This window comes from Protomyctophum bolini (genome assembly GCF_963924005.1).
Source record: "Protomyctophum bolini genome assembly, chromosome: 2".
Taxonomy (NCBI): domain Eukaryota; kingdom Metazoa; phylum Chordata; class Actinopteri; order Myctophiformes; family Myctophidae; genus Protomyctophum; species Protomyctophum bolini.
In genome coordinates, this window is record NC_137863.1 from 19,157,260 (window position 1) to 19,301,438 (window position 144,179).

At 43.6% G+C, this 144,179-nt stretch overlaps 3 protein-coding genes and 1 long non-coding RNA gene across 4 annotated transcripts; 1 reads left to right on the top strand and 3 right to left on the bottom strand.

Annotated features, from left to right (window-relative positions):
- Positions 1 to 11,560: 11,560 nt before the first annotated feature.
- On the bottom strand, positions 11,561 to 18,891 carry eif6 (eukaryotic translation initiation factor 6). Its single transcript, XM_080792128.1, has 7 exons — positions 18,808 to 18,891; positions 16,969 to 17,123; positions 15,755 to 15,840; positions 15,467 to 15,642; positions 13,481 to 13,657; positions 12,944 to 13,128; positions 11,561 to 12,457 (listed from the first exon to the last, which is right to left on the bottom strand). Exons 2-7 carry the CDS (start codon positions 17,073 to 17,075, stop codon positions 12,448 to 12,450), a joined length of 741 nt encoding a protein of 246 aa, XP_080648254.1. The 5' UTR covers positions 17,076 to 17,123; positions 18,808 to 18,891; the 3' UTR covers positions 11,561 to 12,447.
- Positions 18,892 to 20,464: 1,573 nt separating this feature from the next.
- LOC308335141 lies at positions 20,465 to 30,934 on the top strand. The gene is made up of 4 exons (XR_013965985.1): positions 20,465 to 20,593; positions 21,525 to 21,615; positions 27,326 to 27,461; positions 29,638 to 30,934. It is a non-coding gene; the product is annotated as an uncharacterized lncRNA (long non-coding RNA).
- A 14,539-nt stretch (positions 30,935 to 45,473) lies between these two features.
- mmp24 (matrix metallopeptidase 24) lies at positions 45,474 to 102,750 on the bottom strand (the record flags this gene model as incomplete). Its single annotated transcript, XM_080792117.1, has 9 exons — positions 102,659 to 102,750; positions 102,023 to 102,139; positions 86,067 to 86,166; positions 85,678 to 85,882; positions 73,712 to 73,873; positions 69,827 to 70,044; positions 58,258 to 58,396; positions 49,201 to 49,467; positions 45,474 to 45,871 (listed from the first exon to the last, which is right to left on the bottom strand). Exons 1-9 carry the CDS (start codon positions 102,733 to 102,735, stop codon positions 45,474 to 45,476), a joined length of 1,683 nt encoding a protein of 560 aa, XP_080648243.1. The 5' UTR covers positions 102,736 to 102,750.
- Positions 97,360 to 98,757, bottom strand: LOC308325757 (zinc finger protein RFP-like; the record flags this gene model as incomplete). The annotated part of the gene is made up of 1 exon (XM_080778436.1): positions 97,360 to 98,757. One exon carries the CDS (start codon positions 98,755 to 98,757, stop codon positions 97,360 to 97,362), a length of 1,398 nt encoding a protein of 465 aa, XP_080634562.1.
- Positions 102,751 to 144,179: the final 41,429 nt, after the last annotated feature.

Below are 144,179 nucleotides of genomic sequence, written 5' to 3' on the forward strand. Positions count from 1 at the left end.
GTGTGTATGTGTGTGTGTGTGTGTGTGTGTGTGTGTGTGTGTGTGTGTGCGTGCGCGCGCGCGCGTGCGTGCGTGGCTGTGGGTGCATGCGTGCGTGAGTGTGCCATCATCAAATTTAAATAGAGTAGTGTGGTCACTGGTGTTTCTCAACCTTGTCAGGGCGTGACCCCCCAAATTAGTCATTCATATCCCCCCCCGATCCAAATTAATCACATTTGAACGGGGGATGTAATGTAATGTAACTTGTAATATAATGTAAGATGCTAAGATGCATTGCCTTTTGTTTGACTCCCGGTTCCACATGAATAGGCCTGTTTATATAGTGAAATGTTTGTCTTGAAGTGTTTCACCATGAAGTTTTATAGTAGGCTATAGTTTATCAAATACTTTTGATGCAGTAATGCATGTTTTTCCTTTCTTTCTATAAGGGAACCCCCCCAAAAAATAACCACTGAAATAGAGCAGTAGCTTGGACATTTTCATGTCAAGGACCGCTATCTAGCATAGGCTATTTGAATATAGTAATAATATATAGTAATAATATAATGAATAGTAATAATAATATTATCTAGCATAGGCTATTTGAATGCATCACATCACAGTAGTCATAAGTAGGCCCTGTTTGTAATTGTCCAACAAAAAAAATATTAGACCTACAGATGAGCCTATAGTATATAGCCTGCATATTAGGCTAATTTGGCCTAAATAAGCATAGTTCACAAAAAAAAAAAGTATTTTCAATCGGTTACACCAGATGAAGCCTTGAATTCATGGAAATGGTTTTAGTTTCTGTTACAGTGCAGCATTCCTGAGCCAATCGTTCATTCAATCATGTTGACAGTATAGGTCGGAGATCATGAGTTGCTATAACTAATTTGTACTGCACGACCCCCTGGAACCCCTTCAAAGACCCCCTGGGCGTCCCTGGACCCCACTTTGAGAAACCCCTGCACCCAACAAGGAAGAGAGGAGAGCTGTCCGTCTAGTCTGGAGGTGAGGCAGACCATGACTATGTCAAAAATCCTGTGTGTGTCATCATGTTCAAATAGACACTGAAATGTCTCTGAGAACTGGACAGGAAAGCCCCTACTGCTGCATGGCCACACTATCTATGGTTAATAGCCTACTAATACCGTCAATTCAGTTAATTTTATTTCTTTATCTAGGCTACTGTTACTATATAATTTTTTGCTTTTGTTAATCGTTAAGATTATTATTGTTATATGGTGCCTTAATTATGCTTGAAAAGTGCAATGCAAATACATTATTATATTATCATTTGTGCCAGCATTCTGGTTATAAAACATTGATTATGATGGCTGAGCTGCTATAATACTCATACTTTATCATTATTTAATTCAAAGACATCAGTGTCAAAACATTTTGGTCCTTTGAAGAAAAGAATCACACCCGTTTGAAGTGAGGGGTATTTCACAAAGCCGTACTGCACGCTGTGACCCATACTTCAGACTGAGTCTGCCCACGATGACCCTGGCAGAGTCCAGCGGGCCAACACTGCTGAAGAGCGCCCCTAGGTCCACCTCTGTCATTGTGTTTGTCTTGTGTGTTAATGCATATTGTCAAACTATTTCATTGTAATGTAATTGTTTTGTTTGGCTACTGGAAGAATAGTCAGGCTGAGGCAGCCATGCAGTTCAAATGGACGTACAGACCTGCAGTGTAAGGACACAGTACTGTAGGTCTGTAAGTCTCATAATGGGATACTTGCACTGAGAATAGTATTATAGTGTTTCTCGAGCTATTTCATTTCTATTTAATTTATTTTCCCAACACCCCTATGTATAACAAATGCTCACCTACAATAAACACAGCGAGGCATTGAAAAAGGCTACAATTATGCAGCAGCACCAACAACAAACACATGAGCATGATAATGTCTTCAGCATATATTAAATAACCATTTAATGAATTTGAACATGTATATATTTGTAATAATCATGAAGAACATGTAGATTTTTAGATTTGTAAAACAGGATAAATCTCTCCATCTCAAACAGGTCTAATGCTTGATAACACCTTTATTGGCACAACACTGCCACCTGCTGTCATCATTTCCAATTAACCTAAAACACATTGGATTCATAACCTGACGTCACCAGAAAAATAGGTCTTACTGTATATACTGTATGTTATAATTTTTGGACAAAAAGCCATAACTCACTATAGCATAAAAAAGAGACATTTCATTCAATGTATTAAATGTAAATGTAAATAATGAAAAGCACTAGAACACTCACTAGTGGTGTTTCTGCAGGTGAACTGCAGGACTCACTGACTCAAATGATGGCATAAAAACAAAACAAAAATAAAAAACACCACACTATGTTATGTCGCCAGTTTAATATATAAAATCATAGTCATAACTTAAAAATGCCTAACAAGAGAAAACCCATACTCAGGTGAACTAACTCACTGACTCTCTTCACACTGTTACAGTGGAACGCTTTAAGTGTGGCGACGCAGGTGACTCTTCAGACTACTTGACTGACTGAAACTCTGACCACAATGCTTACAGTGGAATGGTTTCTCTCCTGTGTGGATGCGCTCGTGTGTCTTCAGATTACCTGACGTACTGAAACTCTGACCACAATGCTTACAGTGGAATGGTTTCTCTCCTGTGTGGATGCGCTCGTGTGTCTTCAGATTACCTGACGTACTGAAACTCTGACCACAATGCTTACAGTGGAATGGTTTCTCTCCTGTGTGGATGCGCTCGTGTGTCTGCAGATTACCTGACATACTGAAACTCTGACCACACTGCTTACAGTGGAATGGTTTCTCTCCAGTGTGGATGCGCAGGTGTTTAGTCAGACTACCTGACTCACTGAAACTCTGACCACACTGCTTACAGTGGAATGGTTTCTCTCCAGTGTGGATGCGCAGGTGTTTAGTCAGACTACCTGACTCACTGAAACTCTGACCACAATGCTTACAGTGGAATGGTTTCTCTCCAGTGTGGGTGCGCTCGTGTGTCTTCAGGTGATCTGACCTTTTGAAACTCTTGTCACACAGCTTACAGGAGAAAGGTTTGTGTCTAGTGTCTCCTTGTTTCTGGTGGCTCACAGAGCTGCTGGTACTCTGCTGACTGGCTGCTGCTGCTGGGGGGATCTGTCCACTCCTCTGGTCACTCACAGAGCTGATGGTGATTGGCTGACTGGCTGCTGCTGCAGGGAGGATCTGTCCACTCCTCTGGTCACTCACAGAGCTGCTGCTGATTGGCTGACTGGCTGCTGCTGCTGCTGGGGGGATCTGTCCGCTCCTCAGCATCTGGAAGTAGACGTTGTTGTGGCTCCTCTTCATGTGCTTGTGGAGGAAGAGCTGAGAGGTGAAGGCATACGGACACTCTGAGCAGCAGAAGATCTGAGTCTGGTGGGAAGACTGGGGACTCGGTCCTGAGAGAGAGAGAGAGAGAGAGAGAGAGAGAGAGAGAGAGAGAGAGGGGGGGGGGGGGGTCAGTAGAATGATTAATCACTATAAGTCGTTAAGAATAAGTCATCAAATCCTACAACATAGGGAGAGATCACAGATACATTCAACACTTACTTGCATAATGTAAGGGGGAAGGGTTGTCAAAACTCAAAAGTGGTACAATTGGAAATGAAAACTAAAACATTCTCAGTCTGACCCATCAGTAATAGATACATCAGTGATCAGTCAGTCAGTCAGCCAGACAAAGAGACAGAGAGACAGACAGACAGACAAGTTACATTTAACAAACATTTTAGTGGGGTCTTCAACAGGGGGTCCGGGACCCCTAGGGGGTCCTCAGAGGTACTGCAGGGGGGCCGCCAAATCTTTTACATTAACCACTTGAACCTTCGCAACCCTATCCTGGGGGGGAACATTAGCCGAAAATAGCAGATGTACTGTACAAGCAGAGCTAAGAGTGAGTTTGTAGATCGCCTATTTTCTACAAAGATTTGCTGTACAGGGGAAAATAACGACCGGACCAAGTACGGAGCCAAAGATCAAGTTTACAACGTATTGAGGGTTTAAGTGGTTAAATGTCTGAATCCAATATGTAGTGGGAGGTCCCTGCTTCATCTCTCTCTGGATCAGCTAAGAGGTCCTTGGCCTGATAAACGTTGAAGAGCTCTGATGTACAGTAGTTACCTTTCTCAGTGCTCTTCTTGTCCCACATCTTATCAAAGATGATTCCCAGCTCCTTTCCATATTCATCTCCGTACCAGACCAGCAGTTCTTCTCCATTCATCACAGGACGACAACAACGGTACGCAATCCCTTGTCGATACTGGAACGCTATCAGGTTCTGTTCTCCCTCGTTACGAGCACAGTTCACATACCTGACACACACACACACACACACACACACACACACACACACACACACACACACACACACACACACACACACACACACACACACAGAGAGAGAGAGAGATTTAAATGTATAAATAATCTTTGGGTGTTTCTGTTTTCTTCCAAAACTGTACATTTAGTTAAAAAGCTGCATTTCCGTGGACACGTCTAACATCTTATTAAAAATACTGGCATTGACATTGTTGCTGTCCAGTGTCCACTGGACAGCAACTCCAACCACCTTCTTTCACAAAAACAAATTACACTCCTAGATCAAATCGGGGCCAAGGTAAGCTGTAATACTGTAAAAATACTGTACGTACGTATGTATATTTGTATCTATAGGAAGTTATAGATTTACTGATAAAACTCCAGTGCAGTATATATTGTGTAGATGTATATACAGTACAAGGTGAATACCTTCCTGTGAAGGAGAAAGTGTTTTATTTGAGTTTATAACCATAGAATGATGTCTCACCGCATCCAGTTGGACTTAGTCTCGTCTTTAGCATCAATGTAGACATAACGGTTTTTCTTCTTGCGAACCTAAAGAAAAATAAATACATTATTTATCTACAGTAAGTATATATACTGATATCTATGATATGTCTATTATTAACCTATATACTGACATGAGGACTGACAATATTTAGGTTTATTCAGAGAATGAATAGTGTCCTTTTGAGTATACAACATCTATCACGATGAATGGATCAGTACAATAATGTTTCCAGCCATGGTGAGACTACATGTGGTTATCGGGTGCTGTTCGACAGATACGAAAAAGAGAACAAAATAAAAAAGAAATTAAACAAAAATAATGACTCACAGGAGGCAGGCATCCGTATGGCATAAAAATATAATTGATCTACCATAAATAACATACACTGAGCAGAGAGTCCTTCATTATAGATGTGACTAGATTAGTTCATATAACGACAGCAGTGGCTCAGGAGGTAGAGCGGCAGCAGAGTTGGTGTCCAAGTGTCCTTGAGCAACACACTGAACCTCTAACTGCTCCTGATGAGCAGCTTGGTGCCTTGCATGGTTTCCTCCTCCACCGGTGTGTGAATGTGTGAATGTGAAGTACATTGTAAAGCGCTTTGGAGAAAAATGCTGTATAAATGCAGACGATTTAGCATTTGGTCCATTTACCATATCCCATTGAGTTGTTTCATACATGTATCTGAATGTCAAACATCACACACGCACGCACGCACATGCACACACTCACCACCCAGGAGTATCCACTCTTCTCAGCTTCCTCTTTGTCTGTCCTCACTCCTTCATACGGACCAAAGTGAGTCCCGAAAGGAAGCGGATCCTCTCCATAGTAAAACACCCCTTGACCTGCTTTTGGAATGCGTGACCGTTTAACCTGAACACACACACACACACACACACACACACACACACACACACACACACACACACACACAATGGGACAGTCAGACACGAGGAACCGATTAAAATATAATTTGATGTGATGACATATAACGTTATATGTAAGTGGATATAATAATGTACAGGTATGGATGTATTGTAGCTTTACCTGTAATCCATCAGGCAGGGTCAGCTTGGCTCTGTTAGGTGTTCCTACAGGTACACCTATCAGACCATACCAGAACACAGGAGGTCCATGTTCCTCACAGTACACTAGAAAGAACTCCTTACACCGATCACAGACTGGACAGACAGACAGACAGACAGACAGACAGACAGACAGACAGACAGACAGACAGACAGACAGACAGACAGACAGACAGATGATAGACACAAATACAGAGAAAATACAGAATGAGAGAAAGATAAAGGGAGAGAGGAAAAAGTCTGATAGATAGCAAAAGAAGACAGAGATAACTATGTACATTTTAATTTAGATAGGATGCTATCTTACAATAGATGCAGCGACTGCAACGACGTACGTACGTCGTCTGTAATCCACACAATTCACTCCACGACTTAAAATTCGACAAATGCGTTCAAAGGCTGCCTCTGGTCAGTGGAACTAATAAGCACTGGTCAGTGGACCTAATATGCCAATACTGATAGTGATAACATCAGGGATCTCCATAAAAGGGACGCAGACAAACAGATGGGTATGCATTCCTGATTTCCGCTCCCAGGTAGGTCGGTGTCCGACGGTGTTCAATGTATAGATTATTATTGTGACAGTATTGTTTAGAGTTATTGGTTTACCTGTGGTCCTAGTTTACGGAGGCAGTCCACTGTCTCTCTGCATGTGTCTGTGATTACCTTGCTTATTGTAAGTCACTCTGTACCAGGGGCGTCTGACAAATGCTTTAATTGTAAATAGTAAATAGTTACAGAAGTATTCTTCATCTTCTGGCTCTTCTTCTTCTGTGTAATTAATCCTTGGAAGATTCCTGAGCTCTCTGTCACTGGGTGGCACAGCTACTGCTTTCTGACGTCCTGAAATATAACACGCACACTCGCTCACACAGAGAGAGAGAGCAGACAGAAGTCACTGCCCATTCACATTCACAAAGAGCTCATCCTAATGCAACAAGCTTAAGTTTGTCTAAAGGTTTTGGATTTGGATTGGAATACAACATATGAAATAAATAAAATAATAGCTTGATGTGTCACTAGTGGTTTCAGATCATCATTGGAAGATTCAGGCTTGTATTAAGCCCAGAAAATAACAAACTATCGGCTCCATATACCTGTGGAGTGTTTAGACACTCAATTACTTCTTTCTATAACTCATTTTGTTGCATGTTTAAACCAAACCCCACGTTATTGACTTAACAATACTATATGGCCGTTGCTGTCAGGTAGAAGCATATTATCTCCATATTTAAGAGCATCCACCTCTGACAACAACAGATGGCGCTGCTCTGAAGGAAGTCAAGGACTTCTCTTAGCTCCCCTCAACGGAACAAGATCTTAAAGTGAGGAATGCACTTGCATGGAGGGCCCTGAACGGCATGGCCAGCGTATGGAACTCCAACCTCCCCCGCCAAACCAAACTCAGCTTATTCTATGCAACGGTAGAGTCTGTTCTCCTAGATGGGTGCTACACCAGAATACTGCATGCAGCACTTAACATCAGCAAGAGTACACATGTTACCAACAAGAACCTGTATGATGTAATGCCAAGGGTGAACCAGAAAATAGCAGCCAGGAGACTGAGACTAGCAGGACACTGCCAAAGACACCAAGAGCTGCCAGCCAGCAAAGTATTGCTGTGGGAACCAACACACGGGCCCCGGTCATGAGGACATCCTACATTAACATATGTGGATGTACTCAAGAAAGACGTAGAAGTGCAAAGCACCAACGAGCTGGCCAGATGTATGGATAACCGGGATGACTGGAAGTAACGATGGAGGGCTTGTCTGAGGACGACCCAGAGACAGATGCCATCTACACTATACTGACACATTACTTAATAATACCAGTAAAGTGTTCCATATATTATATCCTTATACACTATACTGACACATTAGTTAATAATACCAGTAAAGTGTTCCATTAGTATATCCTTATACCATATACACTATACTGACACATTAGTTAATAATACCAGTAAAGTGTTCCATATATTATCCTTATACCATATACATACACTATACTGACACATTAGTACTAGTGAAGTGAATAAGAACTTCAGTAACACTATATTAAGTACAGCAGTACTACTATGGTAACAGTGTAGGATTACCAGGCGGACCAGGAGTCCACTCCTCATCTTCGTCCTTCTTCTCCTCCTCCTCTTCCTCACTCAGCTGAGGTGAGGAGGGTTCTACCTGCCTGGTCTTGTTGCGTCTCCTCATGAAGTCTGGAGGGTCAGACTTCAGACCTGATGGAGGAGAGCAGAAAGGTAGGGAGAGGGAGACACATAGAAGGAATGGAAGGATTGACATATAGCAAACATAGGGAAGTTAAATAAATTCATGTTTTCACCAGTAGGGAGCAGTCATGACACATGATGGAACCAACAGCATGACTGATGCACTTGACAGACAAATAAATCAATTCAGGAATCTACTTCTATAAACATTGTGATGATGTATGAATCTACTTCTATAAACATTGTGATATATGCTACACTGCTACAGTTTGTAACTGGTCAATATCATCTAGTTTCTTGAATGCTGATAATAACTGATGTGTATTCTATCATACAAGTTAATTAATTGCTCTTCACTAATCTGCAATAAAATAGAGTTCAATCTCCCATTCTTGTGACATCAAGTCAGTGAACTTATTAGTGAAATAAATTGATTTCTATTTTATTTTATTGACTATTATACACATTGATCTACTATCACAGTAGGCCTACATACAATATTACTGTAATACTGTAAGACTAACTCCCTCATGTATGGATTCTAAACATACAGCCTTGAGACTAAATGGCTTATATTTGATGAATGTCTGATATAACTACTATAGTCCTACAACAAAACAAATGAATAAATGTATGGCGTTCAAATGCTGTCTCATTTTAGATGACAACACTATGTTACCATGTTACATATTACATTACCTATAGAGAGCTTAAATAGGTGGTTGCTCTTCATATTCGTGTAGATTATTTTCTCGATGTCCTTCAGCTGCTCCCACTGTGTTTTACTAAAATGAGGCCTCAAGTCCTCAAAGTCCAGGATGTCCTGAAATGATGGAAAGGGGGGGGGGGGGGTATCAGTTATGGTAGTTTTAGAAAATGTCTTGGTCACCTTACAATAAACATCATGTCAGCTACATTATAATTAACTTTCTAGGTGGTCATATGGAATGCACCTTTACTAGCTTCATTAGAAAAACACATATGAGTCACAGTATAGTATATAGGCTATAAAATCAACCTGCTCATGTTTGTCAACCACCAAACAGACTAATGTTAAAATGACCAACAGAATACATGATTTACAGCCACTGGAACTTGTTGTCTTACCGTAGGCTTTTCCTCCACAGAACCCCCAGTCGCCATGTTTGCTGTTCCAGTCTTCTTCTCTGTCACCTATAGGCTATATAGAGACAAAACAAAGTTTGGTTCAACTATAGCAGCAATACATAATAGTGTCAACATAAAACAATGTGTGACTACCGGTATATACGTTTAGGCTAAAGGCTAAGCTGGAGGTAGCAGCTAACAAATAAACTCACGTTTAGAAAACATTCACTTCATTCATGTTACCAATTAAGCTGGATAGAGAACTATTTGACGTGCATGTCGTGTATGTTTTATTGTATTTCTATGTCACTTACCTTCTGTCTACTACCTACAGTAAAACTTATTAGAGTTATAAAACAATAAACACTGAGTCTCTACCTTCAGTTAAACTTATTAGAGTTATTAAACCTTAAACACGGAGTCGCCACTCTTCCTCTTCCTATGTCTTCTTCAAGAGGAGAGGCGGGAAGATTCGCGGGCTTCACGCTGCATTGACTGACGTCATCATGCAGAGGGAACGTGTAGCGCAGCCGCAGACGCAGTGCAGTGTGTTAATTATATTATATTAGTTGCATTCAGGAATAATGGCGTGAAATTATCATTGATTCAGGTGTAAAGTAAACTGTAAAGTCAGGTTGAGGAGAGGACCCTCTCCTTGCAGGGCAATGTAATGCAAAAAAATATACACACCACGCGAGGGCAGTAACAGACAGCTAGCCTTTTGGCTTTGTCACAGACTGGAACACTGGCCCATGTGATGTCCCTAAACCAGCTGGGAGTGGGTCTGTGGGTCTTCAATGATTTTCAGGCCAAGGACCCCAAGCTGAGAGTGATGAAGCAAGGACCCCGGCCACTATATTGTATAAAATTGTGTTACAGATTGTCAGATTCATCTTTTGTCATAGATTTCATATGTTTGTCACTATCATTGTGTAGTGTAACTTGTTATAACTTATATTCATGTTAATTTGTATTTCAGACAGTTACTACTGGTGACATGATCTAAAAGACAATTTAACACAAAAACAATTCAAAGAAGTGATCTGTGGAAGAGAACTAATATAATATAATATATATTATTATAACATATTACATGGAGTAACAGCACCATCCTGTGGTTAGAGATGTTTCTCATGAGGTTTATTATAAGAATGTAAATGGTTTACTGATTGATACCATGCTTTTTAAATAAATATGTCTTTGAATGTACGTAGACCATAATAAAACATTAACAGAATTACACATTTCAGGCAATTGCAAATTGCCAATCTAGTCTACAAGAAAGTCAAATGCAGTGAACAACCATGTCTGCACATGGCCGTGACCCCAAAAAAGTTATATTTCTTTAACTGGAGACGCCCCCCCCCCCCCCCCCCCCCTTCAGTGACAAGCTGGAATTATAGGAGTTGAGGGCATTATTAGTTCGATTCCACAGATACATATGTGAAAATGGCATCTCTAGAAGCTCACAAGGCCTCACGCTGCAAGGTGTTGAGTTTGTAGATCGACTACTTTCAAAACTTTTGTCTTTCTTATTTGACTATTTGATCAGTTTTATGAGTGGTATAGACACTAGACAGCTGTGTGTAAAACAGTGGGGCAGGACCCAGCAGCAGGGACACATTGAATTTCATTGTGTTGCAGATGCAACACTTCCATAGATTGCTTCATAGATTTAACATCACCATGATCATGGTTGTGTATATATATTCATGTACTGGTATCACAATCTACCAAAAGTAGAAAGTACTATGTCTGTGATAATCATAATCTAAAATCTAGTAACTAGTTTTAATCATTTGATTATTAAAGCATAGTTGCCTCTTGAGATGTAGTGGAGTAGAAGTAAAAGTACAGACAATTGGAAACACTCCCGTTAATTGAAAATACTTAAAACATTTGCCACAGTAGTGTTCTGTGTGACAGAACAAACAACGGACTAGCCTACTAGGGGGCTGCTGCCATAGTGTCATAGGCTCAATGTCAGTTTGTCACCTCCCCCTTCACATTCAGATCACGTGATCTTTTGTGGCCAGATATAAATTATTGGGGTCTAGTAGGACTATAGTAAATAATAAAGAAATCACTTTAAAATGTGTAAACAATATATACATTTAACCACTTGTTAGAATGCCCCTGCCGAAAATAGCTAAAATCGTTAAATCAAAAGAAATCAGCAAATGAGAAAAAAATGTAACACTAATCTTTTACTTCCTCTAATAACCAAAACATGAAACTTGGTTAAGTACAGTACTGAGTAAACACTGGTGAAATGATTAGGCATGACTACAGAGATTTACCAAGAAAACAAAAGAACAAACATTTATTGCATCTGGTGATGAATGAAAAGACACATGAATGCATGGATGAGCGAGCCAGGAGAGGCTTGATGCTCATTTATCTCATCCCTGTAAGAGTTCCCCAGGCAAAGCTTCCATTTCAGCCAATGACAAAGACTTGACATAAAAAACAAAACAAAAACATTCTACATTTGCCCAGACTGCACATAACCGAATGCAGAGTTTCTGTTTGGAATTCACACCATTAAGGAAACCATTCCGGGGTTTTTTTCCCACCAACATTTAGCCAACAAATGTATTTTTTTACCTCTAAAAATAGACAAAGTCATTTATGATAGCGATTTGACTGCTCCACAGACTGCACCGTTCACTTCAATTATCAAAGCACATCATATGATTATATATTTTTTTCATACCTCAAATATGCCAAGTACTTAACTTGGTGCATTTGCCGTAAGCCCATCAAGAGGAGAAACTTATAAGAACCCTAATGATAATTTCGTAGCAATTATTCTATAGATTAATTTGGATTATTCTAATAATTTGGATTATTTTAATAATTGACAAATGCAGGTTTTTTATATGCATTACATTTTTGAAAATATAAATGAATGGATGATTCATCGTCATCTTCAAAGACTTTCATTTCCGGAAGCATGCCGGAAGAAGTGGTCCATGGTCCATGGATTGGATTGTGGGTTTTTGATATGGCAGTGTGATGGTGTCACTTGCCAGACATTTTGGCAAGTGACCCCATCATGCAATGGAAGTTTGACATGTTTAGGTCCCAAGTCCAGGTCCAGCAGCTTGTTGTTGGCATCCATCTCTCAGACCTGGGCAGACACTGCACAAATCTTCCAACGCCAGGGCAGTGGGCACTGTTTATGTCAGGCTGAAAAGGGCGAGAAGAAGGCCAAAGGGTTCACATGTACAATATTTTTTGAAGTTCACAACAGAAAAAAGTAAAGAGCATCAAATGAAGCCATTGATATTATAATATGGCTGAAGCTGTGAACAGAAAAAGACATGTAGAAGTGCTCTGATCTATCTGCCACCGATCGGTGATCGTCTGATTTCCACTCCAAATGACTACATCGGTGATTGAGAATTTACCTGATCTGGAGAAACCGATTTTTTTATACCTTTTAAGTGTTGTAAAAGTCCATCAGATATATAGTATAATATCGTTTTGCATCTTTATGACAGGCCTAAACATTCTCCCCTTCCTCGCCACACACAGGAACGTTTTGACGTGGGTTTTCTTTTACAGTTTTTGATCAGTCTCAGAAAACCTGATCGGAGCACCTCTAATGCCATGCACAGTAAAGTCCACAGACGGTGTATTTCTGCAGCAATAAGAGGACCGCATGGGTTTTACCTGTCGATCAGCGAGTCTCTCATGGTGGTGGCGATGGCGGAGGGCTGGGCGTCGTCACTCAGCTTGAAGACGCTCTCGATTACCGACAGCTCTGTGCTGGTGGTGTCCAGGCCGCAGAACGCACACCAGTCGTTGACCACCATGCCTGCCGCGATCACCTCGCTGCCTCTGTTGACTGTACCGGCCTGTGGGAAGGAGACAATGGAGGAGGACAAATACAGTATATAGCTTTTCAGGACAACAAAGTAAAACTCGAACCGTAGCGACACATGTTGCGCTTGTAGTGACTCTGAGCTTGTGTGATGCTGTAGTGGTTATCAAGTAGTAGGGTGTTTAATTTAGCAAAATAAATTTAAATAAATTAAAAAAAGTTAGAATGTGGAGAGGTTTCTGCCAGCAACAAGCAACAATACTACAATTGCCCAATGGGTGGGTGGGTGGGCCAGCCAGTGGACGACACACACCCATCTCCGTCTCAGACACACTACAACTAACGTATCGGACAGGACACTGCATGGTCTCACACACTCAACTCACCACTAGGGGAACTTGGAGTAGTGATGACAGCTCGTCCTGGTCCTCTATGGAGGTCTTGGGGTGGACCAGCCCACCCTGGTTGGAGAAGGCACAGTAGGAGCCCACGAGCACCTGCTCCGCCACCGTCTGACGAAACACCTCCACCTTCAGGGTGTCCGCTAGGATCTCCTCCGTTTCCTGACATGAGGGAGGGAGAGACCGTGACAGTGAGTATGTTTTCTTTTCTAGTGTGGTGCTCTTTTCTTCACACAGAACGGAGCTAAACTCGACTCGACTTCGTCGGGTCTAGCATTCTATTCTCTGTGACCAAATCCAGTAGTCTGCTAGTATTTTCACCTCACCATTTAGCTATACTTGGAACCTCGACGGAGGCGATACTAAAATGATGGAAGGCAAGTAGACTCGAGTCGGTTCCATGCAATGGAAAAGTGCCATGCCATGATTTGTGTCAAACTGGCTCTGTATTTCCGATCACTATACCAAGAAAAAAAAGATACCTAGCAACCTTGGTTGAGGGCAAGTAAGCAAACCAGAGAGGCCTGCATTATCAATAAAAAATGTATTATACTGAAGGACTAAAGAGATGATTTTAACTCTCTACTTGGCTTCTTGGCTCATTCTTGTTATAGTCCACCTCACATGATATTTTAATGTAACAATTTGATGACCAGCGGAGACTCAAAAAGGTCTCCTACTGAACGATGAGCCGGTCATCAAATTATTGGCTCGGGAATGCGACAAAATCAAAAGAAATTAATGAAAAATCTAAGAATGAATCAAATCATGGTCTGTGTAATTGAAATTGAAAATAAGTCATTTGTGTTGGGTGAACTACTCCTTCAATGGGTTAATAATATAAACAGGGCTGCACACAACCTTTTGGGTCTAGTACTCAGAGGAGCACCTGGAGAAGTTTGTTGGTGCTCCCAAAATGCGGCGACCCGTCTCGCCGGATGGATAAAAGAGGGATGCATGAATAACTTATAGCAAAACGATATTTATTGGATAAGTGGGGACTCAAAGGAGAGTATTGCAACTCTAGATTCATCCCATTATTTAATAATAATAATCTAGAGTTGCAAAATGCAGCTATAGGTCCATGTGTGGTCCAGCCCTATATGCATATTCTATAATACAAACCTCTTAATACTTCCTATGGATATATGAGCATCAAAGCAATATTTAGATAAATGTTATTTTTTTTAATTTATAGCCGATCACTAGCTCAACGTGTTGCGGAGGTGACACGTTGTGAGCTTGCAGATCAGCTATTTGTTTAACATACGACACGTCGTACGGCGAAGCATACGTCAGGCTTCCCTTTTGTTTTTAGCCGAGGCGATGTACACAGTCGACACAGAGTCAGACAGTCAGACACACATGGCTCCTCGGTGCAAAATAAACAATGTACACTATCCGACTTCACGATAATAAGGGACAGTATGTCGGGACACGCTGTTGTCATGTTGATAAGCTTCATGTTGTGCAGCAGACGGCATCGCACACAAGCAACTTGCTCCAGCACCCGGACAACAAACACAAGCACAGCGGCGAGAGTGCAAAGCATCCAGCCCTTTTACAACTTTTACTTTTTAGTTCGCTCCACATCTGAAACGGAGAAGCCGAACCATTTGTGTCAGGTTTTCTCAGTAGTAAACTCCTATTCTCCTGTCAACGCCCTCCTCGCAGCAGTGAGCAGCATGGAATCCTCCCTCGTTTGAGTACGGACGTGCTGTGATTAGCCACAATGGCCAGTGCACTTGTGCAAGACGTGCTGTGATTGGCCAGGATTAGCTACTTTGAGTGGCAGTCAGTGGGAAATGCTCTCGCCACAGAATTTACTAGTATTCTGCCATAATAATCATTCTGGGCGGCCCCAGCTGTTGGTACGCAGAAGCGCTTCCCGGCACTTGATTGACAGCACATAATGAATTTTGACGACGCATGCGCACTTATGTGCAGCCCTGAATATAAAGTCATACATACCCTGTCCAGGTCAGGGTGGACCAGCGCCACGTAGTCGTTGCAGGCGATGACGTTCCCCAGAGCAGAGAGTCTCTCCTCCACTCTCTGGATCTTGGCCGTGTCCGGCAGGCAGTTCCTTATGTGTTGGAGCTCCTGGTCCGTGGTGTTGTTGGGCACTAGGAGACCGTGACGGTTACCTGGAGATGATAACACATCATAGGTGATTTGTGAAATACATATTTTTATACTGCCAATAGATCACTGACGTCTTACATCATCACTGCCGCATCACTTGGGTCATATACTCACCTACACACATCCGCCCTATGATCCGACAGCCAGCTATGGAGGCATGTACCACTGGTATGGTTTCTGAAAGCTCCCCCTCAAAGACACTGTCAACAGCACAACACAGGTACAGAAGCATGTTAGGGGGCAGTCACATCAAAGACACTATCATGGGGGGGGGGGGGTGCACACGGCTTTGTCGAGTGTCTATAACTCTATATGAACACAATTGGCCGGTGTTCAAGGGAGGGAAGCCAGGCGGGGAGGGTGTCTACTGTCTATGCGTGTATTCCTACGGGCTAAAAGCTGAGGCCCCCCCTTTTATTTAAGGCAGCTGGTACATATAAATCGTGCCATATATGAAAATGCCTGTTGCCTCACATTATTAACATGTAGTTAATAACAAATGAATCCCATCATCACAGATAAGGATTTCTGGCTTACGTACACCCACCACAGAATGGAATAGTTTTGAAAATCACGCTGGCAGCAACTCTTGTCTTGCAAGCTACCAGACAATGGAAAAAGAAATCCACTTGACCGACCTCTTTGGCAATCTCCTGTCCTCTGCCTTGTCAGCAATGGCTGCATAATAATACATTACTTTAATCTAAAGTGGGATTCATCTGAAGTAGGATTAAGTACCCCACGGGGTGTTCTTTTACATTAATGGCTGGTTTTAATGAAGATGGAGATAGGTGCAGGGCATTACAATTGTAACTTGAAAGTTACCAGCACAGCATTATGTGCTCACAAAATCCAATCTTCACGCGTCACGCTTGACAGCTCTCCTAAAGACGCTGCCAACAATATTACTGACAGAGCAGCAGGAATATAAGCTTAGCTAACTGGAGCTTAAGGGCCAACGTTGATCAGAATCGACTTATTGCCAAGTATATGAGTTGTATGCAAGGAACTTTTAATGCAAATTGGCCTGAGGACAATTCTACAAATGCGTGGTGCTCAAGCTTTTTCATATCAAGGAGGACGGCACAAATTATACGACGCAGACCGCCATCTCAAAATATTTCGTATGAGGCACTAGGCAGTAGGCAGTGTCGACCAGAAGCTAAGATTTTAGTTAAAAAGGTTTGCTTGAATATAAAAAATACATATTCTCTTCTGGGGGTCAGAGAAAGACACTGCCCTAGAGTTCCCAGCTAGCCCCCCTGTTGAAGACCCATGACATTATAGAGACTAAATCGTCCAGAAATGTGACCGTATCACTCGTTCACCTGTAGAAGTTCTCAGAGCCTCCTATGGCCACCAGACAGTAGGTATTGGTGAGCTTAGCGAAGCATCCGATCTCGTTGTTCTTCTCAAACGCAGCTCTAACCGCCATGATGATGTCGATGATGAACTCTGCAGCAGTGAACTGTATTTTATGATCCTGAAATGGAGATGGAGAATTGGGGTAAGCAACTAAGCAAGATGCCTGGCCCGGGTCTATACATCATCTTGCCAAAAAGAACAGATCTACAAGCCAACAACAACTTAGGATGGTCACAAATAGTACATAATCTGCCTGGTCTCGACTCTTTTTGAGGGGCACTAGCGCTAGCCCCTCCTATGCCCAGCTTTCAGGGTTTGTGTGAACACAAACAATGGCTGATGATTGGCTGATCACGCCATAGCGATGATTTGATTGGCTGAGCAAAATACATATTGAGGATAAAAGTGAGGGCAGAAAAGTTTAGACGAATGCCATTTGCGTGTGTGGCCGAATGACATTTGATTGGCTGAGCACGGAATGTGATGTATGATGATAGAACCTGCGCAGGTGTAAAGACGCCCCTCACACACAGTGTTCTATTAAACAAGCGCTCTCCCACACAAATTGTAGCTCAGAATTATGCTTTCAATATTTTGGACAGAAAGTAGCTCATGACATGTCTATGGTGGATTTTTATGAAACAAAAGCTTTGCAGATTGAAAGAGGATAATTCAAGCTTGGCCTACAGCTGCAATGTTGGTGAGTTTAACGTAATTTAATAAAAGCAGATCGCAGATGCAAATTGGATGAATGGTGAGTCAATGGACGGTATTGCAACTCTAGATTCATCCCATTATAATCTAGAGTTGCAAATTGCGGCTAGGGTTCCCCAGCATTTAGTTTATTTTCTCAACAAATGTTTTAAATTACTAACGCTCTAACACTATGCTTGACGTTTTATTCCTATTTTTTTTTTATGTCCATGATTTTAGGCATATTCTGTGTCTTGCATTGTGTATGATATGTTAACTTATGACCCAACTGTAAAGTATTTGATTTCCATCCTGACTGTGAAGCACTTTGAACTGCAACTCTGTATAAAAGGTGCTATACAAAATAAAATGTATACAATACTGCTGCTTCACCCTGCTTTATTGTCCATGTCCTCAGCCTAGCAGAATGCTTGTTTCAAAAATCCCCAAGTTTCTATCCAGCCCAAGTCATTAGAAATGATTTGACTATAGCAATTTATTAGCAAGCATTCTGATAGGCTGAGGACATAGATTGATTTATTGAAATGTATATTAACAGTTTGTACAGGTCAATACTAAATCTGACAAAAAGGCAGGGTGAATCAGCAGTGTAAGGAGAGTATTAGGCAGAAATAAATCCCTATCTAATTGCCAGTGGTTTATTATAAAAAAATCCCAAAACCTCAGAAAATATATGACTTAGGCAATGATGCTTGCTATATGAATGAGGCTACTATCTGCCATGTGCAATTGTTTACGAAGCCGCCTAAAAAGCATAGCTAAAAAGCCATGCAGAAATTCCAATGTTCAAAGCCAAAACAAAAACACGACTGGGCCATTCATTAATGGCAAATATTTGTAACTTTCAAGTAAAATGATAGTATTAGTGACATCATTAGTGAGTGATAAGAAAGTCATTGCAGGCAGCAGTTATGGAACGTGCCCAACAGACACTAGGGCTATCTGGTTAGCGAGCTTTACCAGAGTTCCACCACACTTTACTAGACATTCACTGATCAAAATGGACGCACGGAGACGTTAGGACGCAACCGCGGGTACTCCTTATTTATCTGTATTCGTAAAATGTGCTCAGACAGCGGTATATTTACCTGAGGAAGGAGAGAAGGTTGCTTCGGCGCGGCCTCCTTCTTTTTCTTTACATGCGTGATTCCTTCTCACGTGTTCACTTCCGCATCGGCAGCATCATCAACGTCATGACGCACGTCGAATAGGGTCCCATCTCCAGACGGCCGCGACTCTCTGATTGGCTAGTTGGTTGTCATAGGAGACAAGTGTTGTGGTGGTCTGTGTGTGTGTGTGTGTGTGTGTGTGTGTGTGTGTGTGTGTGTGTGTGTGTGTGTGTGTGTGTGTGTGTGTGTGTGTGTGTGTGTGTGTGTGTGTGTGTGTGTGTGTGTGTGTGTGTGTGTGTGTGTGTGTGTGTGTGTTTTTGATGAATTGAACAATGTGGACCCTGTTGTAAACAAGTGTAATGCTTAATTGGGTCGTCCACTCACAGTTAACAGTCTTTGTATTGAGTTTGTGCTTGAAATGTACTGTAATTCTGCAAACTGTTAATAAATATTTCAATCAAAAGTGTGTGTGTGTGTGTGTGTGTGTGTGTGTGTGTGTGTGTGTGTGTGTGTGTGTGTGTGTGTGTGTGTGTGTGTGTGTGTGTGTGTGTGAGAGAGAGAGATAAATGTATACCACCGCATCCACATGCCCAGTTGTTCTCATTTCTCAAACCTTTATTGTCAAGGACCCCTAAATGTATTTGTCCACATTGGACCCCAGGAAATATAGAGGGACCCTGTAAGTTACTGTAACACTGTAGGCTATATTATGGCCTTTACTCTGTTAATTGCAATGCCTGTTTCTGACTGATATGAGAAATAAAACAGCCCACAGGTGTGTGTGTGTGTGTGTGTGTGTGTGTGTGTGTGTGTGTGTGTGTGTGTGTGTGTGTGTGTGTGTGTGTGTGTGTGTGTGTGCGTGCGTGCGTGCAAGGAAAACAACTGGAGAAGCCTCTCACTTCATTCATGCTTTTCAAACAAAAAAAACCCTGCATAGCAACAACCTGCGCGCGCACCTGCATCTCCCTCCCCTCCTTTATTGGATTCTTCGGATTCTTCGTCCAATCACGCCGCGGATTGCCCGCGTGCGTGACGTCTTTAGTTTGTTGACACTTTCCCATTCGCTGGCGGTCCGCGTGGCGTCACTGCAACAGGGAGGGGAGGGGGGAGAGCCCAAGATAAACAATAGAAAAGCAAGACACGCCGTCTAAATATTGGGAATTGGGATACACATTACACACTATGGATATTAATAATATCCATGTGTGTGTATACTATCATGATAGTACACACATACTACATACAGGATAGCCTGGATAGGTGGGACATCTGGGCACCTGTTTTTTGATTGATTGATTGATTGATTGATTGATTGATTGATTGATTGATTGTATTTATTAACAGTTTCCAAAATATATTTGAAATATAGTAATGTAACAGACTTAATAAAATCCAAAGTGACTGTAAGGCCCTACTGTATCTGTATATAGGCTAAGGCTATACATGTTTTGGGAGAAATTAGAAATATGCTTTCTCTGCCACAGCAGAAACGCACCCTCGCGTCAGGTTGCGTTCAGCTCTCATGTTCAGCACAGCAGGAATCAGGAGGACGTTCGCTCGCGAGATCTGAACGAAGTCAGTGGCGAAGTGTGTGATGGCGTATCTTCCACAAATGAAGCATCTTTGGGAGGCAGGAGACAGGAGGGCTGGAGCGGGACTAGTGGCCGCTGGACCGGACTGACTGGCTGTCAACACGGGCTGTTCTGCCTAGAAACACCCTGAGAAACAGAGAGAGACCTGCGTGGGGGTCGACCGACTGCATGGGGTAACATTAATGTTTGTAACACACCGACCGATTTGGTCGGAAACATCATGACTCAGACTGCCTGTCATAATCTAGTACGAGCGTCATGTGAACCATGGCTGCGACCGATGGGGCATGGATTGGGGGCAATAAAAAGCGTTCTCTTCTCTTCTCTTCTCTTCTCTTCTCTTCTCTTCTCTTCTCTTCTCTCCTCTCTGTTTTATTATTATGGCCATTGACTTGAAGTGAAGTCACGCTTGTTATTGAACTTATTATAACTATTACCACCGTACCACGCATGCAGACAATATATATTTGAACCAGTCAAACCCTCTAAACTTATAGTAAACTGGACCTGAATTGACTCTCTAGTCTAGAGCTTATAGATCTGCAATTTTTTTTTAATCAAATGTTTCCCCAGAACATGATGCTGGGGTTCAAATAATAATAATAATAATAATAATAATAATATGTGGTTAAGTGGTTAATGATGAGAGGGTCTGGTGCTCTCACAAACGCCCTGGGCTACAGTATATGAATATGAGATATCAGTGATATCACTCTAGACAAATCCAAGGAGGGGTGCCCTGGAACCCTCCCAATAACCACTTTAGTATGGTATACTGTAAACATAAACTGATCACCTGTAACCTTTGTGATTCCACATGATACACATACTTGATTAGTGGATTCATAACATATGAGGATGCAACAGTAGCCTATTGGCGGTCAATTCACTGTCAGATGAGATTGTCTTGAACTGAGGGCAACTCTGTCTAATTAAAGTAAATCAAAATGTATTTGAAAGTGATTGAATTGACACACAAGTTGCTACATTATATAAGTTTAAGTATTAGTTCTCATGGCCAGATATATCCCTATATGTCAAAGGGTTACTCCACATTCTTTCCAAGAATCTGAACAAGACCTTTCTTTCACATTTCACATGCAGATGTTGTGCTTATTCTGGTGAGCCTTCAGTCGGCGACAACAAGACGGCTTCGGTTTTGGCTCAGTCCTCTCACAAGAGGGCAGCACCGGAGGTAAGAAGAAGCAATCGAATCGAATCAAAACAAAACAAAACAAAACAGTCTCTCAGAAAGAGAGCGACAGAGCGTTATATTTAGCCTGCCTCTCTCTCTCTCTCTCTCTCTCTCTCTCTCTCTCTCTCTCTCTCTCTCTCTCCCTCGCTCTCTGGCTGTGACTTGTGTTGTTCAGGTAACTGTGGAGGAGATAAACCACCTTGTCGTGATTCTCTTTAAGTGTCTGGAACTCTGTATGAGTCACATTTGGGTCATTTAAGGTGCCTGGCCTCATTATTCCGTGCTGTTCTCTCTCTCAGACATGAGTTTTATTCCGCAGTCCACATTTGAGAAAGAAAATACAACTAAAAACAATGCCTATACTCTTACAAAATTACACAAAATCTAAACACATTATCCCAAACACATTATCCCAATTCCTCAACGACGTGTGTCTTGTATTTTAGGTCAAAACTAGGCCTTTTTACTGTTGTTTTTTCTCTTCTGTTTGAGCCCCTTTAGTTATATTCATCTTATACTCTTTTGTTGTATTGTTGCTTGTTTTCTGTATGGGGACTATACGGATGGAAATTTTCATTCTTGCTAAATCTGGTGTATTTACATGGCATTTTATGTGTGGTGTTCATGAATATGCGCTGTCCCGTCTAAATAAACGTAAATGTTATAAAACTAAATGTTACATAATATCAGCCAGAAAAAAATTATCACATTTTATTTATCTATTTTTGTTTGGAACATCATTTACCTGGTAATTATACTTTAAAAACCGCAAGTTCTGTCATAAGTTTCAGCTCACTCTAGTCTATAATATTACATCTAGCTGCTACAATATAACATATTTAAGATTAATGTTGAGGTTTGTTAAACAACATATTGCAAACTGCAACTACAGTGGTCAGGCCCTTTTCCCTTTGTGCCTCCAATATTTGCAAGATACTTTACAGGAAAAAAAGTCCAAAGTCGCTTCTAAATAATAGGCAGACTTGGTAACCCTGGTGAGGAGGATGGCTGTCTCTCACGTCAAATTACCCGTACCGTGTACCGTATTCAGACTGACAGGAAAGCTTGTGTGACTCACCCAGCTGTTCTCATTTATTAGTGAATGTGTTCAGCAGAGTGAGATGATCCCATCAAACGTGCCCGTCCGCTAAACTGCTTATGTTTGTTGCATTGGATTGGTGACTATAGTGGTGTTGTTGTGATCCTGGATGGGTCATTCCAGAAGGGATTCATTAATATGTCCCCCGTGTGATGGTGAGGCCCGATTCAGCACCCAAAATAGCCGATCTACAAGCTCACCGTGCTGTCTGTGTCTGTGAGCTTGTAGATCCAATGTTTTCAGTATAATTCAGGTTTAACTGTGCTGTGATCCGACTGTGATCCCCCACCCATCTCTTTCTCTCTCACTCACGCTCTTTCTGTCTCTCGCTTTATCTTTCTGTCTGTCTGTCTCTAGCTGTTGCCAGACCTACCAGACAGCCGCGGATGTTTTCTGCTGTCTCCCAGCTTCTTTTCCGGGTTTTTAGACAGCTGGTGGATGGAAATTAAGCTCCACCCACGTGGATGACTGCCGTGGGGGCAAGCGTTTCCGGGAATCTGGCCGTCGCAGCATTCAGCCGCATGGGAGGAGCGTCTTTTCCAGCTAAAAACCTGGAAAAGACGCTGGCCGGTCTGGAAACCCTGTCTGTCATTCTCTCTGTCTAGGTGTTCCTGTCTGTCATTGGTTGATGTCTTCTGTCTCCATCTACCCCCCCCCCTCTCTCCCCCTCTCTGAAATGTAATCAAATGTATCTCTAGGATCTGCACACATTTTAGTGTGTCCTTTTCGAGGTGAAAGTCAAAGTCAGATTGTCATCAGCTGTTTCCTCTCCATCAGAGTGATTGTGTCACCAGGGACAATGACACTGTGTAAGACACAGTTGTGTCACCAGGGACAATGACACTGTGTAAGACACAGTTGTGTCACCAGGGACAATGACACTGTGTAAGACACAGTTGTGTCACCAGGGACAATGACACTGTGTAAGACACAGTTGTGTCACCAGGGACAATGACACTGTGTAAGACACAGTTGTGTCACCAGGGACAATGACACTGTGTAAGACACAGTTGTGTCACCAGGGACAATGACACTGTGTAAGACACAGTTGTGTCACCAGGGACAATGACACTGTGTAAGACACAGTTGCCAGGGTTGTTTTAGTGAAGGTGGTTCCGTAGAATCTGCCCAGTGGTCAAACGGCACTGGTGGAAAGTACTTTCTTCAGTAGTTCTCAAACGTTTGGGTGCCAAGGATGCCAAAAATGATATGTGTGAAGTTGGCCAATGGTCAAGGGCTGCTCCGTGACAATATGTATTTCTTTTGTGCCAGGGCCCCTCGGAGGAGAAGATTTGTGTTCAACAAAAACAATTCAAAAAGTTTCAAAAATGTTCAAAAATAGACAGCAATGGATGCTCTCCCGGTTTTAATGGGTTAACCCGAGGCCGATTCAACAAAATGCTTCTACATCATAAACAATTTTATGAAAAACGTATGTTGCTACATACGTACTGTAGCCTATATCAGTGCTTCTCAAACGTTTATTAATACCAGTGGTTCTCAAACGTGGTTCTCAAGGACCCCCAAAATTATTATTATTATGTATTTGGCCGCGGACCTCCGTCTAAAATTATTTTGTTCCAGGCAGAAGCAAAGATTTGAGTAAAAACAATTCACTTTAAAAATAATAATATATATATTCAAAGATTTTCAAAACCTTTACGATTAAAAAACCCCCAACATATACAGCTCATAGCACCGCACAAGGTGACGCGCTATGACCTTGTATATATATACCTTGCCTTGTATAAGTAAAAGAAAAACCGTCAGTACTCCTTCCCCCACTGCACATGAGCCAGTGCTAAGGGCTGAGAAGAAGAGATTGTTTATTAAAGGTGGCATGGTGGAATGTGTGCCCGGCGGTCAAACGGTCCGTCTGGCCTTTAGCTCGGAAGCTTTGATCCGGTAAAGTGGAGGTGGAACCAGCTGTGTATAGGATGATGGATGGTTTGTGCACCGTGCCGACTCTCCTCCACACACACTCCTGTCTGCATATTAGAGATGTATTTTTTTGGGGGTGCTGAGAAACGATACGCCTCTCCCCTCCATATCGTCTCTGTCGGGTCGAAACAGAACTGCTACTTTTCATGATTTTCTAATCCAAAAGTAGCAAAGCATTGCCGATCTACAAGCTAAAAACGCGGTGGGCTATAGGCTATACACTTGTGTGTGATGCTGTAGTATGACAATTAAAGTAGGACATTCATTTACATGTTGCGGTCTCCAAGCAAAGTGCATAAATAACACAAGTGGCTCGAATTGGAGAACTCAACATAAATGAAGGACATCACGAAATCACAAGTTTGACGGTTTTTATTAACCAAACTTCCCCACAGGGATCAAATTACTGGAAACATGTGAGCAACCAAAATATTAAACAATACATAAGTTTCAGCGGTACTTTACCAACTTAGAAGAATAGAGGGAGACCTGGAGATGCCGGCAAACACAGGAGAATGAGGGGAGGGCCAGGCCACCCCCTGTAGGGACGTCGAAGCCGTTCCCCCCCGCCTAACTTACAACCAACTAGTACTAACAACGAAAACAAAGACTGCTGGTCATCCCCAGGCCAAACTAAAGTAAATTAAAGTAAACTCAAAACAAGTACTGACATGGTGTGACTGAGATGTTGCTGGGTCTGTGTCTCCCATGACACTGAGCTGGCTGGCTTTTATAGAGAGGGCTGCAGCAGATGACAATTAGGGGAATCTGCTGCAGGTATGCCAGTCTGGGTGTGTCAGTCTTAGTGGGGAGGAGAGACAGAGAGTTAGCACAGACAATGATTGAATGACTGAGTATGTGTGTGTGTGTGTGTGTGTGTGAGTGATGTCATGGCCACACGCAACATACAATACAAAAGTAAAAATATGGAGATAAGAGGTTTCTGCCCGATATTGATGATATTCACCTGACTTGCCCAGTGTGATTTCTGTATACATTCCCTCAACCCAAAAATATATGATCTAGAAAATGAGATTAGAAACATTCCAACTAGACAGAGGAGGTATATTTTATCTCAGGTTGAGGTACTATATGTATAAATATGTCTTTTTGGGGAAAAAGCTAAAAGACCATTTTGTTGTACCATTTGTGATTTGAAAGATTGAACCTTTTTTGGTAAAAGCTTTCTTTCCCTTTCTTTGTTTTTACTACTATGCACAAAAACGAAATTCACCCACTTTTTTACCTGTAAAGCTGATTCTTATTCTGAGTAGAAGATTTGTGTTCTAAGCACTTTATTTCAACATTAAAAAAAATAGCAGATCGTACAAGTATTTTTGAAAATCTTAAAAAAAATCAGTTTTTTTTTGTTGTTAAGACAAATATTTTCTCGTCCAGTCACTGGCACAAAACATTTAAATATATATTAATTTCGGCGTTTAAAAAAGTTTGAGAAATACTGGCCTAGATGATAGAACTAGACCTACACCAACACCCTGTTAATCCACACTCTTGGAGTCACTTTAATGTTTCACTGCCCTTTGAATCATCACTTTGTGTTTTATTTTACCATGAACTTTGTCTTGATTAATCTCCGCCAGCAACAAGTGAGGCGTTAATCTTTTAACGCTGTTATTGTGTCTGTCTGGCAAGACAGATTTCGGCCGGCTTCAAACTAAACTCAAATATTTGATATTTTATTAATGCATATCCTACGGCCAGTCCCACAGTTCAGTGTTGTTGACTCTAGTCTAGACTGTAAGAAGGATTTTACATTAACAGATGTCTGGCAGCGGTTTAATAATTCACCCATTATTACTGGCCTCTAATTAGTGTGGTTGCTATAGGCAACACACTATTGTTCTCGGTCCGAGAATCCTTTATTGCCAGCAACAAGAACCTGCTTTTTGTTAACTTTTGCACAACAGAAAAGTGAAGCTTTTGGTCATGTTTCATACGCTTTTGTCATGCTTCACATGACATCACAATTCCACGGTAAATTCCTCGCGTCAGTGCAACCACACGTTCTAGTTTCTAGTTTAAACTGTACTTTTAGTCCAGGTGAGAGTACGCGAGCAGAGAGAGAGAGAGGAGAGAGAGAGATGAGGTATTGGTATTTCCCCAAGTTTACAAACCCAAGGGCTGTTCCAGGAAACCCTTCCAATTAACGTAGCTGTTCATACCATAAAGCAACGTCATAACAAGTATAGCAAGCCTGCAGGAGTCAAGCTTATTTCCTCTTTGCAAAAACAACAGCTAGTTAACAGGGCAAGTTAACAAAACTTTAGTGATGTCATTCTTCTTTTTGAGAGAGAGAGAGAGAGGGGGGGGGGGGGGGGGGGGGGGCAAAGAGAACAATGGGATTGGTGGTATTAAGATAGTCAAAGTGCCCTCAATATACCTCAAACATGTCAAGCTACCTACAAAGTGAGTGACACCCACAGCCAAAACACTCGGATGGGTGGTACCAAAATGTGGATTGCCAGACACTCGTGGACCATTCATTACGATAAAAATATGTAAATCACTGGTTTCTTTCCGAATTCACCTGAAACCACAATGCAATTTCTCATAGAAAGGAAGTGTCATTCACCAAAATGTGGAATGCCTGACAAAGTAAAGCTCACACAGTGCAAATACTTATGCTTTCATGTGTATATTTCCAACCAGGTGTGACTCAGTGCATCCATGAGTGCCTCTAATAATGCAGGGAGAGCGAGGGGCACAGAGCAGCTGCAGGGGGAGGTGGAGGAGACACCTGCAAAGACACCCCCACAGAGTTCCACAGGAGAGGCTGCATCTCAAGGTGAAAGCCAAGGGGACATCGCTTCAATCGGTTAATGGTTAATCCACTGGTTCCAGGCAGCAACGTTTCGCTCTTGAAAATAGATCGATGTTTACAATTTAGGCATTTAGCAGATGCTCTTAATCCAGAGTTATCTGGGACCATAACAATATCATCATGTCTAAACAGTATAATATAGAGAAAGGGAAAAAACTAAACAAAACAAAAAAATAATAATAATCTGTACAAGGACCTGCCATCTATCTACATAACATTATTACATTTAAATTACATTTTAGCCTTTGCATAAGCCTGAAAGGTTGTCAAGGCTAAGGCTAGTGCTACGGGCTAAGGTGGAGTCTGAAGAGGTGAGTCTTCAGATTACAGTCTGCAGTTCTAACCGCAATGGGGTGTTTGTTCAAACAAGTTTTCATTATGTGCAACTTGTTGGATACCTGTGATCTTGTCAAGGTAGTAGCACAACTCCGACTAGTCTCAAACTCTGAGCATTTTTACCGGGTGCCAGATCGGGTAAGTAACTTTACAGAAAAATCTCTGAAAGACAAAACCAGCACTCACGGAACTCTCGTTTTAACGAGACAGACACGGGACAGAGGAAGTTGTCTCACCTAGGAAGACTATAAAATGTGACACTGGTCTGCTGGTGTCTCCAGCAGACAACGCTGATGAAGGCTTGAATGCCACAACGCGTTCGGTGTACCATGCCAACCATTCAATCAATTAAAAGTGCCTTCCGTGAGTGCTGGTTTTCTCTTTTAGAGATGTTTCTGTAAAGTACTGTTTCCACCACTGCTGGTCGCCACCCATCAAATGTTTCATCGATCCAGAGATCACGGCACATCCAGCACGATTAGATAAGTAGAACGCAACGTCCAACTTGCTTTGTGTCTTTTGTGGTTGCAGCAGTTGACCAGGGAAACCCAATCCACACAGATCAAATTCCAAAGCAAAAAGAGAAAAGTGACCTTGTGACCGAAACGTCAACCTTTTTTGTGTACAAATCAATGCAAAGTGTGTGTGTGCGGCAATTGTCTTATTCTTTTTGCTCCAATGGAATTGGATCTTTTGGGGATTTTGATTCCCTGCACCGATGAAAAAAAGCAAGTGGTGTGTGTCACTGTGTGTGTGTGTGTGTGTGTGTGTGTGTGTGTGTGTGTGTGTGTGCGTGTGCGTGTGCGTGGCTGCGTGCGTGTGTGTGTGTGTGTGTGCGTAATTGCGTTTGCACGTGCGAGAGCGTGATTGTGTGCATGTGTTGCCGTCTACCCTTCACGTCCTTCAGGATTAACAGTGAATATCTTTATCCGACAGCCTAAACCACAAGATGTTCCCAAATGTATCTTGGGGTACATTGCGTACCGTTGTCTCTGATGTAACTCTGAGTTTGTCATCTAAAATGACGTATTTGGGACATCTGTGCTGTATCTCATTAAAAACCGGGAAAGTATCTGTCATGTTAGATTTTTGCATTGGCCATTCCAAAAATAGCAGATATACAAGCTCACAGCGTGCCACTTCTCGCTGCACTGTGATCTGCTAATTTAGAACAGAACAGATTTCTAGAAGGCATTTGTAGAATCAGCCTCAGGTCTTAAGAGGGTTATTCAGACCCAAGATAGTTGACTGAGGAGAGACAGGAATGCAAGAGCAGAGCTGTTCTAATTGGTCTTCGCTGAATTGGTTTCCCCAACTGGCTGGCCCCGCACCTCCTTTCTATGTTTGGATCATGAATTGTTTTAAACTGTATATTTTTACATTTTATATCTTCTGTCCCGTCTTGTTTGAGTGTTGAATGTTTTAATGGACCACGACCACAATGGAAACAAGCCTTTGGCTTTGTTGCATTTAATCCATTTGCCGTTTTTAACTTGTGTACTGCAGTAAATATTCAAAGGTATGTCTCTCTCTCTCTCTCTCTCTCTCTCTCTCTCTCTCTCTCTCTCTGGTATCCCAGGTTTAGTATTGAATTAAATTCCAGACAGTTTGAGGCTGGCTTGTTTAATAATTCAGATTTTATGTGGAATGATTTACCATTGCAGCCACAAAGCAATGCCAACTGTTATGCATGTTCTTAATCTTTCATTATAATTGCAAATGGTTGTTTTGAATATTTTAGTAATGTATCTCTCTCTCCCTCTCTCTCTCTCTCTCTCTCTCTCCCCCTCCCCCCCCCCCACAGGAGAATCCGCGGGAGAGCTGCCCCAACGCAAGATGGGTGACCGCAAGGTGGACGACATGAGTTTCATGATCACATGCACCAACTGGTACTAAAACCATGTTCTAGTACACATTGACGATGATGGCGCCAAGGGAAGTTACGATTGGAATCATACAGCAGCGGCACAGTCTGTATGTTAATTACAATATAACGTGGTTGTATTTGGTCTCCCTGCTACTCCTATTGAGACCGTTATCTCCTGTGTCTAGGTTGGAGTTGGACACAACCTTTGACACAATGTTTATTATGCAGAAATTGTGGCCAAGTTCAAAATTATATTTCTCTATTCAGCACATGTTTTTAACGATTCTGGTTCCTTAACGATTCTCTCCTAAGAGTCCAATTACTTAATGGTTCCTTTTGACGAGTCCTAGGGGGTCCCTTACTGGTCCATTTGTACACTCTCAGAGTTATAGTGGTCCTTGACATTTAAAGAGTTCGAGAACCACCAGTATTGTAATTGCATAGCCACCTCCGACAGTGTGACTAAACCGCTTCTGGAAACGGTTCCAAATGTGATGGAACCGATTCCTGTTCCCAATGTTGGATCCAGTCCCTCCGGTTCCGGATCTCAACACCCTGCCTACTTGCACAGGAGACCCGGGGGAGCACAGGGAAGTTACAAGTTAAACTACAAAACGATCTACAAGGCAAGTTCACATAGATCGAGGAGGCCATTTTTGCAGAATCTTTGCAGTTATCAGTGACAACAGGGATGCTTTGTGCACAGGCTGTACATGCATACAGATGTGTTGTTGTGAGTGTAATTACATGCGAGAACTCCGAGTAGTAGGGCTGTTTCTAGCATTTTATCCACAGTGTTTGGCAATAGGCATTTATCACTGTGGCGAACTGTGAGATCAGTGAGCTATGAAAAAGGTGAACGGACTGGCAATAAATCATGCGTTTATGATGCATATATAGCCTGCGAGCCAGTTAAGGCAGACACACTGGAGAGGTTTACACCCAATGCACACCACGCTATGTGGGCGATGCGTTATGTGACTGTATGCACAACACTGGCATGTTCAAGCAGGCAGCTGACCAATTTCCCGGTCTATTTGAGCTCACCTCCATTTGAGCTCAGTTATGTCCACCCCAGCATCATCACCTACCTCTTTCTGTCACTAAAGGATGGTATGTCCCTCCCAGCATCATCACCAGTGGTCTAACCGTTTCTAACTTGTTTCCCAATATATCCATTGTTATTATTTAGTTACAAGATCTTGTTAATACTTTTCATTGCTTCAATATTAATAAAACCCAGATGGTTTACAGCTGGAATGTAGACGGCACCCGGGTGAGCAGTGTGGGATAGCGGCCCAGCCAGTGTCCGCCGTGAGGAGGAAGACCAAAAAATGGATGTCATTACTATGAGATAGTGTATACCGATTTGCGTGATGTATGGATCAAATATGTATGAGTAATGTACAGAAATGTGTTTTACCAACAAAAAAAAGCCTCATTGCGGCGCTATAACCAGCAGATGTGGCATTTCTTCCTCGGCCTAGTGGGAATGTTTGTGCATAATTTCACGGAAAGCGCACAATGTGTTAATGATTTGAGGCATTTTGTTGGAAATGGACAAATCCTGTCAACTTTAGAAGGTAATCGTAGCGATTGGGGATGGAATATGGGGAAGCGGACAGGCCCTATTGGTCACATGACTGTATGGGTGAGCAGTGTGGGATAGCGGCCCAGCCAGTGTCCAAAATGGATGTCATTACAATGGAGATAGTGTATAGCGATTTGCGTGATGTATGGATAAAATCTGTACTAGTAATATAAAGAAATAAAATCGGCCTCATGGTGGTGCTATTGTGGGGCAGAGGTTCATCGTTGGCATTGAGGGAGTGTGTGTGCACAATTTGGCATCGACCGGGCCAACGGTGCCGGAGATTAGTTTATACACAGAGGGACGGACGCACACACACACGCGGACAGAGTGCAAAACATACTCTCTTCCCATGCCTTCTGCCTGGTGGAGACAATGAACAGTTGAGAAAGATATGGAGACATGAGGTTTCTGGCCGACAGCAGTGGCTTCTAGTTTATTATTAACCTTTGTATTAAATGGTGATGTATTGGTCCATTTGGTCTCGTGTTACCTGGTTCAAAACAAGCAAGGCGAACAATGCCAACACATTGTGCATACTGTGCCAAATGATCCATTACCGCATATGTAGCTGCCAAACACGGAGGTGAGGGAAAATAAGGGAGACAAATATGGGGCGGTTTGGGTTATGAGAACCTGGAGAGAAAATGCATCCAAAATGAAACAACAGTAGGCCTACAGTAACAGACGGGGGATATTTGTCAGATATTGCCAATTTGTCCTTACGCTGCTGTATTGACAACAGTGCATGGGTATGTTGCGGTCTCCAAGCAAAGTGCATAAATAACACAAATGGCTCGAATTGGAGAACTCAACATAAATGAAGGGCATCACGAAATCACAAGTTTGACGGTTTTTATTAACCAAACTTCCCCACAGGGATCAAATTACTGGAAACATGTGAGCAACCAAAATATTAAACAATACATAAGTTTCAGTGGTACTTTACCAACTTAGGAGAATTGAGGAAGACCTGGAGATGCCGGCAAACACAGGAGAATGAGGGGGGGCCCAGGCCACCCCCTGTAGGGACGTCGAAGCCGTTCCCCCCCGCCTAACTTACAATCAACTATTACTACCAACGAAAACAAAGACTGCCGGTCATCCCCAGGCCAAACTAAAGTAAATTAAAGTAAACTCAAAACAAGTATTGACATGGTGTGGGACTGAGATGTTGCTGGGTCTGTGTCTGCCATGAGACTGAGCTGGCTGGCTTTTATAGAGAGGGCTGCAGCAGATGACAATTAGGGGAATCTGCTGCAGGTATGCCAGTCTGGGTGTGTCAGTCTGAGTGGGGAGGAGAGACAGAGAATTAGCACAGACAATGATTGAATGACTGAGTATGTGTGTGTGTGAGTGAGGTCATGGCCACACGCAACAGGTACAATATAACATTTAATGGAACATTTCTGTGACAACAAATAAAATGGATATTGAATAATACAAAAAAAGGTATTAGCAATCTCAGCATTAACTATGATTGGAAAAAATATCAGAGATTTGTGCTTGGCAGATGGTCAGTTTTAGCTCCATTTCCAATATTGTCTCCATTTATTTGTTATCACGTTCCTTCCTGTAGTATATCCTGTATACGTTATATCTCCAGTCCTCATTAGAAGGAAATGGTCCGGCAGTTTAATATCCAATGCACATTATATTCATTTCATCCTAGACTTTAACTCTGCTTTTTTTATTTGTGTGTAGTTGTTAAGCTTGAAAGTCTAGTTCAACCCAAATGCAGACTCAAACACAGAGGCAAGGCAAGAATATAAAACAAATCTAAGATCTATTACCAGCCTAGAGCGCAACAAAAAGCAAAAATGCATAAACAGGCAAAAATATCAAACAAATTTAAAAGCCAAAACTTGAGGGCAGTTTAGGCTGGCAGAGCAGACAAGGCAAGGTCCAGGGAGTGAGGAGTCACACCGTTTCTGTGTGCAGAAAAACAACATGTTACCAAATTAAGAGCTGAGTTAAATAGGCTCCACCCGATTGCTGAAGTGCTGCACCTGGTGAGGAGCCGCACCCCTGTCTCCAGTCTCCCATTCACATACAGACGCGAGCATGGAATCTTCTTCGGGTTTGAGTAAACTAGACCTGTGCCCGGGTCAGTGATGAAATGGCAGGTGTGGGGTTGCCATTGGCAATCAATTGGCTGAGGCAGAGACTGGGAATTGTACAGGTGAGGGGACTTAGGCTCATTAGGTCCACTGGCGAACAGTGGTACCCACTACCCAGACAGCAGCGTCAAGAGGCGGCAAGATGCCGCCTAGAGCAGGCGTCTCTTCACAGCTGGTGGAAGGAAATGACGCTTGCGCACGGCTTCAAATGGCAGCGTCGGCAAAACAACGGAAACGCTTTGCAGATGCAAGTTGAAGCCGTGCACGAGCATCATTTCCATCCACCACCTGTTTAAAAACCCGGAAGAGAGGCCTGCTCTAGGTGGAATCTTGTCGCCTCCTGATGCTACTGGTACACTGATTTGACTTTTGTGGTGTTTCTGGTCAACGGTGTATACCACCGAGTCAAGGCCCAGGGAGACTGCACTCCCTGTGGTGTCCCTGTGGACCCTGTGGTGTACAGTGGAACGTGTGTGTCAAATTTGAACTCGGTAGGGCAAACTGTTCTCGAGTTACGTGGATTACAGACATACGTACATGCACACACACACACACACACGCGTACAGATATGTGCATTTATGATGGTATAGGATAGGTAATTTCAGACCACGACAGAGGGGCGCCGCCGTCTCAAGCAGACTTACTTGAGCCACGAGAGATACTGATCGTGCGAGTTACTGTGTCGAACGTTGCAAAGTTTGCTTAGCCGACTCAGGCCCGTTCGAGTTGCGACCTGATTGTTGTTGCTTTAGTTTATATGGTCTTTTGTGTGTACTGTCTGCTTGTATGTAATTAATATCAGGTATACTGACCTGAGTATCGACCATCAAGATCGAAACGTTGTCGTTTAATTCAATGAAGTAATTATTTGCCAAAAGAATGGTGTGCGGGCCCTACTGTAGGCCTACCTCCTTCCATAATTGCCTTATTGGCCCTGCAACCACTGTCGAGGTGTGTGTAAATAAGTATGCTCTGTATGTAATTAAAACATCGTGAAAAATTGGAATACTATTTTTTCCAAAGGAACCCCTTACCCTACCTCAGGGATACTCAAATAGATTTACCTGTGGGCCACATTACAAAAATGGCAAGGGGCCAGGGGCCAGTAGATAAAATTACGACATTAATGATACTTGATAACTTCTCTCTTTCAATTGCTTTATTTTCGCAAAATGTATCAAAGTACAATGTGCATGCACACAATATGTAAATAAATAAATGTGTTACATTTTATTGCATAAACACAAAGAGCTGTTTCCATAACTGCACAAATTATTGCACATAACATGAGTAGCTGTTATAATAACATAATAACATAACATGAGTAGCTCTTTGCCTGCCTGCCTGCCTGCCTGTCTGTCTGTCTGTCCATGAGTAGTTATTTGTCTGTCTGTCAATGAGTAGCTGTCTTACTGTCTGCCTGTCTATGAGTAGCTGTCTGTCTGTCTGCCTGCCTGCCTGTCCAATTGTCCATGAGTAGCTGTCTGTCTGCCTGTCTGAGTAGCTGTCTGCCTGCCTGCCTAATTGTCCATGAGTAGCTGTCTGTCTGCCTGTCTATGAGTAGCTGTCTGCCTGCCTGCCTAATTGTCCATGAGTAGCTGTCTGTCTGCCTGTCTATGAGTAGCTGTCTGCCTTCCTGCCTGTCCAATTGTCCATGAGTATCTGTCTGTCTGTCTATGAGTAGCTGTCTGCCTGCCTGCCCAATTGTCTATGAGTAGCTGTCTGTCTGTCTATGAGTAGCTGTCTGCATTCCTGCCTGTCCAATTGTCCATGAGTAGCTGTCTGTCTGTCTATGAGTAGCTGTCTGCCTTCCTGCCTGTCCAATTGTCCATGAGTAGCTGTCTGCCTGCCTGTCCAATTCTCCATGAGTAGCTGTCTGTCTGCCTGTCTATGAGTAGCTGTCTGTCTGACTGCCTGCCTGTCCAATTCTCCATGAGTAGCTGTCTGTCTGTCTGCCTGTCTATGAGTAGCTGTCTGCCTGCCTGCCAGCCAGCAAGTTGGTTAACAGAAAATAAATTGTTATGGCTGAGTAAAATAAAATACAATAAACACAATTTGCCTGAAAATAGATTACCCAGCTATGACCTTTTTCATGAAAAAAAATGAGTAGTGATATGGCTGACTGAGTAAAATAAAACAATCTTCCTGAAAATAGATAGCTATAAGTGAAGAGCAATTTCCGCAATTTCCATTTCCGCAATTTCCGCAATTTCCATTTCCGCAATTTCCTCAATTTCCATTTCCGCAATTTCCATTTCCACCATTTCCGCAATTTCCGCAATTACCATTTCCGCAATTTCCTCAATTTCCATTTCCGCATTTCCGCAATTTCCGCAATTTCCATTTCCACCATTTCCGCAATTTCCATTTCCATTTCCAACTATTAATGGCAGCTGGGTTTCATCATTCAAATAAAATAGAATTCTGTCCGTTTAGCTATAAAATTATGTCAGGGAATAGGGATACACAGTATATGTCTTTCATTTGCATTGCATCCCCCCCCCCTCCCCCCAAGCTTTTATTTTCGTTCGAGTAATAGTAGGCTACAACTCTAATAGTATTACTTATAATAATGTAATTAAAGATAACTTCATTCAGATTTATTTATTTTTATTTCCAGATTTTTCTTTTCTTTTTTTTCTTCTTCTGAGGTTGAGTATCACTGCCCTACCTTTAATTGGAGTGTGTGTGTCAGTGTGTGTGTGTGTGTGTGTGTGTGTGTGTGTGTGTGTGTGTGTGCGTGCACCTGCAAGACATGCATGCATCAAACATTCATTGACCAAAATCTTAGACAATGGAGTTTTTTTTTCTCACTTTTATTGACATTTCATTGTTTCAAACGGAACATGGTGATATCTGTAGAGAATCAGCGTGAGACAGTAAAACTCAAATCAAAACAGAGGTAAAAAAGAAACATATAATTCACCTCTGATTCAATCATGTTGTCATTTGGAAATATTAAACTTTCATTTCAGCAGAATAAAAAACAAACAAAAAAGAAACTTGAATCAATAGAATATCTTCTTAAGACATTAACATAAACATGCCTATTCATTATAAGCATTGTCATAAAAAGGATTTTTTTACCCCCTATTGTGTGCAAATAAAGGACGATGCTCAAAAAGGGAGAGAAATAAATAAATTATCCCAAAGTTTCTCTCTGACTTTTCTATTTACATTTTAATGCAAAGTACGTGATGATGGTCCTTTATATATATATATATAAAAAAAGAAAGAAAAACAAAACAATCCACAACAAAACAGTGCATCATTTTTGTATTGTACAGAAGAGTACACGTCACTGTCGGGCAGAAAACTTATATCTTCATATTGCAACTTTTCATGTTTCAATGTTTTGACATTAATGCCCTACTTGTCATACAAGAGTATTGAACAAAAGTAGGCTACTGGAAATAGCAGATCTACAAGCTTGTAGATCTGCCATTTTTAATAATTTCATTAGTATTTTTTGAAGCCATTAAGAGCTGAGGCCGATTCTACAAATGCCTTCTAAATCACTAGATCTGAATTTTCTACATGCATGCAAAGGACCCGCAAAATCGAAATCTTCTTTTTAGGTCAAAAAATAGCACATGCACAAGCTCACAATGCGGCATGAAGTGACGAGATGTGAGCTTATATATCTGCCATTTTTTGAGAACCACTGTTCTAAATCCTAAGACTTGTGTTATATAATGTAAAATATAATAAAAACGGTTTTGGACATAATATAAGGTCTCCACCCGACAGCGACAGTGTACGTAAGGACGCGTGAGACGAGTTATTTTTTTTGTTCTTTTTACTTTTCTAAGCAACCCACGTAGTCAAAAAACCCAAAATGAAATCAGAAAAGCATGTGATACGGTATGTACAGAAAAAAAAGATGGTTTCATTGTAAGAAAAACCAACAGAATCATATCTATCTTAAAGCTATACAGGTAACTGATAAAAACCTCCCCTAGCAGTAGAGGTTCAATATAGCGTTTGCTTCAAAAGTCTGGACCGACTACTTTGATATGTATTCATTCACCTACAGTATACATGTACTGTATCTTCTTTTCTGGAGAAAAATAAAGACAAAACATTAGAAACTAAAGGCAACGACAGGCAAGTTAAAGGGAGACTTAGCCGCTTGGAAGCCAGCCACATGGCGACATTGTGTTGACATTCGTCAGAGATGGCGATGTTTGTACGGTTAAAACACAGAATGGCGATAACTTTCATGTTAAAACTGGAGCAGGCGTGTCAGATTAAAAGAAAATGGTTCCTTCTTTCCACCTTGGTGGAAACCTTTTCACTTGAGTAATTTTCACGACTTACGAAATGTCACTCTGCCACTATAGGACATAAATTATAATATAATAGCATAATTCACACTTTTTCAAAATATGGTGGCCACTACAAATATGTTTTCCTCCATGTATTTTTTTTGTCCAACATATACTATACATACTATATATTACTTATATATAGTAACTTATATATTACTTCAGTAGGCATATGGGACAATACGAGCTTTCTGCTCAACAGAAATAAATTGTTTACATGTTCCCTGCGGTGTGGGCAGTTAGATACACCATCTCTGGTGAGTGTCACAGTGCTGCCTGGGAGTGATGACGCCACATGAACTAAATCTACCTTTAAAGGCAACTGCATTGTTGTGAAAAGAAAAGAAAAAAAGACACTAACTAACTAACACATCAGCAGACCAGGGACAAAGCAAACCACTCTCCAAATAAAGCTTAATTTCTCTTTGAGAGAGCGAGAGAGAGAGAGAGAGAGATAGAGAGAGAGAGAGAGATGCCGTATATAAGCTTGGAATTAAACCTTAAAATAGTCTTGAGGTGAGGCTACCCTTGAGCATTTGATAAGGGTCAGACTTTCTTTCTTTTCCCTGTTTCAAAACTCTATTAAGAAACTGCAAAGCCGTCCTATTTAAGGGTCAAGTGGCAACTTCACCCTTCTCTTTCTGCAAGTTCCAACTCTTCTCTGATGTGACAGATTGGACTTGTCTGCCTGGCTGGAACACATTTCCAACCAATTGGTTTCACAATAGTTTTTGGAGTCCCCCCGGGTTTACGTAATCCTTATAAATAGTGCAAAGGTGCAGGGCAAACGACGTTTACCGAGCCGTGGATCTGTCCCATGCTGCACCACCACCATCTGACATGCAAAAGCAGACAAATCAAACAAACCCAGGCCCACTTGGAGGCTGCGGTTCATCCCTGGTCTGCGTCTGATATCCTTAAAAAGAGGCAAATCTCCCAAAGGACCACTTTGCCCTCTGTGTATATCATGGAGTACAAGAAAAGTGGTTGAATAAATAACTTTTACAAAGCAATAGTGGTGGATTGGACACACACCAAGTAGTTTAAAAATCTCATGTACATATACGACTTTTATGTGTTTTTTTCACAAACAATGTGGATACGTGATCACCGTTTCCTTCAAGTACACGCCCCTTTAATCCCCACCGACCTTTTACATAGACAGACATCTGCTGAAATACATACTGCACTCTATTGTAAACGGCTACTCTTCTGCAAAGCTCGGTAAATATGTACTTACGTAACGTATATACACACATGGTTTAGTACTCTTCAACGATACAAGGACATGGCCTTGCTGTGATTATTTTTAACCACTTGAACCCCAGCATACCCATTCTGGGTGGGAACATTTGGCCCCATCAGCCTTTTGATCTACAAGATCGAGCTTGTGTATCTATTTTTTGTGTCAACGGGAAAACGCGGTCCGAGAACAGTTGTAACTCAAAGCTTAGAGGGTTGAAGTGGTTAATTAATATAGTACATTTCTTTGATCAAATAGGATGGAATTTGCATTTCGTTCATCAGCTCAACATCCCCCTTTGTAAAAGTGTCAACATGGTGGGGCCAAATCGTCCCTTATTCTTTATAAAAGTACAGCATTATGGTACAATTGAACAGTCAGTGAGATTCTGTCATACCTAAGAACATTGCCCCTCATCATATTATTAGTAACGGGAGTTAACCTGGGGGGCCTTCCCACCCACACAACGAGCACTATGGGGCAAGTCGCTTAACCCCCCCTAATTACTGCAGAGCAGCCGCTCAACATACGAGTATGAAGAAATGAGTGAATACATTTTTTTAACGGCTCACTTTCCAAACTACAATAAGATGTAAGTGTAGCTCGGTAGCAGCACTCAATGGAATGTTATTAATGGCTGTTATTTTCTACAACAACGCGTCCCACACCTGTCATCTCACACTACTGCCGTGACACTATCACGGCGTAGCTGAGTTCAAGAGAGATAATTGGCTGGGGTGATTAAATCTATTCTATTTGACTCGCTCTCCTCTCTCACTTCCCATCAACCCTCTTGCTGGAGTGCCCGTTGATCGTGTGTGTGTGTGTGTGTGTGTGTGTGTGGGGGGGGGGGGGGGTCGCGTGGGGGATGGTGGGTGTGTTAGAGACAGACAGACAGGCGCTTGTTTGCGAACAGAAGGTCGCCATTACAAATCCACCTAGAAAGTGGATTAGAAAATGTAATGCTCTCTCTCTCCGCATCCATCATTTAGAACCGTCGAGGTGCCCTACAGCAAGGCACTTAACCCCCTTTTTGCTGGCGTGGAGCTGCTGGCTGTGATCGTACTGGCCAGTTCCTAAGCATAGACAGACAGGGACGTACCGCAATGTACTTTGCTGAAGTCGACTTCCCCATCCACCGTTTTCAATGTGAATGAGTGTCAAAAGTGAAGAGATTTTGTGGATTAGCTGTCAAGCTAAACACGCGGGCAAGGCTTCACCGAGGTATGACCGTATAAAATCCTTCATTCTCTAAGGCAGGGATTTCCAAGCGATTTAGCTCAAGACCCAACAGAGAAATGTGATGTCTGCCCGGGACCCAAACTAGAGAGAATAGGCAATCTAACAAGCCTGTCCTCAATCTACCTAAAAATCTTGCGTTAAATTTTCATAATAATTTATCCTTTCGTATGCTTGCCATAAGATGTCACCGTATCTGTCTCATTGGTGGGCAGTTCTGAAACGTAGCCTATCAGTGACATAATCAATGGGGATCCAAGCTAATGCTTTCAGGGTTTCTCTTCCTGGAAAATGTATCATGCTGAAATACAAGGTATTATTCTTGCTGGGGGTGGTGTGTGTGTGGTAGCTCTGTTTACAAAATGCTATACCCCCTCCAACTGTATATACTTTCCCCATTTTCAACTGTTTTTATTGTATTGTACTTGCTTTGGCAATATAAAAGTTTGTTTTCTCATGCCAATAAAGCTCCTTTGAACTGAATTGTGTGTGTGTGTGTGTGTGTGTGTGTGTGTGTGCGCGCGTGCGTGGGGTGGGTACAGGGGAGGGGGTAAAATGACCAAACATCATTGGTAGGCAGGTTTCTGTCCGAAGCCCACGTCTGAGACACAGAGTGAGTAGTGGTGTCATCTTTTAATGAGCATTAGTGAGGAGTGGACCAATTAGTATGAAGAAGTGGTGCTCACACCACATGTACATTTTTCACCTTAAGCAGCCCAGCCTAATATATTACACTCAAGCTGGCCAAAGCCGCAGAAACAACTTCAAAAAGATTTCAGATGAAAAGGCTGCTTCCCCAGAGAGACGTTCACATTTCCCCGAAGCTGCCACGAGCGTGCGGATACCACGCACGCACGTGAGGACACCACGCACATGCGCAAGGACCTAACAAAGCTTCCAGGTAGAGCACTAGAGAAAACAGAGGCCGTCTCGTTCTGTGCCGATGTCTATTATTCCCCTCCTGGGAACCAAGTGTGCAGGCGACTTTACAATGGCTCTCCGCTGAGTCAAAATAACCCCGTCAAGATATCGAACGCTATCGATTTGGAACCTATGCAAGGGCGTGCTGAATTGCACTAGACAGCAGAGTGTAATTATAAGTATATGGGGCTGAGAACACATTCAATTACTGCAGGACAACGGGAGAGCGCTCAATGGGTAAACAAAAGACCAGTACAGGGGATGAGGAGAGGCAGACGGAGGGAGAAAGGCAGGATTGTATAGAGGCAGAGTTCACGGTAGCCATTAATCTGATCAGAAAATCACTCCGCCAAGAGAATAAAACCAGTCTGTGAGGTTTTGTGTGTGCGTGCGTGCATGTGTGCATAAGAGTGCGTAAGTGTGCGTGTGTGTGTGTGTGTGTGTTTGCGTGTGCGCATGTGTGTATAAGCAGTGAGTCAGTCAGAATGCCCAAGGGTCTTGAGAGTAGCAGCAACCAGGCCTGTGGGAAGTGCTCCAGAGACAAACATCACACCATCGAGTCACTGGAATCCAAAGGCGTCACCCGCTCCATGTTAAATAGGTTTCCTATGTATAGTCCAGTTGTTTCAGAAGAAAAGAGAGAAGATGCATGGTCATCCCCCCGATGAGTTATGTCCCCCTTTGGACTCGGTAATATTTCACCAGGTGATTTGTCTTGTTCCCTATCTCTCTCCCACAGGCATCATAGCCTCCAACAGCCTTCGTACTGTGGCCTTGCTTTTTCAAATTAAATCCCGCTTTCGTTGACTTTTATTGGCTCTCGTGGCAGGTAATTACAGGTACACTCTGTCAGACATACGTAACCTGTAAGCCATCGTGCCAGGCACGTTAGGAGTTACCGACCTTGCCAGTAACACACAAAAAACACGGGGAGCGAGAGACAGAGAGAGAGAGATATTTTGGCATTTTTGTCGATGCCGCCGAAGAATGGCCTGCTCCCTCCTGTTCGCAAATTTCCCACACAGCGATAAAAGCACTTACCAGGTAATAAGGAGAGTAATGAGTTTGATGTATACAGCTATATGACTACTTTCAATTACTGCTTATTTCCCAGCGCACACCGGTGTTAAGTGAATTCAAATGGAGTCAGGGTTTCACTACAACGCACGTGGGAAATCGAGCCGATGAATGAGAAAACGAGATGCGCGTGGTGAGCGATGGCGGCAATAAGGGAAACAGATGGACAGAATGAGAATGAGATGTGGAGAGAGAGAGAGAGAGCTAGAGAGAGTCAGGAGAGATAGTGAGATAAAAATAACATTGGCAGATGGACTCTATCATGTTATTGTTTGTTAATAAAATGTTATTTGTTCCAAGCTGTATGTTAATAAAATATAACTTCTTCCATTGAGACATTTAGATCATGTGTGTCTAAATTGGACATGATCTTTGACATTTTTCTTTTTTTCCTGATGTTCAAACTTCAATTTCTCCCCAGATCAAGCACGCCAGGCTCTATTAGATCAGCGGTAAACAATCTCAATGAGACGTGCATGATGGGTTCAAATCCGGGAGTAGAACAGTAAAAGTTACATCACAGCTTTAAATTAAATATATATGTAAATGTAACTCAGTTTAGAAAAACAAACAAACATGAATCCCTAAGAGAAAGCATCTTGCAATGGAGAAATGGGGCAAGTGGACTAACCCTGCTCTCCCTTTAAAAATGAAACAATACATTGGAATAAAGAAGAGGCAGGAGGCAGGGGGATTAGAGCGAGGGATGCGGAGGGCAAGTATCTGCTATTAGTCGTGTGAACGGAGCTACTTCATTAAGCCTGGTCGATGGTGCTGACGCACGCACGGCTAGCATACTAATGCTAGCCCCCTCTGCCCCCCCCTCTCTCTCTATCACAAGACTAATTAACATTTCGCCAAACGAACGTGACTTGCGATAAAAACATAACATACATATCAAACAAAACCTCATTGTTCGACATCAATTGTCCATTGTCCACTCTCTCCATTCTCCTCTTTTCTCACAGTCATCTTGTTCCCATTGTATTTGTATTCACACGCCTCCCGATATTCTTTCTCAACACGCTCTCCGCACCCCCGCTTTGAAGAGAGAGAGAGAGAGAGAGAGAGAGAGAGAGAGAATGCCAACACAAAGAATGCAATACAAATATGGGAATAAAGTCAAGGACAGAACGTAAGTAAAAGCACAAGTACATTTAAAAAAAAACTTTCCAGCTGTGTGCAGAGCTTGTTAAGCGCGGGATGGAGACATGCAGGAAAGGCAACAGCCTTGAGTTAACAACAACAACCTCTCCTATACCGGGTAATTCCAACCTCCCATTGTTCCAACAGTCCGACACACGTTGGGCTAGTGCGAGGTCAGGGTTATTTATAATGGGGGGGTCAGAACAGCGGGATGTCGGAATAATGACATGGCACCGTTTGCTCTACATGTGCCAAACAACACCTTTTCCACCCAGCCAAAACGGAGTAAAATGTCAAATAAAACGTTCAATCAGCTTCTCGCGTATAGTTGAAAGTAATGCAGCAGGGCAGTGGTTCTCAACCTGTGCACCTGGGCCTACTGGTGGGCCGATAGGGTATTGCAAGTGGGACCCCAAAAAGATTGGCAAAACACTATAGAGGTTAATGATAACATGACAGTAATATATAGATTTCATGATATGGTTTCTTTAAAAAAAATCGTTTTCATGGGGACACGGATCAATAGCAGTATACTACATGTTGGTTGCACTAATCCAAGCTGGAGCCAAATCGATTGATTGATTGATAGTTAAAATAAACACGGTAGCTGAAAGAATGTCCACCAGGTTAAGCGGTCGGATGGGTGGACCACCGCCAACACTTTTGAGACGTTGCAGGCCCAAGATCCAGTAAAGGGTTGAGAACAACTGCGCTACACAGAGATTAATCTCTCAAGAACAGCTTCCGAGCTGCACTACTGAATCTGTCGGCAGGGGCATCCAGAGAGTGTGTAGGCCTACATTGGGGATTAGTGGATTGAAAACATAAAGGTGCGTTCAGACTTGGATGGTTAGAGCGGCGTGGTTACATACAAAGTCAATGCAAAGACGAGAAGTTGCGCGAGATGGCCGCAACACAAACTGTACGAACCAAGGCGAATATTTAAATTCAAAGTCTGAACGCACCTTTAAGCGCCCGACCCGGAAGTTGTTATCCACATTCTATTGGTGGGGGCGGGGCCCCCATAGGCAAATTAAAGTAAACAAATTGGGTTCCCAGGTTGTGTGTCGATAGAAACATCTGGAAATGTTTGAGAACCACTGCAGTGTACATGGGTCATGTTTTGTGGTTGACATGAGTGCGTTCTTGTATGTGTGTGGTTATAACAAAGAGAGAAAACGGTCCACAATTCAACACAAGCAAAAAAATAAAATAAAAAAAATCGATCCACAAAGAGATCTTTTTTGTTTTGTTTGTTTGTTTTTGTTTCGTCTTTGTTATGGCCTTTCTACCTACATTTTATGTTCAAGTTACTTTTTTTTTTCATCAGTTTTTCTTTCTTTTTTTTTTCTCTGAATGCATTTCATCAGACTTAATAGTTGAAGTAGTTCTTTCTGCGCTCCCCTCCATTTTCATCCTGTTTGTACCGGTGGTCTCGTGTTAGTACGGTCCCAGGAGAAATCATCTACGGCCATCACGTGACTCCTACAGTAGCACATCACCCTGTTATCTTTTAAGATGAGCAAACTGAGCTATCTAGGCTTATCCAAGGCCGAGCAGAGTCCGTCCTTGGAACGTCAAATTCATCCTACATGTTTCATTGTCTTCTCATGCTGTTGCAGCTTCGTCTACCATTATTACTTTAAGGTTTCCGCTTCAGGTGAACAAATCAAAAAAATCTGAGATTCACCCTTTTTTCCCCGGACAGTTTCTTTTCTTTTTTTTCTTTTTGTCCACACCAAGGTGTTTGTGTTACAAGACAGGCACAAGTCGCACGTGCGCACGCTCACACGCACGCACGCATACAAAGAAACACACACAGCTCATATTGCGAGTAAACATCTCCCTCTTAACTCCCACAGAGCAGACGTGTGTACTGTACTGTACCTACTGTACCTATACCTACCGGCGTTTGCGCGGGTTTACTGCCCCCACCCCCCCGCCTCATCCCGCCAAAGCCAGCGAATCAACGCGTGATGTAGCCAGTCAGCTAGCGGCGTGTCAGCTCCACTCAAAAACCTTTTGAATTGTCGATATTGGACAAACCCACCCCTCCAACCTCCACCACCCCGCCTCGGGAGGCGTGTTCCGTCCGTCCGTCCGTCCGTCATACCCACTCCTGCACTGGGTACTTGTAGTAGTGCTGCGTCATGATGGCGCTCTGCTGCGTTCCTTTGTTCTTGAACTGGAAGATGGTGTAGACCAGCACGAGGATGCACAGCGACAGGATGCAGGGGATGACCACGGCGATGGCGTTGACCGTGGTCGGCACGTCGTTGATGGTCACCATGATGTCCACGTCGTCCAGGGGCATGGAGCGGTCGCCGCGGTTGTTGCCGCCGCCCGCCGGCCCTCCTCCCCCCGCCCCGCCGGCGGCGCGCTCCATGTCGGACTGGTCGCAGCCCATCCAGTCACGCAGGATGGACTTGGGGTAGCCGGGCTCCACCGACAGCTTCTGGTTGTCGAACTTCCAGTAGTCCTTCCCCTTGTAGAAGAACGTGTAGTCTGTGGACAGAGACAGGAGGGGACGGCATTTTGTATCAGTCTCAACAACACATCAAACTAATACAATAAACTAAAAAAATATATATAAAGTAATTTAATCCAATATAAATGATCAACGGGCTGCCTACACCCACACTTTCTGATATGAACAATAAGGTTAGCACCTTCAATATCAAATGACACTGATCATCCCCTGTTTCGCTTCTTTAACCTCATGCCATCAGGAAAAAGATACAGAACCTTGCCATGGAAAAAGGTCCGCGTTAGTAGGAGTTTTGTCCCCTCAGCCATCGCGGCATTAAACAAACTGTCCCGCCGATAGCATGGTTCTGTATACAGTGGGGAACTCATGTTTTTGCATTGTCTTGGTGTTTTTCTGTGCTATGTGTTGTTTTGTTGTGGGTGTTTGAACACACCTGTGAAGATGAATAACGATATCCTTCGCGGACAATAAATATTATTATGATTATAATCAATATTATAATTGATTCATATAGGGCATGTCATTTGGGTAATTCTTTTTTTCCAAAGAGTTTCAAAGACTTTCCAAAAAAAAAAAGAAAATGTATTTTGCTTGTTGACAACCGCTGTCTTAAACGAGCAGTTCAGGAGACTCTTGAGTCCTCCTAACACACTCATCAAAATATTGTCTCATGAAAGTGACAAAGACAAACAAATCTCCATGAATTCAGGGTTTTCACGGGGTGTGTAATTGATGAAAATAAGTGAACTACTAGCTCCTTTAAGCCAGTGGTTTCCAAACTTTTTCATGTCAAGGACCCCCACATTGAAACTAATTAGCCCCGTGGACCCCCATTAGGAAATATATGCCAAGGACCCCCATAAGAGAAGATTTTTACAGCTCTAGCAGTGACTCTCATACCATTTAATTTCAAGGACCCCCCGGTTTGACCTGAATTAGACTACCGTCCCCTATTCAATGGCATTTCTATCTCTGGGGACCCCAATTTATTTAATTTATATTGTAAAATCAATGTTAATTTAATTTAATGAGAGAGTACAAATGGAACCAAATGAACCCGTTAGGGTCCATTTGGTTCCATTTGTACACTCTCAGAGTTACAGACCCGTAAGGGTCCATTTGGTTACAAACTATCATTTGGCTGGGGACCCCCTGGAACTCCCTCAAGGGCCCCTGGGAGTCCCGGGACCCCACTTTGGGAACCAGTGCATTAAGCAACCTCAACATGATACAGAAACCCAAAACACTGTGAACTGTCTCGTCACAGACAGTTCTGCTCTGTCACAATGGAAGCGTCACAGTTTGACTTGTTTTGATTGGACCACAGTGTTATGTAATGCCTATGAGACACTGTAGCCACGAGACCGATGTGACTCTACCAGAGAGAGAGAGAGAGAGAGAGAGAGAGAGAGAGAGAGAGAGAGAGAGAGAGAGAGAGAGAGAGAGAGAGAGTAGTCAAGGAGTGGTGGAGACAGAGCTCCACTTCTTGACTGCATGTGACAAATATGAACACACTAGAGAAGAATACTACCCTATAAATTCACAGAAATAACAAAAACAAGGATAAAGTTAGACTCTATCCAGGCAATCCCCTACTTATTAGGTGAAAAAGTTGAATGTTCCAGGTTGGCAGCAAAATATCTATCAGCCTGCCACACAATGAGGGACAATGGGTGAATGCTATAAGTCTACCACAATGAATAGACCAATGTCATTTTTCTTATGTTTTTCCTTGTCTTGTTTATATTATTTGTTCTGATTCTGAATATGTATAATTTATTATTTTGTTTCATACTGTATTTGTACCAATGTACCATTCATACTGTATGTAATGCTTTGGCAATATAAGAATGCTTGTCATGCCAATAAAGTATAATTGAATTGAATTGAATTGAATTGAATTGAATTGAATTGAATTGAATTGAGAGAGAGAGAGAGAGAGAGAGAGACAGAGAGAGAACACAGTAACAACACATGCAGGCTTAAGCCTTTTTTTATACTCTGTCTAGGATGGCGTCGCATGCACACACACACACACACACACACACACACACACACACACACACACACACACACACACACACACACACACACACACACACACACACACACACACACACACACACACACACACACACACACACACACACACACACACACACACACACACACACACACACACACACACACTTTGTGCATGCGTCATCTCCAGACTCCCAGAGGATGGCTTCAAGACCACACCCCAACGAGTCAACGACCATGGCAGCATGTCTGACTGTGATCTAGCCAGCCACCCACACAGAGGTCTGCACCCTGGAGTTGTTGTGCTATCTTACAGCGGGCCACAGGGTCAGAGCCTGACACGCATAAGTGATGATGGGCATATTCCTTCTAGGAGGGCTGTGTGCGTGTGTGTGTTACCATACTTGTGAGGACCGTTGTGAGAGATGGTTGTTTTCATGGTGCACTGATAAAGCTGATCTAGACAAATCCGTGCAGGCTGCCCTGGTTGCAATCATAGCTGCGGTGTCACATTTGCAGCTTGACACCACAGCATTGATTGCTACATACAGGGCACGGCTCTGCAGTCTTGTCTTGTGTGTCTGTGCATGCGTGCGGTGTTCTGTGCTGCAGTAGAACAAACAGGAGAAGGGAATCATTAGCTTGATGTGAGTTGTAAGTGAATTAGTTCCTAACTGCTGCTTAAATTGTTCAGCTGCCTGGAGGGAGAGTCTGACCGAATCTAGCTAAACATATATCTAAATTAAACCTATTCAAACTGTTTTGTTTATAGTGTTACACATTCAAATGGCTTTACCTACAGTATGCAACATGCAAACAGATCGGGGTCTTAGTTCTCCAAGTAAAAAGGGAAGAGCGACGCAATGCTTGTTTGCTAATTAGATACGGTTGTCATTAATCAAACTTATATCATCCTTGTCGGGTGGAAACCTTGTATGTCCAAGACAACACGTTTCATAAAATGGGGGGAAAAAAACAATAAGTTCACAATTAATTAAATGGATGGATTTTGTTACAAGCTCTGGTTGATAATTTTAACTGACTTGTAGATCTGCAACTTTTTGGGAAAATTGTGGACGTGTGATTTGATTTATTACCAAAATAGGTAAACTGTGGAAACATGGAGATACAAATGTGCTGCCCGACAGCGACAAAAAGACCTTTAAAGGTCTTATGACACGCCCCGAAAATATCATTATGATATTGTACATCACATGGTCTCAGCGACGAGGGCGCACTGAGCACTAAAGCTATAGGCTTAGTAAGCTAGCAGGTTAGGTTAGTCGTTAATAATAATAAACCTATATGCAAGTGAGACACTCACAGCCCTCTCGACTGATGAAGGCTCCCTGCGGTGAGTCTGGTATCCCCTTCCACACGGTGACGGGTTTGGGGTACCCCGGGTCGGCCGTGCGCTTCTCCTCGTTGTAGCGCCAGTACTGGTCGCCCTTGAAGAAGTAGGTCTTGCCCACGGGCTCCCAGCGCAGCGCCGTGTCAATGCCGTCTTTGGGCAGGCAGCTGCCCAGCTCCGCCAGGCTGTGGGGGTAGCCGGGCTCCGCCGTCACCTCCTTGAACACCCAGTACTTTTCACCTGGAGAAGAAAGGAAAAGACACCAGACAACGATTAAAAACAAAGCGACGCGACGTCCAACCAGAGAAACTAAAAAGAAGCCTCCCGAGCTCTTTACATTTCTCTCTCTTATACACAATGACAGAGCCGAGAATACATTGGAGGTGTGGTCAGTGGTCAGTGGACATGGTCAAACATGGGTCTTATGTAAGAATAGGTCATCTGACAGACAACCAACAGGTGGAAGCCTTGCTTCCTATGTTTCCAAGGCAGTGTAGTATTTCTCATCTTCAAAATCATATTACACATTGAAGGAAGCATGAGGTCAGTCCGTTGCTCTCAACAGGTTGGCAGAGGGAGTGTAGAGCCCAGGATAATTGACACCGGGGTAAAAAATGGGTTACAAAATCGTGGGATGAAAATGTAGTAAAACAAATAAAATAAACACAGGTCAACGCAGAGAGGAAATGTGTATTGGTGGACTAACTGGACTACTATTGTATATTTAGAGGGTAGTGTTTGGTCATGACCGAAAAAGCGTCCGACAAGTGGAAGGAAATGAGTTTAGCCACCTGCGAGAGTATACCCGCTGCGCCTACACTTGGAAAAACAAATATTTCAGAGATTGGCAACAGCACGTGTATAGAAGATCACTTCACCCATTTTCAACCTATCCTCATATGGTCCTCACTTCTCACTAATGCCCTTTATAGACGGCACCATTTTTTCCCTACTCAATCTGTGTCTCACAGGAAGGCTGTGGACAGTTCAGAAACCCACCTGTTCCAATGCCACCATTGGTAGGCATGCAGTTGTACGATGAAGGGCATCAATTTACAAAGGAAATGTATAGTTGAAATATGGAGACGCAAGGTTTCTCCACGGCAGCAAAGAAACGTAACATTACAAGACATTAAACTGCAAGAAGAGTGCCATTGTCACGTCTTATGCCGGAAGAGATAAGTGATAGAACACACTTTAACACCCAGACCAGAAACATTACCATGGCCTCTGTGCAGACTATAATATATCTTATAATCCTAGAGCAGAAGTCTTTAAAAGGGGGGCCAGGACCCCTAGGGAGTCCTCAGAGTTACAACAGGGAAAATAGCACATCGGCTATTTTTGTCAAAGACGGAAGTGTAGAGGGATAAAAAGAGCAGATTGAGTACAGAGCCAACGGTCATGTTTACTAAGTATGGGTGTTTTAAGTGGTCAAATGTCTGTAAATACACATCAACATGAACCCAATAGATTAATATTGAAGATAATGTGTAAATTAAATAAATAAAAGTTAAGTCTATGCCGTCTATGAAATCTATGAAAAAGTTTAATACAATATGCAGTGCTGGTCCCTGATTCATCTCTTTCTCAGCTAAGGAGTCCTTGGGATGACAAAACGTTGAAGAGCCCTGTCCTAGAGAGAGATCATTGGAGGAGGAACTGCCAGGGACAGAATGGGGACGAGTGCAGCTTTCACCCAGCTGAATCCAGAGTGTAAATTTAATTAATTGGTGGTTCTATGTGGAATAGAAAAACAACTGCTGATCTACAAAGCTCACAGTGCAGTCATAACATGCTACGAGCTACTAGCTATTTTCACTAATGTTCGCCCATTTTTGCGAATGTTCGCCTATTTCCGCCCAGAGAATCAACATCCTAGCGTTCATGTGTAGCTCTATGTATTTTTGAGGGGCGCCAGCCCCTCCAATACATGCACAGCTTTGTGTGTTTGTGTTACTGTGTTTGTAGCACGGAATGTGATGATTTGATTATCTGGTGTCTGATGATGTATGACACAAGTGTGAGTTTTATTTTTCTTGTGACTAAAATGTTATTTTGTCCAATATGTATGCTGGCATATTACATGGTGGTTGTGTTTTGTCTGCCTGCTCTTCTATTGACACATTTAGAATATGCGTCTAGGTTTTGGACACAACCTTCTTTGACACACAATCCTGTTTTTGGCTCGACACAACTTTTTACCCCAGCAAGTTAAAAAATTCTCCCCCACGCAAGCAGGCAGTCTCTATTAGCTGAGTGGTGAAAATACTTACTGTAAGCTGGAGACCCGGGTTCAAATTCAGGGGTTGAACAGGAACGTTACATAGCACAGCATAGCGCAAGTAAACACTATAATAAGATTAAGAGGGAGAGTCAGTCAGCAGCCACGGTTTGGACAACGAAACAATCCTTGGATTGTGGTATATTTTCGCTCCTCAGCGTGCTTCCAAGAATTACACAGTAAGTGAAGTACTATTAGTATCGTTCTCTAAAGTATAGACTCAACCTTCTAATGTTAACTCAGGGTTGAAAACACAATGGCCGTAGGCTTCCTGAGTCCTGCCACCTCAAATGGACGCCGTGGGGTCGATGAATACAAAGTAAGATTAATGCAGGTTGGCTCAATCACGCCACTACGCTCTAAATAGCGATTGACCATGCATGCGGCAAGGTTAACCGCAGTTCCTCTAAACACTCTACTGCTTATCGCTTAACACAAACATGTGCCTGGAGAGAGAGAGAGAGAGAGAGAGAGAGAGAGAGAGAGAGAGAGAGAGAGAGAGAGAGAGAGAGAGAGAGTGAACTCAATGAAAGATTAATGCAACGTATAGCAAAATGCCAGTATGACACAATACAGCAAAGCTGTTTGGTCAGCTCAATTCTTAAAACACCATCTTTTTCCTAAGAGAAGAATAAAGTAAGGAGAGGTCACGATAATGTAAGATTAAAAGCAGGTGGCTAAATGACTGTGCTATGCTGGGAACAGGCTGCATGTACACAAACACGCTAGCATGCACAGCCACAAACACATTATGGGGCATTCCACTCTATGAGTGTGGAGAGGACATTGCTTTCTTTTAAAGACCCCTTAAATTTTGAATAAGGCATACCTAATTCATAGAATCAAAGTACTTAGTGTCTTTGTGGTTGCTGGGTGTTTTTATTGTGGTGTACTGTATATTCATGTTTGTCTTGTCCTTAATGTATGCATTGACCTGAGCAAAATAAATTCCCCTTGTGGATAATAAAGGATATCTAATCCAGTGGTGGGCAAATAATTCCCAATGCATTTTTCCCATAGACATTTCAAAAAGTATTTATTTAAAGACCTTTTAAGCGTCATACTTCTTTGTTTGGCCCAAAACATTGTGTTTATTGTTTATTTGTCACGACAAGAGTTGGCTTTGTCCGCGGCGAAAACGTCTTTAAATAAATATTTGGAAACTGTGTCAGTGGCACGTTTGTCAAGGATTGGAGCAACGTTGACCAGATAGGCTGTCAACACGTCCAGCAAGCGGCTTGAGTGTACACTAGAACAGGCTTGAGTGTACACTGGAACAGGCTTGAGTGTACACTGGAACAGGCTTGAGTGTACACTGGAAGTGTACACTGGAACAGGCTTCAGTGTACACTGGAACAGGCTTGAGTGTACACTGGAAGTGTACACTGGAACAGGCTTGAGTGTACATTGGAACAGGCTTGAGTGTACACTGGAACAGGCTTCAGTGTACACTGTACACTGGTTGTACACTCGGTGAAAGCCACAGCAATAGGCTTGGAGAGCTCACGCTCTCCCCGGTCTCGGCTCCTCCGAAAACAAATTGCCATTTGGGACACAAGCTATTTCCGGGTTAAGCTGGAGGACAGAATGTTTGACGTGAGCGAGTGAGCAGAGATTTGCGTATTGGAATTTGGCTTGAGAGAGATTAACCTCGCATCACCAGGCTTTCCACCTCGGATGAAAGCCTGGTCTGTGTTTCTAAAATTGCTGTGTGAACCGGTCTGGGGCCGGCTGGTAAAAAAAAGGAAGCTCCTATTTTCAAGACGTACTTGAAGAAACGTGTCGGATTCATACGCCGCATCAAGTAGTTGCGTTACATAACACGTTCGTAACACTGCAAATCAGTGACCACATCATGACGTAAGTTACCATCGGAAGGAATTCCCTGCAGGCTAGAGAGAGATAGAGAGACCCTGATATGTCTGCGGCTGCTGTCCATGGTGCTGATGAAGCTGTAGCTGCTGTCCATGGTGCTGAAGTAACTGTAGCTGCTGTCCATGGCGCTGAAGTAACTGTAGCTGCTGTCCATGGTGCTGAAGTAAATGTAGCTGCTGCCCATGGTGCTGAAGTAACTGTAGCTGCTGTCCATGGTGCTGAAGTAAATGTAGCTGCTGTCCATGGTGCTGAATTAAATGTAGCCGCTGTCCATGGTGCTGAAGTAACTGTAGCTGCTGTCCATGGTTCTGAAGTAACTGTAGCTGCTTTCCCGTTTTCAACACCCAGCATTATTCAAATTAAGGATCGCATAATCGCATTCCCGTCAGGTAAGTTTGTGTGGTTGAAAATTGTGAAATGACACTGGACTACTTTATGAAAAACCCATGCAGAGCAGTTCACGCCTGCGACGCGTTGTGAGCTTGTTGATCTGCTATAGCTCATGGTGACCGTTGATACCATGACCAGTGCGTGTGTGCGTGTGTGTGTCATGTGTGCGTCAGAGAGAGAGAGAGAGAGGGAGGGAGAAACTGCAGCTGAGGGTTCAGGGAAAGCAAAGCTATTAATATTGCCTCCTGGTAAGTCGTGATAGCAGGATATTCAGTCAGGAGGTGTGTGTGTGCGCGCGTGTGTGCGTGCGTGCGTGTGCGTGAGAGAGACAGAGAGAGATAGATGGTATGAGAGAGAACGAGAGAGTGCGTCAGAGAGGATGCAAAATGTGGTGAGGAAAAGAAGGTGAGCGAGTGAGACAGAGAGTTAACCAAAAACAAACGGTCTCGAGACAAAGGTACTGGCATACAGATAGGGAAGAGAGAGAATTGTGCACGAGAGAGAGAGAGAGAGAGTAGATATGAGTGACACGCACGCACGCACGCACGCACGCACACACACACACACACACACACACACACACACACACACACACACACACACACACACACACACACACACACACACACACACACACAGACAGGCTGGGTCAGCAGTGAGGGGATGAAGGCCATTCTCTCCATTTCACATTAAATACGTTTTCACGGGCTGAGGTGGGAAAAGGGATTGAGTCCACTGACCCCCGGAGCAGATGGCGGAGGGGATTTGTCCCTCTCAGTGTGTGTGTGTGTGTGTGTGTGTGTGTGTGTGTGTGTGTGCGCGTGTTAATTCAGCTTTCAGGCTATACAAATTGGAAAGTCCCTTGAGTTACAACTGGATGAATTAACCTTATTTTTTTACTGTTTGTCTTGGGCAAAAATAAGAATGTGTGGCAAAGTGGGGTACGTGTCGTGGTATGTCAGGACCCCCCCCCCCCCCCCCCAGGGGTCGTTGAGGGGGTCCTGACATACCTCGACACAAACATGTTTGAGAACCGCTGGCGTAAAGAGAAACCGACCCCCAAGCCATGAAGGAAACTGAATTTAATTTGTGAGAAGAATGTGTGTCCCGTTCAAAAAGAAGGTATTGAGTATACAGCATCAGATTAGCCGCCACCAATTCATTTGTACAATTGATGTTTTTCATTTCATAGGTCTGAGAGGAATTTTTATGTGAAATAATAAATAAATCAAGTGTAGCGAAGAAAATTGTCTCTGCTTGCACCGCTTGGGGGGGGGGGGGGGGGGGGAAGTTGCTGCAAAACCGTAATCCTCTGAAGCAGAAAGTGGAACTTAACTTTTATGTTGGGACTTAAATATAGACGAAGCCAACCTACTTTTGTGAGCTTCAAGTGACAACATGTTTTTTCATGGAGAGAGATGAATGAAGTAAATAAGCCCTCGGCTGAAGTGAAATCAGTGCCGCCACCTCTCAACCCTTTCTGGATCAGGAGCCCACTTGGACAATCTCAAAGCGTGAGCGTGGCCCACCGACCAAATTACCACATTGTTAGAGCATATACATGTTTATCATTAATGATCAATCGATCAATTTGTGTTCCGGATTGGATCAATGGAACTAACAAGAGTATACTTTAAAGTTCATATTTATCGGTATCACAAAGAATGTCCAAAACTGTTACTTTTCAGTTAAAATAATATTGAATAATACTAGGGATGCACCGAAAGGGAAATTCTTGGCCGAAACCGAATACCGAATATGGGAAACAGTTGGCCGAAAACCGAATACCGAATAGCCGAATACATCTTTGTTGTAAAGCTACCTGATTATGGCAAAAGACATGATTATGGCAAAACCTAACTTAAATAATAAAAACTTATGGGTCCATTGAAAAACATCTAAATAATTGGAGGCTTTGTGATTAATTAATCTCAATTAGTCACATTTGAATCGCATATCAATAGGCCTATTTGACCTGAGCCGTGAGCTTTTTTTTCAACATAAGCATAGGCAATAAAAACAAGTAGTAATAATAGTGATAATATTATTTATATAAAGTTGAGTACTTAAAGACACTTTTCAAGGAGAACATGAGAAAACAAATAAAAAAAACTTTATTAGAGAAAAACTAAGACTATGGAATAAAATTAATTAAAGTGGAATGAGATAGCAATATTCCAGAGGTGGGTTTGAATTTATAGGTGGTGGCATGTCTTTTTTTGGTGGCATGTCTTTTTCATTGTTAAAGCTCCAAATGATATTCCCATTCGTCTTTGTGTCTGCCCGTGTAAACGCAGCAGCGAGTGTGAGGGGTTGGGGAACGGATGCAAAGTACATAGTGTTAAAACTAACGTTAGCTCCCATGCTAGCTACTAGCTTCCCTTGTCAACAGAACACCACCACAGATCGGGTGGAAGCTGCTAATATCACGTTGCTTGTGCCCGTGGATGGGAAATAAGATTTAGAAGGCTATGGAATCGTGGATGAAAGCACAGATATGTGCAATACAGTTGTGTCGGATCTGCTACTGCCCGTGACTGCTGCTCGTGTGTTGTGTTGCGACTGTCGCTGACGGCTGAATGATGCATAGTTAAAGAGCGTCATAAGCATGCGCCCTTCCTGCGCTGAAAGTAGCAGATCTACAAGCCATCTACCGGTCGCAATGCATAGCGCGTTGGGCTTGTACATCTGTGTTTTCCTCGCAGTTTAGTTCGATTCACAACTTTAGGACCACTACTACTATTCGGTGATATTTTTCGGCTTATTTGAGCCGAAACCGAATAGGCCGAAAATACATTTTTAGCCATTTTCGGCCGAATATTTTCGGTGGCCGAATTTTCGGTGCATCCCTAAATAATACTAAATCTATTTAGGGGGCATGGTGGCACAGTTGGTAAATAAGGAGGTTAATTATTTTTGTTAGTTTTTTTGTAAGTTTGGGTTCACATTTCTCTGTTCGTACTTATATCTGGGAATCACTGCAGTAGCTCGCTGTACTTCACTGGGAGCAATTTGACGTTGTGCGTTAGCAATTACAGATTCACTTTTTTCCATTTCCTTTTTTCCATTCCAGCTATTTTCATTCCGGCTATTAGCTTCTGCCAAAAACTGGAACGAGAGAGCAATGAAAGATTTGTTGATTCAATGCATTTGAAGGTATTCTAATCCCGCTGAATAGGGTATTAAATTGAGATTAACTTTAAGATGCTCCTGAATTCATACAAATAAATAATGGAGCCATATTCACACTTTGAACGTGCACGCATGCACGCAGAGATAGATAGAGAGAGAGAGAGACAGACAGAGAGAGAGAGAGAGAGAGAGAGAAGGAGACAGACAGGAGGAGAGCTGAGAGACATTATAGGAATGACAGACAGCAGGAGAGGCTGAATGACAGACAGCAGGTGAGGCTGAATGACAGACAGTAGGTGAGGCTGAATGACAGACAGCAGGTGAGGCTGAATGACAGACAGTAGGTGAGGCTGAATGACAGACAGTAGGTGAGGCTGAATGACAGACAGTAGGTGAGGCTGAATGACAGACAGTAGGTGAGGCTGAATGACAGACAGTAGGTGAGGCTGAATGACAGACAGCATGAGAGCTGAGAGGAGACTAATAGCAGTGGAAGGCTCCATCCAGACGGTAAAAGCAGCCTGCGGTATATCTGTGTCTCTGTGGTACCTTTCCTTTGACTTGGACCTGTAAGGAAAAGCTGGATCACTTTTAACCGACACTGACAGCCCCATGTAGTCACTCAGCTGCACCCTGTGGCTAATCACATGACCTGTCCTCATCAATTCACAGGAAGTGATGAAGAGGAAGTGTGTGTGTGTGTGTGTGTGTGTGTGTGTGTGTGTGTGTGTGTGTGTGTGTGTGTTGGGGGGGGGGGGGGGGGGGGGATACACCGTTTGAAGAATGTGACACTATACCTTATCCCATTTAGACCTGAGGCAGATTAAAAAAATAATTAAAAAACGTTTCTGTGTCAGTGGTCCTCAAACTATTTAATGTCAAGGACCCCAGAAATTATAAGTAATTGGCTGCGGACCTCCCCCCCCCCCCCCATTTGAAAATATGTTGTTCCAGAGACCTGCCTAGAAGCAAAGATTAGAGTTAAAAACGTTCGATCTGAAAGAATCCCGACTTCCCGACTTCCTGTCCTGAATGGGTTATCTGACAGAATCCTAACTGACAAGTTATTATCGTCATTGAATGTCACCGAGATGAGGAACCACTCTGAGCTATACTTATGTTTTTTATGCTGCCAATAATAGTCAGTCTTAAAGGTTGTGAGAAACGCACAATGGCAGGTTTTCCCTAAAACACCTCAACAATGTATATGGGGCCACCATGGGGCCACCATGGGGCCACCATGGGGCTAATGGTGTTTATTTAAAACACCATTAGTTTAGACACACACCATGGGGCCACCATGGGGCCGCCATGGTGTGTGTCTTTGTATTGTTTTCTCTTTACGTTACCTTTGAAGAAAACGAATTTTCCGTCTGCTCTCTCGTAGGCGGCGTCGATGCGCGGCGGCAGGCCCTTCCAGAACTGGTCGATCTGCATGGGGTAACCCTCCTGCACCTTGTTGTTCCTGAGACGCCAAAACCAGCGGTCCTGGGACAGGTAGGGAGAGAGAGGAGTGACAATGTAAGTATCAAAAATATGCATGTGCGGGTGTTTGTGTGTGTGTGCGTGCGTGCGTGTGTGTCCATATAATGCAAGTCCATGTATTTAATTGAAATAGGATGTTTAAAACCCCCTGCTGTTTTTCTAGGAATAGTATTGCTCCTAGTATTGATGATTTCTATTGCATAGCTTTCTATGTCTTGATTAATTGAATACAAAGGACCACAATGTGTTATCCTTTGTACAGTATTTTCTGTACCTCAGAAAATCATTTTTTCCCCATTTTTGTACAGTATAACTGTACCACTGTACAGTTATACAAACTATCAATGAGGTAATCAATCAATCAATAAAAAAGGTAAATGTGCATTTTTAATTCCTATTTCTCATTATTATAGCGTCACGAAATATGTATTGGATATGGACATTTAGTTTCCAGTGCACAGTAAACTATAGCTTATTCAGCTATTCATTAATTAATGACACTGAATCCCTAATAAATTATTAGCGTGATGATGTTTCGTCTTTGCCTCATTTGCTGAAATATATAATTAATAAGCTTATAGTTTGGTTTCCGAAATACAAATTGTCAGGAGACTGTGCGGTTCAATTCTCCTTGGAAACTCTGACACATGTGTACGCACGACAACTGCGCCACCTATGGGCTGGCATGAGGCAAATGAATCACAGGAAATGGTTCCATTGTGTAAACTGAAGCTAAATATTACCCCTAACATATCATACAGTGAGTATATTGTTGCTGTCGGGCAAAGACCTCTTATCTCCAGTTTTTCGCACATCAAGGGCCTACTTGATCGTATACTACAGCGTCACAAAAAGAACATAAAGTAGCAGATATACATGTACAAGCTCGAAACCCAAAAACATGTGTGTTGAGCTTGTCCATCTGCTACTTTTGCTACTTTTTAATATGAATCCTGAGAAGTAACAGTTTTGGACATATGAGGTTGCCACCCGACAGACACGATATGATGATTTAATTTGCATAACATGGAGAAAGTCACATCTTGAACGGAATAATCCAACACCTATCAAGATACTCCCTGATGTGCAGAACGCACATAATAGATTGTCATTGCTTGCATGAAACAACGAGATTCAGTTTAGAGCTTCACCACTGGCATACAAATAAATAACCATACTGTGTACAATAACCCAAAGTGCAATAGTGCTGGTGCAATGTAACGGTGCAAAGTCCAAAGTTCAGTGCAAGACCAAGTCTATTTTCAATACCATTTTAATACTATAGAGGGGGCGGGGGGGGGGGTTGTTCATTCAGCAGCCTGACAGCCTGTGGGTAGAGGCTGTTGGTCAGTCTGTTGGTTCTGGACCAGATGGATCGATATCTTCTACCAGAGGGCAGACGTTGGAAAGGATGGTGTGCTGGGTGGAACTGGTCCTGTAGGATGTTATTTGTACGGCATATAGGCAGCGGGAGGTGAATAATAATAATAATAATAATAATAATTTAGCATCATTAAACAGAGCTTATACTCTCATTGCAAAAGAACCCCTCCAATGTTAGTTAATGTATTCCCATAAACAATGAGGCGAACAATGGAACACATTACATTTACATGCGTATCATTGTTATGTTATATTGCATTCAATAACATTGTTTTTAAAGGTGCTATACAAATACATGTTATGTTTATATAATTACCACAAATTGTTTTGCAGAACTATCAATGCGATAATGACCCTTTTAATGTCAATTCCAATCATGGTTATACCCACACTTGAAGGCGATATAAAACAGATGGGTATAAAAAAGGCTTTGCAAATCTGCTATTTTCAAAATATGTTTCGATGAGGGTCTCCACGGTCAATTATTAGCATGTCGATTTTGGTGTCCTTGACATGAAAATGTCAAGGACACAGCATTATCTGTTTAGTTTGAGAACCACTATCTATAGCATACATGGGCAACTGGCAGGCCGCCCCCACCTGCGGCCTGACAGGTTAACCCATTTTGGACTGACGTCGAAATAAATACAAACGTCTTCTGAAAGAATATATGTTCCATTTTCAAGATTTGTGCCGCATTTTCACGATTTTTCAAAAATAGCAGACCTACAAGCTCGTATGAGCTTGTAGATATGTAATTTTTCAATAGCTAAATTATAACATTATGTTTAAAACACCAAAAGGGGTTCCCGCCCAAAAGTTATTAATATCCGAACATATTGAATATCATTGATTTCAGCTAATTATTAAAATGTTTGTCTTTTTTATGACGAATGTATTTTTATTTAATTTAGTTAAAACAAAATTGAAATTAAACAAAAATTGTACTTTTCAGGATTCCAATTCAAAAATAGCAAAAAAGATTATTCAGGATTTGAATTAAAATATAGCAAAATTAGCCGTTCTACAAGCTCAAAACGCGTTGCAGAGCTTGCAGATCGTCAAATGTTGCTATGACAGTAAAATATGCACTGTGGCCCTCTGGAGTGAAATATAGTGGCCCTCTCCATCGTCAAAGTATAATGCGTTCGGTGACCTTGCGGGCGACCGCGTGGGCCACTCACTGCCAGGCCCAGGCGTGCAGGAGAAGATTGCGTACACACCTCCATTTTATCAGGAGAAGGGCAGGTGGCGTTTACACCTCCATTTTATCAGGATGAGGGCAGGTGGCGTTTACACCTCCATTTTATCGGGCGGAAAATTGTTGTATTACAAGCCTGAAGAGGTCTGCCGCATCGTGCTGCATAATGTGCTACATGGCAGGGGTTTTCAATGGATTTCTTTCGTTTTGTCACACTGTGACACGTTGTGAGCTTTAAAAATGTTTTCCTATCACGCAAAGATGTGGAGGACCACCCGTAGTAACTCTGAGGACCCCGTAGGGCGTAAGGGGTCCCCCTCTTGAAGACGTCTGTGGTACAGGACACTCAGTGGTTACAGTAACTACATGCAGGTACTTAAAAGGGTTATTTCACTTTTCTGGGGGTAATTTTTTACATCTCCTCTGGTTTTAGTAAACACCCCCAGACAAGTTGCTTGATTCAATACCGTATATTACCAAATAACAGCCCATGTGCAAATAACCGCCCAGCACCAAATAACGGCCCGGCTCCTTATAACAGCCCGGGGTCCGAATCGATTTTGCATATTAACGGCCCGGGCTACTATTTGGTAATATACGGTATTTAGATATTTGATATAAATTCCATGTCAATTTTCACCATGTTAGACTTGATGAAAACACACGTCCCTGATTCTGGCGATTGATATCGTCCTCCCTAATGCGTGAGGGGGCTGTGTTTCTAATGCGAGAGGGGGCTGCGTTTCTTTAAATTACTTTTTAAATACTCGTTTTTAAAGGAAAACCATACCACCTTACCCCCCTTTTCAAAATATGCATATATGGAGGATGAGACTCAGTGATTTAAAACGACCGCTCCCCAAAACCACCTCGATGTGCGCACACATACAGTAAAATGCATGCATTTATGGACAGAAAGTTGCTCACAGCATGACAACAGTGGATTGTTATGTGAAACAAGAGCTTTGCAACAAGCAAAGAGGAGACCCCGAGCTTTCCCTAGACGTGCAATGTTGGTGAGTTTATCGTCATTTAATCAAATCAGATTGGACTTTTCTGTCTTCAAGGATAGGGCTGTCAGTGGAGGGAATTGCAACTTTAGAGCTTTGGATGGCTTCTAACCCATTCAGGGCGGGAACCACTTTTGGTGTTTTGAGCATTATGTTGTACTTTGGCTGTTGAAAAATAGCAGATCTACAAGCTCATAGTGCAGCACCGAGTGCCGCGCTACGAGCTTGTAGGTCTGCTATTTATTTATTTTTATTTATTTTTTATCGTGAAAATGTGTCGCAAATCTTTGAATATATATTCATTCAGAGTGAACTTTTTGACATGCAAATGTCACGACTGACATAGAAACATGGGTTTTTAAAAAAACTGTCAAGATTTAGAAGGCATTTGTAGAATCGTCCTCAGGTCTAAATGGGATAAGTTGATTGCGGCAAAAGGTCTGGCAGACAACCAGAGTCCAAGATGGAGAATCTGAGAACGGGGAGATAAATCAAGCGAAGACAGACGTAACCAGAAGGGATCAGGCAGGAATGGAATCAGAATGGAATCAGAGTCTGTAGGGATTCAGACGGGAAGCTTCATTCATCAGGAGGTAAATGTTGGAAGGCTTAGCGTAATGCAAAAGATAACACAGCGAGGAAAAAGAGACGGATCTGTGTGTGTGTGTGTGTGTGTGTGTGTGTGTGTGTGCGTGCGTGCGCACGTGGTGCAGGTGAGGAATTATTTTAGGGTGATGCACCATCTCACACTCGTTAGCCGGCGGCGGCTCTCACGCTGGCGGCACTAAATAAATGCACCATTTACCATTTATTTTAGTCTCATAGCATAATGGCCTTAAAGTCATATTTTGTCTAACTCATACCCTCCTAACACTATCACTCATAGTGCCTATACTAGTCCCTTTTTTCCCTTTTTTCGTTGCATAATAATGACTCACTTTTTATCTGCCTTCGTTTACATTTGCCTAACTCTAATCTCCTAACGCTGCAGATTCACAGTGCACTATGTACTCAGAATTCTTGTTCCAAAATCAATATCTGCCTAAGTCATCTTTGACAAATATTGTGATTCTTCCCTATTTTCTGAAAACCTTCATATTATAACTTTGGCAATTATGCTACGAGGCTAATGTCGGAAAATGGTCTCCTTTAAGTGGCCGGTGTCTGGCGTCAGATCTTGCAAACATCCAATGATTCCTGTTGCTAGACATCAAGAGAGTGCATTGCAGGGACAGAGAAAAGGTCGATAACAAAGTGGATATTCTCCTGATTTGTCGCTCTGAAGAAGGAAAAAAAGCCATTTTAGCGGCAGAACGTTGGGAAGATTATGTGTCTTGTGAAGAATAGGTCCAATATTCAGTCCAGTGACCATGGGGGCTAAAGAATGGTTCAGAAGCTGTGCTCATGTTGGCGTCCATTGCAATCAATAGAGAGTATATGCACATGCATCACTGTTCCACCCCGACACGCCGCCTCAGGGCCGTAGCTGACCATTTGGTTGCCCTACTCGTAGGATATTTGTCCCGACGAGAGCGCTGCATTTCCTCATTCAGATCGGCTATTTTCACTGTTTGAGAGGACGCACACACGGCCCCTTCGTTGTGTTGCCCTACTCGCAGTGCGTACTGCGCGTATAGGTAGCGACGGCACTGCGCCGCCTCATCTAGACGGAGTGGCAAAACATTGAGCAGCGTGCAGCGTTGGAGTATGGAAGTGCTCGTTGGAAATCACTCAACAGTCCTGCATGCCACCTGTTTCTAAATTACAAATAATGCAGCACGGGGCAGGACATTGCGTTATTGAAAACGAGCGCTTCCAAACTCTAACACTTGTTGATGTCTATGGTGGATTTCTATTAAAAAGAAAAACACTCAAGCTTTCCGTACAACTGCAATGTTGGCGAGTCTAATGTCAAGAGATTCATCGTTTAATAATGTTTTTCCACTCAGTATGGTGTTCCCACATAACTGCCCCGTACGATGATGTCATGCGCATAATAGACAATAAAACCAAAGTAATGTAGTAAGAGAGTGGTGACACGCTTTGATCTCGCCGCAAAGCGGGTACCTATGGGCGATAGTTCCAAACATTGCTCCTATGGCTGGAACTATTCCATTGAGATAGAATGAGCACTTCTGCATTCCATTGTTACAATGAGAGTCAACGGGAGTGTCATTACTCTCTTACTAGATTACTCTGACTAAAACTGAAGTGGATACAGGAAGTAAAGTGGAGATGGCGGATATCTTGCTTCTTTATTGTTCGTCTTTGGAGTTGTGAGGTCAGAGGTGACAGCTTGACGTGCGGGAGACTTGGCACGATATAAAATTAGTAGTAACAATGACCACATAGTGCACATATTATTAGTAGTGGAATACCGGGAGACCAGGAAAATTATTCATAACACCCTCAATTAATTAATTGGTGTGGGGAGAAGAAAGTATGCCGCAAGTTATTTTTTAATGATATTTGGTCTTTGATCTATTCATTTCTACGAGGCAGACTTTTGTCCTGTTTCAAAAGGTACTTGGTAAAGACACAGGAGGCATGCAAAGAGAATAGAGGCTGAAGAGGGTCAGGCCTAATTAAATTAAAAAACGAAATCTTCTAAATCTAATGATAGTTTTGTGAAATACTTATATTTCTATTCTATCAATTATGGACCCCCAAAATTGTATGTATTTTGCCGCAGACCCCATCTCAAAATATTTATTTCCAGGAAACCCCCAGAAGCAAATATTTTAGTTACAATTGTTTGATTTTCAAAGATTTGCAAAAACATTATTTTTTCCCTCAAAAAATAGCATATCTACAATTACGGTCGCAGCGCCACATGAATAGAAGAGAGGAGAAGAGAGGAGAGAGAAGAGGAGGAGAAACAGGAGGAGAGAGGAGAGAGAAGAGGAGGAGAAACAGGAGGAGAGAAGAGAGAGAAGAGGAGGAGAAACAGGAGGAGAGAAGAGAGAGAAGAGGAGGAGAAACAGGAGGAGAGAGGAGAGAGAAGAGGAGGAGAAACAGGAGGAGAGAAGAGAGAGAAGAGGAGGAGAAACAGGAGGAGAGAGGAGAGAGAAGAGGAGGAGAAACAGGAGGAGAGAAGAGAGAGAAGAGGAGGAGAAACAGGAGGAGAGAAGAGAGAGAAGAGGAGGAGAAACAGGAGGAGAGAGGAGAGAGAAGAGGAGGAGAAACAGGAGGAGAGAGGAGAGAGAAGAGGAGGAGAAACAGGAGGAGAGAAGAGAGAGAAGAGGAGGAGAAACAGGAGGAGAGAGGAGAGAGAAGAGGAGAAACAGGAGGAGAGGGGAGAGAGAAGAGGAGGAGAAACAGGAGGAGAGAGGAGAGAGAAGAGGAGGAGAAACAGGAGAAGAGAGGAGAGAGAAGAGGAGGAGAAACAGGAGGAGAGAGGGATGAGCATCAATCTTAGCTCATTATCATTTGGCTCATGGTGAAACTAGGACACGGCCAAGCACAGTCCCCAAGGACTGCTGTACACACACACACACACACACACACACACACACACACACACACACACACACACACACACCACACACGTGCTCCCGCACACGTGCACGCCTCATATGGTGAAACATCATCCACTATGCTGCTAATGCTTTTCTGTCTGAGGTGAAACGCGGGGAGAAAGAGGAAGAATAATCGATGCTGTACATCTTAGTGAAGAATCCATGAGGGTTTCTCACCGAGGAGACGTCCCATAATGACTGACTCATCGCTCACACCCACCGCGCCTCGCAGAGCTTTTTGTTCTGACCCAATAAGAACTTTACAATATGTTTTGCACCCCCACACACATTTATATACCCCGCGTCCCAGCCCGCACGCACACACACATGCGCGCGCGCGCACACACACACACACACACACACACACACACACACACACACACACACACACACACACACACACACACACACACACACACACACACACACACACAGCCGTGTGAGTTGGTTGTATATGGGCTCAGATCCACGCCATTAGAGAAGAAGAAAAAAAACTAGCTTGATATTCTGGTTGATAATGATGATAATGCAGTTTTATAAGATTCCATTTAATAGTTTTGAAAGGTACATTACAGAAATTAAAATGACTGCACGCATGCACGCACGCACACACGCAGGCAGGCAGGCAGGCACGCACGCACGCGCATATAGATAGACAGTCAGACAGACAGTGAAGGCTCTGGAGGGATGTTGGGGTGTGTCTGTGGTTCCGGAGGTTGGGGTGTGTCTGTGGTTCCGGAGGTGAACCACAGTATATTCCCTCCAATATAGGAAGTAGATGTCAGTGTTTTCTGTTACTGTTGGAGCCAAGCAGTCTAGATTCTAGACTCAATGGCGCTCAAACATCTAAAAATGTGTTGTGTGCCAGGGACCCCCAGAAGGGAAGCTCGTAGCGCGGCACTCGGTGCCGCACTATGAGCTTGTAGATTTGCTATTTTTCAATAGCTAAAGTATAATACAATGCTACAGTATAAACACCAAAAGCGGTTCCCGCCCAGAATGGGTTAAACGGTTAAAGTGTTAGGCTGAAGTTTTTCCATAAGGTACAACTTTGTTAAACAGTTATACAAAAAATAAGAAAAAGAATCAGCAGCTATTTACTGTATCTGCAGGGAAGATGTTATCCAGGTTAGCCAGGGAACATTTGCTGAGCACAAATGTTTTTTTACCTTGCTATTCAAGACATGCTTCACACTCACACAGAGAAATGCTCTGTGCTACAATATGTCCATTTGTAACTCTGAGAGTGTACAAATGGAACTATTATGAACCCATTTAGTTCCATTTGTACACTCTCAGAGTGCAATCATCAACACTGAGGTTATTGCGCCTTTTACACCTGGGACGAGGTAGCTACCACTGGAATAACGCAGGGTTTACTTCACCTTGGATTGCAAGCCGTTCTAACTTTGAAGAATTATATTTTTCAACTGTATTTCTCTGGAGGTACCATGAAATGCCCACCGTTAGATAGATAGATAGATAGATAGATAGATAGCAAAGTGATGCCATCAACAGGCTTGAAAAGAAAGCTCTGGTGATTATTGGAGTTTTTCCAACTCCATTGTGGCAGCTTGCATGGAGAAAATCAATTGAGCACAGTCTGATCCTTTTCAGAACGCTAAAGGATTATTCACATCCAAGTGTAAATAATTTACTCTATTGATTAAGAAGATTGCACGTTTAAAGCACCATCGGTACCTGTGTGCTGACGGAAGAAGAGATAGAGATATGAAACCTCATATTATCTTCATTTAGTTTTTGCTTCATTATTTCTTTTTTGGTAAATTACTACTTGAGTGTTGCACAAAAATAACGCTAACTTTTATTTTCTTTCTTAGTTTTTTTTGTGTGAATGTAAAAGTGGTAAAGTGTGTCTGTGGGTTTTATGTATAATTTTTCAACAATGTATTTATTTATTTTCCTTTTTTCATACATAAATCACATTACAATACAAGTACCAGTACCAAAATACCAGTAAGACGCCTGAGGGCGAGAAGCGACCTACTGTATGGGCGAGGTCGCGTGCACGCATCTGCCTGGGTGACGGCAGACTGCTGGCCAAGCGCTGGAGCATTGGCATGGGGGGTCAGATCAAACATGGAATTAATTCTACAGGGTTTGGTGAGGTTAGATCAACATATGGAATGTCAGAACAGGTCAGCTCCATATATGGAGATCTAAGGGTGGTAGCAGGGACATTCTCTTGAGTGTACAGGCTTTGATGAGGGCTGGACCTTCATTTTCGGGCCTGTTGAGAACTCACAGCTGCACGAATAACTTTTGGGCAGGCCCGTCTAGAGTTTGAATGGGAGTCAAAAGGGAGACATCAAAGAGGAAGGATGGATGGAGAAGGATCAACATATAGAATGTCAGAATAGGTTCTGACATATATCCATATATGGAGATCTAAGGGTTTGAGGTTTGAGGTCAGATGTAGGGTTGCTGGCCAATATTGATGACATCAGTGATCTCCATATATGGGCTTAATTGTGACAGCAGGTTGCATTCACGATGACATCAGGGATCTCCATCCCCATGATGATGTCAAAGTTGGCAAAACGCATGATTCACACCGCGCCCGAGCTCGTAGATCTGCTACTTTTGAATTTGAATCCTGAAAAGTAACAGTTTTGGGACCCGACAGTGACAATAGGCCTACTATTCCATATTTTGCATATTGTCCCACATCACAAATGATTCCTCATTCAGAGTTTCATGATGTCATTGGGGTGAACCTCTCTCTCTCTGTGTGTGTGCGTGTGTGTGAGCGTGCATGTGTCTCCAGGCAGGAAAACTCCATTAACCCTCCAACCCAGCACAGCTTCCCTGTTTCCACAGAGGCAGGATAAAGGCTGTGACATTTTGCTCCGCTCTGCTTCACTGCCATACGCTTCCGGCAGCACACGCTCACGCTCAAGTGTGTGTGTGTGTGTGTGTGTGTGTGTGTGTGTGTGTGTGTGTATGTGTGTGTGTGTGTGTGTGTGTGTGTGTGTGTGTGTGTGTTGTTTTTCTGTTTTGGTAGCCTATAGGACATACCGACAGTCCGACAGACTGTCTTTAACACCTTGGGATGTTAAAAGAAAACACAAAAAGGCTGGCAAAGTACTGCTGCCGTATGCAATCATTGTTGGCCGTCACATACTGTATGGTGGAGACGCTTGCTGCCCATACAGTATTGAGAGATATGCATTGTATCATGAAGACATAGGCCATAACCTTAACTGTATGTGGAAAATACATTTGGGGGAGCCAGACAGGGAGGCAGCCTAGAGACTAAAGCCTAATTGACGCTGGGCCATGCCAATGGTGTCCTGGACAGGAGATCAAGATAACAGGCAGGGTTACGGTACAAAGTACAAAGCTGTGAATATCTTAAGATTTCTCTGTTCTTCTCCTGCAGCTGTACAAAAAAAATCTCCAAAAATAAAGTCACCCACTTCTGCTACAGCCGCAAACCTGTGATGTGACAACAAAGGCTGACTGTGACGAGAGGATGACAGACAGGTACTGTGGACACATAGACATGAACAGGGGATGAAAGACAGACAGGATGAAAGCGAGAAAAGCACACAACACGGGATGAAAGTGAGACGGGCATATACGGTCAGCCAGAATGCCTGACACGGGGGGAGAGAGAGATAGAGAGATAGAGAGAGAGAGATAGAGAGAGAGAGAGAGAGAGAGAGAGAGAGAGATGTTAGACAGACAGACAGGCACAGACACATCGATGGATGGCGACCGGGAAAGCACACAGACAGAGACAAACAGATGGACAGATAGAGAGACATTCACAGATCCAGACACAGATACTAACACAGTCTGAGACAGAGAGGCCACTTCTGATTCAGACAGACAGACAGACAGACAGACAGACGATACAGGTCTATGACCTTTTCTAATATTCCGTTTAAAGATCAGAGACATCAAGATGGATTTTTCCCCCTACACACTCACTCTCTCTCTCTCTCTCTCTCTCTCTCTCTCTCTCTCTCTCTCACACACACACACACACACACACACACACACACACACATGCATGTGCGCGCATGCACACGAATGCGCACACAGTTCAGAAAGACATCACTTATATTTCAAAGGCTTGTTGGGGTTCTCTGGTCTAAAGGGCAGCTCTGACAACTTTGACCTGAGGATGTATGCTGTGTGTAAGTGTCCATGTAAACATATTCTGTGTGTGGGTGCGTGCGTTTGTGTATGTGCGTGTGTGCGTACATGTGTGTGTGTGTGTGTGTGTGTGTGTGTGTGCGTGTAAACGCTCCTTTCTCTCTCTCTCTCTCTCTCTCTCTCTCTCTCCACTCACCTTAAAGACAAACATCTCTCGTCTGAAGAAGGCCACGGTGTTGAAGTTGCCGTCACAGATGTTGGGCTTGCCGTTCCCGGGCAGGGCGGGGCGGTCGCCCGAGGGCGGGCGGGCGGGCCGGGCGTGGCGGTCGTGCTTGCGTTCCGAGGTGGAGTGCGTCCGTCTGGACGGTAAGGTGGGCAGCGGCCGCGTGGGCTCCAACATGGCCGTCGGGATGCCTGGGAGGACAAACAGTCAATTATTTGGTTGACAATTTTCTTTTTCGTCGACTACGTATTGTCACTGACGAAAACGAAACAAAGACGGAATAAAAACTAAGCTGTGATGAATAAAACTATGACTACATAATATTGACAATTTCGTCAACAAGTATAAAAACTACACGAAAATTTTAGGGAGTGCAGAAGAGATCCGGGAGAACTAAGATGAGTCATTTTATACTTGGCTGTGCGTGGGTGCTGCTGTTCTACAACATGGCTGATGCGTTGTGAGCTTGTACAGTATATTGACTATTTTCGGTATGCAGCTACAGTAAGTTTAAATCAGGCATTACAACACCAAGTTGTGCGCTACCAGTCTCCCGTAATGCCTGCTAGCATTAACAAGCTCTTAATTTTTCACACTCATCACAGTGTGACAGTGTGTTGACAGTGGAGACGTTGTAATTATAGAAAGGTTTACGTTGTGCTAGTATGCAATCTACCCATTTTGGGCGGGAACCGCTTTTGGTGTAATCATTATGCTATGCTTTAGCTATTGAAAAATAGCAGACCTACAAGCTCGTAGCGCGCCACTCGGTGGCGCGCTGCGAGCTTGTAGGTCTGCTATTTTTGAAAAATCGAAGAACGACTGACATAGAAACATAGCTTTTTCAGAAAACTGTCAGGATGTAGAAGACATTTTTAGAATCTGATCTCAGGTCAGAATGGGTTAAGATCTCAACTTCCTGACGGAAATGACACATTGGTCACACTATGATTCTAATGTTCTGGAGGTTGAGACCCTGCTAACATGTCATTTCTTTGATATTTCCAATTAGCGTTGCTGTATTTGTTGAGGCAAGAAAACAACCAGGTGCTCAACGGAGACGTGCAGGTAGAGAACAGATGTACAAATAATCAAAAGGTGCTCTTTGATCAATCAGGATAAGACATGCGTGCGTGGATCTCTGTATGTTTAACTAGATATTATGTGTAGGCGGTGCCCGTTGGGCACTGGCCTACTTGGAATGATGCAAGTTGGAAATTAATGCCCCACCCAGGTATTATGGCTGTGTCTCTTTTATGCCCATAATTATGGAGTTCTTTGTCAGGCATGCCCAAATATGGAGTCTATGCAGGCGTCAGAATGATGTCAGAACAGGCCATCTCCATATGGACCCTGGGCAGGGGCCCTGTCCAGAGCCCGGGCAGAAGCTACTGTATCTATCTATAAATGCACCAGCATTTATAGATAGATACAGTAGATGTATTTGTTGTTTGATGGACTGAAATAAAGTGGGTGGAAAAAAACTTTATAAAAATCTGTTATTCAACACTGGTCCTGAGGCACATTTGGCACCAATGGGAGCAGGTCTGTGCCTACATGGAATACATTTGACACAAATCTCAAAATGTGCTACAATCAGGGCAAAACATTTGCATAAATAAAACATCACACAACTGAAAGAGATTTTAAAACATTAAAATCGCGCGAGGGCATAACACCCCGTCCGCACCGCCAGCGATGCGAGCGAGCGACGACATCTCATTAGAGACTGTCCTGGTGTACCGCAACGCGCCGTTCAGCGACATCATCCACCCCTAATATATTCCCTCGCAGAGTCTCTATTTGAGAGAGGCTTCGCGGTCCCCCAAACACTTTGATTGGTTGAAGATCTACAGTACACGCTACTGTTTATTGGATATTTGATTGGTTCAGCCTACGTCGCACGCAAAGGCCGGCGCTCCATATCAGGAGAGTTTTTTCGTATGTATGTATGTATGTACGTACAGTATGTATGTATGCATGCATGCATGCATGCATCTCTCTGTTATTTTAATTAATGTATACAAATATACAGGTAACAATATTATTTTCAGCATAGAGCAGCCTTTGTTCAGAAAAGTCCACACACATTCATGCACGCATGAAAGCACACACGACCGCGCACACACACACACGCCACTGAACAGTAGCCAACAATGCGAGCGTCTTCTCCCCTTTGAAATGGAACAAAGTGTCCCTGGTGGAAACACGTTAGAAAAGACCAGAGACTTGCAGGCTGCCAACGTTTCTGGAAACCTTTCTTTATCCAGGGGAAGGTTTATTGCTGAGCTCTGCATGCGTACGCTGTTTTCAATTTGTACTGATGCTAATGTATAATGTTCTGCTCTGCTTTCCAAACAACACTTCTTTTTGTTGTGGTGTGTACAGTACTCAAGTACTGTACTTGAGTAAGTACAATTACTCAAGTACTGTACTTGAGTACAATTTTGAGTTATCTTTTTTTAACTTTACTGGAGTACTTCCAATTTTGAACATCTTTTCTTCTACTTTTGATGCTTTTGTGTGACGCTGTAGTTAAGTAGGGCGTTAAATAACGAAAGAAAAGTTTGAACGTGAAGTAAAGAGGTTTCTGCACGGCAGCGACAATGTGTAATGTAACCAAATACACCCTTACGGATCCATTTGGTTATATTTGTACCCTCTCTGAGTTAAAGGAACACCCAGGGTTGTACAGTGTGAAATCGCTTGGGGTGGCACTTTTTGGACTGAAGCTTTTGGGCTGAAAAGTGCCTGTGTGTGTTTGCTCAGAGAGAGTGAAGTGGTCTGACTCAGCCAAACCCAGAAACTCTTAGTGGATTTGAAATGTTGTCTTGAATGTTATACTATTATACCATGTGGATATGCTGACACTTTATTTCAAAACAAATCTTTTGTGAAATGTGAAAAATGTGGAGTATTTTGGAGACATTTTAACACCAATATTGTATGGGAGGTCCCTGGCATCTGGTGTTTTCCGATGAAGGTCCGCAGACAAATACATATTAATTTGGGGGTCCCTGACATGAAAACATTTGAGAACAACTGCTTCACACGCTCTCCTTTCTGAATGAAGCAACCAGAACAAGAAAATGTGCTTACAGAAATAATGAATCCTTTCTGAAAGGGAGGATATCTCTATGGAATCAGATAGGGTGGGATGTAAGGCTATTATGTGTACATTAGCATGATTATCGCCCGAAATTGTAACTGGGGCGCGGTCTGGCTGGTCGACTGGTAATTAGCCGGTCCTGAGCCAAGCCCAGTGACACCTGACGAGGCACATTCAGCGTTCAGACACAATCCAAAACACTTGGGAAGTGGATTGATTAAATCCCAAACTACACCAGTTGCAGTTCATTGCAACTACTCACAACTAGTCGCAACTCCTTGCAACTACTCACAACTAGTCGCAACTCCTAGCAACTACTCACAACTAGTCACAACTCCTTGCAACTGCCATTGGGGATTGGGGTTGCAAGGAGCTGCAAGTACAGTAGGTGCAAGTAGTTGCATGTTGCAAGGAGTTGTGTGGTGAATCATTGGTGCGGTTTGGGCGTACGTAAGACTCTATAAAGACCAAATAAAAGCGTCTGAAATCAATAAAAAGTGACGGGCATGCATGCACTCTTATCATCATGCATCGTCAATTCGTCATACGTCATCATCTCATTCCAATGTCCAGCTAATCAGTTTGTGTCCTCACTTTTGTCTTCAATGTTTGTGTTTTACACAATGTTTGTGTTTATACAATGTGTGTGTTTACACAAACACTCAAAGCTGGGCATAGGAGGGCCCCTAGATCTTCTGTATGCCCTGCAGGTCTTACCATAGATCTTCTGTATGCCCTGCAGGTCTTACCATAGATCTTCTGTATGCCCTGCAGGTCGTCCAGGGGAAGCTTGAAGTTGTGGGTCTCCATGTACTGGTAGAAAGGAGCCATGATAGCACTGGGATCGTTGGAGTGCTCCAGACCCAGGGCGTGGCCCAGCTCATGGACCGCCACCAGAAACAGATCATTACCTGTGGGAGAGAGAGAGAGAGAGAGAGAGAGAGAGAGAGAGAGAGAGAGAGAGAGAGAGAGGCAAAGAGAATAATGGGATTGGTATTAGGAAGGTAGAAATGCAAGGTAGAGAAAAGGTAAAATAAAACAGAAGACAGGAATGGGAACAAAATGTTCATGGAGTTCATCATTACTGAGATAATAGTTGTAGTCCCGTAATGACATATCCAGTGGAGAGAGGTTGAGCTGCTGACAAGCCTTCTGCTGTGCTTTGCAGACAACAACACTAGCCCAAAAAACATGTATTTGACAGGAAAAAAAAGCTCTCTTCTCGAAAATTGAACAAATTGTCTCCGGTGCAGAACACGAGGGAATTGACCATGGTAGACGTTAGCTGTCAAATAGTGGGCGGCAAACAAGAACACATTAATGTGTTTGCTGGCTGATGATCTCTCTAGTGTGAAGTGGAATTTGACTGGAGCTGCGGGGGAGCTGAGGGGAGCTGGGGGGAGCTGGGGGGAGATGAAGGGAGCTGGGGGGAGCTGGGGGGAGATGAGGGGAGCTGGGGGGAGCTGGTCAGTGGAACAGGAGTAGAACAGACCCATCATGGTCTCCTCTGTCCTGTCAAACATTATTATTCTTCACTGTCGTGAAGCTTTTGAGAGCCTGCTTAATGGCCGTGGTTATACAGTGTGGTATACCTTTCTTTTCTGCTGTAATGGAGAAGTATATCTCTCTCTCTAGTTATTTGGGTCGGTTAATTACAAAACAATTGGGCATAGAATGATAGTTAGTCTATATAGGCCTACATTGATAGTACTGTATGAACTTTACTCTAATCTGAATGAACACAAGTACTTAACATGACATAATATGTTCATGAGACAAACGATTACACGACGCACAATTTGCGCAATGTTGGGTCGTGTGGCTTAAATTCGTTGAATCATTTTCAGCTCTGCATGGTGGACAAATTATGATAAAATACATACAACAGTACATTCATACACGCATGCACGCATAGGTCTATGCTTGCAGACAGACATACAGAAGGTTGACAGTGGCTGTCAAGGACAGTCGCAGTTTGTGGACACCGAGGTCTGCCATGTGATTGTGCAGAGTTCCGCTGTCGCAGACATTTAATAACTCCCAACGTTCGCGGTTCACATTAATACAGTACATTTCATCATGGTGGTAATTGGTTTGACTCTGTCTGAACCTAATTACAGACCATAATTATCTTCTTCTGCACTCTTTTCTTCTTTCCCCCGCAGGCGCTTTCTGTTTGAAGATCTCTGCCTGCCATAGCCGAGAGTTGACTCGTGGACAAATGCCAACATCTGTGCCTGGACAGGCTCTCTCTCTCTCTCTCTCATTTGCTCCATGTCCCTCGCCCACTCTTTGTCTCTCCTCCTACTGTACTATATAGGGATGGTTACAGTGATGTGATTTATTTCTTTCACAACCATCCATCTCTCTCTCTCTCTGTCTCTCTCTCTAAGAGACACTCGGGGTCATCGTCATTTCTTTCGCTGTCCGTTTCGCTCAGTTACTTTTATCTCCCTCTCTCCGTCTCTTTGCTTGATGTTCCTTGCCCTTCATTTCTTTGCCCTCATCTTTATCATTTTTCTTTTTCTCCCTAGCCTCTCCCTCTCTCTCCCCACACCCACCCGCACGCGCCCGCACGCACACACACACACACACACACGCACACGCACACGCACACACACACACACACACACACACACACACACACACACACACACACACACACACACACACACACACACACACACACACACACACACACACACACACGCCGACAAAGGCAATGTTCCTCCGTGTCATCTCGTGTAGCAGTGGTATTCCACAGTGGTGTCTAGCCTCTCATCAGCTCCTCTCCACTGCGGTATATCTAGCGCTCCAGTGGGGATTTCTCACAGCAGAGCACTCAGCGCACAAAGTTTCTCTCGCGCTTCATGTCAGTGTTTGATGTTACGCATTGTTTTAGATTCTTTCTTCTCTTTCGCAGTCTTTCACACGACCCCCCCCCTCCCCCTCCCCATTTGGCCTTTTGTTTTGTACTTTCCGTGCATCCATGCAGCAGCAAGGTTATTATAGTAAACTAAAACAATCGGAATAATGGAAACTAGAATAGAGTATGGAAGCCCTGAGGCTTGTACTTTATTTGTCTTGTAAAGCACTTTGCGCTGCACTCGTGTCATGAAATTATTATTATTATTATTATTATTATTACTCCAGCTACCCCTGGATCACAGAAGTAATTAGGCCTGACGTTGAAATAAAAAAAACGTTCGCTCTGAAAGATTATATATTAAAATGATTTGTGCCACATTTTCACGATATTTCAAAAATAGCAGACCTACAAGCTACGAGCTTGTAGATCTGCTATTTTTCAATAGCTAAAGTATAACATAATGCTTAGTTAAAAGTACCAAAAGGGGTTCCTGTCCAGAATGGGTTATTCTATTGAAGATCTGGGATTGCGTCATATTGAAGGGGTCGTTAGTTAGGTATGTTACTCTGTGTCATCATGATATTGAGTTGCATTTGATAACGTCATGTGTTTGGTGACAAAATAGAAATATATGTCGTACTCTTTGGATATTTTCAGTCAGTTGATGCTTCACAATATCCATCATGAGTAAAGTCGCCGGGTTGAGTTGTTTATTTTTGGAGTACAGTTATGACACTATCTAAAGCCCTTGGGACAAAACCGTTTTAAGGTCAACCACACCAATACCGTCTCGTCCTGAACCGACCCTTTTGGTGTGGTTTGGGCTTAAGATTTCCCTATGGGACATGGAAAAGGTTTGAGAACCACTACACCACTTGGGATTTTTACACACACACAAACACACACTTGGCACGTACGCACAGTCACGCACACAGAGATAATCTCCCCTTCTGTAATTCTATCTCGTCCCGGTTTTTCCACCCCCTGCTGAGACTAAAACCTGCTGAGACTACAGAGATGTTTTTCTCCCTCCGGCTGCTGGCTTGTGCTATCACCCTGACGCAACAGTGCTGCTCCCACTTCCACTACTACCACCACTACGACTTTAAACATCTCTGTCTCCGTCTCTGTGTCACCATCCAAGCTCACACAACAAAACCACACTCTCCCAGCTGTCTTCTTGCCACATGTAATGCTGTATATTATACAACCCCAGGAGGCTATTCCCCAATGGATGCTCTCTGTATTTGTTCTGTCTTTGTATACCCTCATGGCTGCTCCTCTGATCTGCCTGCACTTCCCGCTGAAACAGATTTTCTACGCCATTGCTTTGAGATACCACCTGTCTCTCTGTCTGTCTAGGACTGTTACTGCCACAATGAAAGCCCAGCCCGGAGGTTATAACCTGTCGCTTTCTCATGCCTGGTGTTCCAAAAATCCTTTATCTTTCTGGTTTTATTTCCTTGTAAGTAAGTAGCTTTGGGAACCGGTGGAATATCCGAGCCATGTGGCCCATAGGGGCAGAAGCCTTTGTCCTGTTTCCTGTTTTCTTGTTTGCCTGAAGCGGCTTGATGTACAAAGCCATGATGTGAACGCACCACATCCCCACTGTGCATGGCGCTAGCATGATGTGAACGCACCACATCCCCACTGTGCATGGCACTAGCATGATGTGAACGCACCACATCCCCACTGTGGATGGCGCTAGTATGATGTGATCGCATCATATACCCACTGTGCATGGCACTAGCATGATGTGAACGCACCACATCCCCACTGTGCATGGCGCTAGTATGATGTGATCGCATCATATACCCACTGTGCATGGCGCTAGCATGATGTGAACGCATCATATACCCACTGTGCATGGCGCTAGTACATATGATGTGAACGCACCACATCCCCACTGTGCATGGCGCTAGCATGATGTGAACGCACCACATCCCCACTGTGCATGGCACTAGCATGATGTGAACGCACCATATACCCACTGTGCATGGCGCTAGCATGATGTGAACGCACCACATCCCCACTGTGCATGGCGCTAGTATGATGTGAACGCACCATATCCCCACTGTGCATGGCGCTAGTATGATGTGAACGCATCATATACCCACTGTGCATGGCGCTAGTATGATGTGATCGCATCATATACCCACTGTGCATGGCGCTAGTATGATGTGAACGCACCATATACCCACTGTGCATGGCGCTAGTATGATGTGATCGCATCATATACCCACTTTCATGGCGCTAGCATGATGTGAACGCACCATATACCCACTGTGCATGGCGCTAGCATGATGTGAACACACCATATACCCACTGTGCATGGCGCTAGTATGATGTGAACGCATCATATACCCACTGTGCATGGCGCTAGTATGTCACACAAGACAAGTACGTGGGACATGTATGTCCCCAAACCAACCAAGCAGGGAGGCCCAGTGGGTCCCAGGTATGACCCGGCCAGGGGATTGAACCCCAGACCTCCCGGTCTCAGGGCGGACACTCTATCTACAAGGCCACCGTGGGCCTGTCTTCACCTGTACTTAGCTTCCGTTAAGAGATAACCGCATGGGAAAAGCCTGGTATTTGTTCTAAACTGGCCCGTGTGATCTGGTTTAGGAAAAAGGAAGCAGAGTGATATACATGTCACTATTATGAACTAGTTAGATCATGACAAGGTACGACCACAACCTAAACCAAAGTGTCCTTGCTAGTGCAAAGTCTAGTACAAACTAACACTAAAACAAATAAAAACTAAATGAAAATTACACCTTCACAAGATAAAAACTAAACTAAACTAGCAAAACCCACTTTAAAAACGAATCAAAACTGCAAAGAAATCAGAAACAAAACAAAGAAAATAATGAAAATGTCATAACTATATAATAACCTTGGTTGAAGTCAATACAGTTCTGTTCCTCTACCAGTCAGGTGCGTGCAGGAGAGATTTATAAGCTCCTCGCAAAAGGATATAGCAGTGATCTGAGATTATTTTCACCCCCTAGTATTAGCGGTAAATGTGCCGGCATTATATCCTGCGATACATTCCTCAAACGTCCTTGCTGAGACACGGGATGCTATTTCTTTTTTTTTGTGGCTTTTGCCTTTTTATTTTATATTATTTTATAGAGGGACAGACAGTAGGCTGACAGGAAATGGGGAGAGGGATGGGGGAGTGACATGCAGTAAAGGCCGTCGGGATCGGGAGTTGAGGCTTGGGCTACCGGCCAAGGTGCCTGGACCGCTGAGCCACGGCCCAGGCCCGGCCCAAGGTGCCTGGACCGCTGAGCCACAGCCCAGGCCCGGCCCAAGGTGCCTGGACCGCTGAGCCACGGCCCAGGCCCGGCCCAAGGTGCCTGGACCGCTGAGCCACGGCCCAGGCCCGGCCCAAGGTGCCTGGACCGCTGAGCCACGGCCCAGGCCCGGCCCAAGGTGCCTGGACCGCTGAGCCATGGCCCAGGCCCGGCCCAAGGTGCCTGGACCGCTGAGCCACGGCCCAGGATGCTATTTCTAATGCCTGTTGAAGGTATACGTGTCGGTCTGGGACCATCTGATGTTGTCCTGAAGGGAACTGACTCTCCAATAATCGCAACAATTTACTTCAAAAAGTAGTCTTCCCTTATTAACCACCCATCTTATACTTAGTTTCAAAAACAGAATGAAATAGTCAATCTAATCTATACACTTCGTAATGCGTTGCGATTTTGCCTTTGGCTTTTATAGCTATTTTTGAGTGTTGCAGACACTCCATTGCCCTGCAATGTGGCTGGCTGGTTGGGTCCGAGCACGGAAATAGCGTTTTTTTCATGTGTCACTGTTGTGCAGCCTACCACACACACACACAGTCACACACACACACACACACACACACACACACACACACACACACACACACACACACACACACACACACACACACACACACACACACACACACACACACGCACAAGTTTTCACTAAGCTGTGTGTTATTTTACATTTTAGTTTTTAGTCAGACTGTAATTAGTTTTGTGGTTGTCTTTTTGTGCAGTCTGTTCCTTGTGAGTATAATAACTCACTCAGATTGGCCCATGAAGTGACTATGAGTCTTCCTTGTTTTTTTGGCTTAAGTCCACACACCGTTTCTACTTTGTACAACTAACCTTGACTCTGTCTGTGAGAAATAATTATGTTTGTCTCCGTCTATCGTGTCTCTTAAATTATTTCACAGGTCTGTATCTCACATTATTGTCATATATTTTCTACTGTAGCCTCCAAAAAACAAACTTTTTCTTTTCTTTCCTTCCGACGAGGTCCATCTTTAACGCATTTAGGCCTGACGTCGAAATAAATAAAATGTCTTCTAAATCCTGACAGTTTTCTGTCAGGATTTGCGCCACATTTTTACGAAACAAAATAAATAAATAGCAGACCTATACAAACTCGTAGCGTGCCACTCGGTGGCGCGCTATGAGCTTGTAGATCTGCTATTTTTCAATAGCAAAATTATAACATAATGTTTAAAACACCAAAAGGGGTTCCCGCCCAAAATGTGTTAATTCTGCATGGGCGCGTCCTTGTCCTTGGTGGTTGTCTGGTAATGGCTCTTTCATTGTCGAAAACCTCACATGTCCAAAACTCTTACATTTCTTCAAATAAAAAAATGGCCAAAGCGGCAGATCCACAAGCTCAAAGGACTTTTCTTCGGACCACGTTTCGAGCTTGCCGATTGCTTCTGTGTGCCGCTGTATAGTATGATCAAGTAGGACATCCTTTAGGAAAACAAAAATAATGAAAACATGGAGATATGAGGTTTTCATAATCGTATACTCGTTCATGTAATTTGTAAGCCTGCTTCTGGGCTCCTTCACAGACATAATAGCTGTGCTTTCTATTGTGTTGCGATTCAGACGTCTTCCGGTCTGACGGATGCGGTGCGTATCAGAGTGTCCTGGTGTAACCTATCTCTCCAGTAATGATATAACCTCACATTACTTTCTCATATAGCTCTGTACAGCGTATAGACCTATCTCTGAGTGCTGGCAGCATTATTTTTCTCCCCAGCTTAGAGCATCACTTTCTTGGACCATTTGAATGCCCACACTGAGTTGTCAAGAAAGTGTGTGGGGTAGGGAGGGGAGCTGTCAAAACTATGCATCGACGTGCATATCTTTTTGCATAATCTTACATAGTATAACGGCGTCTGCTGTTACTTCTGCCTTTTTGTTTGCCGTCTGCCTGTCTTGTGAATTAATGTGATGTCTGGAACTCCAATGTCTGAACCTTGACTGACTGAGTCAAAGTGTCACACAGCACTTTCTTCAAGTTTTAACCCATTCTGGACGGGAACCCCTTTTGGTGTTTTAACTAAGCATTATGTTATACTTTAGCTATTGAAAAATAGCAGATCTACAAGCAAAGGTTTTTTCAGGCCTACAGAGAATCTATTCCGTTTTTTTCCCTTGTCCTTCTCATGTTATGTCTTTAATCTGCTCTCTCTTTGCAGAAAACCAGATCCTATGAAGTCCTTGAATGGCGAGATATGGCTTGTTTTTCTGCAGTCCTTATTCCATAATGCTGTCTGTGACTAACTAATACAATGTTAGATCTTGTCCTAAAGTTACCCAATTAGTCAAATCTACTCATACTGTATCACTCAGAACACAGTTTTGAAAAGTGATTCTCAATTGTCTGTGTTAAAACAATATGTTTGCGGCATGGCTCTACAAAAGGGGCCTGTGTGCCCCTTTCTTACTGAGACACTTAGAGAGTTCGATAACGCTCTCCGAGTTAAATCGACACTGAAGATTTTGCCGTTCAAATGTCCTGTGCGGGAGATGACGACGCTATCTCGATTGGCTTCGCTTGGCAGCACTCCGACAGCACTCACAGTCTCACACGGATCAAAACATATGTTGATTTATTGTCAGCCTAGGTACATATGATGGAGTTTGTCCTCTATTGCCCTTCTGGAGGCCGAGAGGAGGAATTGCTTTCAGTTGCTTTGGGGGAACTTTGCTGTCTGCCGTATCTCCTCTACCGATCTTTCAATTACTGAATGTACGCCCAGGGACTTCAGCGGTTCACAATGCACGCACGGGTGTGCATGCACCCATCACATCCACGCACACATGCACGTATAAAGTATATGTGAACATGCATACCGCCGTCGGGCAGAAACCTTTGGGATATATGAGGTTTCCCCCCCGACAGAGACGATATCCAAGTGCATGTAACGCACACACGCACGCACACACGCGCACACACACACACACACACACACACACACACACACACACACACACGCACACACGCACACAAACGCACACACCCACACACATCCTGCCTGCGCATACACGCGCACCCACACACATGCACGTATGCATAAAGTATGTCTGAACCTGTGCAACAAACTGTGTGACACACACAGAGCTCCTTCTCGCTGCACACTCAGCAGTTGCTGGAGACACAGGTTCTGCTGATTGGGGGGTTGATACTGGTCAAGTATTGATCTCTGATCAAGGAGTCATCCATCTATACTCAGTGCGTGCGTGCGTGAATAGACATTGTGATATAAATGGTTGTTTTATGGTTAAAAGTGATTTTTAGATATGTTTACAATTTAAAAAAGATTCAGGTTGGAGTTGGGATTAGGGTTAGACATTTAGAGGTTAGTTTTAGGACCTGGGTCAAATAAAATGTATTCTGTACCTCATTTAAATACACAGTTAAACAGGACCGAAAAACAGCTGATACCGAAAAATAGCTGATCTACAAGCTCAGCTCGACACATTGTGGGCTTAAGTTGTAGAGCTGCTTTAGTCTGGCAAAAGATTTAAAAATGCCATTCATAAAATATCTGTCTGAAAATGTCGATTTCCTCACACAAGTATAGTAATAAAAACATGTGTGTGTGCGCATGCCTGCGTGCGTGTGTGTGTGTGTGTGTGTGTGCTTGTCCGTGCATGTGTGGAGAATGGATTAGCACAGGCACGTGTAAGATATACATTATAGTTGTCTCTGAAGAAGCCAGCGGAGCAATCCAAGCTATTACTGCAGAAATTCACTTTGCTGCAGACCTTCCATTCCATGCTGCACATACAGTAATGTAGCTTCACAATGGCTGGCTCAACACTCATTCTCTGCACAGTAAAGATCCTGCAGTGCTCGTCAAACTCTGAGAGTGTGCAAGTGGAACCAAATGGACCCGCTTAAAGCTCTCAGAGTTACCGTCCCGTTAGGGGCCATTTAGGTTCCACTTGCACGTCCCTTAAGGGTCCATTCGGTTCCACTTGCACACTCTCAGTCTCAGAGTTACCGTCCCGTAAGGGTCCATCTGGTTCGCTTTGTACACTCTCTGGGTTAAAGACACACACCACCCACCCCCCCCCCCCCCAAATATATATATACTGTAGTGTATATTTTTGTTTGGTTTATGTCTCTTTTTGAAGTTTACCTGTGAGAATCCTGGTAGTTTCTTTGTGCACTGCAAACTTATGTCCAAAATATACACATACATCACTGAGGATACGTCCATGTGATGTTTTTTGTTATTCACACACAAGATGTGATCTTCAGACTAGCTCTCACTGAAAGCTTGTTATGACGGCTGTTATATAACAGCCGTCTCATAGGAGGGCTGTGTGCAAACCTGTCTTCCAGTGACATCATCGTTAGGCAGATATTTTGTAAAACAATATTTACAAATATATATTTGAGATTTTTCAGGAATAAAAAGCCTGCAGTTTCTAGCCTGGATTGAGTGGATTACCCATTGATCATGTCACTGGAAGATGGGTTTCTGAACATGCCTCCTATGAGACACAGAAAGAGTAGAAAAAAAACTGTGCTATATTATCATGAACATTAGTGAAGACCATTTATATATGAAGATATGTTGGTGAAGTCGACCTTTAAGAAACATTTTCTGAGTTGAGAAAAATAGTTGTCTTTCTTTCTTTTCTTTCCAGCTCTCCCTTTGTCTTTCCTTCACTCTGAATCCCTCTCTCCCCCCCTCTCTCTCTCTCTCTCTCTCTCTCTCTCTCTCTCTCTCTCTCTCTCGCCCACCCTCGTACACCCCACTCACTCTCTCTGCCTCAGTACTTTAGTTTTTTTCCTATCTCTCCTCCTCGTTCCCTCTCCTTATCAACCGTTGTTATTTTCAGAGAGCGTGAATCTGGCACAAGCCATTTGTCAAACTGGATAGATAGAAAATCGGCAATGTAGGCAGAAAAATGTTTGTGTTTTTATGCTCCTTTATCAGCCCCGCGACTAGACGGGTTGCCCCACTCGCCAACAGCAGTGATGGACGGAACGGCAATATTTCCACACGGACCAATACTTCATTCTTTATGACAGAGAGATTTACCCCCGCCCCCATTCTATTTGTGCGTTATCTGACTGAACTAGTACTAGCAGTAGAAGTGGAGTGCAGGAGATCGGCCTCAAGCTCAATGCCAGCAACACGAGAGTATACTGACAGTTACAGTTTTTCACGATTGTTTAACGCACCAAAGGCGGTTTCTGCACAGTTTTCTGCACAATTTCTGCACAACCTTAACTTCATGTACCTAATCACTTGACACCATTTGCACTACTTCAAGTGCCCTTATCTCTGTTAGACTCTGACTTTCCTTCTTTACACTCTAAGGTCAATTACACACAATGTTCAGTTGTTGCACACACTAAAATCTCAAAGCATTAACCTACAACACACAAACTATTCAAATCTGTAAACATTCAGGTCTGGTGAGCACCTGACCACATACTGTACATACTGTACATGACCCACAGTGAATTGATTCCATTGTCATCTGGGACAATATGAGCTTCCACCGGGCTGTTCAAGTGTGTGAGTGGTTCCAGGACCACCCACATTTTTACGTTCTATACCTTCCACCTTATTCTCCTTATTCTCGGTAATGTAGATGTTACGGTAATGTCATTACGGTAATATCATTACCGTAACACCAGGAGATGTGTGCATTTGTGTGCTGTTTTGTTTGACTATGAAGAAAGTAAGGGAGAAATATGGCTCATTCTTTCTAGAGTCATTGTCATTCATATGGTGTTCCATTTCTATGATTGTGTTTTCAATTTTGCACTTCATTGTGCTGTAAATCATCATCATAACCTTTATTTAAATGCTTAGTTGTGTGTACTCAATGAATGGTATCTGTGTGTCATTTGAAAATATGGCTGTGTGTACCAAATGAAAACAGGGTTTAGCATTTTGTATGTGAGGTTTTCAGTCTTTTGTGTGCCGTTTTGAGAAAGCCGTTATTGTTTTGAGAAACGTGTGTTAACAATTTGGAACTAGAGGCAACTAAGGCAAGCCAACTAACACTGTAGAGCACCAAAGTCTGACGTCAATATCGGTAGAGGGCACAAAGCCACAGGTTCATGTACTTTTTATTTGCATTGTAATCCCCATAGATCGCCTCATATAATAACTATATTTGAAAAATAAACAAATCATCCAGGCCGCTTCACTCATATGGATATGAAGAATCAACTGACTGAGAGAAAACGCTATTGTTACTGCTACTGAATTAGTTACATTTTCTCAGGAAGCAGACTGCATCATATATGAGTGACTGACTGTCGCAAACGATACAGAGACACCTCCCCGACAACGCTTACATGAAACGTTTTTAAGATGAGCCCATGTTATTCTCCATAGAGAAATTACTTCCGTGAACCAGGGGAATCGAGGGGACGAGCGAGCGACGTCAGGACTTCGGCGCTCTATGGCAGCCAACCCAGGGCAAAGCCAGGATAGGTAAGAAGCAGTCCCAAGTTGGTGTTGCTTAGGACAGTAGAATGAGAATGTTGCCTAAATAGTAAATAGTGTCTCACCGTCGTGGTTGGCGTTGCCCAGCGTCCAGGGTTCGTCCGAGTCAAAGTGGGTGTCCCCTCCGATGCCGGGCCCGGGGAAGTAGGCGTGGGCCAGGAAGCCCCCCTCGCCATCGAACGGCGAGCTGTCTCCATGGAAACCCGAGGCAAAGAAGATCATGATGTCCGCCTCCTTGCCCTCGTTCTTAATGTCCAAGTACGGGACCTCCTGAGGAGAGGAGAGGAGAGGAGAGGAGAGGAGAGGAGAGGAGAGGAGAGGAGAGGAGAGGAGAGGAGAGGAGAGGAGAGGAGAGGAGGAGATATAGAGTTGTAATATAGAGCTTGTATATCTTCTACTGCTGATGCTTTTGTGTGATCAATAGGGGAATTAATGAACAAAGACAGACTGATACCTGGAAGGTGAGAGGTGTGACGGCCTGCCACACGTTAAAGGCTTGTCGAATGGCTCGCTGCGTGTCCTTCTCTCCAACTTTAGGAGTGTAGTTAGATATACTGTGGAAGAGAGAGGGGGGTGGGGGGGGGGCATAGGTGTGTCATTAATACATTTCTAAAAGGTACAAATATTTATTTGAAAGAGGAAACCAGGCAGCATATCGTCACTGTTGGAAAAGGAAAGCGGAGAGTGAGCGGAGAGACAGACAGTGTGGATGGTGAGAGACAGTGTAGGAGAGACAGACAGTAGGACAGCTGAGAGGGAGACAGTGTAGGAGAGACAGACAGTAGGACAGCTGAGAGGGAGACAGTGTAGGAGAGAGAGACAGTAGGACAGCTGAGAAGGAGACAGTGTAGGAGAGACAGACAGTAGGACAGCTGAGAGGGAGACAGTGTAGGAGAGACAGACAGCAGGACAGCTGAAAGACAGACAGTGTGGATGGTGAGAGACAGTGTAGGAGAGACAGACAGTAGGACAGCTGAGAGGGAGACAGTGTAGGAGAGACAGACAGTAGGACAGCTGAGAGGGAGACAGTGTAGGAGAGACAGACAGTAGGACAGCTGAGAGGGAGACAGTGTAGGAGAGACAGACAGCAGGACAGCTGAAAGACAGACAGTGTGGATGGTGAGAGACAGTGTAGGAGAGACAGACAGTAGGACAGCTGAGAGGGAGACAGTGTAGGAGAGACAGACAGTAGGACAGCTGAGAGGGAGACAGTGTAGGAGAGACAGACAGCAGGACAGCTGAAAGACAGACAGTGTGGATGGTGAGAGACAGTGTAGGAGAGACAGACAGTAGGACAGCTGAGAGGGAGACAGTGTAGGAGAGACAGACAGCAGGACAGCTGAAAGACAGACAGTGTGGATGGTGAGAGACAGTGTAGGAGAGACAGACAGTAGGACAGCTGAGAGGGAGACAGTGTAGGAGAGACAGACAGCAGGACAGCTGAAAGACAGACAGTGTGGATGGTGAGAGACAGTGTAGGAGAGACAGACAGTAGGACAGCTGAGAGGGAGACAGTGTAGGAGAGACAGACAGTAGGACAGCTGAGAGGGAGACAGTGTAGGAGAGACAGACAGCAGGACAGCTGAGAGGGAGACAGTGTAGGAGAGACAGACAGCAGGACAGCTGAGAGGGAGATAGTGTAGGAGAGACAGACAGTAGGACAGCTGAGAGGGAGACAGTGTAGGAGAGACAGACAGCAGGACAGCTGAGAGGGAGACAGTGTAGGAGAGACAGACAGTAGGACAGCTGAGAGGGAGACAGTGTAGGAGAGACAGACAGTAGGACAGCTGAGAAGGAGACAGTGTAGGAGAGACAGACAGTAGGACAGCTGAGAGGGAGACAGTGTAGGAGAGACAGACAGCAGGACAGCTGAAAGACAGACAGTGTGGATGGTGAGAGACAGTGTAGGAGAGACAGACAGTAGGACAGCTGAGAGGGAGACAGTGTAGGAGAGACAGACAGTAGGACAGCTGAGAGGGAGACAGTGCAGGAGAGACAGACATTAAGACAGCTGTGAGGGAGACAGTGTAGGAGAGACAGACAGCAGGACAGCTGAGAGACAGACAGTAGGACAGCTGAGAGGGAGACAGTGTAGGAGAGAGACAGTAAGACAGCTGTGAGGAAGACTGTGTAGGAGAGACAGACAGTAAGACAGCTGTGAGGGAGACAGTGTAGGAGAGACAGACAGTAGGACAACTGAGAGGGAGACAGTGTAGGAGAGACAGACAGTAGGACAGCTGAGAGACAGACAGTGTAGGAGAGACAGACAGTAGGACAGCTGAGAGGGAGACAGTGTAGGAGAGACAGACAGCAGGACAGCTGAAAGACAGACAGTGTGGATGGTGAGAGACAGTGTAGGAGAGACAGACAGTAGGACAGCTGAGAGGGAGACAGTGTAGGAGAGACAGACAGCAGGACAGCTGAAAGACAGACAGTGTGGATGGTGAGAGACAGTGTAGGAGAGACAGACAGTAGGACAGCTGAGAGGGAGACAGTGTAGGAGAGACAGACAGTAGGACAGCTGAGAGGGAGACAGTGTAGGAGAGACAGACAGCAGGACAGCTGAGAGGGAGACAGTGTAGGAGAGACAGACAGCAGGACAGCTGAGAGGGAGATAGTGTAGGAGAGACAGACAGTAGGACAGCTGAGAGGGAGACAGTGTAGGAGAGACAGACAGCAGGACAGCTGAGAGGGAGACAGTGTAGGAGAGACAGACAGTAGGACAGCTGAGAGGGAGACAGTGTAGGAGAGACAGACAGTAGGACAGCTGAGAAGGAGACAGTGTAGGAGAGACAGACAGTAGGACAGCTGAGAGGGAGACAGTGTAGGAGAGACAGACAGCAGGACAGCTGAAAGACAGACAGTGTGGATGGTGAGAGACAGTGTAGGAGAGACAGACAGTAGGACAGCTGAGAGGGAGACAGTGTAGGAGAGACAGACAGTAGGACAGCTGAGAGGGAGACAGTGCAGGAGAGACAGACATTAAGACAGCTGTGAGGGAGACAGTGTAGGAGAGACAGACAGCAGGACAGCTGAGAGACAGACAGTAGGACAGCTGAGAGGGAGACAGTGTAGGAGAGAGACAGTAAGACAGCTGTGAGGAAGACTGTGTAGGAGAGACAGACAGTAAGACAGCTGTGAGGGAGACAGTGTAGGAGAGACAGACAGTAGGACAACTGAGAGGGAGACAGTGTAGGAGAGACAGACAGTAGGACAGCTGAGAGACAGACAGTGTAGGAGAGACAGACAGTAGGACAGCTGAGAGGGAGACAGTGTAGGAGAGAGACAGTAAGACACCTGTGAGGAAGACTGTAGGAGTGTAGGAGAGACAGAAGGCAAGACAGCTGAAAGACAGACAGTGTAGGATAGACAGACTGTAGGACAGCTGAGAGAGAGACAGTGTATAGGAGAGACAGACAGATGAGGGACAGACTGCGGACACTAAGCAGTTGAGTCCATTTCCCACAATATGTCTCTCTACGGGGGGTAAATGCATTGTTCCCGTGGAGAAAATGCATTACTGAAACAAAATGTCATATAGCATTAGGGAAATCACTGTAATACAACATTTCAACTTCAGTACACAAGCACTTCCTATACCCCGAATAATGAAGAGCGTGCCCGGGCACGACGCAAGGCGCGTTTCACCTTGCTTAATGGGCGGTTTGTGTCGCTGCAGCGCGCCGTGAACGGATACATAAGACGCCTTGCATTGTGGGCTGTCCTGTATCACCTCAGCGCCCACGCCGCACTGGAATTACCGGGAGAGAGATCGGAGGCACGGAGCGAGACTTTGACGTTTGATAGCATCAACAAAAACAAGATCATATTGAAGCCGTGTCGGAGGGTGAGAGAGAGAGAGAGAGAGAGAGAGAGGAGAGATGTAAACCAATTCCACTTTTCCTGTCTTCTGTTGAGTGTGTCAACGCCACCGTACGCCTAATGTTGAAGGAACATGATGAGATGGATCCAAAAGAACAACTCAATTTGAGATTTGTCATTGTACCCGCTTTTGAACGGTGAAGGTTTTGACAGTAAATGGATTCATGAACAAAACAAATGCTTTTGCTTATGTGGCTGAAATACCATGGGAGCAAATACATATCCCCATGTCAAATAATATCACACATCAAAACAGACAGTGTTTTTTGAGGCAAAGACATATAGTTAGGTAAAGTTAGCAAACGTTATAGCAAATCTGGGGGAAAAAAGCTTAACACTAACTTTTATGACAGATGTGTTCATAAAGGCATAACACATCAATTAGTTCCAATGGGAAACCTTGTGACAGCTGAAATTTGGGGGTACCATTAACAACCTATATAAGGCAAAATTCTCAAAATGTCATTATGCTTTAAGTAGCATGTGACAACTAGGGGGTTTTCATGATTCTGAATCCATTGCAAGCATTAGGTTTGCATGAAAAACACTCAAAAACAGCCAAATTTAGCCCAAGGAGTGTTTTTTGTGCAAAACGAATGCTTGCAATGGATTCAGAATCATGCCAAGCCCCTAGTTTAACATGACACATGCTAAAGCATAATGACAATTTGATCATTCTGCCTTATATAGGTTACCCCAACTTTCAGCAGCTGTCACAAAGGGACACAAAGGGAATGGAACAAATTGGAACAAATTGATATGTGAATAATGTGATAGTAGACAACTTTATGATCACATCGTGAAAAAAGCTAGTGGTAAGCATTTTCCACAGCAAAATGATTCATTTTACGTCTCTCTATACTCTCATGGTAGCTCACAAGCTGAGCTTGTAGAACGAGTATTTTTGTGTAAATCAGGTTTGAGAAGGGACCCAAGAAACTGTGCTTTGAAAGTGTTCTTTGTTGTGACAGAAGTGCTCTACTTCTTTTTACCCACACGTTAGATACATTTTGGCTTAATTAACTTTGTTAATTACTTTGATGGTCGTGAGATTGTATCTGTTCTGTAGCTTCTCTGAAGAACTGCTATTTATTGTGACATCCAATGATTTTCATCAAAGTTAAACCTCATTAAAATAATGAAGGGTAGTGTCATGATTTTTTTATAATGTCAGTCAGACATCAATAATCTAATTACTATTACTAAAAGTGTCAAAATGTGTTTTAGCAATGAATTCCTTTTTGACGACACCTGTTACAAGATATGCTGGCTTCTATTTGGTGTGATGTAAAAGGACATGAATTACACTTTGTGTTTGGGAATTGGCTGTTTGAATGGATTTGTTTCCTTGGAGAACACAAAGACACATTTGACAACTCTGTTACTTTCTAATGTGCGTGCGTGCATGCGTGCGTGTATTTAGCAGACAGTTGTCTGTTCCAACTAAATTGTGTGGAATATTACACAGAGCTAGCCAAATTACCTGTGGCCAACACACACACACACACACACACACACACACACACACACACACACACACACACACACACACACACACACACACACACATAGATGTCAGCCAGATACAAAGCCAATAAGACTTCATCCAAATGAATTTGGCCGCGCACCCCCATCTCAAAATAGTTCGTGCCAGGGACCCCCAGGAGAAAAAAAACAAGCTTGCAGTTCTTGTGCATTTTAAATAGCCGACGTATAAATGGATAAAGTGAGTGTATTGTGAATTAACTACTACTGGACCCACTTTGACAAACCAATGCCTCGATAAAGCAGCTGATTTGTGCACAATAACATTGAAGTTAAAAAATATGCTTAAGGAGTTTACTCCTAAGTAAGACAAATGGCGGGAGGAGAGGAGAAGAACATTGCAACAGAGACGAGGAGACAGCCCAGGAGATAAGGAGAGGATTCAAGAGTGCAGAGGACATGAAGGAGATTAGGAGAGGACAAGAGGGGGCTCCGCTCTGATTGTGTGTGACAATGGACTGTGATTGCATCCATTTAAAAGACGTGCACATTCACACACGCACACACGCCCACGCAAGCACATGTACGCACGCATGCGCGCATGCACGTACCCCCCCCCCCCACACACACACACACGGCAGCAGACGTCACGCAGGATGGAAAGGTTAGAGGTGGTCTTTAAGCTCAGTTTCCGTCTCACACTGTCCGTCTTTCTGTTCATGTATTCCTCTCCTCTTTCTCATTTCCCGGTTCGAAGAGTTCGAAACTTCAAGCTTGTGGTTGTGTGACACAGTATGATCAAGTAAAAAACACAAAAAACCTCTTAACTCCCTACTTGATCGTACTACCTTTCAATCTCTCTCTCTCTCTCTCTCTCTCTCCCTCTCTCTCTCTCTCTCTCTCTCACACCTTCCTGCCCTGAGGCCTCCATGTCAGATTTTCCGACAGTAATGCTGGATTGCACAACGTGCAGTAACCGTACTTATGGTGTACAGTACTTCTCTGAATCACTCACTACACAGTAATCAAAATCTGGAGTGTTTTTGGCACCCGTTGCACTTTCTCAGCTTTCCCCTGCATGCACACAGTCCGCTCAGCTCAGCTTTCCTACAGCCTGTCCTCCATGCACACAGTCTGCTCTCAGCTCTCCTATACTATCTGTCCCCCCACACAGTCTTCTCTCAGCTCTCCTACTATCTGTCCCCCCACACAGTCCGCCCTCAGCTCTCCTACTATCTGTCCCCCCACACAGTCCGCTCTCAGCTCTCCTACTATCTGTCCCCCCACACAGTCCGCCCTCAGCTCTCCTACTATCTGTCCCCACACACAGTCCGCCCTCAGCTCTCCTACTATCTGTCCCCCCACACAGTCCGCCCTCAGCTCTCCTACTATCTGTCCCCCCACACAGTCCGCCCTCAGCTCTCCTACTATCTGTCCCCACACACAGTCTCCTCTCAGCTTCCCTACAACTTCCGGGGAGCGGATCACCCAACTGTTCCAGGAACCGCATCGGGACAGATTGAAGTGTACTTGGATACAATGTTGAAAGCACTTGAATACAGTTGAATGAAGTGTACTCGGGTGTGGAAGAATCAAGGCCAATGTGAATCATGGCCAGCGGGGACCATGAGGCAACCGTATTCGGAAACAGTTTGAATCCCCCCTGTCTCTCATTGTCTCTCTCTCAGCTTTCTCTCAGTTACACTGTCAAACTCGTATAGCTTTTCCAACCGTCTCTCCTGGACTGTTTCCCTGTTAGCTTTCATATTCTACGTGCTGTCTGTCTCGCTTATGCGGTCTCCCTTGAGCTTCCCTATACCGTCTGTCTCTCCTATATACAGTAATCCCCTCCAGCATTGCTGGAGAGCAATGCCCACCTGCCAAAAGAAAAGAAAATTGGGGCGTTCAGTTGGCGCAGTGCGTTAGCCTGGCTAATAAGCCAGACGTGAATCTGCTGTTGGCAAAAAAAATGTGTGATGTGAGTCTGGCTTATTATGATGGCTTAAATCTCTATTAGAAATGCCATATTCTGTAGGGATGCATTTTGGCCTCATATCCTAACTGTTAATGCATCCAACTTTGAAACTCAGGAGACAAGTTTGGCCCAGATTAAATCCATCATTTGTCTGTATTTCTTTCAGTCAAATTGGACGTGCATGGGTCACCTTGAACACACTGGGGGAACGGTGTGCGTGCTTACGCACAGCTTGTTCCCAACATGTGCTAGATTTAGTGTAATTATAATAAAGTTGTCCAGGCAGGCAACTGCAGAACTGGTAGTCTGTACCAGTGAATAATTATGCCAACTGGCCTACTTCAAATATACTGTAAGACAGTTGCTGTTGGGCAGAAACCTCTTATCTCCGTTAACGCCCCGACATCATACATCACACTAACGCATTATAAGTACCAGATCTGCAAGCTCCAAACGATATTTGATATTGATTTTCGTTATTTTTATCCTGAAAAGTAACCGTTTTGGACATATGAGGTTGCACTCAATCTGCGTATTCAGAGGAGCAAACAGTGAATAAAGCACATACAATCATCCAACGTTAAAAGCCAGGTGCTGTGGGCAAAGACATGTGAGCCCAGTGCACACTGCACTGGTAATAAAAATAATACCTTTACCTGAATACCTTAGTATTCAGATGGATGACAGGAAGAGTGGGCACTATAAGGAAGAGTGTTCTATAAGGGGGAAAAAATCTTATTTTGTCCAAGAAATATTTGGAATCAATTAGCCCTTCGCTAAACCCCGCTCCAAAATCGATTGTCCAATTGATAGTTTAGCAACCGGCCTGGGCCGTGGCTCAGCAGTCCAGGCACCTTGGCTGGTAATCCAGTCTGGCAGTGTGCCACGGGTTCCACTCCCGATCCCGACAGCCTTTACTGCATGTCATCCCCCATCTCTCTCCCCATTTCCTGTCAGCCTGCTGTCTGTCCCTCCATGAAAAAATATAAAATAAAGGCGAAAGCCACATTTTTTTTTTTTTTTAAAGCATATATAGTTTAGCAACCGTTGCTAAGAATGGCAAGCTTTCATCACCTCATAGCTGTCAAACACATTATACAGCTTAACGTCAGGAAAGTTACACGACTGACACACCCAGGTGATGATATATAATAATACTAATCAGTCTTACAGTGTATTACATCAAAACTCCTGTCGGACGGTCGTTAAAGTTAATTGAGTTGGATACTGTTTCTCCCTCTCTAACATTTCCTCGTATTTCTAGTTTACTGAAATAATGTCATACAGTGTAAATTTGCCTACTGCAGGGCCTTGTTGACTAGATTTAGAAGACATTTTGAAGCTCTTGCTACTGAAATGATGGATTTTTTATAGTCCCTTCATTTAACTAATGTATCTCAAAGGGTGAGAAGGACAGCTTGCCATCACAGAGTGGAGTGGGTGTGGCTTATAGCGAAGGGCTAATTGAGAGCTGAGGCAAGTTCTACTAAATCATTTGTTCTCACACTTTTAAGATTTTTCAAAAATGTAAAGAGAAAAATTGCAGATGTACAAACTCGCAGCGTGGCACGGAATGACGTGATGTGAGCTTTTATAAAGAGGCCTTTTTGCATCAACGTTGCCCACTCTTCTTCTTGAGGGGCGCTAGCCATGCTCCTATATGTGAATGTGTATGCTTTAGTGTGACATAGTGTACGTCATGATGATGTACGATGATAAGAGCGCCCCTCACTTCACATGGGTGTGATTTTTGAGGGGTGCTAGTCAAAGTCAAAGTCATACGATTTGTCACACACGTTACAGCAGTGAAATTTGTTCTCCTCATTTGACCCATCTCTTGGAGTAGTGAGCCACAGCCAAGGAGTGGTGAGCTGCAGCGGTGCCGCGCTCAGGGATCATTTGATTAGTAGATTTGACCCCCGATCCAACCCTTTGATGCTGAGTGCCAAGCAGGGAGGCATTGGGTCCCATTTTTACAGTCTCTCTGGTATGACCCGGCCGGGGATCGAACCCCGACCTCCCAGTTTCAGGGCGGACACTCTAACCACAAGGCCACTGTCTGGTCCGCGCAACACTTCTTTCTGCCTGATGACTGTTTCGGCCAGCCCCTCCTATAAACAGCTTTTGTCCACACACGTCTCACGATTTGCCATTCACAATGAACGGAGAAATTAGGTCCGCTAAATATGACATAAATTAAACATCAAAACATTAAACGCCATTGACATTGACAACAGGCATTCTGATTGGCCAGTATGAGCTGATGCATGATGGTAAGAGCGCCCCTCACTTGTGATCCCCCCCCCCCCCCCCCCTTCTTTTTAAGTCAGCGCACCGTACGCTGGGGACAAAATCAACACTGGTTGAAACAGTCGTCGGGCAGAAAGAAGTGTTGAGCGGACATAATAAATACAGTAAGAGGGGGTAAGCAGTCACCCTGCACGGTGAGCTCAACACTCACACACAGCTCAGGGCTGTTACGTAACGCGGTGGAGAGAGCAGGGCGAGCAGGAGCGCTCAGAGACGGAGGGAAAAACAGTGTGGCTACGTCTCACGGGGCTGCCCTAATTTACATTAGACCTACATTACGCAGATGGCTCCCTGGTAGAGAGAGAGGGAGAGAGAGAGAGAGAGAGAGAGGGGGGGGAGGCACAGAAGGGTTGAGAGAGAGACACAGAAAGGTAGAAGTAAAGAAGGGAAATGCAAAAACATGCAGTAAGAAAGGCTGGAACAATACAGGATGAGAGAAAGGGTATAAATAAAGAGTTTAGACGTTAGAGACACCCGGCTTCTGTACAAGCCACATATTTACAGATAGCATATGAACATAATAAGCAATAACAGCAGTAAACATAACATTTTGAAAGAGAAGCAAAATAATAACCCAAACTATTCAGCAGCATGGAGAGCGCCAGCAGACACTGACCTTCCATCAAAGTGTAGCAGCAGAGAAACATGCAAACATATAAAGGCACTCTGTCTGTTGCACCCAAACCACGACTATGAATCATCATACATCAATACATTGTAGTATTAACAGAAGCATGCACTGACATTCTGACATGCATGTACAACCATATACACAAAGCCAGAACATACAGATGCAATCAAATCAAGAAAAACACAGTAAACCTTACAGTGTATATGAACCCTTTCTCATTACCAAAATATCAAACAAACAAAAAAAAGCTGACCTAAAGTAAAAATGTATTATAATATATAAGTAATTTAAGTATATCCAAAAAAGATAATACTCAAGCACAGATATTCAAAATGCCTTAAATGTACTTGGTTACCGTATTCACCACTGCATGGGGCAGTGAACAACACACACACACCTACACAAGCCTACAGACTCAGCCATTTTGTGCCATCGAGTTGAACGTACTGTAGAGATAGTACTGTACAAGATAGGCCTACATTTCAACCATAATGTTTAAGTGCTAGTTAGCTAGCACTTAAACTAGTTAGCTACTGCTAAATTAAGAACCTCAAAGACAATTAGAGAAGAACCAGCTATGATGTGCATGCACGCAAACCCACGTTCCATGACTGATCACGAAACAACGGTTGATATTTAAATAAATGCATAATACGTAGGTAGTATATAAGATTAGAGCTAGCCATCGCTAGGACAGTTAGTTCAGTTTTGTCCATAATGTTGCAAAATCACGGGTAAGGTCTGCGATTCATACCGATCGTTTTGAAAGGTATCCCTAGTCTGCTTTTGTCTGATATGCAAATAAATGTGGATTAAAAATGTTAATAATGCTGTGTAGGCATATATGGGTCAGTGTCAAACGCTTGTTCTCAGAGAGCATACAGGGAACAAAGAGAGCCCAAACAAAGAAACGCAACCCCTGTTGTGCATGAAGGGATAGATAGACTAATATTAGTAAGAGTATAAGAGCTTTATTCTTTATTCGGATCCCCATTAGCTTCCACAAAGTAGTCGCTAGTCATCCTGGGGTCCACACAAAAATGTATACAATAAAAACAGATACTTGTAATCTAAAACAGACCAAATCTAGTTATCAGCTAAAACAGTGAAGTCGCTCTGCATTTAACAAAAACAACAACAAACAGAGCGACAAGAGCTCTGATCTCTGAATGTGAACTATAGTGATTTCTCTGGTTAAGGTTTTTAACTTTATAAGCTGCACTTTCAAAACTATTCACTCAATCTAATTAACCAATATCTCATTGTTTTGCAATGGTTTATATATATATATATATATATATATATGGATGGCATGAACAAACAAAAATGCTAAAAATCAGGTTCAGGTTCATTTATTTGTTGTTAGACGACTCGGCTCTATTCAAAACATCTGTCCGATACTGCATATAAATGTATGAAATCGGAGACCTCAAGGCCTGATCGATTTCAAACGGACATGCATGTCTAATCTGTGTGATTGATCGACGAGATGACGAGAGGAGCAGAGTTCTTCCCATTATAATTATCACAGGTACAGAAGAAAGGGTACAGCTTCTCGGTGAAGGTGCAGGCAGTGAAAGAGTAGAGATGAACTCTGGCCTCCACGTCAAAAAAGGAGACCAGACCCTCCTCGTAATCCACAAACACTCCCAACGTCTGGACCTCCTCTTTTACCGGGAGGAGGACAGAGGGCCCGGCAAGTGCCTTATAAGAGCCGTTCCTCAACCCTATGGTCCAGAAACCGCTGGTGGGTCTCGGTTTGATCGGCTCCTTCCTGTTGATGGACTCCCTGGCCACTCCTAAATACCAGGCGATTTTCTCCTCGACCTGAACCTGATAGTAGAACCTTCCCGAGGAGAAGCTCTGTTGTCCCAAAACACAGTGACACAACGAGAACCTCTCCGCGCTGTCTGGGAGAGACCTCCAGGCGGCTCCGTGACTCACTTGTTTCCCGTCCTCCGACAGGACGAGCCACGGACTTGCCGTGTCGGCGTCCAGAGTTACGTCCCCTGCATACTGCCGGATGCTCCTCAGCTCGGCGTCATAGAGCTTCTCCATTTCTCGACTGAGTGTCTTCTCCAGCTGAGCCACAGACATCCTAACAGTCCCCACGCATGAAGGCTGGTGGACATTGGCCCTTGTCCAGTCCTTGGTTGGCGGACGGGCGTCAACGGACGTGACGTTCTGGAGGAAGTAGAGGTGGTCTTCGGCGTGTGAAAGTAGCCGTGTCATCTCGGAGCTTCTCTTCTTTAACTCTGTGATTTCTTTTTCCAGCTGTTTAATGAAGCCTTCGGTCTGTTTCTCTTTTATTTTGTGCTTTTCAACGCAGCTCATCAGAGTGGTGAAGAACTGCACGCACATATCTGCAATCTCTTTGTCCAGGTCTTTCTTGCTGAGCTCTACTGAGAGTTTCACCTCCTGAATCTTCAGCTGCGTGTCCCGGATCATCTGCTGAACTTCCGCCTTCGTCTTTCCCAGCTCCACCTTCTGCCCTTCGCATTCTTCTTCCAGAGATACGATTTGATGTAGCTTGTGGTCCGACTGAGTGCAGGACTTACAAACGCACACGTGGTCGGTCTTACAGAACATCTCCAGAGGCCTGTCGTGTTTCCTACACACACACATGTCTTCCAGGTTCCTCACGGGGTCGATCAGTCTGTGTCGTTTTAAGCCAGAGACTCTGTGATGAGGCTCCAGGTGAGTGTCACAGTAGGAGGTCAGACACACCAGGCAGGACTTCAGGGCTCTGAGTTTTGTCTCGATACAGACGTCACAGGAGACCTCGTCCGGTTCAGCGGGTTGCTGCAGAGAACATTGTGACTCCTCCTCCTCCTCGGAATAGAGAGTGCTGGCAGATGCCATTTCTACCAAACGTCAAAGTCAGGTCAATGTGGTGACATAACCACTAATTAACCAGGATTATTACTTATAATTATTGATTTACTTGTGATGAATTCATTATGAAGCAGTGTATGAGTGAATTGACAAATGAGCGTGACTCAAGCGTTAATTACGGGTATATGAATTTGGTGTACAGTCTTACCATTTTATTTGTGTGGGTGACAGCTTATCAGACCACGACACGATGACATCACTCTGACATCACACAGGTGTGCGGCATCGCCATATGTTTGTGTGCTGTCCACAAATCTCTGCAATGGTCTGTCTGTGTTCCTTTTGTGTGCATACTGTATGTACAGTAGAATTTTTAATTATGTTTACTTTACCGATCTTTAATTAATTGGCTACTTTGACATCTACTCCACTACATCTCAGTGTCAAATATTGTACTTGTATTTTTACTCCACTATAATTGTTTGAAGACTCTAGTTACTAGTTACTTTGAAGTAACGAGTAACTAAAACGACATTAGGGGACTGTCAATAATTCCGAAAACCCATTACTTATTACCCTTTATTTTATTTTTTTGAGGGGCGCTAACCCCTCCTATTTAGCTTTTCGTCACAGCACGTGTCACGTTTGCCATTGACAATGAAAGGAGAATTTACGTCATATGTGTCTGAACCAATCGGCTTTTTGTGGCAAAACAAACATTAAATGCCATTGACAATAAAAGGATAATGTACGTCATATGTGGCAGAGAAAATCGATTTCGGGCGTGAGCGGCCTTCATCAGATGATGATGTTTATTAAATGATGCCTCTGCAGCCTGCACTGCCCAAGGGAGCATCACCATGACAGCATGCCAGTGTTGTTTTAGTCATAGATTTTTGAATAAAATGACATTTTGTTTTTGTCCTATTGTTTTGAACTTTTGATCTCCTATTTTCGGAGCGCAACACCCGAGCGCAACCAAGCATGAAATGACTTGTCTTTTGGTTCTACTTGATCTCTTCCCCACTAGTCTAGTTTTCATTTGTTGACACACATTTTTATATATTTAGTCTTAGTTTTAGTCATCATAGGTTAGTTTTTATTTCTGTTTTTTATTTTGTTTTTATCTGTGAAAAGAGGCATGCAGTCGACGAACCTTTTTCGTCATAGTTTTACTTCAACTTCAAAGAACTTTTCAGCATGCAGTAGTAAAAGACAACAGGAAAACAAAATACATACATACTTAACTGTACATACACAGTTACTATATAAAAAGACTAAATGACTTAAAACTAAGCATAATATTAAAATCAATTATTTGTACTACTCTGATGTTCACTGATCATCGCAGAACAAAGGCAACATTGTGAGTGAGAGAATGAGGTGTCTCTGTTGTGCTCGTGGCTTTTGTCTCACAGAGTTGAACGGAGAATAAGAACTATATGAAAGATAAGACATTATTGCAACGATTCATCTTCTGTCACACCAAATAGAGCACGCTGACATGGAAAAGTAGTCAAAAGAAGAAGAAAAAACAACTCTGCGTACATGTGTGTGTGTGTGTGTGTGTGTGTGTGTGTGTGTGTGTGTGTGTGTGTGTGTGTGTGTGTGTGTGTGTGCGTGCGTGCGTGCGTGTGTGCGTGCATGCGTGTGTGCTTCTCTTACAGCGCTGTCTGATTGTAGCTTATCCACCTCACCTTCTAAGCTCACACACTTTCCTTCCATCAACTCTAGCCAACTCCACAGTATATCTAGCCGATTTTAAAATCTCACACCAAATGGATTGGCTTTTCGCCTCCATATCGTGACGTATTTCCCAGTGACAGTGACACAGGCGCTGCTCGGTGAAGCACAGCGATATTAAATATAAATAAATAAATACAACTTAAACTTTGAATATTTCCAAGCCGCTTTACGGGAAAAGAAGCCCAAAGTCACTTATAATGAGCAGAGTTGGTGGGGTGATGGTTAACCGTGGGGGGAGGGGGTGCTGTCGTTGGAGTATATGTGAATATGTACTTGTACTTAATGGTGAAAAGTATATTTTCTCAATCACTAATACTTAAAGATGGAGAGCCGTGATATTTTTCCAGGCTAAAAGTGTACAGTATTTGTTAAATTGTTGTTTTTATGTGGACACGTAAAGTCGCATGACACTTAGTCGACTAAAACTAGACTAACGCTAAGACATTCCAGATGACTAAAATATGACTAAAACTAAATGTAGTTTCAGTCCAAAGACTATGACTAAAATAAAATTGAAATTTGCTGCCAAAAACAACACTGTTTGCTTGTGAGTGTGTAAAACGCTGCATGTGTGTCCACCATCTTTGATATCATCCAACGGGGTGACATCGCTTTCAGGCATTACGTTGATGATTGACAGGAGGTAATTAACCACTCAACCCATTCAGGACGGGAACCCCTTTTGGTGTTTTAAGCATTATGTTATACTTTAGCTATTGAAAAATAGCAGATCTGCAAGCTCATACAAGCTGCGCTACAAGCTTGTAGGACTGCTAAACTTTGAGAGTGAACGTTTTAAACTCATATGTTTGCTCATGGGAGGTGCCTGGAACAATATTCTGCGGCCAAATACAGATAATTCTGGGGGTCCTTGACATGGAAAGGTTGAGAACCACTGACTTAGAAACTCTAAATGGGTTAAACCCTCTGTTCTTGTAAAAACTAACAACTCCACTTAAAACTGCACAACTGCACTTGGACTTTTCTTTCTCCTGTCTACACTACTATAGTACTGGGAGCTGATGGTAGGTGTGGCGCTCCACCTCAGCAATCCACTGCCCAGGGGTCTATCGCATCGTAACGGGGACAGACAGTCTGATGGTAGGTGTGGCCCTCCACCTCAGCAATCCACCGCCCAGGGGTCTATTTTTTCTTTTACGTGCTCCAAAATTCGTCCAGAAAAATGCACCAGTGTGCAACCACCTTTATAGCCTCTCTTTTTGGCTAGTGTTCCCCCTAAATAGGGTTGATGGGTTTCAGGCGGTTCAAGATTGGACTCATGGCGACTTTTGACACAAAGTCCCCATAAAGTGAAGACTGCGGAACGGGACCCCCATACGGAGGGAGGGACCACTCTTTGGGAACCCCTGGAGCAGAGCGAGGTCCTGCGGTAGGAGGACCCCCATACGGAGGGAGGGACCACTCTTTGGGAACCCCTGGAGCAGAGCGAGGTCCTGCCGTAGGAGGACCCCCATACGGAGGGAGGGACCCCTCTTTGGGACCCCCTGGAGCAGAGCGAGGTCCTGCGTTAGTGCGGTATATATACCTGTATGAGATCTTCTTGTCTCTCCACTTCTGTCCCGTCAGCGCGTAGCGCTTGTTTCTCTGTCGGCGACTGGTGTGGGGGTGGTCTGGAACGCCACAGCGAGGCTTCCTCATCCACCTGCACACACAGGGTTCATAGTTCAGCTACTGTAGAAACTACAGGATTCCTCATCCACACAGGGTTCATAGTTAAACTACAGGCTTCCTCATCCACCTGCACACACAGGGTTCATAGTTCAGCTATTGTAGAAACTACAGGATTCCTCATCCACACAGGGTTCATAGTTAAACTACAGGCTTCCTCATCCACCTGCACACACAAGATTCATAGTTAACTACAAACAAAACGACATTCTAGTTAAATTAAATATGAATTAAAATGGGGCATTACTATATATATATATATATATATATATATATATATATATATAAAGAGAGAAATTGTATTGATTGTTTACAAAATATTTAATTAAAATAGTAGGGAAAATGTCCTTAAAAGTCCACCAATTTGACAGAATTTCTTCACATAGCCTTTGGCTTGCATGCACGCACGCACGCACATAAACACACTCGTGTGCACACACACACACACAAACACACACACACACACACACACACACACACACACAGTACTCACTCTATAGTGGTCTGGTCCAGTATGCCGGTCACAGGGATGCCATAGAACCTCTGCATGGCCGACACAGCAGACTGCATGGACTTCTCCTGGCGCAGGTCTGATGTACGGATGTCATGAGGCAACAGGTAGCCATAGTTCTTCAACCACGTCTGGCAGAGAGACATAGACAGACAGAGAGAAGAAGAGAGAGAGAGAGAGAGTTAGTTAGTTATAAGTTAGTTAGTTTATTTATCTCAGTCATGTTAAAACAACAGAGAGAGAGAGAGAGAGAGAGAGGGGGGGCAGGTGTGTCAGTAAATAACATTGCACACACGCACACGCGCGCACACACACACACACACACACACACACACACACACACACACACACACACACACACACACGGGAGTGCATATACTAACATGGAATAAATAAGGCATTATAGTTCCAATCCCCACTGCACTGCAAGACATATGCCTCCCAGTAATCTCAAAAGTGTCAGGCATTTCAGCAGCATTATCACCCTCCAAAGCATAGGCTACCATTTCCACTGAGATAGGAGGAGGTGTCACGTTAGAAAAAGCACCTCAGAGAATGTCACTCTCTATATACTTCGGCAGAAATACCAACTTTCCTCGAATTTGTAATAAGTCAACATGATCCACACACAGCTGTCTGGGTGATTACATCAGACTGTTTACAGTGTGCACGCACACGCTGCACGGCGGAGGAGACAAACTGCACATCGTAAAAGAGAAACCCAAATCGTTCCTTTGCTCCCGAGGCAATGCACTTCATTGGAGTATAGCGAGTACAAGGCCTGATGGCAATTTAAATAACTGATTTTTAACATAAGCACGCTGCCTGGGAGAATGATTGTTTCCTTCTATGCATGCCATCTGTAGGTCTATACAGTATAAGCGTGGTTTTCACTAGCACATAGCATTTTTATTATTATGATTTATGTGCATATTTGTGTAAAATATTGTATTTACAGATAATTATCTGATCTTATACAAGCAATACATACATTCTAGCATGCTGATTGAAAGTTGTTTTTATATATTTTTGTCTGCCTGTATTTGATAATGTAAAGTATAGTCTAGTAGAGAGAGAGAGAGAGAGCGAGAGAGAGATGGAAATATCCCCCTTGCCTGTTCAGCATCCTGGACAGAGCCTATGCGGTCACTGACCTCCATCATACTGTGAATCAGAGAGAATAATACCCTGCAGGCTCTTCAGGACACCCCAATGAAATAGTCGTCTCTGGTCTCTACATTATGTATTCGTTTGTAGAGGTGAGTGGTGACTGACCTTTTCCGCCTCGCGTCTTCCTCAGAGTCTGACCCCTGAGGAAGACACATAAGTCCAAACATCAGTCACCCCTCCCGCCGAGTTCTATTTGGGTAAAGTCTCTCCTGAAGTGGCCAACCAGATGTTATTGTTATGATCCCTGTTGAGCACCGAGGAGTCCTATACTACCTTCTGCTGGCTGCAACGAGCTGGACTTCTCTACCTCCATCAAACAGCATCACTGTTCACATAATGAATCATTATATGCTCATTAGACCATACACTTAACCCATTTAAAACTTAACCAAATTAGATTCGAACCACTTTGACCATATTTCAGCTAAAACAATAAAAGCAAATAAAGTGAACAGTTTTAACTCAGGGAGTTCCCTCCCTGGAACTAAATATTTTGAGATGGGGGTCTGCAGCCTAATGCATATAATTCTGGGGGTCCTAGACATGAAACCGTTTTGAACACTGATACAGCAACATACATTTTTCGGATCAATCAAGCCTGTGACAAATGCACATTATATTATTATTATCTGCTTTTTCCAATGTGTGTGATTGTATACGTGTGATATGAATACATGTGATATGTGCACTTCCAATTGATGTGGGAGGTAATGGGCCTGATTAGCATGACAGTGATTGCTGCCACACGCCACTTGACAAATTGAGGGTGTGGTGCAGGAAGAAGAGAGACCTGTGTACTAGTGTGAACGGGTGTGAGGAGGAGATCTCAGAGGCGCCAGGGTCTGTGTTTAGTGTTGAATTTACAGTAACTAACTACTAGCAACCTGCAGCCTAAACATACTGTACAAACTGTCGGACTCAGCCAAGCACGGAGTAAGCGGCCGTGTTGGGACGCTGGGGAGACTGTGTCGTCGGCGCTGGATCCGTGAATGAACTGCCAGTCAACGAGGAGCATCGCGGGTGAGATAAATCCGTGTTCTGTTGGATATCAATGGATTAACTTGCGTTTCATATGGATCTGAGGAACTATACTGTGGGAGCGTACTGAGAGGAGGACGGTCGCGGGAGCGTTCGTGATTCAGAGCGCCTGCCTCGCGTGACGAACTTGTTTGTTTGTTGTTTACAACTAACGTTGAAGGGGGATAGGGGAATTTAGTGTTGATTTGTTTTGTCTGTTTATTATTTTGGTATAGGGTCAGAAGCAAGTGTGTTGTATTGCCCGATTGATTTATGTGGTTATTAAATAAGTTTCATTGAGCTAAAAACCTGCCGATCCCGTCTTTTTCCTTTAGTTAATGGTTTTCCTTTCTAAACAAAAGGCCGATTGTTACATGTTACATTACGTGAAGAATGGTCTATATGTTTACCAATGATAATAGACTGCTGATGCTGCATGGCCCTTTTTTAAATAAAAATATCTCTCAGTCTACAATTCAAGAGTGCTTTGCATCTGTAAAACGAACAAATGTAACAATAATACAACCATGGCCGCCTAACAGTGGGCTGTGGGCCTCCAAACTTAGCCTGAGGGATGTGATTTTAACAAGGTGAGATTAATCGCGTTTCATGAATCAGTCGCTTTGACAGCCCTTATAGTTGAGATGCAAGAAGAATGCAGACGCAAGTTCACCTCCAGTACAACGGCTGCCACTACCAACGCACAGACAGTTCACCTCCAGTACAACGGCTGCCACTACCAACGCACAGACACTCTTTACAAGTTCACCTCCAGTACAACGGCTGCCACTACCAACGCACAGACAAGTTCACCTCCAGTACAACGGCTGCCACTACCAACGCACAGACAAGTTCACCTCCAGTACAACGGCTGCCACTACCAACGCACAGACACTCTTTACAAGCTTACTGACAGACAGGCAGTGGTGGAAAGTACATGTACATGTACTTAAGTACTGTACGTAAGTACAATTTTGAGGTATTTGTACTTACTTTCACTTATATACACGTACATATAATATGTGTATGTGTATATAAGTGAAAGTACAATATTATTGTACTTTTACTCCACTACATTTATGTGTAACCTTTAGTTACATTGTAGATTTAGTTTATTATTACAAAACATACACTAAACCTCTTCAGCCCTATATACCTTTCGGCCATTTGGGCGAAAAATGCAGATCTACAAGCTCACAATGTTCTACAAGCTCACAATGTGTTGTGATGAGGCACATTGTGAGCTTGAAGATCTGCTATTTTCAAAAACATTTTTATACATTTGAAATGGGGCATTCTTTATAGTGAGTACTTTTTACTTTTGGTACTTTCGGTACATTTTGATGCCAATACTGTTGTACATTTACTCAAGTACTCGGAGTAGTAACGGAGTAGTTCTACATTGCAGTATTGATACTTTTACTTATAAGTAAAACATTTGAGTACTTTTTCCACCACTGCTGACAGAACGAAAGCAAAAGATGGCAATTCTTTCAGGCCCGAAGGACAGCTGGAGAGCTCCGTTGACAAAATAATAACACAGGCGTCGACAAGAGAGAACAATTTAAAGATTGTGAACAATGGACACGTCGACAAGGCAGTTGATGTGTTCCATAATAGATGCCTTACGGAGAACACTCCGTAACGCATTGGCACGAGCGCCGAAGAACTGCTACAGAAAGAGCTGAGATGAAGCCGCTGGGTAGAAAGTGAAGCCAGTGGTTATCAACCAGTGGTCCTTGAGGGTGTTCCAGGTGGTCCTCAGCTGGAGAGTTGGTAACCTTTATATATCTTTAACTATTGAGTGTAAAACTATTGAGTATTAACTATTGAGTGTAAAATGAGACCCTTACGGGTCCATTTTACGCTCTCAAGAGTTAAATTATTGTTAAACGTTTGCCTGTTATCCCTCCTAATGGTACCAATGTGAATATAGCATGGAATTGTGGACAAAAGCTTATCCAACGACAACAAAATATTCAACGTTTTGGGTCTGCGAGGCTAAATTGCGTGGCTCAAATGCTGAATACATAAAGGTCCTTGATATGAAAAAAGGTTGAAAACCACTGGTGTAGAAGATGGAAGGTGATTGGACACATGCATGGACCCCAGCGACGACCGCAACATAGCAATGACATATACATGCATGCATGGGCACCTGCACCATGGGCACCTGCACCATGGGCACCTGCACCATGGGCACCTGCACCTGCACCTGGAGAGGACACGTACGTATACCGAAATGAAGAACTCACAAACACTCCCCCTGAACATCAGCCCTTCTGACTACAAAGAACAGCCCTGTTATGTCACTCTCTGATAGGACATGCCACACAGAGAGAGAGAGAGAGAGAGAGAGAGAGAGAGAGAGAGAGAGAGGAGAGATTATAAAGACAAATAGAGAGGCGTAGATAAAAGAGGAGGCCGATATAGGGAAATATCAGGAACCATGAAAGTGCAAGAAGAAGAAAGACAATGATAGACGTTCAAAACGCATCGGTACAGGAATGAGTCTGAAGGACAAGAGAAACAGAGAGAGAGAGAGAGAGAGAGAGAAAGAGAGAGAGAGGGGCTGATAACAGGGGCTGGATACAGGGGTTCATGAATATTTCATTAATATTAATATTTCACTGTATGTAGCTAGTGGCCCTCCTCCCAGCAACCAGCAGTCTCCCACCACTCAGCCAAACATATTCCACTTATTAGGATACAAAGAAAAACTAAGTTAGAAATGTATAAACCAGTCCCATGGGTCCTTGAATAACCTATATACGATGTCTGGTATTTTTTTTACCAGCTACAGATACTTCAGCACCATGGACAGCAGCTACAGTAACTTCAGACCATGGACAGCAGCGACAGTTACTTCAGCACCATGGACAGCAGCTACAGTTACTTCAGCACCATGGACAGCAGCTACAGTTACTTCAGCACCATGGACAGCAGCTACAGTTACTTTAGCACCATGGACAGCAGCTACAGTCACTTCAGCACCATGGAAAGCAGCTACAGTTACTTCAGCACCATGGACAGCAGCTACAGTTACTTCAGCACCATGGACAGCAGCTACAGTCACTTCAGCACCATGGAAAGCAGCTACCGTTACTTCAGCACCATGGAAAGCAGCTACAGTTACTTCAGCGCCATGGACAGCAGCTACAGCTTCATCAGCACCATGGACAGCAGCTATTTCTCCAGCCACAAGTACACAGTTGCTCCAATCCACATCAAACACTGTTCAGGGGTCTGCCACGACAATGTCAACAAAAATATGAATTGGACACATATAGCATACTTCAAATGGCCATAACCCAAATTCCTCTGCTCTGACCGGTCTGCCACCGGTACTGTGTGTTACCGGTCAGTAACACACAATATCTGCTATTTTTTAATAGCCAACCAATGTGCTATATTTATATAGCTAGAATCTAAATTGACAGATGCTTTCCTGGTTTCAGCAGGTTAAAGGCCTGAGAATCGAGTTCGATAAATAGGAATATTTCAGACACACAAGCCAGGCTAGACACAGTTGCAGCTGCCAAACAAGCAGAAAGGACAGGTGGCGTGCAAAATTGCAGACTGTGTTTATTTGTAAGTTAATAGGCTTATAATAATATCATTGGCTCATTAGTACATGGCCTGAATGTTTACCCTTATGTGTTCATCTCCAACCCTGGCAGTGTACAACAGACGTGGGTAGCCACATAAAAATGTTAATAATAATAAAATAAAAGATGGGTAAGACTTTCTATGAAGCCCACATTTATAATGCATTATGAGGGCATTCATAGTGCATTATAATGCATAATGCTTTATAACTACACTCATGATGCTTTCCGATGCACTGTATCAACAGTCATAAAACATTATAATGTCACTTATAATGCATTATGACCCAAGTCCAAGGGTTCTATGGATGCTCTTGAATACTTATGAAGACCACATCTATAATGCATTATGAGAGCACTCATAGTGCATTATAAATGTGCATGGGCTTCATAGAATGCGTTACCACAAAGATGATTTTAGAGCACAGTATAGGCTTACTTACAAGAAGTACACTTCAGGGCTTCAGTCAGCCTCTGTTGATGATATGGTGGTTGTACAAAAGCACCGTGGAATGGCTTTGATATCGCTGGGCTCAACAGATACAGATAACTCTATGGAATGGCTTTGATATCGCTGGGCTCAACAGATACAGATAACTCTTGCTCTGCTAATCTAGTGGTTCGCAAAGTTGGGTCCGGGGACCACAAGGGGTCCTTGAGGGAGTTCCAGGGGGTCCCCAGCTAAATGATAGTTAGTAACCAAATGGACCCTTATGGGTCTGTAACTGAGAGACTAATGCATGTAAAACTGGGGGTGCTTGAAATTAAACAGGTTGAGAATCACTGCTAGAGCTGTAAATATCTTCTCTTATGGGGGGGGGGGGGGGGTCCCTGGCATATCTCTTCAAATGGGGGTCCGCATGCTAATTTATGTCAATTTGGGGGTCCTTGACATGAAAAAGTTTGGGAACCACTGTCCTAATCAACCCTCTATGATCTAAGCGCCGGCTCTCTAACGCAGTGGTTTCCTCCAATGCAAATCTTTAAGAGAATCAAACGGTACACAACCTGATAAACACGTGCAATAGGCATTACATTTAGTTTGAATCATTTCCACAGATAAATATTGTAAAATAGCTATATAAAAGTTCACAAAGTGGAGAAAATGTAAAAAGAAAAATATATATGGCGTCCGCAAACCAGAATGAAGGTCCTCAGTCAATTGTATTTTTCAAGCGTTTCTGAATCATTCAGGGGCCAAATCAACTGCCTGCCCATGCACTCATCTGACCATTTAATCCAATAATAGCTTCCAAAAAGTACAAGAGTCCTTCTCCCATCACCGCTCGCTCGCTGACAACCAGTCAACCACTCAGAGGACTGCTGTCAAAATAATTACAATTGGTGATGACATGCCTGACGTGAAACCCTCTTCCAAATCAAATCTCACGGTTGTAGGTTAGCTCTGACGTGATGAAAGACAAATCTAACTAATTCCAGCTTCAGGCAAGACAATAGTTTGAGTTGTTGACAATTCTTACTTTTCTGCTCAGAATTGCCAAAGAAGTCGTTTTATTTTGGGGCAGACGTGCGTGCGTGTGTGGGTGTTTGTGTGTGTGTGTGTGTGTGTGTGTGTGTAGTGTGCGTGCATTTGTGTGCATGTGAAAGCAAGAGTCGGACTCGGAACAGACGCAGGCCAAACACATTTAACTTTGGTACAGTGGGATTGAGAACTACTGATTTAGAAGGCATTTGTAGAATGTCATTTAGAACTGAGGGTTCTAAATGCTGTAAATGGATGGATGGACCTGGCACTAAGACGGACTGACATCGACCTCTGCGTGCGTGCAGATCAGTTTTTCCACTGACAGGACAGTATACACAGTGATTCATTCAGTTATTTAAGTGTCGGAAGAATGGAGTGTCCCGCTGGTCCTGTGAGTCATCCTCTATACATCTGAGAGAGAGAGAGAGAGAGAGAGAGAGAGGGGTGCATATTGTTGCTGTCAGGCAGAATTGTCTTATCTCCATGTTCAAATATTTCATAGATTAACGCCCCCACTTGATCATACTGCAGTGTCACACAAGAGCATCAAAAGTAGCAGATCCACAAGCCTGAAACTCAGCCCAAACGGACGCGTTTTGTCACCATAACAGTATATATTCGTTTTAAAGATTTGCCCTGTGTTTACACAACAAAACCCTAATTTAGATTTGAACCAATCATACGCCAGCAGTCATCAGCCACTGGAGTAGAGTGGTGTAGAGCAGTGGTTCCCAAAGTGGGGTCCGAGGACCCCCAGGGGTCCTTGAGGGAGTTCCAGGGGGGTCCCCAGCTAAACACTAGTTTAGCTGAACCCTTATGGTTCTGTAACTCTGAGAGTGTACACAGAGTGTATTTGTACACTCCCAGAGTTAAATTAACATTGCTTTTTACAATATAAATTGGGGGTCCCAGAGATAGAAATGCCATGAAATGGGGGTCTGTAGACTAATGCATGTCAAACTGTGGGTCCTTGACATGAGAACGTTTGTGAACCACTGGAGTGGAGTGGTGGTGTTTATACCTGTACTCAGGCATGGAGGAGATCAAGTAAAAGCAGCAGATGCAGTTGCATCGAGGCCCGATTCGTGAGTGTTTCCAAAACAAATGTGAACAGAATCATCAAGTCATTCTTCTTCAGACCAGCCTAGAGCAGAGATGGGTGATTATTCACAGCTCAAAGAGCACTTTTAGCTTAGTCATCCACTGCTCCTCGGGGGAGGATGTGATGACATCTCCCCATCGCCTGGAAAAACATGCTCCACATCCTGTTTCATAACTTATATATTTTATAAAATATGGTCCGTAGGAAAAAACTTTCGCAGACCTATAGAAGTCAGGTGTCTGCACAGGTGCGTAGGCCAGTGGACATCAATGAAAGGAATATAATGCACCATCCCCCACTGTATATTTGCTCAGTACAATGCAACGTTTCAGTCCCTCCGGATGCCTGAAGAAGGTACGGAGGGACCGAAACGTTGCATTAAAAAGAAAAAGACTCTGTACTGAGCAAATATACTGCAGGTGCATTCTATTCCTTTCATAAAATATGGTCCACATCCTGTTTCATAACTTCATATTTTATAAAACATGCTACACATCCTGCTTCATAGCTTCACATTTTAGAAAGGGAAACACAGACTTCCTCAATTCCCACCGTTAAATATGGATAATAAAGACAAAAAAACTACACCGGCCTGCAGCAGAGAGAGAGGGGGGGAGAGAGAGAGAGAAAGAGAGAGAGAGAGAAAGAGTACTCTTTTATAGTGTACTACTGTACTGTATGTCTGTTAGCTCGCGCCCCTTTACGGTCGAGCAAAATTACTTAGTCAACAGCGTCGTCCACCTTTTGAATCCCGCAAGATATCGTCGCTGCCGGGCAGAAACCTCTAACTTTTTGTGTTTGTTCGAAAACTACCGCCGTAGGTCAGTCTCCGCGAGTTGGTCTCTCCATCTCTCCAATCTTGTCTTTGTGCCCATCTTGCCACCAGTCCATCAATCCTTTAGTCTCCCCTCTATCTCTCACAGTTGTTACCGTACACTTTTAGCTTAAATGCCCACATGGCAGATAGCCTGCGTGCGTCAGCCAGCCAAGCCAAGCCAAGCCATGCCAGCCATGCCAGACTCTGTCTGTCTGTCTGTCTGTCTGGCTTGGCTGGCTGTGATAAAAATAGATCTTATCTCTCTCTATCTCCCCCCTTGTTAAACTATTTACCGTCTGCCGGTCTGAGCAATGTGAGTGCAACGGGTGCACCCACCCACACACCAGACCGTAAGCTTCTACAGACCATCGGTCAGCCATCAAAAGTAGTTAATGTAATAATTTTAACCACTTTATCTACAGTATGTATACGTTGGCTGTTCAAAAACAGCAGATGTACAAGCGGAACAAAATGACACACGTGAGATTGTACATTTGCAATTTTTTTGTATATACTTTTCTGAATCATGTTTTTATTATTTTAACATAAATCGTCTGTTCTGGAGGGTCTCTGGCACAAAACCTTTTCAGGTGGGGGGGGGGGGGGGGGGTCCTTGACACGAAAACAAGTTGAGATCCACACTGCTATAGACAATGTATGTGTAAGTCAAACTTCTTTAATTTCAAGGACCATCCGTTTTGGTATGAATTATTATGCCATGGACCTCCATAACTCTCAGAGTGATCATATTCCACTCGTGCACTCTCCCCGCGAGGCCCTCTCGCCTAATTGAAAAATATTTCAATTCTCAGGCGATGGCCGACGTGAACGCAAAGTGCATTCTATTCGCTCAGCACCTCTTCGTGTTTCCCATAGTGGGTGGTGTGTCTATTCGCTCAGCACCTCTTCGTGTTTCCCATAGTGGGTGGTGTGTCTATTCGCTCAGCACCTCTTCGTGTTTCCCATAGTGGGTGGTGTGTCTATTCGCTCAGCACCTCTTCGTGTTTCCCATAGTGGGTGGTGTGTGTCTATTCGCTCAGCACCTCTTCGTGTTTCCCATAGTGGGTGGTGTGTGTCTATTCGCTCAGCACCTCTTCGTATTTCCCATAGTGGGTGGTGTGTGTCTATTCGCTCAGCACCTCTTCGTATTTCCCATAGTGGGTGGTGTGTGTCTATTCGCTCAGCACCTCTTCGTATTTCCCATAGTGGACGGTGTGTGATAATCCGGTTGAAGTATTCCTTCGGTTCGGCGACTGCAGCGGCGGGCCCGGGAGAACAATAGCGCGACACGAGACAGTATCACGATTCACCAAGTTTATTACACAAACAGGAACATATATAGTGCTGGATCCTCATGACGTGACAACAAGATATCAGACATAATAACGTGCCTAAGGCTGACCTTGCTGTCTGAGATGTCTCTCGTAGCCTATAAAGTATGCTACAGATCAGGCAGTACACAGTACATTATCAAGTACACTGTGTCTCACGTTCAAGTACACAGACATGGGCGATCATGATTATAACAACAACTGCTGCCTTTTTCGAGTTATTTAAAATGTTCTCTTTTATTTTCTCTTCTGCACTGTAACTGTATACTATACATTATTTTGTTTTTTGCTTAATGCTATTTTATAATTGTGTTTCCTTTGCTTGAAGTTAAAGCACATTGAATTGCCTCGTTGTTGCAATGTGCTGTACAAATTGCCTTGCCTTTCAGCACATTTTAGGTGGGATATGAGTTACAATTCTGTTGGGGAGTCGGGACATAACTCCAACGGCGCTGGGCTGGATTAAGTGGACTTTGGCGACTTGTGTTTTAGCGTTCCAAAAACAAAGGAGTTAGTAGGCTTCACTTCGCTACACGGTGCGAGAGGCTTTTTTTGGTTTGTTTCCGTGGGTGAAGTCCCTTGTCCCATTTAGACCTGACTTAAAAAAATGTCTTCTAAATCCTGACAGTTTTCTGAAATACCTATGTGTGGTGCTCAATATGTCATGTCAAGGACCACAGAAACTGGCCACCAACCACCATCTGATAATATGTTGTTCCAGGGACCCCCCTCAGTAGCTCTGAAAGAATATATATTCAAAGATGTGTGCCACATTTTCACGATTTTTCAAAAATAGCAGACTTACAAGCTGAGCTTGTAGATCTGCTATTATTCAATAGCTAAAGCCTAACATAGTGCTTAAAACACCAAAAGGGGTTCCCGCCGAGGACGGATTAACGGGGAGCAGACTGTCTGGTAATCACACTCATTCTCTCCCCCCAGTCTCTCTCCTCAACTTGATTATATGAAACGAGACACCGCGGTGAAGACGTGATGAGCGAGAGCGGTGATGAGACCGAATCCATCACTAGGGGGAGGAGCTTTGGACTGGAATGGTTTAGAACAGTGGTTTTCAACCTTTTTCATGTCAATGTCCGTTATTTATTTGGCATTTGAGCCACGGAATACCATTTGATGAGATTTTGCCTCTCAGACCCAAAACGTAGAATTCTGTTGTTATCGTTGGAGTCCACAATTCAATGCTGTATTGATGTTGGTACCATTAGAAGACACTAGACCTGTGCATGTCGGCCACCGGCCTACTTGGGAACGATGCAAGTTGGGAAACTAGTATGCAATATCCGTTGTCATAGCACCCGTTTTAACCGTCTGTCTGAGTCCCTTTTGTGCCCATACTGTATACATGGAGATATCTGTATCTGTCTCTCTGCCTGTGAAGTGCAAACTGACTGTGAAAAGTGGAGTGGTTAAGTAATCAAATGGCAGGTGTGGGGTTGCCATGCAGAGGCTGGGAATTCTATAGGCGAGAGGACCTAGGCTCATTATGTCCACTGGCAGAGCCTGACCAGAGGCTTTTGTGGCGGTTCTGGACAACCACTGCACGCCGCGTGGTGGTGTGGAACGCGTGTGTGAAATGTGATGTTGATGGGGCGAACGGTTCTCCAGTTACAGTACATGGATATGGACGTACACAGGTACGCATGTACTGTACGTAGATACACACACAGAGAGACGTGGCACATTTATTGCTAAAGTGTCATCATAGGTTTAATGTGTCCCTGTGGCTGTTTAAGTTCCATGCTACTGGACTTTTGTTAAGGTGACTCAGTGACTATAGTTACTTTATTTATGCTCCTGCGGATGTCCTGACTTGGAGGAATAAATCTACAAACTTGAGGAAGCTGTCGTGTGTTTGTCCTTCCTTTCCCCTGGGTGGTTACGTTTTTTTTTCTTCTCCACTGATTAATGCCGTATGCATAGCAGTGCAAAATTGCCTGACGACACATTGTGAGCTTGTACATGAAGGTTTTCAACGCAACAGCGACGATATAGTCATAATATAGTCCCGTAGGGCGTAGGCTACAAACACATGTCACCCTCCAGAGAGAACATATGTGCACGTCACCCCCCCCCCACCACCAGAGAACACATGCACACGTCACCCCTTCAGAGAACACATGTGCACGTCAGTCATTTAAACAGCCTGTTGTTATTAGTTGCATGTGACATATTGTACATCCTAACCTCTCCTAACCTAACATAAGGCAAACACAAGTGCAAGCACATACACGGTATACACGCACACACACACACACAGGCCCTTTTTGTCTATATATGCCGATCTAAACTCGATTAGCCCTGCTCTGGAAAACGCGACCTACAAATGTAAGTACCACCACGAATAAATGACATTTGCATTGTGTAACTGCTCCTAAACAATCTTCTGCAAAACTTTAAATGAAATCACACAAAACAAAACACATTTTAACACAATGATTTATAAATGAAATGTATGTGAATGTGAATTTATATGAAATGTCGTTTTTGACAGTCACGCTGCAGCTCTTCTTTTTAAATGTCCATATTAATGAAATCCACATGTCACAAATCCACATGTCACAAATCCACGATGCAATGCAATATAACTTTAACAAACTAAATTACAGGCAACACGAAAACGCGAGCAGCTGACGCAGCTGCTGACGCTTGTATACGTGGAACCATGGCAACGAACCGTGTCTGTTTCCTGTTTCTGCACAAGGAGGCTATGCAAGGAGGGCAAGTGCGTTCCAAAGGTTTTTTATACCCAACACCCTAATCAACGGAACTTGATTCAGCTGGAGGGGCACTTCCGGACGAGGGAAACTCCCAAGAGCACTTGTCGATCAAGGGACTGGATTCAAAAAGGCGCACGCTCGCTCGCACGCACGCACGCACGCACGCACGCACGCAGACAGACAGACAGACAGACAACCACAAACAACCACCCACAAACACAAATAACCTGCACAAACAACCACCCACAAACACGCATATACGCATTTATAAACACACTCGAATAAACAGAGGTCACAGACAAACACACATACTGTAGCTTACAAACACCAAATCAGTGAAATCACCCCCCATATCTCTCTCTCTCTCTCTCTCATTTTGTCCTCTGAGATATGGTTACAGCTCAGTGGCCCTCAAACCTTTTCACGTTGTGTATTTGGCCATGGCCACGTAAGTGTATACAAACGTGATACAGTGCCCGCGTGCTAAAGCAATGGAGCGAATCCACAATCATTATTATACAAAGTGACCTTTCTGACTGACGTGGCTGTGTCAACAAGACTGACACGTTGACAGAGCTCAAGCTCACTCAACAGCCTGACGGTTGACAGGTGGAAACTGTTCTGTGATTGTTGGTCGCTATGCGTGTAAAAATCCTCTCTCTCTCACACATATCACTGCATGAAAAGAGGAGTTAACAGGCAATTATGGGCACTATACATTTGCCCGTATATATAAACCTCAAGTTTAACAGGCAGCAATATCCGGTAATATACAGGTGTGCTGCTGGTACAGGGAGTTTACCGGAGTTTGTTGGAAAGTTTAACGGGAGTGTCCACTGTCCTGTAATATACACATCCGTATTCCATGCTTTTTGCACAGTGTATGATGCCAGTGATCACCCTCCCCTGTGCCAACGTTGGCACCCGTGCCTATTGGTTTAGAACAGTGGTTCTTATTATTATTATTTGAAAAGAAAATCGAAGCCAGGACTTTCTATAGCTGTGAGATGACAGCCCTACCGACTGCGCTACCATGCCCCTGGCTGGTAGGCTAGTGCTACTTTTCAAGGTTCTGCGTGACGCTGTAGTATGATCAAGTAGGGCGTTCATTTACACAAAAGAACCCACAGAAAGTAAATATGAGTATATCCAATAGTGCAACGAGTCATAGTCCACATAGCTAACCGTGCCAGACAACCTGTAGTGTCCTTTTAAACCCCTACGGCTCCCATGGTAGCAGCTCAGCACAGCTGTATCTGTCAACTGCTCCTCAGTAGAGGAAGATAAAAAAGACATACACTGTCTCCTCCATGGCAGAATAACAGAGTATTTTTTTTGTGGTGAGAGTCAGAAAAGCATGCATGGGGGAAACGGCGCAGAGGCGTGTAGATAATGAAATCCTCTTTATGATTATGACGTATCTATAGCTGTATCCTCCCAGGCAGGACATACGCACGCACGCACACACACACACACACACACACACACACACACACATTAAGCACGCACGCACGCACGCACGCACGCACGCACACACACACACACACACACACACACACACACACACACACACACACACACACACACACACACACACACACACACACACACACACACACACACACACACACACACACACACACACACACACACACACACACACACACACACACACACACACACACACACACACACACACACACACACACACATTAAGCACGCACGCACGCACACCACACACACACACTACCCACGCTGTCTGTGCATCGCTCTGAGGAAACACGGTTAGTCCTCTAATCCTCTGTCTCCTCGCATGGCTTCAGAAATGCTGCAGCAAGCCGTTTTCTACTTCATTACAAACATACCCGTAAGGGGCTTCCATTTCTTCTACGCGCTCTCTCTCTCTCTCTCTCTCTCTCTCTCTCTCTCTCTCTCCGTGACTTTTAAATTGCTGAGTTTATTTTGCCGGCGTGAGGCACTTTAACTGAGACAACTTCATCAAAGTGATGATGATGACGCTATAAGCATGAGGGAGACAATAGAAAGGAGACAGAATGCGAAGCAGCTCTCGCACGCTCAGCACTAAGCACTTGGAATGGAAGCCGACAAAGCACAGCTAATAGCCTATATATGCTTTACTGCATTGGGTCTTCAACAGGAGGTCCTGGGAGCCATGGGGGGTCCTCAGCGTTACTACAGGGGGCCCGCCAAAGCTTTGTGTGGCAACATTTCCGATAGATTTCTTTTTTGTTTGTTTCTATGTATGTTTTTACAATAACCAATGGACCCTAGAGCATCCCTAGTCCAGAACGCGTCACAACATGATGCAGATTTGGCATAGATGGAAAATAGATCAGGTAACAAGTCTACATGAAGATATCGAAATCTATGAAAATCTGCAACACAATGTTACCATTATACTGTACTGTATGTAATGGGGGTCCCTGCTTCATCTCTCTCTCTCAGAGAGGGGTCCTTGGCCTGATAAACGTTGCAGACCCCTGCTTTAGCGGAATATCCAGCGTGGCTGAAGCATGTCATAGTTTGTCTCAAACGATGCGACACATTATTTGTGGTATGACGGAAAACCTATGTGGAGATTGTATGGGATCTCTACCCCATTAAACACAACACAGAGTGATGGGCAATGAGCGGAGAGGAGGGGAGATAAGTGAACCAATAGGACACCTTTCTCTCTGTGAAGGCTTCTGTAATGTAATACCCCATCGAGCGTACATGCACATAATGCACATGCACATATGCACGCACACACAAGCAAATGTGTTCGCTTTTACAATTGTTGTTGTTGTTATGCGTGCACACTACACACAATTGTAGTCATCACACCCGTAAGAACACTTACAATTAACTGTGCACAAAAAATGCAAAGAAACACAAAGACGCACACACGCGTGCACACACACACGTGATGTAATCACCTGCAGGAGAGAAAGCAGGTGGGAGGGATGGAGTTACAGCTATGACCTCATGTCTGTGGTGTCACATTACACTGCACACACATGCACATGCGTGTGTGCGCACACACACATGACTATATGTGCACGTTTGATGCACATTGGTGACACATGCATCATTATGTGCCTTGCTGTGAGCTTGTACATCTGATATTTTTGAAAATGTATCAATCTTAAGGTTAAAATAATAATAAAAAGGGAATGTTTTTGGACATTTAGGTTTCCACCCGACAGCGACGACATGTGACCACGCACGCACGCACGCACGCACGCACACGCACACACACACACATACATATCAAAGGTCCCAGGCCACGTGCTAGATGACACAGATCAATAGCTGCCAGGATATAGATGAGGTAAGGTCCATTGGCACGCACGCACGCACACACACACACACACACACACACACACACACACACACACACACACACACACACACACACACACACACACAAGGTTACCAATACCTCCTGTCTGACACGTACATAATCCATTTACAACATGTAAATATCCATGATGCCGTAGAGAAGCTGACATTGGACTGAAGATGCATGGGGAGAGAGGAGAGAGGAAAGGAGAGAGGAAAGGAGAGAGGAAAGGATTATGTTTACTTACGTGGTCGGTTAAGACTGAGGTTAGGGTTAGAGTTATAATGTTAGGGTTAGTAGTCGGATAGCCTTGGAAACCCAGACGTTTTATTTCCAGGGAGAAAAGAAAAGTCTGGGGCCGAGTCCACTTCAATTTGGCATACAGTATAATGCAAACGTTGCACACTCTCTGCTGATTTCTGATCGTCTGGACCTTTGTTAAATTGACGCTCACACACACACACACACACACACACACACATATTGTACACACACACACACACACACACACACACACACACACACACACACTCCTCTCTCTCTCTCTCTCTCTGTCGCTCTAATTAATTAGTCTCATGTCCAGCAGCTGCGCCTAGTTTCTCCCGGTGGTCAGTTCCAGTCCAGTTCCATCATGGCTCCATTACACCATTATCCAACCCATAATACTGGTTGACTATGGGTTGATAACGTTCAAATCCGCCAAGAGGGGGAGGGGGGGGGGGGGGGGGGCTCCCTCCATCATCCAGGCCCTACAAGCTTATAGTTTCAATTACATGCTTGTCAATACGTTTTTTCATGATGTAGCCGGACACTGGCCATGAGCCAATTAACCCATTTAGACCTGAGGACGGTTCTACAAATGCCTTCTAAATCCTGACAGTTTTCTGAAAAACCTCTGTTTCTAGGTCAGTGGTTCTCAAACATATATGTAATTGGCTGCCGACCCCCATCTGAAAATATGTAGTTCCAGTGACCACCCAGAAGCAAAGATATGAGTTAAAAACGCTCTGAAAGAATATATTCAAAGATTTGCGCCACATTCTCACAAAAAAAAAAAAATAGCAGACCTACAAGCTCGTAGCGCGGCACTCGGTGCCACGCTACGAGCAATAGCTAAAGTGTAACACAATGCTTAAAACACCAAAATGGGTTAAATGTGAAGTGATACCAGGTGTCCTATAGTTGTAACATGATAATTGATGAAAACAATTGCACACCCCTTCTGGTAACAATGCATGTTTTCCAATTTGTGGACCGTAGTAGACAGACACTCACGCACAATAACTGCGTCTTTGATTTCAGACTGTCGCTCTCCCCTTCAAAGCAAATCTAAAGATCAGCATATCACCGGAATTTCCAATACGTGCAGATTAAATGACAATTTACCATCGAAACTGACACGATAAACTATGATAATAATGGTGTATTGTGCAGCCCGCACTGTACTGGCAAGCCAAAGTAGAAGCCAAAGGCTTAAAAATAGAGTGGAAAGAGACCACACACATCATGAAATAAACATAAGACACAGCCCACAGATGCACTCGCTCTCTCAAACACTCCCGTTGCTCTCGGTAAAGTGGCACTTTGCAGCGCCTTTGCTCAAATCTCAGAGCCAACATCGCAAAGTCATCAGCGAACAGTTGGAGACAGAGACACTATTTGCCTGTTAGCAGGGGTTCTGTGTTTATACCGTCTGTCTGGGCTGACTGATTTTGATGTCTGTCTGCATGTGTCATAGAATCAGAAGCACTTTCATTGCTCAAATGCAGTATAGGATATCCGTACGAGGTTTACATCGTACAGGATATTTGACATGAGATTGACACAAATTGCATTTCACAAATGAACCCTCTTACATGTAGGACTGAGGCCAGATTCTAGAAATGTCTTCTAAATCCTGACAGTTTTCTGAAACACCTATGTTTCTGTCAGTGGTTCTCAAAAATTGATATGTAATTGGCCCGCCGACCCCCATCTGAAAATATGTTGTTCCAGGGCCCCCTATAGAAGCAACTATTTGAGTTAAAAACGTTCGCTGTGAAAGAATATATATTCAAAGATTTGCACACGTTTTCATGATTTATAAGCCCATAGAGCACTGTCTGGTTCCCAGGCTATAAAAAGCTTAAGGCTTTTGCACACCTACAGGCGACAGGTGTGCAGGACAACCAAGGGAAAAGGAACAAAAGCTCCCACACACTGTCTTCAAATGCAGCTGAAAGGTTTATCAATGGGAAAACACAATGTTTCAGTGTATTCGTCTGTCTGTCTGTCTGTCTGTCTGTCTGTCTGTCTGTCTGTCTGTCTGTCTGTCTGCCTGCCTGCCTGCCTGCCTGCCATGTCTGTCTGTCATGTAGGTCTGTCATGTCTGTCTGCTTGTCTTTCAATCTTTACATTTGTGTTCTTGCCCCAGTGAACATCAAGGTCACATGTGTCGGGATAAAACAGAGGGTCACCGTAACATATGCTCAGAATGAAATGAGTGTCTGGCTGTATATGTATGGACGGGACGAATGGAAGAGAAGAGAAGAGAAGAGAAGAGAAGAGAAGAGAAGAGAAGAGAAGAGAAGAGAAGAGAAGAGAAGAGAAGAGAAGAGAGTGCATTTTAAGTGGTGTCCCAGGCAGACATCACCATCCTGACTAAACAGGAGTGTGTACACAGTGTACTGAAAGTGGACAGTATACTACATATTATTTAAACATGAATGTGTACAGTAGCCTATAGATTATTTGCATTTATATTATTTCTTCTGTGTAAAGGGGCTTTCAGCCTGCAGTGTGTCCGCATCCCACAGCCTTTCTGGCACGCCTACAGTATGATGCATTCTGCAATGGAGACCGTCAAGTGTGCACATGCAGGCCACTTTCACGGATTAAAGCAAATTTAAATCAGGAGACAAATTGTGTCCTATAATGTGCTAAACATGTGTACTACATGTATATTGAGGCTTTAACCTTTGCTTTTATGAAATATCCGAGACCACTGAGGTTTTCTGGAAGATGCTTGTAAATGCTATAATCTAGCTCTAGCCTAGCCTCGGTCCCATCCTTACTCATCTGCAAAGAGAATTTTTTTTTTCGGCCAATCAACAACACCCGTTTCATTCACAGAGAATGTATAAACTGATTTTCAAGGCACCAACGTCATTTCTTTGAGCGGTACTTCTACCAAAGTCCTGCACAAACTTCTGCCCAAAGAAGATGATACCGTCTACAGAGCAGGTCTTGCCCAGCATGAGAGCTTGTAGATGGGCTATTTTTGCTGTACGTCGTCCATAGAAGACATGCTGACTTCTATGGAATCGACACGAGTGCATGAGAACTTTAATTCATGCACCTTTAATAACCACAATCATTAACCCATTTCGACCTGAGGACGATTCTTCTAAATCCTGACATTTTCATGTCAAGGACCCCCAAAAATATATGTATTTCGCTGCCGAACGGCTGAACCCCATCTGGAAATATGTTGTTTCACCCTAACCCTATATTCAAAGATTTGCACCACATTTTCAAGACATTTTCTAAAATAGCAGACCTACAATCTCATAGTGCGGCACAGAGTAGCTAAAGTATAACATAATGCTATAAACACCAAAAGGGGTTCTCGTTCAGAATGGGTTAAGTAAGTAAGTAAGTAAGTAAGTATAGGGAGATCATAAGTACACTGACAAGCCTTGTCAGTGTAATATAGCCTATACACGTGTCACACACACATTTAAGTGGTAAATAACTAGTTTTTGCTAACGCTGAAATCTGTCTGCCACAGGGTTAAATTAGCACTCGTGGGAGGACCACGCAAGATTCTGAAAATATAACTACAGCGGTATATAGGCCAATGCCTTTAAATATTATATAACTCCAGCATGCTGGAGAGACCTCCCTTCATCTGCTATAGCTGGGCTGTGCTGACTGTGGAGGTATTATTCATCTCCATCACTCTCTTCTTCCTTTGCAGGACGCACCACATCCCGTCCATGTTTTCCCCCCGTTCTTTCTCTATGTCTCTCTCTCTCTCTCTCTCTCTGTACTTTCATGCCGTCCTTTATATTGTCTCTTTGTCATCCTCTCTCTGTTCCATCATTGTCTCTTTCCACTCGTCTCTACCTGACACACACGTTTTCCCATCCTTCTCTTTGGCTTCCCTTTCCTTTAGCTTTGTCTCTCGTGTCTTTTTTTTTTGAGTGCAGCCTTCTACTCTCCCAGTACGCACTACTCTATCTCTCTGTCTTTTTCTGTCAGTCTTCATTTCTCCTTATCGTGCTTCCTTCCCACTTTAAGTATATCTTCCTTCCTCTGTATCGCTTGTATTTCTTCCTCTGCAGATACTCTCTCTCTTTCTCTCTCTGTCTCTCTCTGAGTTTCTCTCTCTGTCCCTCTGGTTTTTATCCCTATATCCATCCCACCCTACAGTATATAAATCCCTCTGCTGGACTCTCCATCCATGTACACTGTACAGTATGTGTCCATCCCACCCTACAGTATATCAATATGTATATCTGCTGGACTCTCCATCCATGTACACTGTACAGCAGTGTTGTTTTAGGCAGCAAATTTCTATTTTAGTTTTAGTCATAGTCTCTTGAATAGTTTTCATTTAGTTTTAGTCACATTTTAGTCACCTGGAATGTTTTAGTGTTAGTCTAGTTTTACTCGATTAAATATCATAAGATTTTATTCGACTAAATCTACAGTTGATTTAGTCGACTAAAATGTATTTTGGCGGTGCCTTGATGCCGTCGTAATGACTGCTGAAAATAGCAGATCTACAAGTTGTAAGATCTGCTATTTTCAGAATGCATAATTGTAAAATGACTTATACTGGATCTCTTGTCCACTAGTCCCTTCTTAACATTTTAGTCTAGTTTTTATTTGTTGACGAAACTGTCAGTATAGTCTTAGTTTTAGTCATCATGGCATAGATTTAGCTTCCATTTAGTTTTCCTCAGTGGAAAAAGGTAGTCGACGAACATTTTTCGTCGTAGTTTTAGTCGACGAAAACAACACTGCTGTACAGTATGTGTGCCTCTCACCAGAAACAAAGAAAAGCTGAAGAAAGAAACCACGGTCTCTTGCTGAGACATTGATCCACACAGTGCCAATTAAAAACAATGGAGTACGGCTTTGACTCTGTGAGCAGAGCCTCCATCTCAACTCGCAATAACAATTAAGTAAGAAGTTCATCCTCGGGGTAAAACAGATCTTGGAAGCAATACGGGTAATACTTAAACGTTTGCTTTTGTTAGACATGGACAATATGGTTGATGTTATATCGTATTCCATGTTGTAAATCTCCACATTGCATGTACTAACTTCTGAGCCAAGCCGTGAGCCACACACATCCCCTGAGATTACAGCGTTTAGTTCACCAGGGGAGTTCCTCATTGACAGTAATGTATCTGTGGCCTGCGTTGTTCACCCACTTCTTCCACCGAGGAAGTAGAACATCCCTGCTGAACCCTGTGTGCATGTTTATGCACAAGCATCGAGCCAACCTACTTTGTCTATTTGAATGGCATGATATATTCTCAAGCTGTGAATTTCAAACAATGCTGTTGTTGTTGTTGTTGTTGTTGTTCACTTCGTCAGGTTTGCAGAAGCAGTGCGTGTCCATACTGAAATATGTTGGCTGCCAAGCTGTGGGAATGAAAACAATAGCACGGTGTGATATTTGAGTGCTGGTGGAGTAGTGAAACAAGATAGTCAGAGCATGGCAAATCAACACACTCTCACTCCCCAAAATGCATGTAGTGACTTCTTGGGAGTAATGTGACCAAACATCAACCGTTTGACTGGCCGTTCTCCAGTCAAACCGTGTCTTCCCAGCAATGTGGAAATACAGTTCTCTGTCCGCCCCCAAAAAGAGAACTTGACCCACGAGGGGGATCAGATCAACATAATGGAATTAATTCTGTTGGCCATATATGGAGCATGTCTTCAGTGTACAGGGTTTGACAGGGTCAGCTCCATATATGGAGATCTAAGGGTGGCAGAGGGGGCAGTGTCTTGAGTGTACAGATTTTTATGAGGTCTGTGTTGGCCATATATGGAGCGTGTCACGACGCGTGACGGATTGACAGGTTTTGCAGGTTTTCATAGTAAACTGCGACCTACTATCGCAACAATATACAGTATGTACAGTACACACACAGTGCTGGAGAACTGTACTGCCCTAGTTTTGCTGTACAAATATAATAGTAAAACACACTGTGATGGCTTTCCTAGCGGCAAAGAGTACGTGGGCGGGCAGAAAGGACAATGTGAACGAGAGAGAGAGAGAGAGAGAGAGAGAGAGAGAGAGAGAGAGAGAGAGAGAGAGAGAGAAGAGGCTGGAGAGAGAGAGAGAGAGAGAGAGAGAGAGAGAGAGAGAGAGAGAGAGAGAGAGAGAGAGAGAGAAGAGGCTGGAGAGAGATGGAGAGAGAGAGAGAGAGAGAGAGAGAGAGAGAGAGAGAGAGAGAGACAGACAACGAGAGAGAGAGAGAGAGAGAGAGAGAGAGAGAGAGAGAGAGAGAGAGAGAGAGGGGGTAGGACAAGCGACAGGGGGGGCAACAGTGGTCGGCATAGGGAGAGGATATGGGGATAAAAACACAGAGAAGGAAAAAAGGTAGAGAGATTAAGCAAAAACTATGGAGATGGAGGAGGGGTGAAGTGGGGGCATAGTGGCATGGAAGGATATAGGCATGAAGGAGAGGGTGAAGTGGGGATAGGGGCATGGAAGGATAGGCATGGAGGAGGGGGTGAAGTGGAGGCATAGTGGCATGGAAGGATAGGCATGGAGGAGGGGGTGAAGTGGAGGCATAGTGGCATGGAAGGATAGGCATGAAGGAGAGGGTGAAGTGGGGATAGGGGCATGGAAGGATAGGCATGGAGGATTAGAGCAATGAAAACAAGAGAGGACAAGGAGGAGTGGAGCTGTTGACGGGAGTGCTGAAGGAGAAAAGGGGAGAGAGAGAGAGAGAGAGAGAGAGAGAGAGAGAACAAGTACATTTGGTTGGAGTTAAATGCAGGCTCTGGATTTGACAGTTTTTTCGCAGTGAAGCGACAGCATGTGTTGATGGGAAGAACAAAACAGCCGAGAACAATGGACGTCAACTCGCATGCGGACACTTAATGGGAATAATTACAAAACCAGGACAAAAGACCATGCACAACTGAACAGCAGTCCTTGGATTCATGAGTGCTGTTCAATCTCGCACACGCAGTCGCATGCACACACACGCGCACGCCTGCAGACGCATGCACACGTGAGCACACATTCACACAGCCACAGCCCACACAAATGTCCAAGCGCACAAGACAAAGCATGTTCAAAGACACACGCATGCACGCTCACATAAACAGACACACACGCGCCACAGTAACACATTTGTTAATGTATATCCATTTGCAACTCAGAGATTGTGCACCAAATGTACACCTTACAGGTCCTTTGGGTTAAATTCTTACACGTCAGTGTGCACTGTAGGGTATGTGCAGTATTGCAGTAGTGTAATGAAATGCATCTCTCTCCCCATGTCAGGAGTCTCGGGACAATATCCACTCTGATCCGTACAAATGCATCGATGACTTCTGAAACAGTCTAATTTATCTGCTCCTATTCATCTTCATCAACATCATCATCATCATCATCATCATCACCACCGCTATGATGTGATTATCTTCAATTATCATTATCGTTGCCACAACTGATGCCGGCATGAAGATTGTCACAGCGTGACTCCTCCTCCTTGATGATATCATCATCGTCATCATCATCATAAGCATCCCCTACACGCTTCACGTCAACATTGTGAGCCGGGAACTTCTTCTTTGGTCCACCCCTTCCTAGGACATGTGAGCCTTGTCCACCCCTTCCTATAGGACATGTGAGCCTTGTCCACCCCTTTCTAGGACATGTGAGCACTCAAAAACCAAGGATGGGGGCAACCAGGGAAACAAGCATACCTTCGACGATGCCACTATAAGGCCTCATTCACACGTACCAAACACCAATCAAGAAATGTTTGGTGTTTTTTGGAAAAGCATTGTGGTGGCCCAAAAAAACAAAAAAAACTACCAAACATTTGCTTGATTGGTGTTTGATACGTTTGAATGAGGCCTAAGCAGCAGCCTACAGAAGGTACCCAATTGGGACCCACCCACATCAGAAATCAGCAACGAAACAAAACCATAATAATCCTGTGAAAATCACCTGATGTTAGTGTTAAACGAGTGCGGTGTATATATATATATATATATATAGGGAACAGAAGCATCTAGGATGCTATAGGATCACCTTCACGCTTGCCATGGCTGTGTGGTTAGTGTTGACATGCGCTGCTGAGTGATGTGACTTTGGGTTTTGAACATCATCGTCGTCTCCTGCACCTGTTCCATGCCACCAAGCTGCTGGAGGACGTCTCAAGGACAGACAGCTGGCCGGGGGCCGACCGGCAGCCATTTTGGAGAGGTCTCTGGCTGCCAAAGCATAATACACACATATCAAAGCCCCCATGCACATTATATACCAGAACGCTGGAGGGAAAAGTGAAGCGCTGCTGTCCTGGTGGCCTCCAGTGGTGGGTTGTACTACCGTCCCAGACAATTTGAAATCAATCGTATACCCTCCACTAACCATTTCATACGGTGACCACGTGCGTATCAGGGAATCATTATGGTATACCTATATAACACACTACTGGCCGCCTCTGGTATAGGGCAGTAGCCTTGCAGACGCAGGCAATTTTGTTTCAAAAGAGAGGGAAAAAAAGCCTGGGCGAACGACCCAGAGAATATAGGAGTGAACCTTGTATTTCCCTGACCAATAACGTGTGCAGAGGGGCGTTGCTACCAATTTGGTGACATCAGTGTTCTCTGCTGTGTGTGGGAGGAAGCCGGCATCAGTTTCCAGCGCTAGTTTGATCCACCCCTCTATGCCAAGGAAAAGCTTGTTCACTTTCAGGCTAGTTATAACGCAGCTTAACCACAGCTGGGACCCTATAGTCTACTCTACATCATGGGTTTTCAACTCGTGGTCCACGGACCACTGGTGAAAAAACCTTGAAAACCCTTGCTCTACATGAATGAATGAAAATGGTTTCGACCCATAGGCTTGACTCACGGGCATATGCAATGGAGGTAGATACCATCTCTATTTGAAAAGTTTAGAGAAATCTCAAAAATGTTTGGAACATTTTGAATACATATATATTCTATTTGTTGATGCCTGGCACAAAACCTTTTCAGATGGGCGCCCGCAGTCAAATGCATATAAAAATTGTGGGCATGAAAAGGTTTTAACCCTGTCATACGTAGACTATGATTGCTGTCATATAGACCGGCCACATGAATTCAAAGGCCACGTTTACAGTCTCCAGAGAAAACGGCAAAGTCCCATTATGTTTTTATTCAGCCTTTACACTGAGACAGAACAGTGATTGACAACGCTGTAGTGTGCATGCCAGGTGGCTAGGTGGCGGTGGCGCACTGCCAGATAGACCATGTACTAGAACCACTTCCGTCATCATGGTTTACATTCACCAGCGCTAGTCGCTACATTTGTATTCGGAGGATGAGCGGGGCGAGGGAGCGCTTGTTCATTCTAGGAACTCCAAATTTCACCTAGGGCTCTGTACCAATTTAATAAACATAAGCGTTGTGAACCCACGCGAGCCATGATGTCACATGTTTTGAGGATTCACTGTTTTGCCCGTTTACATGGAGACAGGGAGGAGAAGGCATTTTCAAAGATTTCCACTCTGGAAGGAGTTTTCACTTTTTTGCGTTTAAAACCCCCGAAAACGCTGTTGTCGTCTAAAAGGACACCCTGCAAGCGATACTTTATTTTTCTATTTTCCAGGGAAACGATATATATACCAAAGCCTCCTCGTCTCTCAAACTGAAACTCATTTCATGTCCTCCTTCACTACATCCATAAATCTCCCCTTTGTCTTCCTCTATAGGCCTCCTGCCTGGCAGTGCAAGCTTCAGCATCCTTCCACCGGTATACTACTCCCTATCCCTCCTCTGTACATGTCCGAACCATCTCAGTCTGGCCTCTCTGGCTTTATCTATGCCTTGTAATAAAATGGTACAGCAGTAATGTAAAGTACTCTACACTGACTCTATAATAGTCAAGTGGACCAAACGGGCAATGTTTGGTCAGCTCCTTGAAATGATTGATGTCAGCGTGTGTTCGTTCAGAGAGGCACGGCGCAGGCGTAAACCCTGGCGGTCTCCCTCTGGACTTGCCTAACGCCTCGGTAAAGAAATGAAATAGGAAAAAAAGAGACTGAACTTGCCCGCACTCTCGCTTTGACAAGAAATACACTGCCATTGATTGGAAGCTGCCTTAAATAGATGGTGTGTTTGCACGTTGGCTTGGAGGAATGAAACTCATTCACACAGCTGCACAACTCGGTGGAAAAGAAAGAAAGAAAAGCACAAAAAAAACACTACGGGGGGAAATACTGCATGAACAACCGGAACGGAATGTCCCAATTCATTCAAGGCTGGGACATTGACGTGAATTACATTACATTTAGAACACTTCCTCCCCGCCTTACATAATTGGAGTTGCCGCTCAAGGTGATAAGAAAGTGAGGGAGACACAATTTAGTGCCGAGTGCTGAGGCATCTTCCGGGCCATTTGCTGTAATTCCTTTTCCTCGTAGAGAGACAGGCCAATGAGAAAGGCAGAGGAGTTGGAATGTGGTGGTGATGATAGCCACCGTTTATTCCTAACCCTATAGTGTACCTAATGTATTGTAATATATTAGTAGGCCTACAGTATGCTGTAGTGATGGAAGAAATACTAACATTTGATTTTGAGCGGTATGTCTGAGTACGAGGCCTCAACTGCCACAATATCGCTGGGTGACCTAAAGTAGCCCACTGAGCACGGGTGTGATTTTTACTATACTAAAGTAAGTAGAAATAGCCTGTTACAAGAACATCAACAACAAGAAGTCGTACAAAAGTATTGGCATCAGAATATACTTAAAGTACCAAAAGGAAAAAGAAGGTGCAGAAGATCCCATTTCACAAGTATTAAATGTATAAAATGCATAAATATCCTAGCAGATCTACAAGCTCACAACGCGTGGCAACAACAACAACAACACAGAGAAACAACCAACCAATTCATGTCAGATGCTTCTCGCGTTCTTCTAAATATATTTTCACGATTTAAAAAAAGTAGTAGATCATAACATAATAACATAATGCTAACACCAAAAGGGGTTCCCGCCCAAAATGGGTTATAGTACAGTGGTTTTCAACCCTTTTCATATCAAGGTCCATTATTTATTGGGAATTTGAGCCACGGACCACCATTTGATGAGATTCAGCCTCTCAGAACCAAAACAAAAGAATAATTTGTTATCGTTGGATAAGATTTTGTCCACAATTCCATGTTGTATTGATGTGGTACCATTAGGAGAGATTACAGGCAAACGTTGATCAAAATAACAATTATTTTATACATTATCCAATCATACAGACTTCTTTTAAATTAAGTAATGCATATATTTAACATCTCTTACGGGTCCATTTGGGTTCATTTTACGCTCTCAAGAGCTTTCTAATGGTCCATTTGGTTACCAACATTTATAGCTGGGGGACCACCTGGAACCCCCTCAAGGACCACTGGTTGAGAACCACTGTTCTAGAAGATCTAGAAGCTCACAATGCAGCTTGTTGTGAGCTCGTACATGGGCTGCTTTCACAATTTGAGCATAAAACAATGTAGCCTATAATGTTAAAGCGGTTAACGGTATACTATGTAACTAACTTCTCTAGCTTTTTGTTTGTTAAACAAGGATTAAAACGTGGCCGCACGCCCGCAGTCCCACACCTGACCACGGCCTGGTATATAGAGCACTGCATAGTCCCAGTGGCTACCTGACAACAGCCTGGTATAGAGTACTGCATAGCCCCAGTGGCTACCTGACAACAGCCTGGTATAGAGTACTGCATAGCCCCAGTGGCTACCTGACCACGGCCTGGTATAGAGCACTGCATAGCCCCAGTGGCTACCTGACAACAGCCTGGTATAGAGTACTGCATAGCCCCAGTGGCTACCTGACCACGGCCTGGTATAGAGCACTGCATAGCCCCAGTGGCTACCTGACAACAGCCTGGTATAGAGCACTGCATAGCCCCAGTGGCTACCTGACCACGGCCTGGTATAGTGCACTGCATAGCCCCAGTGGCTAGCTGACAACAGCCTGGTATAGAGCACTGCATAGCCCCAGTGGCTACCTGCTATAGAGGGAAATTATGGGTATTAAAGTTACATGCTATGCCTTGAAGAACACAGAGAGCCGGTGCCAGAGAGACACTCCGTGTAAGCAGCCTGGGTGCTCTTAAAGCCACGCAGGGAGGAAGACATGAGTGAACACACATCACCAGAAAAACATGGACCTCTGGGACCCGGGCTTGACCTGTCACTGTGTTTACTGTCACTCACTGGGAAGATATACTGTACACAGACGCACATACGCACGCAGGCACGCACGCTCGCTCGCACGCATGCACTGACGGACGGACGGACGGACGGAGTGTAGCCCACTACATGAACATGATACTATATACGTTAAGTGCAAACAATTATATTTATGTATTTAGCCATATCCATCCAATGTTCTACAACGTACTTCTTTCACTGTAATGCATCATTATCGTAGCAAAAAATGCATTGCATATGAACTCATGGCAATGAAATAGAACCGAAAATAGAATTCAATAATAACTCATATGAATAACGACATATGAATACCTCAAAAGCTAGATCACTATCACCAACAACAACAGAAGCAATAACAGTGTGAGAAGTGCGTACGCACACACACACACACATACACACACACACACACGCACTCTAGGGGAGATGGAGATGTGATCATACAATTTACAATTTATTTAGGCATTTAGCAGACGCTCTTAATCCAGAGTGATTTACATAGGTTTGTTAAACAACAAAGACAGCAGGTTTGTCAACACAAACAGACACAAATCAACTATCCATTCCTTTGTTCATGCTATAATTATATCAGCCTACTATTATCATCATTGTTATTTATCATATTGTCTCTGTCGGGTGGAAACCTCATATGTCCACTCCGAAATCAGGATTCAATTCGTAGCAACGTAAGCAAAAATTGCAGATCTTCAAGCTCAAATATTTTGTGTGACGCTGTAGTAGGATCAAGCAGGGCGTTAATTTGCAAAGAAAAGTTAAAGAATGGAGATCAGATAAGAGGTTTCTGCCCGTTTCTACCAACGATATGTATTATTCTTTCTGCATGGATAGCACTTACTTTAACACTTGCAAGCTTGAAATATGTTGTATTCAACTGCCAATACTGTAGTTAGGGTTTTAGATAAAGTAAACATTCCTTAAAAAAGGTTTGCTCTTTTCTGTCCAGGTAAGTGACACTGGGAAATGAAGTCCGTAAATCCTCAGTTCCATTTACCCATTTGTAACTCTGAGAATGTACAAATGTAACCATTGTCAGTTCCATTTACCCATTTGTAACTCTGAGAATGTACAAATGTAACCAAATGTTAAGCGTCCACTGGGTTAAAAAAACACAGAGTATTTTACAGTGCGATGAGCGAATGGAACAAAGAGCCTCGCTCTCGCTCTCCCTATCACTCTCCATCTGCTCCTCTCTCCACTCTGTGTCTCGCGCCTCCTTTCTCTCCGCTCGCTATCTGTGCTTTTCAGCGTGGCCGACTCGTTGTATGCAGCTCGCACGCCGTTGAGACCGATTGGAACGACTCAATAGTGCTTGTGCCTTGTGTGGGCAGTTTGAGCATGCTGTGACTCCACAATGCCTCCTTTTCTAAAGAAATCCCAGGGTGACATTTCACTGGGTACTTTGTTGCTGAAGTGCTCACTGTTTGAAGTGTGGCGGGGGAGACACGAGGGAATGGGGAGGGGGGGGTTGGTATTTAAACGTTTTTTTTTTTTTTTTTTTTTTTGCTGTAACGTCAAAACCAATTAATTCTGGTGTTGTTGAGTACCAGCACTGTGAATGAAGTCTCCATATGGAAAATGTAATGGATGCTAATTTCTTGTGCATATACTGCAGGATAAAGGCCTGCTACTCTACTTTGTTTGAGTATACACGTGTGGTCGTGTACAGTAAATCAAAATGTTTTTAAAGAATATTGACGGGTTTGTGACTTATGGATAACACTGGGTATACTATTTTGATATCAGCCGTAGTTGTTTGGGTATTTTGATTTTGATACCTTATAATCCCAAAGGGTGAAGTTTCCCATGCGTGGCACTTTGTGACAACATATATCTAGTGCTTACAGTTGCCATGACCATCAATCAGTTGTACAGTTATAGCTGCGGATAAGTTAACCTATATGGTCCTCCTCATTGTCTTCATACAAAGTAGTAGTAGTAACTTGCCGTAGCACTTGCACTAACGATCTTACAGGCTTACAACTTGTGTAATTTAGATAGCATTTTATGTAGACATAGCACTCTAATGACTCTATAGTGTATAGTTTCATTACAGAGATTAAAATAGGGTGCATTTTGCATCCCAAAATGCAGTTTATAGTTAAGGGATGCAATAAAACAACGACCTCTGCATCCATGGGATGCACTGCTGTACTACTGTACTGTTTTGTAAAAAGAAAAAAAAAGACTCCTAACGTCGTTGAAGTGGGACTCATAAAATGTCCCTTGGACTCATCTAAAAGACCATCCCTGCATCCCGGGACTCATTACATTAGGCGGCTGTGGCTCAGGAGGTAGAGCAGGTCGTCCAATGATCCATGGGTCAGCGGTTCGAATCCCAGCTCCTCCTGTCCACATGTCGAAGTGTCCTTGGGCAAGACACTGAACCCTACATTGCCTCCAATGAGTTGGTCGGTGTGAGCTCGCCACCATTGGTGTGTGAATGTGGGAAGTGAGGACGCTGGCGTCGACTGTTCGCCGCTTCACCTCCCAAAGTATGAATGAATGAACAACATGAACAAAGTAAAGCGCTTTGAGCACTTGGAAAAGTGCTATAAAAATGCAATTCATTATTACATTGAAAACCTATTTACATGATTGTACAGATATTCTACTGTTAGACGGATGTTGTTCTTTAATAGCTTGCTTATGATCCTTGATGACTATTTCTATGCTGCATTACCATGTGTTGTTCTTGCTTCAGTTCAACGCTAACGGAAGATATGTAGATCCAAAACAACATGTTTTATGTAATCCCATATAGTACAGTAAGCTGTCCAATGACGCTGTATGCTGCCGTGTACTGTATGAGCGTGTGTGAATGTCAGGCATAAACAAGTCACCAAAACAACACCATCAGCAACAGCAAATGGTCGACGTGGTCTCCATTGTACACTAATGCAATACATGCAAATCAATATTTTGTGCCTGCTCCATGGGGGAGCTACAGTATGGTGGAAATATACATAACACGCTTTCCCTGAGTGGATATTAGTGTCATATTCTCCCCAGACAGGGACACAAAACAAACTATGAAATCTCTATCCAGAACTAAGCCTATATATCCTCAAAAGACCAATGTTTCCACACAATGACTTCTCAATTCAAGTGAATTGCAATTCTTGGAAGAAGCATCTTAACCCATTCTGACCGGGAACCCATTTTGGTGTTCCAGCATCATGTTATGCTTTAGCTATTAAAAAATAGCAGATCTACAAGCTCATAGCGCGCCACCGAGTGGCGCGCTACGAGCTTGTAGGTCTGCTATTTTTTGAAAAATCGACAAAAAATGACATTTTTAGAATCTGATCTCAGGTCAGAATGGGTTAATCAGACCAGTGTGTGTCCAGTGGAAACCTCGTATGAATCTGATCTCAGGTCAGAATGGGTTAACACCGTTTTTTCAGCTCCGATTTTAAATATTTTGAGTGCCCAGATTTTTTGTTTCTTTGTTTGTTTTTTAGCTGCTATTGTGTGACTCACAATATCACCAACATGAGAGCGCAAGAAGAAAAAACCCTTGAAGTCTATTATGCTAAGAAAGGTTTTATATCGTCTCTGTCGGGTGGAAACAAATGTTACTCTTCAGGATTCAAAATCAAAAGTAGCTAAAGTAGGAGACCGACAGCGTTTCACACCATGCTTCGAGCTTGCTACTTTTGATGCTTTTGTGTGACGCTGTAGTGTGATCACGTATAGGGCGATAATTTACAAAAGAAAAAGCACAACAAGTTAAAATACGGAGATAGGAGGTTTCTGCCCGACAGCAGCGTTATGAAAACAGTGGATTGAAGCATGCGGTGTGGTCACACAAACACCGCATCAGGAGGAGAGGCAGACACAAAGGACAGACCGCAGCATGCAGCGGCGCTATTAGGTCAGCTATCTATCACCGAGTAACTACAACAACACATTAGGGAAGAGGTGAAACACACAAACATGCACACACATGCACAGACAGGCCCACAGACATACTGTACAATGCATTTGATGTATTACCTTGTGTTTTCTTTGCTTACTGTCGCTAAATCGCTCTGGGTTGCGAAAGAGTGTCTGCTAAATGCATGAATGTGAATTGTACCACACAACCTCAACCCCATATTAGAACAGGAAACAAATGCACGCTGTGCAGGGTACATGAACATTTGGTTGCCCCGTGGAGGCTCAATTATGTAACTGAAAAGAGAGGATGGCAGTGATTACTTCAAAATAACCTGTAATCCACATCTCCAGTCACACACACACACACACACACACACACACACACACACACACACACTAGCCTATACTTCTATACCACCATTTCCACTAATAGGCACTATACTAACTGCTGGGTGCTTTGTTCAAACATGACGAGCAGATCAATTGCCTCCGCTATCACATTTGAAAAACAAAACACAACACAACATGCGGATTGCAATGTGATGATCATTTCTTTGAACAAAAGAGGAAGCCTTCAAATTGCTCTTGCTCTTTGCCTTTTGTATACGAGAACCACCTAGTTTTGACACAAAGAACGATCAGCCCTTTGTGTTTGCCCGATCGAAATGTGTGCCTCCATCGCACCTCTGACAAACTTTCATGACATCACTGAAAAAGAAAAACACTGTTTACTGTTGTTTAGCACAAAGGATGCAGTTACAGCAAGGCTGTTTACAGCCGCTGTGTGCACATGTGCACTGCTCACAAAGAAGTGTGAAAACGCAACACCAACCAGGCATGTATCTTCTGTTTGGCTGGTCGGGAATTCACGGGAAACCCATTCATGGAAAACATGGCATATTATAGTATCACTTATGTCACTGTGACGGATTAGCATGTATCAACGACAGCTGATGTGTGCTTGATTTCAACCATGTGACATAACATAAATTATATCAATTTAATGTTACATGTGTCAGGCAGGTAAGGAAATTGGTACATATTTTGCTGCTGTGTTCTGTTATGTTTATACCATCTGAATCATGTAGTGAGAAAAAACCCACACACATATATACATACATACATACATACAGTACATACTGCATGCATGCAGATTATGACTTGACAGCAATAAAAGGAGCTTATAGGAACAATAACATCCCATCCTCTGTAAAGCCACTGTGGCACATCCAGTGGGTTTACTACTGTATATATAGCCGTGTTCAGCACTGCCAGGGGCATTGCATCGCCTTTGTCTGAGTGGATGTGCCACGCATCGAGCAGCGAGGACAAAGGTAGCCTACAACATGAACATGCCTCAGACCTTGGCAAACAAACAGGCTATAGTGGGAATAAGCACATGAGGTGCATGCGACATGCAATGTCAAATGCCAAACGAAGGTCCCTGGCTCAGACAAACAAAAATAACAAGGGGAAAATCCATAGTAGTAGTAGCGTATAGACCACATGATAGTGAACCAAACAATGACCTATACAAACAACTTTATGCATCTTTCTTTGTGCAATGGCAACCACCAGCTATACAGTATATCAATACCCGTGCACAAAGACTGCTGATCATAATGTACACGAATAGAAAAAAAATACAATGACAAAAAATAAATCTCCATGTAGTATAGAACTATAGATAGACTAGGCTACTGCCTGCCTTCTCTCTCCTCTCCTTTATTTGCTCTCAGCCAACCTGCCATTTCAATAAATTATGGAGGAAGGCTATATTTGGAGTCAGGGATGGAAGATGGAGAAAATCTTGGGGATGCTTTGTTCAGCATCCGTGAAGACTGAGAGCGCGTGGTGGATGGAGGTGTGTGTGCGTGGGGGGGGGGGGGGGGCATGGTCATTCAGGTTCGCTTATTAATCTGGCACGCTGGTGATGATGATATGACTGCTTGCTTAATGCTTATTATTGACAAAATGCATTACCATTGTTGCTAAACGGGCAGCTTTTTTTGGACTATACCCCAGTCCCCAATCCATCTCAATTCATCTAAATGCATGCGCACATGGAACGTGGTTTGGTCGTGGTTGGAAATAGAGCTAGAAGCTCAATTTAGGCTAAACCTGAGGAGAGACATAGCCCGATATAGGCTACACCGTAAAAAAAAATCGCCGGTGCAATGGAGCCCCATCCCCATGCCATGTCCATTTGGTCCCAAACTACCATGTAGCCTACCGAGAACCGAGTTAAACTATAACATCACAGCCTCAGAGCTTCGAACCGGCTCTACAAACCAATTAAGCCGGTAGATATAGGTACAGTACAATACGGTTGTGGCAGATACTGTCAACTCACAAACGGAGATGTAGTAGCCTACACTCGGACTATTAGCGAAAAAGACCAATCACCGTAGAAGCAATTATTGCCATTCATTATTGCCTTAATTGCTGCGGGGCTGTGGCCAGTACGTGGCGGGCCGGACCAGCTGTTCAATATAAAACTCAAAAAGCAACGAGCCATTATTGGCACCTCTGTGCGTAAACAATAAATTATCCGGACATGGCCGGCCGGGCTCCATATAGCCTATAGGCTATATAACATTTACGCATAGCATACATCATGGTGCGCGTGTTTCTTTGAAAACAAAGATTAGGCTAATATAGCCTGCAATGTGTACAAAATAGCTCAAATAAAACGCCAGTGCACTGACTGACGCGTTCATGCATGTGCCTTAATTTATTCATCTCACAGACTCATACATTATGGATCACTGTTCCTTCGTGGGTATCGCTTTCACGGTAGCCTGCTCAGGAGTCCATGTGTGTGCGGGATGAGAGAGAGACAGAGACAGAGAGGGAGAGAGAAGAGTCCCGGAGACACACAAAAACATCCCGAGGAGGACCGGAGCGCACGGACACGCGGTCCACCTGAGTGCTTGGTGTAGGCTACATACACACAGCAGTGTTGATTCTCCGACAACAATATCTTCGAAAATAGCCTACATCTAAACATCAGTAGAGAAAGAAAGAAAGAAAGAAAACATCCTTCCCATCAAAACCACCCCTGGTTTCGTTTAGAAGAAGCACACTTTGCGTGTTTTGTTTTGTTTTGTTTTGTTTGGTCGTTGTGTTTACCTCTACAATGAAGGTCTTCTCCTCTCCGCACACAGAAACGACCCAGAACAAGATGTGAAAGGAGCATGTTTTCCAGCAGAAGCCCTGGAGCGACGCGCTACTCCTCCTCCTCCACCTCCTCCGCCTCACTCCTCCTCCGCCACCCGCCATGGCTTCTCCTCCTCTCGTCCCGTCAGATCGCCCCCCGTCCCCCCCAAACCTGCTCTCCGTGCCTGGGCTGATGCAGCAGATGATGATGATGTCCAGCCAGGCTCCTGCAGTTCCCTTTTTATTCCCGCGGAAAACAGCGCTTCAGTTCATCCTCTGTCCTCTCTCCGTTGGGTTAAGTGTTGTTGTTGTTGTGGCCAGCCAGCCCAGCAGCTCTCTCTGCTCTCTGTTCTCTCTGTGCTCTCTGTGCTCTAGTCTCTGCTGTCTGCTTCCAAATGCAGAGCGTCGCTCGCACTCCGCTACGCTTGACGAGCGAGTCCCCATTGCGCAGACTCCGTAAGGCAAGAGAACAGCTGGGGATGCCTGGCTGGCTGGCTGGCTGGCAGGGCTGGCTTGGAAAACAGTGCGCACGGCGCACGCACGCACGCACGCAACACACACACACACACACACACACACACACACACACACACACACACACACACACACACACACACACACACACACACACACACACACACGCACACACAAATACCCCAGATATTGTGTTCATTAATGAAATTAGACACACTGAAATAGGCTGCCCATTTGATTTGTATATGGACACTTGTATATGGACTATTATCCAAATGTAATAGTCCACTTGCCAGAATTTGAACCCAGGCATGTTGAGTACACCAACGTTTTATGTTAGAAATGGTGAGTATATGGGTCCCCAGCATGTACAAACTGCTAACTTGCATGTGTTGAGCAATTTTCATAATTGGCATAATATGTGACCATATTAACGACCTATAATTCATTCCATTCCATTCCAAGCATCAGTGTTGCACAAAAAACACTCCTTGGGCTGAAAACGGCCATAGCCGTCATCACAAAATGTGATGATGTCAGCGCATTCTATGGCCATTCTTAGCCCAATGAGTGTTTTTTTTAACACCATATTCAACATTTCTAGAACCTTGGTGTACTCAGCATGTCCGGGTTCACAATGGGGCTCTATGAGCTGGCAAGTAGACTATCATGAAATATCAGCCTTTGGTGGAACATATTATGGCCTAGGGATATAATTGTCAACTCATTGTCCTTGTATTTGGAAGTCTGGGCCATGTCCATAAACTTGTGCTCGGGGATCTGCAATTGGATGGATTGCAAAAAACAAATGCAAAGATGTTGGCTAAATACTGTTCTGTCTCTATATGGGCATGTCTGTCTATCTGGAGAAGGTGATGTTTCATTTATCCTTAGGTGGCTTAAAGAAACAAAATATATAGTTCTACAACTTATCTTACCCATATTTGATTATTCTGATGTGTATAAACCACATCCAAATCCAATTTGTCTCAATATAGTTTACAACAAACTCTGCAGATTTATCCTAGGTTGTCCTTTTACAACTCACCATTGCACTATGTATGATAATCTTGATTTGCCCTCTCTCACTATAAGAAGACAGCTTCATTGGACCCAGTTTATTTCTAAATGTATACACTTTAACTATCCACAATATCTCAAACTGTTTCTAGTACCATCCACTACCAATTTGCAGTTGAGGCACTCCGCCCAACCCTATTTTTCTGTTCCAACAGTCTCCAATGCATTGGGTAGGAAAGCATTCGTAATTAAAGCCCCCTCTGATTGGAACAATTTACCAACACATATTCGAACCATCTCATCCTTTAATATGTTCAAAAACGCAGTGTCTTCCTATTTTACGACATGCCCATGAGCATCTCACTCCATTTGATCTATTATCTATATATTCATTACTTAATATTACTTATTATTACTTATACTTACTCCTCTTGTTCCCCATGGGACATAAGGTTTCAATAGGATTGTTCATTGTAGTTTCTTACTTTATTACTATACGTACGCTCATGCAAACAATGAATTTACAATCAATAAGATTAACGTAATGTTTCTCTTTATCAAAAGTTATCCAATGCTGAAAACCAAATGAAATGTATCTTAATGCTGACCTATAGTGACAGTGATACTGACGGAACAACTTTTTCATCTTGTTGCTACTCTGCTTGTTCCAAATAAAGAATTTCAATCATCATCATCATCATCATCATGTCTGTCTATCTGGAGAAGGTTATGTTTCATTTATCCTTAGGTGGCTTAAAGAAACAAAATATTATGTCCAAAATCCAAAGTAAATTGCCCAGAATTCCGAAGTATGACAGAAATAGATAAATGACCACCAAGTCAGGGAACGAGAACAAAATGTGCAGTTTGGGCTCAAAATATGCCAATTCCCCACAACCCTCGGTTCGCAACCTCTGCTCTTCAAACACCAACCTCCTCATAACCCCATGACCAACCTACAGCATCTGTTATAATGTTGTGATGATGTTTATGCAAAGGCTTATTGTAGCATTTGGGATTTGTGCAAAACAAGTTCATTATAAGAAAAATATATTATTGGGTTCCTAGAAAGTCAAATGAAAATAGATATGATTTGGTATTAAATTAACTTTGAATGGTGATCTAGTCTATGTCCATGTTTGGCATGAGCATCAGAACAACGTCTCCTCCCTTCTCCGCTCCCTCCATTGGCTCCCGGTCGCTGCCCGCACACAATACAAAACTGATGCTGGCATTCAAAGCAACCAAAGGTATGGCTCCCCCATATCTTGCAAGTCTGATCAAACTCAGCTACAAACCCTCCCGCACACTCAGATCAGCCAACGCAGGGAAGCTGGAAGTACCTTCACTAAAAACACAGGGACAACGCTCCACACGTCCCAAACTCTTCTGGCTCCAAAACTATGGAATGCACTTCCCATTACAATCAGAACTGCAGCCCTCACTCCCAATCTTCTGCCGTAGTCTGAAAACCCACCTTTTCAGACTCCATCATGGCCCGTAGCACTTACCCTAGCCGCTTAGATAGAACTTTAAGTAGACTTAGAATAGCATTTTATACAGACTTATAGCATGTTACGTAGACAGCACTAGAATCGCATTTTATGTAGTCAGACTCATAGCATAGATGTATAGTATAGTATAGTATGTATAGTTTATATGCATAGTCTCATTATATAGATATTCCACTGTTACGTTCTTAGCTTACGCATGTTTCATGATAACTATACTTTTTATGTATGTGATGTATTGCCATGCTTTTTGTTCTTGCTTATTGTAAATCGCTCTGGATTAAGAGTGTCTGCTAAATGCCTAAATTGTAAATTGTAACAACCAAAACAACAGAAATTCATGTATCCATGGCATACTAATTATCAGTTTCAGTTTCTTATTCCCACACCAATGATGAAGTAGACTGTAGTTAGGTGTCCATGCATATATCTTATGTTGGAATGGATTCAGAACCCCACAAGCTCATATTGGCCAATTTATATTTTGGCCAGTTTTTCACACCATGCAGGTCTTCTCAATTTTGATTGGAGTTTCCTAGAGCATAAGTGTCAGCACTGGGCAATGTGGGCAGCTGCCCACCCAGTTGAGCCCTTTGCCCGCTGCTGAAATACAGACCATAAAGGTTGGTTTTGGAACTCGTACATGATGTGATCACTTTGACTCTCAAAACACAAGCCTAGACTCCTCACTATTTGTTCAGTTAGGTGCAATATTGGCTGATTTATAGTGAAAATAGTTGTTTCATGACCGAAAGAATAAAGTTGCGAATTCAATCGGCCGAAATGAGTTTTCTTCGACGGGTGGCTGGCAGCCCTTAGACATAGGGTGAGAAGTTCAGTCACACGAGAGACTCGTGACATGTTTGGGAGATCAGTTTGTACTGGTCTGGCACACGTAAGAACTCCCACCTGGCCGTCGGTAACCAGTAGTTCCACATAGTATAGGACTGTAGGCACTACATTGACCTTTGGCTTTGTACCTGGTCTGCTCTTTCTTCCCTCTACACCAAACTTCTTTGCCAAAATTAAATAGCCGACAATGTAGGAATTAGGGCACCATTCATATACCCTATTACCCCTGATAACTGAGCCTTCCATCTCACAGACGCGGGGGCGTCCACCATCAGCTGGCAAGGCCCTCGGCCCAGATGGGACCACAGGACGGCTGCTCCAGAGCTCTGTGCATGACATGTCGCCTCGGAGCTTCTCCCCAGTTTTCTCCATTCCATCTTCTGTGAATCACTCCCAGACTATGACCTCTCGTGGCTTATTGCTTTAGTATAAACAAGCAAATAATAATCAAACTAATACTTTTAGTAATTGTGTCCTCAAAAGTTTAGGACAGAATTTGAGGATGGGATTGGCACCAAAGTGAGTTTACTATATACAGTATTACAATACTACTACAATACTATATATTGTCTCGTTTGTATCAATTTTACAGTATCAACTGGTTGCTGCAGTTTGGCCACAGACATGAGAGGCACTGCCATTTCATTATCCACCCTGATCTGTGTTACCGGTCAGGCCATGTCCAAACTTAATTGACATTTTGAAAAGAGTGAAGCACGCACAACTCCACTGTCTCAATCTCTTGGAACATTTTGTTGTGTTGCTGCTTGCAGCTTACCTTTCCCTTGTAAAGATGAAACAATAAAGTGCCTTAAAGGACTCCGTGAGTGCTGGTATTCTCCTTCTTCCAAACTTAATTGACACCTTTATCATAAACCCTCTTCCAATTGCCCTTTCATGCACACGCGTAACAACCCACACACACACACACACGCGCGCGCGCATGCGCGCACACACGCGCACGCACACAATGGAGCGAGGTGAGAGCATGACTCCTGGCGGAGATTTACACTCGACTGAGCACACCTTTGTAGTTGAATTTGTAAAGCAAAGTGAGGTGCTGATAGGTCCTTTTCTTTTTACATATATGAGAGCTTAATGAGACAAAAAGAGAATAAATCAAAAGCAAGAAACACATAGTGCTCACAAAGAAAGAACACCATCTGAGACTGAACAGTAGCCAAGAACACAACATCCAACTCACAGAATGTCCTCTCGTCTCCTCTCCTCTCCTCTCCTCTCCTCTCCTCTCCTCTCCTCTCCTCTCCTCTCCTCTCCTCTCCTCTCCTCTCCTCTCCTCTCCTCTCCTTCTCCCTCTCCCTCTCCCTCTCCACTCCTCAGCCAACCAGTCAGGCAGCCAGTTCACACCTCCCTCTATCCCTGCTGTTCAGTACCAAGCAGCGCATATAGTTTCTGGGTTGTGGCCCACTTTCTGCGTGCAGCCCACAACCCACATGGTGTTTGTCTGGTCCAGGACTGTACAGGGACTCCTGTCGTCCTGCTAGCTATCGTTACTAACAGACATTTACC

Bases quoted from the DNA above. Each gene is read 5' to 3' on its own strand.
- eif6 (XM_080792128.1), bottom strand. From the start codon at position 17,075: ATGGCGGTTAGAGCTGCGTTTGAGAAGAACAACGAGATCGGATGCTTC. The intron at 15,841-16,968 runs GTGAACGAGTGA...TGCTGTTGACAG, and splicing joins GGCTCTGAGAACTTCTACAG to TGTCTTTGAGGGGGAGCTTT. The intron at 13,129-13,480 runs GTGAGTTGAGTG...TCCTTCCCACAG, and splicing joins TACTCCAAGTTCCCCTAGTG to GCCGGTACAGTCAACAGAGG.